Source organism: Telopea speciosissima, chromosome 11 (assembly GCF_018873765.1).
Source record: "Telopea speciosissima isolate NSW1024214 ecotype Mountain lineage chromosome 11, Tspe_v1, whole genome shotgun sequence".
Classification (NCBI taxonomy): domain Eukaryota; kingdom Viridiplantae; phylum Streptophyta; class Magnoliopsida; order Proteales; family Proteaceae; genus Telopea; species Telopea speciosissima.
The window spans coordinates 16767495-16911673 of record NC_057926.1 but is presented as its reverse complement, the minus strand read 5'-3'; the positions used below and the strand labels follow the sequence as shown (position 1 = coordinate 16911673).

Below are 144179 nucleotides of genomic sequence, written 5' to 3'. Positions count from 1 at the left end.
TAGGCTATCTAACTAATATGGGGGAACATGTACTAAGGTGACCGTTATCAAACACAATGAACAATACACAGAATATTTGTGAGTGGATTTTGGGTAACTTCTTGGGTTTGTTTATATTAAGCATATATCTATCATCCTAATTGCATCATTCTTGAGCATATTGCATACTTGCATTATATATCTTGATTGTTGAATTGATGTGAATGTGGTTGTGAATTGTGCTTCATCCTTGTATCAGATTACGGTGTCAAGAAGTACCGGCATTGGAACCCCAGGACTATGTGAACTTCTATTGCATGCCATGATGATCTGTATGTGTTGTGTTGTATTGGTACCCAGGTACTTGATGGAATGGGACGTTGATGCACCTAGAATACCTCTCGACACGATAGGGATCATGTAGTATAATTATGGATAGGTTTTGTTCCCTATGCTATGACCCTTAACAACAGGGGTTTAAGTGTTGGGTGATTCGGCCTCCCTGCTGCATGTGGAGTGTGAGAGAGGCCAGGTCATGGATGTCACTGGTCATTGGGGTCTACCTCTGGGTGGTCTTAGACTACGACAGGCATGGGCCCCATGGTGGCAATTGAGGTTTCACTGTGATGATAAGTTAAATGACTTAGTGTTTTCCCAAGTTGTCACAGTAGCATATACCCTTTAACTTAGAACTGTGTGCTAGGTGGAAAAATGTTAATAAATGCATGAACAATAGGCTATTTGTGAATTCTGTTTGTATGTGCATCCCCATCCCCTCATTGGCTCAGTGGATCTAAGCCCCTTTATGCACACTCTTTTAGATGTTGCTGTAGGTGATGGTTACTTTGTTGGTCTCGAGGTTCAATCCTCGGATTATGATGATATCGATGCTGAGGATCTGGAGGCTATGACTGAGGATCACGATGATGGATGTCCTTGCGATAATTGTGCCTACGGGGCATATTGATGTCTGGGACTTGTTCCCTTTTTTATTCTTTTGAGGCCTTATGCCCTTGTATAAACATTGTCTGTTATACTTTAAATTTTGGTGTAGTTATATCATGGTCAACTCAGGATGAACACTATGAACTATATGTATCATTTAGCAGGTTGAACATAAAGTAACTACTAATGTAAACGCTTCCGCTCATATTGTTTTATCATTGTAAAATGTAATATTTCCTTCTTCCGCACTCTGATATTATTGTGTTTTAATATTAGTTTATGGCTATGAATCGGGACACTGCATTTGTGATCCTGGTGGGTTATTAGGATGACATGTGTCATCCTAGTCATACCCTTTTATTATATTATATTCCTTATTGGGATAAGGGTGTGACATTCTAACATATGCAGGTAGATTGTCTACATCAGATGCAAAGGAAGTTGAGCTTTTTGTGATTGTTCCTTTATTTGATTTCTGGCGGTTTTCACATAGAGTAGGCACCTTCATTAGTGAGTTCTCATTAATGCCTTTTTTGGAAAATGATGCTATATGTGGCCTTAGAGGCGTCATTCTCGGAGGCCCTTAATGAGGAGTCATCATGCTTGGAACCGAGCAATTATTCCTTCTGTAGCTTTCTCAAGTGGGGGTCATGTTCTCCTATCTGGGCTGTCACATGTTCTTTTCATCCCCATTGTTATTTTCCCTTTATAAGGGTGGTCTCTTCATTGCCGGGCTTTATGTCCTCTTGTCTTCATGTTTTTGTAGGCACCATGGCTTCTATTGTCTCCTTTCTGGGCTGTGGTACCCATTATTCTTGCTTGGAGCTTCTTGTTTTGATGTGGCATCATCTGAGACATCAACTTGCTTGGGGCAAGATGTTGCATGACCAACATGTGCTTGTCTTCCCTTCTCTTTTTGAGGGCTATGCCTTTGTGGCTTTTCTTTCGGACATTATTTTTTGATGGTGTGGCAAATCCAGACTTTATCTTTCGATGGCGTCTCGAGTGGCGATGGTGTATACTAGCTGGATTTGTCCCCTCTCAAGCATCTCAAGGAGCCCCCTGTGGCTTGATTTCTGGGAGGGAGGAGAACTTGCGCCTTGGGAAAGGCTTCACTCTTCTCCAACTTCTTTATCTTCCAGGTGTGGTTCATGGGCACAAGATTGAGTCAGGGAATCGCTAGTCCTTCCATGGTTCCCTTGATCTCGACGGTCGACCGGGCCTTCTATTATCCTATTTAAAATTTCAATGGACGGCTCTTTGCCTTGTCAGGGATTGGACATCCCAAATGTTGGCCTTTTGTGAGAATCTTCCCAGTGCTAGAGAGTTGGAGGACCTTAATCTCTTTTCTTGTTTTTGAAGTTTTGGAGGCTCAAGAAGCTCTCACTTGTTGGAGATTTGGGATTTTTGGTAGCCTCGTCTGATGTTGGTGATTTCGAAGTTCCTTTAGGCGCTTGAAGAACTCTTCTATCCTCCGATCCTTTATACCATTGTATGACCTTGAGCCTCTTTGTAATTTTGTATGGCCTTAAGCCTCTTTGTAATTATCACTGCTGTTTGGCGAAATAAAATATGTTCTTTTCACCATATGGCTTCTTCCTTGTTGGTGATGCTTGTTTCGTTTTGTTGCCTTACTGCTTCCTACCCTCAGTTGGGACTAACTTTAGATTTCTTCTAGAGCTTCTTCTCCCCCTTTGGATTTTTTTTTCAATTTGATGGCTATAACTTGATAGCCATAATCTAACATTAATAACTATAGATGCCTGAGTATTTTGCTGGAGATGAGTCACTTTGCCTATTGTCTTTGGATTTATTGTTTTCTAAATATGATGTTGTGGCCTGTAAAGTGTCTAACTTTGTATCACACCTCTATCCCCCTATTCCCAAGCGAGGGTTTGAGGTTGTAGAAGTGGATTGCTGAAGTCTCAGTGTCTTTAGTTTCTTCCTTTAAAGTCTTATTCTGACGCTAGTTTGGGCGTTGGGTTTCTTCAAAATCCTACCCCTTCCACTCTTGGCCAAGAGGAAGGGATGCCTTGTGCTCTCAATGCTTGGCTGAGCGTTGGCTTCCTTCAAGACTCTACCCCCATCCACCTCGGCCTAATGGAAGGGATACCTTGTGCTCTCAACGCTTGGGCGAGCTTTGGCTTTCTTCAAAATCCTATCCCCTCCACTCTCCGTCAAGCGAAAGGGATTCCATGAGCTCCCAATGCTTGGCAGAGTGTTGGCTGTCTTCAAAATCCTATCCCCTCCACTCTCTGTCGAGGGAAAGGGATGCCTTGAGCTCCCAACGCTTGGTTGAGTGTTGGTTTTCTTCAAAATCCTACCTGGTCCACTTTTGGCTGAGCGAAAGAGATACCGTGTGCTCTCAACAATTGGTCGAGCATTGGCCAACTTCAAAATCTTACCCCCTCCACTCTCAGCCAAGTGGAAGGGATGTCTTGTGCTCCCAATGCTTGGCTGAGCATTGGCTTCCTTCAAAATCCTACCCACTACAAGACTACGAAAGAATGGATGCTGCTAATTTACAACCAGCCTTCGGTCTCTCCGCTTTCGATGGATGTAAAACTGAGTCTCATTGCCAAACCTTGCCAAGACGGCGAGGGGCATCAAGCTCTGAGCTCCCTGAAAATCCTTAGTCAGTTAGTCAGAGTCTAGTCCTATTGCCTAGCAGAAGCCTGTTGCGCATGATTCTTTCTTTCTCCGTTCGATCATTCTCCACACTTTTTCTAGGAAAAAAAAGAACCTCTTTGTGTCCGTCTCGTTGATGAGAGGATTTTCCCTGGCTGTCACCCATGGAGTTAGATCTCTAACCAGTGAAGAGTAGCATGGTAACAGGTCTCCTAAAGACTTCTCGTCGAGGGACCGATACCTCTTTTCTTTCGTATCACGAAAGAAAAGGGATGGAAGCATCATAGCACTACTTCTCAAAGATCGGATCATGTTCCAACAATGATATATCTATAGATGATTACATGATTGGTTAGTGTTCATTCAAAGGAAGTAGGGCACGGGAAGTCTCCCTCACTGTAGGGATACTCTAAGGTTCGAATTGCTATCTCTGCTAGTGATCATCTTCTTTGTCCCGGTAGAGAACTGATCATCAAGTGCTTTCTTTCTCCATTGAAGTTAACCCTCATCTTCCTTCCCCACCCATCGCTCCGGGTTAGAGTAGCAGTCCGACAAGTTGATACGAACTATGTGAAACCTATTTCAGTGAATTGGAGGTGGTGGAAGCAGTGTCCGCCCTTCGAGTTTGAGAATGCTCCTTGATCTCAACTTCCCCCCTGCCGCTGACCCTGCCCCAGAGCCTGCCCCCTCGTCGGACCCACGGGCCGTAGAAGATGAAAATCTTTGTCTGCGCCAGGAGAACGCCGAGCTCCAGAGAAGGCTAGGAGAGGAGAGAGAGCGGATTAAGGCAATGCTCGACGAAGCAGAGCGCCACATCCGGGAGGTCCAGGAAGAGGATCAAGCTCGACAGCAGGCATCCGTCGCATTTCAACAGGACCTTTATGACGACTATCTTCGGTTAGAAAATCTCAAAAGAGAGAATGCCCACCTCTTCCAAGCAGAAGGGATGCCTTAAGCTCCTAATGCCTGGCTGAGCATTGGTTTTCTTCAAAATCCTATCCCCTCCACTCTCGACTGAGTGGAAGGGGTGCCTTATGCTCTCAATGCTTGGCTGAGCGTTGGTTGTCTTCAAAATCCTACCCCCTCCATTCTCGGTCGAGTAAAAGATATGCCTTGTGCTCCCAATGCTTGGCCAAGCGTTGGCCTTCTTACTCCTTTCTATATAAGCTTCATCATTTCCTTATGCATAATGTGTTGGGTGTAGGGAGGGTGGGGTTTGTACCTGTCACTTCGTGTGTTTACGTAGCGCATCAACCTTTTTGCCCCACAAAATCAGGGTAGATCCGAAAGGAAGTTTACGTGTTTGCGCCTTTTGGTTTATTGTTGCGCTTTTTGGGGAGCATTAAATTCCCCTTGATGAGTGTGGTTTTGGATTACGCTGAAAAGCCCTTTTGCCTTCTGTCTTCGTGCCTCTAGGCTTCTTCCTGCCTTTTTAGTTTTTTGTAGTCTTTATTCTCTTTGATCAAGCGCTAATAGTCTGGTTTTTTCCACATGTCTTTCTTCTTCCTTTAAGTGCACTTCTACCAGTAAGGCTTTCCCCTTCTTTTGTTTTTTCTTCATCTGCATTTTCCCTTCCCCATCTTTCAGTATTGAGGTCTTATGGTAAGGGTAAATCCTCCCTTCAGGATAGGATCAAAACAGGGAATGCTTCCCCTATTTCATAGCAAGTACGTCCGTCAAGTGGGATTTCAATTACCGGTCCTTCCCTGGAGGGGTCTTCTTCTCGTCGTTTAGGAGAGGCTTCTACTTCTAGCACTGCCCATGCTGCTCCTGGAGGTGGCTCTCTTCACCCTATGGGGGTGCGCAAAATATCACCCATTTACCAAGATCTTGCTCAATCAGATGCAAGTCTATCCATTCCCTAGGGCGCTTGTGGTTACGATAGCTTGATTACTGAGGTTGATCTTGTCCGTTTTAGGGAGACGTATCAAGGTCTTGACTCTATAGCCATTAGGGTTCCTAGAAGAAGGGAGTTCACCTATGATCCTTCTGAGGGGGAGATTTACCTCATTAAGGATTACTTCATAGATGGGCTCTAGTTTCCTCCTCAGCCTTTCCTTGGTGAAATTTTAGAGTACTACCATCTTTCCCTTCCTCAATTTGTCCCTAACACCTCTAGGATCGTCCTGGCTTACATCGCCATAATGAATAGTCTTGGTTTGCCTCTATCTCTTAATCTTTTCTTGTACCTTTTTCACATCAACCCCCATTCTAGCCATCGGGGTTCTGGGGTGAAGTGTCTTACTAGTTTGCCCACTTCAAATAAGAGGTGGAAATGTCATTTCTTTTTTACTTTGGGGGTTGGAGGAGTACCAACCGACAACATTTGGTCCGAGCCCGACCTATGGGAATTGAATGTCAGGCCTCATCTAAGTTAGCCAAAGTTTTGTGTTTTTGAGAGGTTTGAGAAATTAGACCCTCCCTTTGATGCCTCTCCTTTGACTGAAGAGGGTTTTCTTGCCCAGCATGGTCTCACTTCTGGTGAGGCTCTTATTATCTTTTTTACATACCTTGTATGCTCGAATTGCACACTGGCCTTCTTTTTGCCATACAATGCCTATCAACAACCAATCGCTCAGGGATACTATCAAGCAGCTTGACTCTTATGTCCCCAAGAGAGCTTCGTAGGAAGCAAGGCTACGTCCTTCTAAGGACGGAGGGAAAAAATGTCAGAGGGTGGAAGTTTCCTCGAAGCGTGTTATGGTCCCTACCGCTGTCTTGTCGATTGTCGAGAGTTTCGGTACTCTCTTTCCCGATGCCTCTGCCAATCTTGATGTTGCCCTCGCCATTTCGGGAGTCGAGGTGGCAGGGCAATCCCCCAAGCCGATCCAGGGACGACCGACACTAGGGACTGGTTCTTCTTCTCCTCCAAGGATGTTGCTGGCAAATGAGTGGGAGAGCCAGGACAGGCAGGTTTCTTCGCGTCCGTCCCCTCTGCACCCTAATGTAGGCACTTCTGCTCCTTTTGTCCTTTCATGGCATCTCTGAATTACTTGCTCTGTCCTTGGCGACATAGCAGTGGGCACTTCTTAGGTCCAAGAGGGTAGGCTCCCTCAAGACCGTGACTTGGTGGGGAGACTCTCCACAGAGGATCTGGTTTTGAGGGGTGCAAGTACACTTACCCAAGTGGGTTCTTCTTACCTAGTACATAATTTTTCAGGTCTTTTGTACTTCTCTGTCTGACTCTTTTTTTCCCTCTAGAATGTTGCTTTTGCCGAGGGTGCCTATGACCACCTGATGTTCCTCCAAGAGGAGTTGAGGAGGAAAGACCAACAAATACTAGTCCTCCAGGAAGAGCTTTAGTTGCAGGTTATTAGCACGAAGAGCACTCAAGAGGCTGGGGAGCTCTAGAACAAGTAGCCCAAGGATCAAATAGTAATTGTCGTGGAAAGGCATCATAGACTGGAGAGATCCTGGGCCAATGAGAAGAAGGATTTGGAGGGTGACTTGCAGTGGACCCAGGGGCGTTTGGAGAGCTTGACAGAGACCAAACTTATTGCAGATACACGTGCCCAGGAGCTTGACTCAAAACTAAAGGAGGTTGAGGCTAAGTTGGCCGAGTTTTCCAAGCGGGAAAAGTTTGTTGCTTCCCAGGCTGTTACACCCGTGCCCAAAAAACCCAAGCTAATTCAATTTTTTGGATTGTAAGTCCGGAACTCAGGGTCATAGCTACAAGTACCATGTGGTGTATTGACCAGGCACTTGATCGAGAGGAAGGAACCCCAGTAATGAGATCTCACTTACCAATAAAAAGGACGGATACCTCCCCCATGCAACTGGAAAGTCCACCACCAAATGTACAGATCATGGTAAGTACCCCTAGTTGTCGAACCCTAATTGTAAACTATGACTAGGAATCATGTTTGGGAAGTTAGGGTGCGAAGACTTCAGTAACCAAGAGTGTATCCAACTGTGTTTTAGCAAGAAACACACTCTAGTGACTTCAGTAACCAAGAGTGTATCCAACTGTGTTTTAGCAAGAAACACACTCTAGTCGATGACTCTGGTCAACCACTCTAATCGACCAGAGCTATTGTACTGGTAATCTCTGTCCTGGGGGTACGGGGCCTGGTGTCACGAGTCGGGGATCTTGTCATCGTGTCCCAATTATCTAGTAGGAATGTTCCCCAACAATTGTTGGTATGCGAGACCCGTGTATGCGATTTTGGCTTAAAAATCAGATTTTAGGCAGACAACCCTTAGCCAAACAAGCCCTTAGGCCCATTTCCTGTATAAACCCAACTATTTTCTAAACCCATCACTGTTCAAAACGTTGGAGAAGAAAAGAGAAAGAAAAGGAGAAGAAGAGAGAAGAAAAGGAAGAAGAAGAAGGGAAGGAGGGTGAACTTGAGTAAAAAATTCTGGATTTAGGTTAGAAATTCTTCACTCCACTCTCCTTTCCATCCTAACTAATCTTCCTGTCAACCCTTTTTGAAATCAGTTTGTAAATTTCATTATCAAGCTTATATGTGGATGGATCAAGTGTGAAATCCATCTAGTTATCTTCAAGCAACAGCAATTAAGAAGGTAATATACCATTTACGTAGGTGTACCACCTATTTTGTGTTATGATGTTATGGTTAAGTATGTTACATCATTCTCTTTTATTCTTGTTATTAATATGGAACTTTGAATGGAAAATTGTCGAGATATTGCTTTATGTTGAAATGTATGCTCTTTATATTGTTAGATTAGATGCCATAGCCGGCTTGGAAATGAAGGGTATGGTGTGTCGTAGTATGGGATGCGGGAGCACTATACACTTCATACTACGCCATGTAGTATTGCATGTGGCTAAGGAATAATACAACCCGTACTATGAACCCTTGCCAACAGGGGTTAAGGTATTAGATGCCACAATTGTGTGAGGTCAATGTCCTAAAGGGGAATTGGTCGTTCAGTAGACTCATCGGGTCATTAGGACAAGTGAGGCCATTTGTTCCATCAGCCAATAGGGTTGGTGGTAGCATAGTGTTAACTTAGAGGGCTACTTGGGCTGACCTTGGGAAGGGATGCTGGAGCCGACTAGTCTTCTCCGGCAACTCAGTGGGTGTATCACGGGAAGGGGTTAGAAGCCTGCACCAGGGATACATGTATTGGGGATTGTAGTAGTACTTACTTACATAGTGACTTAGTTTTGTTGTTGGGTGGACTATAAATAAAATTGAATCTCCTGCATATAGGATCATTATGTGTTGCATCTGCATGCATAGCTTATTATCCATTCATTGGGCTCAGTAGAGCTCACCCCCGTGGAGTCCTTTTTTTTAGATGGTTTTGCAGATATTGATTTACCAATGGGTGATGAAGCTGTTGATGGAATTTTTTATCTTCTTTATTTGCTAGTTTGCAATGATCTAGTGGATATTTTTATTCCCCTTTCTTTTGGAAGTGTAACTATCAAGTTCTTTATACTTTTGGGCATAAAGGTATATATATATATATATATATATTATAACATAGGATTTGGGGAGTTTACTATAAATCATGTAATTTATCTTTAGGGTAATTCAAGTCTTCCACTGTACTCTGATATACATTTATTATCTTTCTACCCTCATTGCGTGGTTTGTGATGTGTAAGTACTGCTTCTGGATCCTGAAGGATTATGGCTATCGTAGGGTATCCAGATCACTAACTGGATCCTCCTAGGGGGTGGGTTTGGGGTGTGACACAGGCTATCGCTAAGTTCAAGGCCTCCAAAGAATATTATGATGCTTTGATTGAGGCGGATGTTGACTCCTTCATCCTTGGCACTTGGGAAATTCGAGACTTCATCCTGGGCTCCACTCTTGACTTTGACTTCTGTGCTTGTTCATTGCTGACGAAGAAGACTAACGAGGAACGTGCGGCAGAGCTAGCCAAGATGGGGGTAGGTGTTGCCGAGGAACAGGGGTTACCTAGGACCTTGATGTTGCCACGGAGATGGGTATCCCTGGATATGTTGTTGATCCCATAGCCCTTGCAAGTGATGGCTCTAATGTAGATCTTCTTCTTGAATGATATTTTATCTCATCTCTTTTTCTCTCCTTTTTTGTAATTTTTCCTTCGATGTACTTTGGACTTTGTTTTTAACTAGAATGTAACTTTCCGCTTTTCTCTCTTGTGTCTTCTTCTGACTTGGCTCACTTAATGTAGGCTCCTTCTGCAGTTTATATTACTACAGCGTCCGCTGCTGGGACGGGAGTTTTACCCTCAGCTCTAGTGACATCTTTGGAAACTCAACTTACGAAGTGTCGTGCTGAGCTTTGGGCTTTTGAGGAAGTTATTGCTGAGCTGAGGAAGAAGAGAAATCAGTATTGACCTTAAGCATTTCAGGTTGTCACAGAAGATAATCAGCTTGCCAATGAGTCTCTTGCGGAGGATCTGGATCAAGCCCTTGAAGATAATAGGTTATTCATTGCTTATATTGGGGGGTAAAGGAATATTGTGGCTGAAGCGGAGCATGCCCAAAGGTGGTATGTAGCTGCCTTGAATGATGTCGATCATCAATTGTGGGAGCTTTCTTCCCAATTAAATTTGGCTCAGGAGTGTAGAGAGGCAATTCTTTAGATTTTTTAGTGGGTTGTCGAGCAGTTTAAATTCTTCTAAGTATAAGATGTATGACAACTCTCGGTATCTTGCTAGTGTTAAGTTTGTACGTGAGGCTATGATCGCCCGGGCTCCTGATTTTGACTGGAGTGGTATTACCGTGACTTTCCAACGGTGAATAGTCTTGGCATGTACACTTCACCTTAGTATTTTTTCTTTGTGAGGAGCTTTTCTTCCTCATGTAGAGGCCTTTCGTGCCTCACGTATAGGGTTTTTCTACCTCACGTAGAGGGCTTTCTTCCTCATATAGAGGCCTCTCATGCCTTGTGTAGAGGACTTTTCTGCCTCACTTAGAGGGCTTTCTTCTTCATAGAGAGGCCTTTTGTGCCTCATGTAAAGGGCCTTTCTTCTTCATATAGAGGCCTGTCATGCCTCATATAGAGGGCTTTTCTTCCTCATATAAAGGCCTTTCGTACCTCACGTAGAGGGCTTTTCTGCCTCACGTAGAGGACTTTTTTGCCTTATGTAGAGGGCTTTCTTCTTCATATAAAGGCCTTTCGTGCCTCACGTAGAGGGCTTTCTTCCTTATATAGAGGCCTTTCGTACCTCATGTAGAGGACTTTCTTCCTCATATAGAGGCTTTTCGTGCCTCACATAGAGGGTTTTTCTTCCTCATATAGAGGCCTTTCGTGCCTCACTTAGAGGATTTTTCTTCCTCATATAAAGGCCTTTTGTGCCTCACGTAAAGGGCTTTTCTACCTCAAATAGAGGACTTTTCTGCCTCACGTAGAGGGCTTTCTTCCTCATATAGAGGCCTTTCATACCTCACATAAAGGGCTTTCTTCCTCATATAGAGGCCATTCGTGCCTCACGTAGAGGGCTTTTTTGCCTCACGTAGAGGACTTTTTTGCCTCATGTAGAGGGGTTTCTTCCTCATATAGCCTCATGTAGAGGGCTTTTCTTCTTGGAGACTCATCTTTCATAACTTCAACTTAATTTTCTATGAAAAAGTGAAATACAAACAACACATTATAGAGAAAAGGATATGAAAATGAAATTCTTACACATTTTTTTGTTGGACGAGCGGGATGCGACTGTTCACTGATAGAATAATTTGAGATTCTCCGAATTCCAGGGTCATGGTACCTTGTTGTCCCCCAAAGTTTTCAAGCGATACGTGACTGGGCGAATTTGCTTGGGAACTATGTAGGGACCTTCCCAATTTGAAGAGAACTTTATGGCTTGTCGTGGCTGTGAGGCACTAGTTTTTTGCAGAACTAGATCTCCTGGCTGAAATAGTAATTCCTTTACCTTTTGATTGCAGTACCGGGTGGTCCATTACTTGTATATGGAGTTCCTTGTTGATGCATTCTCTCGAATTTTTGCCAGGAAATCCTTGTTTGTACAGAGCCCTTTTTCATTTTCCTCCTCGTTGAAAACTATCACTCGGTGGGAGGATGCCAACATTTCTATTAGTGTCAGTGCTTCGGTGTCGTAGGTGAGGCAAAATGGAGTTTCTCCCATTGGCATACACACTGTCATGCGGTATGACCACAAGACACTCGACAGTTCTTCTAGCCACCTCCCCTTAGCATCAGACAACTGCTTCTTGATCCCGCTCAATAGTGTTCGGTTGGTGACTTCAACTTTCCAATTTGCTTGCGGGTATGCCACTAATATGGCTCTCAATTCAATCAAGAAACTTGAGCCGCAATCTTCAAAGGCTAGGCAGTTGAATTGCTTTTCGTTGTTTGCAACAACGATTCGAGGAGGTTCAAACCTGTAGATAATCTTGCCTCTGAAGAATTTTTCCATTTGCTTCTCTATGATTGTCACCAGGGGCTATACTTCCACCCATTTGGTGAAGTAGTCGATGGCCACCACTACAAACCTTTTGTTCCCTACCGCTGGTATGAAGTCTCCAAGGATGTCCATTCCCTACATGGCAATGGGTATGGGGGAGAGCATAGGTGTCAGCTGTGTGGAAGACTGGTGTGGCACAGGGGTGAACATCTGGCATTGTTCACATTTTTTGACATATTAGATGGCTTCTTCTTACATTCTAGGCCAATAGAAACCTTGGCGTAGCACCTTGTAGACCAAGGTTCTTCCTTCCATGTGGCCCCCACAGATTCCTTTATGGACCTCTGATAAGACATATTGAGCTCCCATGGGGCTAAGGGAACGTAGTAGGGGAGCGAATACCCTCCTTTTATAAAGCACGCCATCTAGCCATGTGTATTATACCACTCGACACTTGGCTATCCTTGCCTCAGTCCGCTCGTCTGGGAGTTTTCCATCATTTTTCCTATTTCTCCATCTCTACCATCTTTCCTCTCAGTAGGGGAGGGGATGGTACAACCTAAGCCAGTGCTCTGGCATTCATTTTGTTACTGGGTTCGATAGTTCAATCAAGCTATAGAAGAACCGTTTCTTTTTTGCCTCCGAATTGGAGGGTCTTCCGCTCGGGAATGTCTGACATGAGCCCGTGAACAAAGTGGTGCATGTCAGGATTCCACTCAGTGATGAGGACCTTGTCAACCTTCGTATGATGAAGGAAGCACCTCTGTTTGACGTCATCGAGTTGACGAATGAGGGGTTTTTATACTGACACAGGCTAAACCCTAGTGAGCCCTTTTTGCTCTTTTTGTTGTTATCTTGAGTCTTTGATCTTTCTGACCAAACTTTCTTTCGTCCTTATAGTACAATTCGATGACATTAATATTTAAGCTGCCCTGAATATGCACCAGGCCCATCACGCTCCTCAGACTGTGTCTATTATTGGGGCCAACCCGGATCAAGGCCCCTCAAAGTAAAGGAAGAATCGCGGGCTCTAAGGGGGTGTCAGCTCTTCTACCATGGGGGTACCAACTCCTCCCCCAGCGCGGATCAGGATGCTCCTTCCTCTGGGGAGGTTATGGATCTACCAGTTGAGGACATGACGAATGCCCAACAGGAGGAAGAAGCGGTGGAGGTGGATTCCCTGTTGAATGATCAGAGTGGCAGCTGAGCCGGTCCACCATTGGACGCAGTAGACTGGTTTACCGCTAGTCTCACTATTATTCTCTCTCTGTCTACCACTGAGAGTGGCATGACCAACCCACCTCCTCCAAAAAGGGGAGTGGCATCTTCCTGCCTACCTCTGTCGTTTCCGACTAGGGGCTTACCATAGATGATAGCATTTTCGATCATAAAGAGGAGGCTGAGAATTGGACGAAGGGCTACCTTACCCCGATCGATCAGGACTCCATGAAGAACAATCCTCCCATAGCGATTTCCAGTCGAGGAAGGGTTTATACCGCTCGGGTTAGTTTTTTTTGTTTTTTTTTTATGGTTTTCTGACTCTTCTTTAGTTGTAGCTTGTTTCCTATGCCTCTTAGGCTTTCAACCTGATCGATGAGTTTGACGCAACCAATGCCACATTACTGCAAGAGGCGCAGGATCTGCAAGGTTCACTCACCAAAGCCTAGGATGAGAGGGACACTGCGTGCTCTGAGTTCAATGCTTACAACACTAGGAGGAAGAGTATTGCACTCAACCTCACCTCCCAGAATCTCAACATCAGCCGATTGGAGGATCAAGTCATGGTAGTTTTTGGGCAGCTTGAATCAAGGGAGTCTTGAATCAAGGAGTTGAAGTCTAACTTGGGCAACCAGAAATCCAAGTTGGAAGAGGCTGCAGCCACACTAGAGAAAGAGAGCATGACAAGGGAGGACGCTCAGAGTCGTGCGACACAGCTTGAGGACTCATTGAAAGCGGTGGAGGAGGCAAAGTCTATCATAGTGTAGACACTGAATTTTGCCACCCCCCCTAGCGCTGACGACAATTGGATGGGAAAGACTGGCAATGCCCTTTAAATACTCCTTTCCTTCGGGGTAACTCGGACACCCCCTGTTCCATTGTGTCTCCACTCATAGATCCCCTACATTACTGGAATGACCCCCCCCCCACGACGCACTCGCCTAAGGCCCTGCATCGTACATGGCCACAGCACTACGCAGTAGCATCACACGCAGCCGTAACACTGCTTGGCAGTGCCGCGCTCGGCCATGGCACCGCCCAACAACGCTCAATTTTTTCCTTTTTTTCCTAGTTTTGGGGCCCTGTCACTGTCTGATTTTGAGCCTTCGAGCCTAGTCCCTCTGTCTAGAGTCCGGGTCCTCCGGACCCAACCTTTCCTAACCCGGTTCTATCCGAAAACCAGAAGCCTCCCATGGCCTAGTCCCCTTGCCCGATGTTCTAATCCCCAATTTCTGAAGCACTTTTCGACACAGTTATTCTGTCCAAGGTCCTAGTATCCGACGCCCGGGTGTCGTTACTCTACCCGATATTTGAAGAAGCTTGGCTTCCAAAGCTCTCCAACGTCGTCATTCTATCTGAGGTCTCAGCACCCGACACTCATACGCCATTACGCTGCCCGACATCTGGGTAAGTACTCCCCAAATATTTTTTCGATGCCATTATTCTGCCTGATATCCAGGTAATTGCTTTCCGACGTCGTTACTTTGTCCGACAAAGGACAAAGCCAGTCTTTTGCCTCCACCTGAGCTGGGGGACGTGATTCGTCCCATATAACTGCATTAGTGTGGGCACATACAGGTATTTAACTTTTTCATCACATTTTAATTCTGCAACAATGTAGACTTTTAAATTATAACTGTGTAGTGTACAGTAATTAGTTTAATTAAGCAGTTTGCGCATCATTTTAGCTGAACATGTGAAAATAGGACATTATGAAGGAAAAATATTCAAAAACCATCATCTAGTAGAAAGATCGGTTTACCCGGGCGAGGTGGGCACCTAACACCTTCCCACTCTCGTAACCTGACCACTTACCCTAAATCTCTGACCAGACCAAATGAAGTCCCGTAGCCCTTCACAAGGCTACACCAATGGGTCCTAGGTGGCAACTCCATTTCATTTAATTGCATGACCCCCATCCCCCAATGATTCACAACCATTTAAGAAGACGCATTCCTTCTCTCTCTCTAACCAAGGAGCATAACCCCAAACCCTATTCAAGCCAAGTGCATGCGGGGAATGCATCCAACAACCCCAGGTCCAGTGGTTCCAGGAACGGATCCTCACAGTGGCGACTCCGCTGGAGATTCATGGTCAAGCTTTCAATACTAGATGCTACCATTGAACGTAAGAATAGTCTTCCTTCTGCATTATTGTTTGATAACATGTTTGGCTAACCCCTTTGTGTACTAACTACATCATGCGTGTTTGAAGTGAAGTCAAATGATGAGGGTACTCTATGTTATGCCTCTACCCCCAAGGAGGTGGGGCACATCTTACTAAGTACTCAGAGATTGGATGATACCCGCTTGCGCCACCACTATCATGCACATACAACACTACATAGAAACACATAGCCCCGTGGTCAGTCGTTGGACCCCATATGTAGATATGGGTAATTCACGATGAAGTGCCCTTCATATTTATTGTACGAGGTTAGAAAGTCACCGACGAGGGTATTCACTAGTGTGCTGTGGGATATGCCGCTACTCAAAAAGGGCATTAGTTTGATTACTCTGAGATCGTGTGACCTCACTGACGAGGGTATTCACTAGTGTGTCATGGAGTACTTCGCTACCCAAAAGGGCACTAGTTTGAATACTCTGAGATCGTGTGACCTACTCTCTAGGTATTTTAAAAGCACCATGTACTGACGATTCGCGACCATAAGTGATAGGTATATAGGTGTTGTCAATGGTGACCTTTTTCTATCCTATCATCCTACCCATTGCATGCATCATGTAGAGAAAGTTAGACCGTATATGATTAGGATACGCCACAAACTAACATAGCTACCCTTCGGGGCCAAAAATGAGGTTCCTGGTAGTATATCCTCCTTAATATAGTTTACCTGTCATGGGGAAGGGCTCCATTGTACCTCGATAGTCGCTCGACAAAAGCAACACAATCGTCCGGGATGGTGTATCAAAAAAAAATGTAGCCTCAATAGTCCCTCAAAAAATGGTACACCGCCCAGGACAATATGTCAGTGATGGAGCTCTGGTTGTCCCAAAACGAAAGGCACTCTACATTAACTGAGGATAGACCATCAAGAGATCTTCGGAAAAGCCCCCTTCGTGACAATCCTAATATGATCTTTGGGAGCCATCGAACAAGAGAGGATTTATGGCCAAAAGTGGAGCGAAGAGGTCAGGAATGGATCGTCACGCCACCCAACCACTGTTTGTATATATATGTTTGTATATTTGTTGTGTAAACTAGAACCTAGATATGTATATATATGTATATAAAGAAAAAAATTGAGAAAAAAAATAAAAAAACAAAAATAATAATTTGTTTATCACTCAAAATCTTGAAACAATCTTTCACCCTTGCAAGGTATAATTCCTCGACGAAAGAACCCCTTGTTGCCCTCTTGGAACCGTCAGGCTAGCCGATTAACTCGGGCCCACCTCCACCAGTCTCCATCCCCTTCATCCAATAGAAATCACAGTCCATCTTCTAGTCCCGTGAGACAGAGTCCAGTAGGGTCACCTCCTCTTACGAGTAACATGGATCCACCAGAGGCTAGTTCTTCAAGAGAAGTTTTGAGTCAAGAAATGGTCAGTATGCGAAGAGAGATGACTGAGATGAGGCAACTAGTCACACAGATGGTTTAGGAGATGCAGAGTCAGTCTCGAGGAGACAATGCATAAATCCCAGGAGAACCTAGGGTGATGCCAATACCCAAGGTGGTGATAGAGGAAGAAGAAGTTGTGGTCCTCAACACCCCCACAGAATTCCCCTGAGACTGAAAGAGAGAAAAGATGAGGGAGAAAGTTGAAAAACTGGAGATTGCTCTGCAAGGGAAAGCAATAGTAAAACCAGAAGATGATTTGGTCTTCTTCACGACGGGGAGGATTCCTAAAGACTTCAAAAGCCCACCTGAAAATCTTCATTACTGTGGCCAATTCATGGGATCTTACTGAGAATCAAATGGGCGAAGCCTTCCTTTACTCGTTGGCCGAATCAGCTCTGAGGTGGCTCACCCAATTAGACCAGACTCAAACTCAAAGCTGGTCACCAGTGGTGAAGGAGTTTACCAAGCAGTATTCTTACAACACTGAGGTAGATATTACTCGGCGTGAGTTGGAGACCTTGAGGCAAGGAACCAACAAAGTATTTTCCAATTTCATCATGAGGTTCTGCGAGAAGGCATCTAGGATGTTGAAACATCCAAATGAAGCAGAGCAAGTGGAAATGATTCTAGAGAACTTGCATGGGGAGTACCATGACCGCCTTTACTATCAGCAAATCAAAACTTTTGAAGCACTCATATCTACTGGAAAACAAATTGAAGACAAGCTCTTCAAGGGAAAGCAAGCACATGCTTCGACTAAGGAGGCCTATGGGTCTTACCTCAATAAGAACAGCAAAGTAGGAAGAGGGAAGGGCCCTGAAGTGAATGCAGTTACTACTACCCAGTATACTAAGAAGAAGATTCTACCGATAGCCACTGTGCCATTGGTTATCCAGGCAGAACAGTCAGTCCTCCTAGACAATTCACTTTTGGCAATGTGAGTCCTGCTTGCCTCTTCTTCAAGCTCAAGAGGGAAGGGATGTTGGATGTCGTACCACTGAGGCACATAGATTTGGCCAATCCGCCTCCAGGATACAAGCCAGAATTTCACTGCTACTATCATAATCAGAAAGGTCACCTGACTGACAGATTCATACACCTCAAGCATGCCATACAAGACCTGATCGACGCAAGGAAGATAGCATTGAGAACGGAACAACAGCTCAATGTAACCACTAACCCTTTGCCAAACCATGGGGTGAACATGTTGTAAGAGGATGTTCCTTGTGAAGACCCAACATTCATGATCCAACCTACAAGACAAGGGAGGAAGTTGATGGATTCTTGAATTTACAGGGCTATCCTAACAGCCCAAACCAAGGAAAATGAGAAGAAAATAAAGGAGTTGGAAGCTCTAAGGCAAAGACCGAGTGAAGGATTGTCCGACTTCGTTAGAAGATTCTAAGAAGAAGCAGATCAAATGCAACCTCACCTAACAGAGGAAGAGCAAGTAGGAATAATCCTGGAAAACCTGCATGGAGTATATCATGAGCATCTCTACCCCCAGAGGCGTGAGATATTGGAAGCATTCGCCACCCTAAAGGGGTCGCTTGATGAAAATGAATTTGACTCCCCAAGATCAACTGTGGAATCTGTAAATGCCTTGGAAGAAGGGACACCGGGTTTAGACCCAACCACTCTGATTTGGTCTATAGGGGATCCCTTGAAAGAATTAAGAAGAGTTTGGAGGGATAAGGTGCATCTCATGTGGCAGATGGACCTCCCAGCAGAAGCTAGAACCAACATCAACAATTTCTTAAGGGACATATACAGGAGAGAAATTATTGAAGCTCAACCAACACCTTTTTGCAGCCAAAGCCAATATGCTTGGAAGAGGAGAGGAAAAAAGATGATGGTATACATTTATTGTGCAAGAACCAACTGCAATGGCAAATTCAGAGAAGGTGGATAGCGGTGTGACCGAGGGAAGGGAATAGCCTCTGACCATCGCACGATGAAGCTGGAATACTTGGAGAATGGGTTAGACAGCCTTGAGCCTCATGTGCAATTGAGAAAGTTCGGGTTCACCGACTACGAGATCAGCCACATTGCATATGTGAAAAACTCAGAAGATGAAGTAGAATGCGCTAACCCCATGTCCACATTCAACCCATTGGGGGGAACGCCACCTGAAGATAATACAAAAATCATTAGAGAGGTCACCCCAAGCTTGATCCAAGCCATATATGCACTAGTCATCGGCGAGACTCTCTCTGGAGACACTTTTCTTATCCAGATGGGAAGAAGTACCGATGACAGTAAAGAAGAAGACTTTGAGTCACATTTTGAAGATGAGTTCTCCATTGAAATTGCAATAAGCAATATTGGAGTAGGCAATGATGGAAGGGACCCAATTAATCTCATAACCCATACCTCCCGAAAATGAGGAAAGTAGTAGCAACGAGGGAGAAAGGTCCCCCAAATATCCAAGAAGAGCATAGTTCATCAAAGAAGAAGACTTCGATAGATGGGGCATGAGCGTCTTCCATCAAGTGCAAGACATCCTTGAGCTAATACCCACGGCCCACGACATCATGTATCAAGCAACTTCCAACTTCCTGAATATGATGTGTGGCCATTTGGCGGAACAAGTTGAAAAGATAGAATTACCTACAGAAGAAGATGCGCTTCAGAGAATGCTGCATGAGCTGAGGAACATGGCCTGGCTGAACCTGGCATTGATCAAGGATTTCTTGGGGAATCCACCTCAAGATCCTATGTTATACTCAGATGAGTTCCCCTATGCCGGTCCACCAAGAATAATGGAAGAATGGGAAAATTGGGTCGATAACATTGACATCGGTGACCCATACTTTGATCCAACAAAAGGAATTCACCCTATTGATAGCAATGAGGAAGAAGAAGTGGAACAAGCAGAATTGAAAGTTGTTGAAGAAGATCTGAGCATCAGAGAATTGTTTGAGATAACCATGATTTCTGCAGGGGACGAAGAAGGGCTAAAACCTCAACTTTTGATTCACCCTCTCCAAGAACCCATTGTAAACTGGATCAGTGTTTCTGATAGGTTTCAGGAAATAGAGTCTCAAGGAGTGGTTAGCTCCGAACTAGTCTCATCTGCTGGTAAGTCTCTTGTAATCAAGGAAGGTAGTACCTTCCAGTCTGTTGAGTCTTCTTATACTCCTCTTTCCATCATGAATGAAGTCAACCATTCTAAGTACGTCTCTTCTTCTTCTTCCGATTCATCTTCTGATGATGAAGATATATCCTTGAACACCATCACTTAATAAAACAACTAAAGCAAAGAAAAACCCAACCTATCCGAGAAGACACATGTCTCATAAATCTGGGAACAGAATAGTGTCCCCGAATAGTTAAAATCGGCTCCTCACTCGATAAGGAGGAAGTTGGTCAGATGACAGCCCTATTGAAGGAATTCCAAGAGGTATTCGCATAGTCCTATGAAGATATGGCAGGCATCAATCCAAGGATAGTATAGCATCAACTGCCCACTTATGCAGATGCTCGGGCTGTCAAGCAGAGGCCAAGAAGAATGTGGCCTGAATGGAGTAAAAAGATTAGGGAGGAAGTCATCAAGCAGTGGAATGCAGGATTTCTCCAAGTGGCACAGTACCCTCAATGGTTGTCCAATATTGTCCTGGTTCCCAAGAAAGACAGGAAAGTATGGATATGCATGGATTTCTGAGATCCCAACAAAGTCAACCCCAAGGATGACTTCCCATTGCCACACATTGACTTGCTGATAGATAACACAACAAAGCATGCCCTATTATCATTTATGGATGGATTTTTTGGGTATAATCAAATCAGCATGCGTCCAAAAGACAGGGAGGAGATAGTGTTTACCACCCCATGGGGAACCTATTGCTACAAGGTAATGCCCTTTGGTCTATAGAACGCACGAGCAACGTATCAAAGAGTAGCTACGGTCATCCTACATGACATGATGCATAAAGAAGTAGAGGTATATGTGGATGACATGATCGTCAAATCAGTCACTCGGTAAGGGCATTTCCTGGCACTGAGAAAGCTCCTTGAGCGGATAAAAGAATACAAGCTTAGAATGAACCCTCAAAAATGTGTATTCGGAGCAACAACATGGAAGCTTCTGGGATTTCTCGTCAGTGAAAGAGGAATAGAAGTGGATCCCGATAAAATAAAGGCTCTAACAGAAATGTTGTCACCAAAAACAGAAAAAGAGATCTGAGGTTTCTTGGGTCGCATCCAATATATAAACCGGTTCATAGCATGCCTAACTGTGACATGTGAACCCATTTTCAAGCTTCTAAGAAAAGAAGAGCCAAAAGAATGGAACGATAAGTGTCAAAAGGCATTCAAAAAAATAAAGGAGTATTTGACTCATATGCCAGTGCTTGTCCCGCCGATGTTGGGGAACTGCTGTTGTTATACTTATTCGTTGAAATGGCAATGGGATCAATGGTAGCACAGCTTGATGAGAAGAATGGGGAAGAGCACGCACTCTACTACTTGAGCAAGAAACTGCTAGAGTATGAAACTCGCTATACCCCTTTAAAGAAGACATGTACCGCCCTGGTGTGGGTGACTAAAAGATTGAGGCATTACATGCTTTCACATCCAATCCGACTCATCTCAAGGATGGATCCAATAAAGAACTTGTTTGAAAAGCCTGCGCTGATTGGGAGGATGGCCAAATGGCTGCTTTTATTATAAGAATTTGACATAACATATGTCAACCAAAAGTTTGTGAAGGGGCGAGTAGTCTCAGATCATCTAGCTGCGCATCCGGCGGAGTCGGATTCGTGACTAATGGAAGATATTTTCCCGGATGAGGACTTAGCATGCATGGAAGAAGAAGAGTGCAAAGACTGGTGGCAGTTGTACTTTGATGACGCAACCAATCAAAGGGGATATGGGGCCGGGATATTGCTAATAGACCCAGAAGATCTTTATCTCCCTTCTGCTTTCCAATTAGAGTTCCCATGTACCAACAATATTGCAGAATACGAAGCATGTGCGATTGGCCTTGAGGTTGCCATGGCATTGGGAATCAAGAAGTTGAAAGTTTATGGGGATTCGTCAATTGTAATCTGCCAAACTCAAGGAAGATGGAAAGCGAAAGATGAAAAGTTGAAACCCTATTAGGAACACTTGGAAGGGATGATCAGGAACTTCGAAGCAATCACATTCAAGTATTTGCCAAGAGTCAACAATAGATTTGCAGACGCTTTGGCCACTCTCGCCTCAATGGTTGAATGTAGCTCAGATACCCAGATCCGACCATTTCTGGTGGACAAGAGATGTGAGCTGGCATATGAAGTATCAATGAATGCCTTGACAGTTGATGGGGAAGTATGGTTCACACCCATCGTTGACTTCATCAAAGAAAGGAGGTATTTTGAACATTTCACTGTGGGTGAAAACAAGAGGTTACGAAAGTATGCCACGTAATTCATGCTCCAAGGAGACTTGTTGTACAAGAGATCTTACGATGGCATACAACTGCTCTGTGTAGATGAGGAATAAGCTCAAACAATCATGAAGGAAATCCATCAGGAAATCTGTGGACCGCATATGAATGCCAGAATGCTCACCAAGAAGATCCTATGACTGGGGTATTATTGGGCAACCATGGAAGAAGATTATGCCACGTTTATGAAAAGATGTCACAAGTGCCAGATATTTGCCAACATTATCCACATTCCTCCCACGGAGCTTCATTCATTGAATGCTCCCTGGCCATTCTCCACATGGGGCATCGATATCATAGGGAAGGTGACACCGAAAGCGTCCAACGGACAAGAATTCATCCTCGTCGCCATAGATTATTTCACCAAATGGGTGGAAGCACAGTATTACGCCATCTTGACGGCCACGAAAGTAGCAATATTCATCAAGGTAAATATCATATGCAGATACGGAGTGCCACACACCTTTATATCTGATCAGGGAGCACATTTCTTGGGAAAAATGGATAAGTTTTGTGCCAAGTTTGGTATCAAGAGGCACCGATCGACGGCTTACAGACCACAGACTAACGAACCAGTGGAAGCAGCCAACAAAAATGTCAAAGTCATATTGCAAACAATGGTTGATACTCACAGAGATTGGGTAGACAAGCTTCCATATGCGTTATGGGCTTATCGGATGTCCATTCGAACTTCTACTAGGGCAACTCCTTTTTCATTAGTCTATGGAATGAAGGCAGTATTACCTGTGAAAATCCAAGTATCATCGCTCAGAATATTGATGGACTGCAAATTATCCAAAGGAGAATGGATGCAGGAAAAGCATGATGAGCTCAACTTGCTAGATGACAAAAGGATGAAAGTCATGGATCACCTTAAAAAGTATCAACTCAGAATGGCAAGAGCCTTCAACAAGGGAGTTCACCCGGGGAACATCGAAAAAGGAGATTTAGTTCTTTGTGAGCAAAGGGCTCCTGTCCACGACCCAAATGCCAAGTTCAGGCCGAATAGGAGCGGACCTTATCTAGTATAGGAAATCCTAACCGAGCAAGTTGTTCAACTCGTGAATCTTGATGGAGAAGACGTCAAGGGCCTTGTCAACAAGGACCAACTCAAAAAATATTTCGTGTAGCCGTCAGGTCTACATGAACTACGTTTGACCTGATTCCTTTTCAAAGGATACATAGGCACCTTGGCCTGCTCAAGTGCGGTCACATCAACCCTTCATCAGGGGCATATTCCTAAATCCGCCACCCGACAATTTCCATCACTTATCAAAAGAAAAATCCCGCCATCCCACAAAAATTTGCCATCCGGCATCTCCTCGTTTGTTACTAATAGAAGCTGACTATTCCTTGAGTCCAAAAAAAAAAAAGAGAGATCTTTTCCAATTTACTAAAGAGTTCTTTGGTTGGGTACAGGCAATATGCATCCCCCAAAGAAGGCGACTCTCGATGAAACTTTACGTAAGTGGACCGTAAACATGAGCTCAGACGATCCAACCGCTTTGGAAGATGTACATCTACCGATCCTTTGAGGGATTATGTATGTGGACATCCATCATGACATGCTACGGCAAGTATACCAATGTTGGGATCTAGAACTGCACGTTTTCAGATTTAGAGATGTGAAGATAACCCCCACAGTTGAAGAGTTTCGTGCTTACATGCTTTCACCGTCATTAGGAAGACTTTTTCGTCCCCCTCTACGCAATAGCTATGAAGAACCGCTGCAAGATTTCTTCGGATGGCCCAAGAGGGAAGTCAAGAATGTCATGGAATATGGCAGAGTTGACAACATGAAAATAGTAGGGATCTTTTCTAAACAAGAAAGTGTCGGGAAGACTCGGCAAGAGAATAGGAGGAAAGCATATTTGTGTTTCATGATCGAGAGATACTTGTTGCGCACCCTAAGAAAAGGTGTTCTCCCTATAATGGCCGACGTTGTTCAGCAGCTCCTAGAAGGATGTGATATCACCCCTACAGTGCTAGCTGAGACTTTCAAAGGTTTGGATGACATGAGTGCTTCCCAAAATTAAAGCACAGACTATTATGCAGGATCCCCTATAATCTTGCAAATGTGGCTGCTGGAAAGGCTATAATTGGTCCAACCAATACCAGACGCCATAATGTATCTGAAGCATTTCCAAATCTGAAGAGAAACGATAGAGTTTCATGTGATCAAGGATTGGAAGAAATACTTAGAAGAAAGAATGGATGAGAAGATTCAGTAGAACTGCCATTGGTGGAATACAGAAGCCCCAGTCTTCAAAATTCAGGATTATGATTATATGTGGTTGATGGGACTGACTCATACCACCTTCTACCTGCCTCATCTCGTATCCATGCGATGTCATTTGGCCCCGAAAGAAGCAATAGCGAAAGTTTGACTACCAGAAGAGTTGACGCCGAAGATCGTGAATCTACTGGATGAATTATGGATGAAACATGTAATTACGGGGTGACCTTATTGGACTATGTTTCGTTTCCATCACTCTCTTTTCCATTACCATACCATTCCATGTGTGTAACCTTTAACCATCAGGGGTTAAATGAAAGACATTTGGGATTGTGCCTTCCAAAGAAAAAGTAATTGTTTCAAGATAATTAACCTACCCTGTACATAACATAAAAAAAATAAGAAATATACAGTGTACAACATCAAATATCCATACAACATCTGGAAAAAAAAATCCCAACAACACTCTAAGAATCCACACAAAAAAGACAGTATGTTCAATAACTGGGGGGGAGAAGACTAATTGTCGCCAAAGGATCCGGCTTCACTATCGGCCTCCAGGATGTGCTCATTGCCACCATCGTCGTCATCATCATCAGCATCACCCTGCACCGGGGATGGGAATCAAAAGAGTCATACATGTGCAAGCTCCCTCCGAAAGCGCCTGTTCTCCTCAACATACCGTCGCTTCACCTCAGAACTCCGCTGGTAACGATGCTCGAAGTGGTCCCGAGACTCCCTTATCTCATGGAGTTGATCGCTCTGAAAGAGAAAAGGATTGAGATTACTTCAAGAAAAGGGAAGAGATTCCAAAAGAAGGGAAAGCATCAAAAGATACAAAAGAGGAATTACTCACCAACCGCTGGATATCACGAATCCTCTCCTGGACATCCGGCGCATGTCAGCATATATCTCGGCACTGATCTGTTATGATGACACCGAGCAAAAGTCAGTCAAGATCAAGGAATTAATCATAAAGTGAAAAAGGAAAATGAGAAACAGTGTACCCCGGTAAAGAGAATCGGGAGCCCCAAGGCATAATCAGGAACCCGACAGGCAGGGAGAACGGCTGGAAGACTGATGTCAAACTTGGAAGGGATGGTCCACCCCTTATACCCTGGAATGGCATTGCCCACCTGCCCAACAGGCAAGTCAGTACAGCATGGGAAGGGCGAGAGCTCACACTGTAGCTGCATGAGGGAGGTAATTCGTACTCCCCAAGAATTAGGCGGTGACCTGGATACTACAAAAAGGAAGAAAGAAAAGAAGAGACAACATTGTCAGTTTCCAAAAAAAAAATAAAAAAAAAAGAGGGACAGAAAATGTCACAAAGGGAGATAAGATTCAAGGGAATACCATGGGACCCTCTCGCATCAAGTGAACATAGACGGTCTCCCGATGAAGGTAGTCCTGATAATCCTGGTTCGTAACAATTAGCTCTGTAGCATCAATCCCAGCCCTCAAGGCCTCAATATCAGGAGATAAGAGAGGAGCACGCATATGAGCAAGGGGAGGCTGGGGTACTTCCTGAGTAGAATGCCATGGGCGGGTAACCCTCTCCCTAAGATACAACTCCACCCCAAAGGGCCCTCAAAGACTATCCGCTTTCGGAAAAGCCGACAAGCAAACCGATACTCCTCCAACTTGTCAGGATACACGATCTCCTCCTCAACATAGGGCTACCAACGGATCTGCCAACGGAATCATTTCAGTTAAACTAGCAAAGAGGAATCGGTTCAGGAAGAACAAGAAGACTCAGAGAAGTTTCTTTGATCATTACCCAGGTAGCTGCCAACTCATTGAATTGGAGATGTACTTGAAGCTCATTAGTAAGAGAACACCTAGCTTTCCCCCAACGAGTCACTAGGGGGATGTAAGGAGGCGACTCGTCAGGGAGGCCAAGGACATGGATCCCAAGAACCTCGTAACACCAGACCTGTCAAGGAAATAAGAGAGCAATATCAAAAACCAAGCAAAGTTTGAAGACTGGAAGAAAAAAAGAAAAGATGAATCAGGGGAGCAAAGCATACCCAAAGAACGTAGGCGTAGCCGGTTAACCCAGGAGCGCCGAAGGCAAAATGATCCAACATCCACTGAAAGTGAGCATAGGCAGACCCGCCCCAGTCAAGGGACACTGTCTCATAGAAATCCTTAAAGAAACAAGCAAGAATGGTGTCTGTGCGGCCCCGCCCGTCACAGAAAAGAACATTGGAGACAAGATAAAGGAGAAAACTCCTAGCATCCTGGTCCAATAACTCCTTGGGGGAGTTGTCATCAATGACACGCTCATCCCACTCCTTCTTCAAGGAAGACAAGAGAATGCTGTGGGAGGTCACTGTAAAACCCAGGAGTTTCCCAATATCCTCGAGGGACCTCGTCTCGAGGGAGGGAGTCACAGAAATAGGTTTCCGGGTGAAGGGAATCCTGGTGATCAAGAAGAAGTCAAGAGGAGTGATGGTTACCTCCCAAGCAGGCAGGTGTAATGTATGGGTCGATGGCCACCAACGGTCCACCAAACCATGAACTATGGGAGTGTCTAGCTTGGGTGCAACTACCTGAGCAGTACGCCCCAAGCCAGTAAAGTCTACCCTCTCCCTCACAGTAGGATGAAGGCGCGAGTACCATGACAAGACGTCGTTGGTATAATAGTACTTCTTATAAATAGGGGAGTAAAGTTCCTACAATATATTGAGTGGAAATCAAATACTGAACAAGAACATGCGTTGCATAGGAAGGGCAGAAAGGGTGAGCACCACTTACTTTCTTGAGAGCCTGACCCCAGATGGTGCAGCATTTGTGGAGCGCAGTGTCCACTAAAATACTGCTCGTATACCACCTCCGCCTTCAGATCACCAGACATCTTGGAGGTAGAAGATGATGGCCTGCCTCGTTTGGATGAAGACATGGCGAATGGCTCACAAGAGCGATAGAAAAGCAAAGAAGAAAGAGAAAAATGAGAGAAAGCAAGGAAGAGAGAGGGGAGAGCCTAAAGAGGGAAAGACCTAGCCAAAGGAGAGGGGGTGAGAAATGAAGTCCACCCCCCCCCCTTTATAGAAATGGCATTTTGGCAGTCCCGTGGGCTGTAGGCGGGTGCCTGGCAGCACCACGGCCTAGCCTGCTGCCCCGCGTGGCGGCGTCGCATAGAACCGACAGCGTCGCGCCCAAAAAAAATTCTTTTTGGGTTGCAAGCTCACCTCACCATGTAAAACCCAGCCGCAAGGCCATCGCATCAAATATTTTTCCCCAGTGGTCGCAATGCCATCTCATCGTATGTTTTCCAAAAATAGGTCGCGATGCCATCTTATCGTATGTTTTCAAAAAATTGGTCGCGATGCCATCTCATCGTATGCTTTCTAAAAATCGGTCATAATGCCATCTCATCGTATTTCTTCCCCAATCAGTCGCAATGCTATCTCATCGTTACACATTTCAAAATCCAGTCACAATGTTGTCTCATCGTTTCACATTTCAAAATTCAGTCGCGATGCCATCTCATCTTTTGGTCACGATGCCAGCTCCTCATTTGGTTGTGATGCCATCCCATCATTTGGTCGCGATGTCATCTCATCGTACACTTCCAAGAGAAAATTCGATCACTATGTCTTTCTAATCGAGCGTTGCTCAAAACACAAAGTTCTTGCTGAGCATTGCTCAAAGATTAGAATCCATTGGAGTGTTGCTCAAAACCCATTACCATTTGATCTATTGATCACCATTGTTATCCCAATCCTCGGATCGCCCGTTGCCATTTGATCTATCGATCACCATTGTCATCCGATCCTCGGATCACCCATTGCCATTTGATCTATCAATCACCGTTGTCATCCGATCCTTGGATTGCCCGTTGCCATTGGATCTATCGATCACCGTTATCATCCGATCCTCGGATCGCCTATTGCCATTTGATCTATCAATCACCGTTGTCATCCGATCCTCAGATTGCCCATTGCCATTTAATCTATCGATCACCGTTGTCATCCGATCCTTGGATCGCCCGTTGCCATTTGAACTTTTGATCACCATTGTCATTCGATTCTTGGATCGCCCATTGCCATTTGATCTATTGATCACCGTTGTCATCCGATCCTCATATCGCCCATTGCCATTTGGTCTATTAATCACCGTTGTCATCCGATCCTCGGATTGCCCGTTGCCATTTGATCTTTTGATCACCGTTGTCATCCGATCCTCAGATCGCCCGTTGCCATTTGATCTATTAATCATTGTTGTCATCTGATCCTTGGATCGCTCATTGCCATTTGATCTATCAATCACCATTATCATCCGATCCTTGGATCACCCGTTGCCATTTGATCTATTGATCACCATTGTCATCCGATCCTCGGATCATCCGTTGCCATTTGATCTATTGATCACTGTTGTCATCCAATCCTCGGATCGCCCATTGCCATTTGATCTATCGATCACCGTTGTCATCCGATCCTCAGATTGCCCATTGCCATTTGATCTTTGATCTCCCATTGACACCCGATCCTCTAGATTTATTAATTGAGCACCAGTTGCTACCGAATGGTTTATCAAGATAGGTTTTATCATTCAAAGCAAAAGATTTCATCGAATGATTGACCGAGATAGGTTTTATCATTCAAAACAAGAGTTTTCATCGGATGGTTTGTCAAGAGAAGTTTTGCCATTCAAAGCAAAAGATTTCATTGGACGCTTTGCCAAAATAGGTTTTATCATTCACCAACCGATTTGCCGAGTTAGGTTTTATTGTTCAAAACTTCGTCACCTATGAGTAAAGTGGCGATAATAGTTGCTTAACCCAAGGAAGTTCACCGAAAGGTTTACTAAGGGATCTCTGTTACCTATAAGCAAAGTGACAGTAGTAGTGGCTCAAGAGATTTGTCGAATGGTTTACTGAGGTGCAGTTTTATCATTCAACTTCGCCACCTATGAGCAAAGTGGCGGTGATGCATGCTCCTAGTGATAAAATCAAGTGGTCTTTTGTCTTTGCCCTTTGACTGTTGGCACAGATCTCAGCCAAAGAGGGGAAAACTGTAGACGCTGAATTTTGCCACCCCCCAGCAATGATGACAATTGGATGCAAAAGACTGGCATTCTTGGAATGACCCCCATGATGCCCTCGCTTAAGGCCCTGACCCAACGGCATCGCGCTTGACCACAGCACTGTGCGGTAGCGTCACACGCGGCCGCTGTCATGCCCCCATCCCTATGAAAGATATTTTACAACAATAAGGGGGTGACTAAGACAACAAGTGTCATCCCAATATCTACCAGGATCACAGATACAGTGTCCCGAGCCACAGTCCATCTGGTTATCAAGTCATGATAACATCAGGGAACGTATCCAATGGAATACATCATTCAAAATACAGAGTTAGCGGAAGAAAAATTCATTCAAATTGTGTAAATATAGAGCATTGGTTCTCTAATAATTACACATAGTACAATTACAATATTCATAACCATTCATTTCTCTCATTTATAATTAAACATAAAGTTTATACATGAATGAAGATGAATACAGAAATAAATAAACAATCATGCTACTAGGGCACCATCCTTTGGTGTACATCGACATCCAAGTCACAGCCATCGGCGCATCAAGAGATTACCTGCATTTCAACTAAAAAGGGGTTGCGCAACGGGGTTAGCTCCACAAGCTAGTGAGAGAGTAAAGGGGATGTACATACATACACACAAATAATTTCAAACACTTCATGATGCATGCTAATGTTAGATTCCTTCTCCACCTAGCACACAAATTCTAAGTCAAGTTTATGCTACTGTGATAACTCGGGAGCCACTAAGGGTCACTTAACTTATCCATTCCTACATCCATTCGAATTCTGAGACATACTCGAGAGCGAGCGGAACCATGGATGAAAGCGCCTTCTGAATCCTCCCCTAAATCCGTTCGATCCCTAAGACATTCTCGAGAGCGAGCGGATCCGCAGACGGAGGCAACAAGGTCATTCCGTTCCTTCATCCATTTGGATCCAGTCACTGGGATTACACTGGACGGACTAATGGACGGAACCACGATAGTGACTCCGCTCGTGCATCCATCGGAGTTCTTTTTTGGGATTTTTTAGGGTTTTCCCTCCAGCTTGGAACCTGGAGTTCACATGGTACTCAGGGTCATGGAGGGGTGTCCAAGGTCTCCATAGGGTCACTAGAACCTAGGCTTACCTCATGGATCCAAGATCACATAAGGGTTTAGCTCCATTGGGTCCAAGGGTAGGGTTTGGTGGTTTAAAACCAAGGAATTAGCAGCAATGGCTACAAGGCAGCTAATAGAAGCCTCAACTAGAGTTTGGTCATCACCATTAGAGCCCCAACTAAGGGCTGAGCTTCACCTTGAGTCCCAAATGGAACCCTAGGTTATCTTAAGCTCAAGGAACTACTTTAATCAAGAATGGGAATGGAAAAGAGGGATGTACCAAGAGTTAGAGCTTACCTTGGTGAGTGGAGCTCCAATCCCAGCCCTAGCCAGCCTTGAAGATCTACTTCCTCCTTCCTCCTTCTTCCCTTTTTCTTCTTTTCTTCAAGCCTTGATCAAGCAACAGGGAGAGGAGAGGTAGGGCAGCCAATCCTCTTTGGCATGCCTTCCATCTTCTTCCCTTTCCCTCTCATTCCTCTTCCTACTTCTTCTTCTTCTTCTTCCTTGTTTCTTCTCCCCCACGGTTTGGCTTGGAGGGGCAGAGATAAGGGAATATGAGATTATTTCTTATCTTTTAATGACAAAAGAGGCCTTAGGGCCTATTTTCCTAAGTGTCGTTAAGACATAAAATGGTCTTCTAGGTTTAAATGGGCCTTAGGGCCTATTTGGCCAAGGTTACCACCTAATTAATCTATTTGGTTAGGACATGTTTGGGTCTGCCCTAAGTCCTACAAAGGCATATAGTCTTTAAGGTTTGTTTGGTTCAAGCCAAAATAAAAGAACTCATTAATTATTCAAGTTAAGTCTTGTGGGCCCACTTTCATTGCCCAACTAACTATAAGAAGGTAAGGGTGAGGGTTCATCTTGTCCGAAGGTCTAGTTATGGTGTCCGGGATATGGGGACATGGGTCCCACACGAAAAATAAATCAAAAGGGCAAGTAACAGCATGGGCGGATCCATGAGTAGAACCAGTCGAGTGAGTCTGTTTGTGACTCTGTTGTTGCTATCAGGGCCCAAACCTCAAGGAAAGTTGTGGGGCTTTGACCCGTACTTTAAGGGCTTTGAGGGGACACTTATAATAAAATTTTAAGTTCAAGGTCACATGTGTTGACCATTGCCATCGTGGCATTACCCATTGGTAAAAGTCTAATTTGATCTAGGGCATTAGGATATATTTCGAGTGGGGGTGTAACAGCCATGGTGCTTCCCGATAATGCCACGCTCGGCTGCGGTGCTGCTCGACAATGTCACGCCCGGCCTCGGCGCCTCTGGGCAACGTCGCGGCTAGGGAATATTCCCCAGCCACGATGCCGCTAGGGTACCTAGAACGAAATATTTTTGTCTGGTGGCGCCGCTAAATCCCTCGCGGCGTCGCCAGATGAACTTTTGCCTATAAATAGCCCCCCACCCCTCATTTCAACAAGTTCTCAAGTGGAGGAGAGGGGGGACCCCAGAGCTCTACTTTTTAAGTTTTTTCCTTTTTTCCTAGTGGGGCCCTGTCCCTATCCGATTTCCAGCCTTCGAGCCTAGTCCCTCTGTCTGGAGTCTTGGTCCTCCGGACCCGCCTTTCCTTACCCGATTCTGTCTGAAAACCCGAAGCCTCCCATGGCCTAGTCCCCTTGCCCGATGTCCTAATCCCCAGCATCCGAAGCATTTTTCAACATTATTATTTAGTCCAAGGTCCTAGTATCCAAGGCCCAAGCGTCGTTACTCTGCCTGATATTTGAAGAAGCTTGGCTTCTGAAGCACTCCGACGCTGTCATTCTGTTCGAGGTCTCAGTACCCGACACTCGTACGCCATTACGCTGCCCGACATCTGGGTAAGTACTCCCCAAATATTTTTCTGGCATCATTATTCTACCTGATATCTAGGTAACTGCTTCCTGACGCGGTTACTCTGTCCGACGAAGGATAAAGCCAGTCTTTTGCCTCCACCTGAGCTGGGAGAGGCGATTCATCCCATATAACTGCATTGGTTTGAATGCATATAGGCATTTAACTTTTTCATCGCATTTTAATTCTGTAACAATGTAACTTTTAAATTATAATTGTGTAGTGTACAGTAGTTAGTTTAATTAAGCAGTTTGCGTATCATTTTAGCTGAACATGTGGAAATAGATATTTATGAAGGAAGAATATTCGAAAACCAGCTTCTAGTAGAAAGAGTGGTTTACCTAGGCGAGCTGGGTGCCTAACACCTTCCACTCTCATAACCTGACCACTTACCCCAAATCTATGACTAGACCAAATGAAGTCCCGTAGCCCTTCACAGGGCTACACCAATGGGTCTTAGGCCCTAATCCTAGGTGGCGACTCCATTTCTTGCATGACCCCCATCCCCCGATGAATCACAACCATTTGAGAAGACGCATTCCTTCCCTCTCTCCAATCGAGGAGCATAACCCCAAACCCCCATTCAAGCAAAGTGTGCACGGGGAACGCATCCAACAACCCCATGTCCTGCGATTTTGGGAACGGAACCTCACATATAGCTGCCCAGGTTGTGGAGGAATACAAGAATTCTAAAGCCTTCAAGACAGATTTAGCGAACTCTGGTGTAGCACTCTACATCAAGGGCAGTCAGGAGGCACGGGCATATATCTTAGAGCGGATCCTTGACTTCAATATTTTTTGCTGTAGAGTTTTTTATGTCGATCTTGACCCAGTGCCCCCACCGATCGTCGATGAGGTGTCGGCCACTGTCAGAGAGGTGGTTGACGAGGATGAGGAGGGAAGTGGTGGCGAGGATGGCGACAAGGGTGGTGGTTAGGACAAAAAGGTCACCGAGCAAAATAACTTATAGTTTTTCTTGTAAATTTTTTATCGGCACTTCTTGGTGACTTTTGTAAAACACACTTTTAATGATACGCATTTAGCATTTTTGTTGTTATTGGTGAGTTTCATTGGTGCCTGCTTAAACTTTTGGCATAATTGGCTCAGGATCCTTCCGTGCTCCCTATTCAACAACTAAATGCCAACAAGGTCCTTATCGATTCTGCCGCACGGGTAGTGGAGTTGGAGGCACAAATGGATGATTGTTGGATGCGCTTTTATCCATTAATGGCTTATGTAAAATCTTTGGAATAAAATGGAGCAAGAACTCGCAGATAGTGAGACTTATTTATATGATTCGAATCAGTGCGTGGAGGATCTCATCGAACAGCTAGAATTTGTTTAGGGGGTCAATGGAACCGTATGTGATTGGGTTGAGACCAAGAAAAGGGTTGTCGTTGAGCACGCCATACAATAATTTTAGAGTTCTTCGCCTTGACAACGGTTTGCCTATGAAAATTATGATGTTGGCGCTCAGTTACCCAACTTCAACTGGGTCGGCATTCCCCTTCCCATGCCTTAGCTTTCCAACCTTTTATACTAGGCTATTATACTTAATGGACATATTTTTCTTGTTTCAATCTTCATAGTCAATTTAGTTGTCGCTCGGAATTAACTTGATTAGGTGCCTCATTGAAAAGGTCTTCTTTTTTTTTTTTTTTGCCTCACGGATGAGGTCTTTCATTGCCTCATGGGTGAGGGTTTTATTTGTTGGTCGAGGCGGTCTTTTTTGCCTCATAGATGAGTTTTTCACTGCCTCATGGATGAAGGTTTTATCTCCAGTTCTGGCCATCGGATAAGTATCGACTTGTGGCACTGGAGATGGGATGATCCCGCTCAGCTTTCAGCTCTCTCTTCTTCGGGTATAGATGGTGGTGGTATCACTCGTAAGTTATGATCCACCACTAACTCCGATTGCAGCTGCACAGGTACTCCCTAACGGTTCAGAATGGTGATCGGTTGTTGTTGCTATGGGAGCGCAGCTGCTGCCATCTATTGTCTGATGAATCCCTTGACCAGTTTCTTGCTCTGCAACATTTGGATCTGCAAATCCCTTATTTAAGCATTAGTGGTTGGTGCATTAGGGTCAAGAGACTGTGCGAGAGGTGGTGGAGATGGTAGCTGCTCCGTGGGGAGCTCTTCTTCAAACCTGTGGGTTGGGAATCCCTACTGCTGGTGGGATGGCCTCCGGTAGTTGCTGGTGACGAGGATGTCTGCAAGTGGGTCTACCTTCACAGCAAGATGGTTGATCTTACCCTACACCAGCACGATCCTCACCTTTGCGAGAGGTTTCAGGCAGGGAGAGTTTCTTTGAACATTGTTGGTGTGGTTTGATCCCACCATTGGTAGAGAATTCGAGTGGGTTTAGATATCAGATGATCATTCCCACAAACGGTGCCAAACTATTGCGTTAAGAAATCACCACAAGTTATCTCCTAGCATCGTGGCCTGCACAAAAGAACAGAATGAGCACAAGAGAGCCGGTTTGCTCCGGCAGGGGACCCTCTAATGCTTAAGTCAGATCTCTCTTAGAAATAGTTAATAATAGTGAAGATGATTCTGTAAGGGGCTATACCTGAGTATATATAGTGTTCATGGCAAGTAGAGGCGGTGGAGGAGAGTCCCAATCTATCGATCTTCTATTCATGGTAGGAGAATCAGCGGTAGATTCCTTTTAGGAGAGTGATCCCAAATTGATAGGAATCGTGGCGCTACTCTTGTAGTTTCCTTAGAGAAGTGAATTAGTGCAAGGATGAAGTGACTCATTCTTACGTGGCATGTTCTATCATTCTTATGAATGGGCTCCTCATTGGAGTGGGTATGGGCGTGATCCGTTGGACGTTCGATCATTAATAAATTGTAATGATCCAATAACGTGGCATGACATTATTGGGTGGTTATATTTGGGTATATCAGGTTTGATGGACAAATGCACATTGTATGTCATAAAATCCAACACCTGGTTTTAGTGGGATCACAGTAATCCAGTTTTTAACTTAGGACAACCACTTATAACCTAATCCTCCCTCCGACCTGGGGAATTACCTGGTTTTTTGCTAGGCCAAGCTAGTTCCAAGGAGTCTAGGTCAAGGCTAGCCTTTCCAGGGGATCTTAGAGGGCTCTAAGGCTCTAATTTTTTGCTTCAGTAAGGGTTTGAGCAATCGATGGATGGATTCGAGCAGTGTACAGTTGCTACATCTATAGATATATCGACTCTACGTCTTGGAGGATGCTAATCATCGTCACGGGAAGCCTCCAGGGGGAAGCACAAAATGAGGTGTGTACATTAGCCCAACTAAAAATATCGTCATACCAGCAAAGAACTGCTCGGTACGATAATTCAAAAGTAAACGCAAGAACATTCCAGCTAGGGGAATTGGTTCTAAAAAAGGCAAATGTGTTGCAACCAAGGGGTAGAAAAAACTCTCCCCTAATTAGGAAGGGCCTTATAGAGTCTCTAAAGTGCTCAAGTCTGGCGTGTACCACTTAGAAACTCTAGGGGGCATAAGGGTACCACGGTCATAGAACTCAAAAAACCTTAGAAGATATTATCAATTAATCAAAGACTTGCCACCCAATTGAAAAAATATCTATGTAAATTGTGGCAACAACTCGTGGGTGCCTGACCTCGATGGCTTTGCAGCCTAGTCAATCTGAGACATCTAAGTTCTTGACAATGATGGCTCTCTAACCTAGTCAGCTAAAGATCCAAAGTGCTTGAATATAATGGCATCTCAAACTAGTAAGTTCAGGATCTAGTGCCCTCGACCATAGTCTGTAATGTATGGACTAAACTAAGCTATGATTTACCAAAGATCAACATGTACAGGTTCAAGTGAAGAATGAAGAATTGTGTTTAAGCATGAAGTAAAATTACAAAAAAGTTATAAAATGTTATATGACCATTTACAAAAGGATGTTTACAAAATGTAGAGGATGGGAAGTCAGAAAACATCTGGCTAAAGGAAGCAGAAAGCTCTCCGTCTTTAGACAATATAGAAGGATCAATTGCGATGTAAGAGTCCTTTACTCCTCCATTGTCCTCGACTTGTAGCTCAAGATCCTTCATCACCTCAGCCATAGCCAAAGCGCTCAGGAACCCTAGAGGAAGCTCGACAACACCATTTTTGCCTTGTGTTTTGAGAGAAAGAACGAACACCACGTCCAGACCAAATAAATTGAAGTTAGACATAACACTTAAGACATATTCAAAGACCTTGAACTTGCGCTCCTTATAGGAGTATAGCCCAACATCCACCAGCTCGGCCTTATATTCTTGGGACAGCTTGAATTCTACCAAGGCTCGTGTGCCAGCCTCAACAATAGCTTTGGCCATTTCTTCCTCCTTTACCTTAAGGTGTCCTCGGCCGAGCATCGTGCACCCTCAACCGCCTTGACCTCTTCCACTGCAGCCCATGCCCTATAATTCATGACATTCTCCCTCTCCTTCACAACCTTCAAACTCTTATACAACGCATACAAGCTCACCTTAGCCGCCAAAGCCCTTACCTCGGCCTCTGCCCCGCAGTCGGATGCATTCATTAGCTTCTTCCTAGGCTCTCTCGGACATTGCTTGGAAGTCGATCTCACCTTGGAGCTCCTCGACTTTCTTCTCAACCTTCTCCAATCTCTCCTTCGTGAGGGCCTCCTCAGATGTGCTTCAAGCCACGATTTTGGACAAGGTCATATTAGAATGCATCACCTCCACCAACTTCTTCTCTGCATCCTTCGAATTCTTGAGGGTCTTCTTAAAGCGTGTGGCCAGCGCCCAAAGTCAGGTGGCCTACAAACAAGAATACACAATCAAAAAATGATAGAATAAAAGACAAAAACAAGAATAGATCATCTTAGGAAACCTACATCAACCACATGCATATACGCCTTAGCAATGAGTCTTGGGTTACTAATCATGGAATAGGCCTCCCTATCCAATGGCAATTGCGACTACTCAACCAACTCCTTGCTAGTTAGTGAGCTCGCTAACGCAATATCAGTGTTCTTTATCCTAAGGGAAACAAGCAGCAGCCTCGGTACCTTTATCCCACTTAGAACCGCCCGAGATGCTTGCTGTAGCAAAAGGGTCAGGAACTGGTTCCTTCTCCAGTGACACCCTGGTTCCCACCAAAGGGAAGCGTTTGACAACTTGGTTATGGGGGTTAGATGGGTCATCCTTGGCGTGAAAAGCTCCACCAACTGGCCAGGACTCCCTAGTCCAGATAGTCTCAGTCGGCTTCTTGACCTCTAACCCCTTCTTGGTGAAGACCTTGAAAGTACCCTTCAACTTCTTCGAAGGCTCAGCATCATCAAGGGCTGGGGGCATCTCTTTCCTCTTAGTGACCTAAGGGGCGAGAGGCCCTATTGCCAGTGCCTTCTTGGAAGTTGCCTCTTTTTTGGCCTTCTTAGCAGCTGCCTCTTCCTGGGCCTTCCTGGCAGTTGCCTCTTCTTTGGTAACCCCCACATTTGTAGCTACACCCTTCTTATAGCAGCCACAGCTGCCTCCCAAACAACAACCCTTTGTAACTCCTCCTGAGTGATTTTCACTACAAAATGAAGATAGATGTTAGCACACAAAATACAAAAGAAACAAGAAAGATAAACCACCCCTACAGATATAGAACTCTTAAAACTCACCGGGGTCGGAGCTACCTGTGGGATAACCTAGAGGGGGGTGAATAGGTTACCACTAGTGAAATGTTGTCCTTTTAAAATTTTCTTTGTATTAAAACAAGATAAAGAGAGAAATTGTGCAAATAGAGGACACACAAGATTTATAGTGGTTCGGCTAAACTTAGCCTACGTCCACTCTTCTCAACCTTGAGAGAATTCACTAGTAACTTCCTTTCAGTACAGTAGGTGGGAAGAACACATTTACAATCTTTTTCTACGGGATAAGAAGATCCCAATCTTTGAAGGATAAGAGGATCCTTGCACAACCTAAGTACAGTCTAGGCTAATACAAACAATGCTTTATGAACTCAAAAGCATAAACTAATTACAAAAGAGAATAAAGGTAGAGTTACCTAGGCAAGGAGTGTGATGTGTACTCGTTGCAAGTGCCAAATGATGTAAATGAAATGCTAGCACAATGTAGACCTTCCTTAATACTTGTTGCTTAGAGGAAGTAGAAGTGAAGGTTTTTTTAAGCTTTGGAGTCAATATTGATTGATGTAGATGTAGACAAGTAAACTCCAATGATCAGAGCAATTAATCACTTTTCACCTTTCTCAAAAATTGTATTTTGGACTGTAGTTGATAGGTGAAAAGGACTGACATGTTCTCTATTTATAGGTCATTAATGGCCTTTAGAACATGTGCAAAATGTGCTCTAACGGATCTATTTTTCACCAATCCGGTCGACCTGAAGATTGATCCGGTCGATCGGATCCTAGCTGTTGGAAAAACTAGCCATTTGAAGGTTACAGGGGCATCCGGTCGATGTCCGATCGACCGGATCATCGTCCCACTTAATCTGGTTGACCGGATCACTTATGGGAACGTACCCGTGAAGCTGTTGTGAAGTCCGATCGATGCACACCCTGAGATCCGATCTATCGGATGCTCAGACCGGATCACAGTCAAGTCATGACTTACACAGTTTGACTGCGGGGATTGGTCCGGGACTTTCTTCAATCAATTTTAACTTATTCTAAGGTCATAGGTGGTTCATTTATAACCTCCTAAGGTCTCTAAATGATGCAAATGATCTTTCAATTAATTTATACAAATGCAATACAAGCATGCAGTGAGTGTTCTAAGAGTACACACGAGCATCTTTGTCTTTCTTGCTTCAAGTGTCATTCTTCAACCTTCAAATGTTCTTTATTTGACAAGCTTTCAAATCTTCAAAGTCTTGAACTTCAATGGTGAGTTCTTGAACTTATTTTTACTTTGTGTCTTCTAGTTCCACAACTTATTGTCCTGTTGACATAAAGACACACACACAAGACCTTGTCTACATGTTTGTTATTATCAAAACCTTTATGGAGGTGGGGTTAGGATACCCCAACACTACCAAACAGGGTAGACTTTTTGATGAGATGACCCTCCTTGTTGATTGTATCAAGGTTAACCACTAACTCCTTGTCAAGGAGAGGCATGATGTTGACCCTTCTGTAATCCTCCCTTGACATTGACATCTGTGTGATGTAGAATTGGATACGTCCTAGATTGGGCGGTCGACAAAAGAGGCAGGTCCTTCACCAGCTCATGCATCACCCCATGGTGATGACTAAAGTAGTACTAGATGCTCTGTGTTGTAAGAGAGTGGTAGTATGCGAAAATATTGGCAGAGGCCTAGATCTTCAAAGCCTCACAAACAACTATAAAGTCGAGAAGAAGACTCCAGGAGTTGGGGACCAATTGGGCAGGGGATAGACCAAACCAATCCAAACTTTCAGAGATAAAACTATGTACGAGGATATGGAACCCCACCTGGAAAGCAGCCTCATAAAGGTAAATCTCCCTTAAAGGTCTAGAACACACACTTTCATCACGGGAGGGCAGTCTAAGCTGTACAGTTTCAGGGATATGAAACTTAGACCTAAGGTCTTCTAGCTCGTCAGTGGTCATGGTGCTGATCACATCTTCTACTTTTGTCATAGGGGTGAGTGGTTTGCTCTTCAACTTCCCCTCGCCCTTATCAGAAGGAGAATTAGGGGCACCAGAGCGTCCCATATTGACTACAGAGGGCGCAAAAGAACAAGGACTTACAATTTGGGAAAAGTTTGAAGAAGAAAGAAGCAGACGGAGGAAGGAAGACTCTACTAGGAGAAAAAGAACAACAAAAATGAAGACAATACTAATGCTCTTCAATTTGCGAGGCTAGAAAGAGCAGAGGAAGGGGTGAAGCCACCCTTTTATAGATAAACTAACGATCCTGATTAGCCAGGATAGATATCCGAGGGAGTCGATTCAAGAGGGTCCCTCATCCCCAAGTAGCAGCTGGCCAAGTGGCAGGCCCTGGTTTATTTGGAAATGTAACCGCCGTCGGGCCTGACGAGACATTTGGAAGCGTAAAAGGGGCCTTAAGAATACACACTGAAATAACTCTAGGATATGAAGTGATTGACATAACAACTCAGTCGTTTGAAGTGCAGAGCCTCGGGTTACTTCGACGCTCCAATTCCAAGCTACTCGAAAAAGGAAACACCCGATTGAAGTTTCCCAATCAACCACTGGATCCTGACCAGCTCATCAGCTCAGTGTTCAACAAGCACCGACCCCTCATGCTCAACAACCATGGTCCGGATTCTTGATCTTGTAAATCCGCACCACCCCTCGGTCAGCATTGATAAGATTCAGAAAGCCTCAGATTCAGATGATCGGTTAAAGATCATTTAAGAGATGTGGTCGGTCTGGGCACGCCATTTGCTGAACCTCCTTGACCTGACTAGATCCCAAATCAACCACTTCAGGTCTACTTCCTCAAGCCTTCACATGCTTATGCGAGCAGAGGGCATATGATATACCACGAATAATTTAGTCTATGGATGGCGGACATGTGGCAAAGTCCAAAGCAAATCACGGCTGTTGCAGCCCGCATGCTGTAAGCTAGCACCTGTCGTAAATGTTAGGATGGAATAGGGCTAGAATATTTATTGTTGAGGGCTTGGGGACGGGCTCGTCCCTTTCATGTCCCAGGTACGTCCCATCTCCGATACCAAGATGTGATACGTTACAATGACATTTAATGCAGTTGACTCCATTGTCGGGTCTAGCCAGGCATTTAATGCTGATGCGACTGAGCAACCCTATCCACGCTGAAACACTCGAGTACTCCACCACCATGCCAAATCAAACCGATTCATTGATCTTTCTATAAATAAGAAGCAAGGATCTAGGTAAAAGGATTTGACCCGTTTCAGTCTTTCACCTTCTTACTCTCTCTCACTCTGCATCCTTCACCTTTGACTGGTTGCTCTGAGAACTGACTTAGGCATCGGAGGATCTCCCGGAGTCATGTCTGCCCCCTCTTGTGCTCCTCTCTTTTGTTGCAGGTCCATACATTTGGCGACTAGCATCCTCCCACAGTTTTCACCACATCAATATACGTACACTATGTGTAATTACATTTAAGGAGAAGGTTCCCTACACTGCATGAGTACAGTTTTGGGTGAATAAAAAACCCTCTTTGGAATCTGACAAAAAGGCTAGGGGTTTTTATGACATATCACCCCCTCACATGAATATTGATTTGTGAGGGGGTGTGCAATTTAATTTTTTGAGCTGACGTTGAATAAAATCTTTTCCCCTTGCAGTTATGTCCTGAAATCAATATTTCTAGTGATACACCGATCCTATCCCTAAAGGAGAATGGATCTTTGTACCCTCCAGTTCCCTACTCGGCCCAGTTCCTCCAATGCCTGTAATAAGGGGGGCGCAATGACTACCCTACCCCTGCCCAGGTGGGGTCCACCCCCTTATTACAGGCATTGGGGGGACTGGGCTAGTCAGGGAATTGGAGGAGATAATTTTCCAAAGGAGAACTGTTTTAATTTTCCAAATTAGAACTATTTTAATTTTCCAAATAGTCCGGAACCTCGGCTTCATTGCATCACATTGAAGTTTATGAAGCTAAAAATGATGAAGATAAGTAAGTTAAGAAATTAAAATCTCAAGACTGCGCAAGTCCATAGAAGTATACAATGGCTTGTCGAAGGGTAAGTCTGCTGGTTCTACTAGCTGAGAACGTCTACTGGTTCTCCTATTCCTTGCACAAACTAGAGAGAAGGATGATGAATAGGGTTGAGAACGATGTAAGACACAGTGTTGGGAACGATGAAGATGGTGAATAGGATTGGCAATGATGAACCCTAAATCAACTCTTCTCTTCTTCGATTTCGTGCTTTGGAGAAGACGAAGAACCTTAGGTTAGCATATTCTCTTCTTCGATTTCACAACTTCTCTCAAATGGTGTTTTGGGGAAGAAAATGCTCTATTGGGTAATGGGTTAAGTTTGAAAGGGTAAAATAGACATTTCATCTTCACTCTGAATGCCACATCATCAGTTAACATTGGATTGCTAACGATCAGTTAGTTTAATAGGGTTTTGAAACTACAAGGGTGCACGCGTTCACTTTTTGAAACCTTGGGTTGATTTGTATTTAACGCATAATACAGGGGGGTATACCCATAATTTTCCCAATAATCTATTTATCAACCAACATAATGGAGATGGAATCGGGCAGCCTCAGTGACGCGAATGGAGATGCAAAGCTGGGCATATGAAAGTCGTTCTCTGTTATCCGTTTTGTCCTCAGTAAGTATTGGTGTTCCAAGAACTGAAGCAATCCTCCCGTGAGTGTCATCTCCCCATGGGTGAAGATTAAGATCAAGGAGCCTTACCCAAAGCGGTGGCTCGCCGACTAAATGACGAACCAAAGAGCATTCAGGTGTCCAGGGGCGGAGAATCAGGGGGCAATTGTCGAAGGTCTATAGACCTTCCTCAAGAACTTGTTGCTGGTACTCGACGCCCTGGAAGTCGAATATGAAAACACCGTTGTCCAAACCAAAGGCTTATAAAGCGCCCTGTTGCATGTGAAAACCTCCGATGCTCGGTTTGCCCACGAATGGACCTGCAAAAACCAAGCGATGAGCATAAGAGAACCGATGTGGCTCCGGCCTAAGACTCTCTGATGCTCAAGTTAGGTCTCCAATGCAACAGCGTAACTGCGTAGTAAAAAGCCAGATGATCGATGGTGTTCCATACCTGGGTATTTATAGAGTGAGGAGGAGATGAGGCGATTGGGAGAGTCCTAGTATGGTAGGAGTCCTTCTTTCGGAAGGTTCTCCCGCGTATAGCGGAGTGGAGAGCTATTTTCGGGGTCGGACTCTTATTAAGGTAAGAGTCCATGTAGAGTGCGATTCCGTGTTGTGCTGGGATCGTGGCTCGATCCCTATCCCGTGATTCTCGGGATGTGCTGACGTGGCCCGGAGGTCCCCGGTGGAGTGCTATGGCAGCTTCAGTGGAGGAGGGCTTCATCCTTGGAGGTCGGCCCTGGGGGTCGGCAGAGGAGGTCGGCAAAGGAGGTCGGTAAGGGAGGTCGGCCCGAGAGGTTGGTCTCTGCCACAAGCTCGACCAGGAGTCTATGGCTGACCTGTATGAGCTCGGCCTCAGCCATCGGCTGGCTTGCTCGAGTCTGGCTCTGCCAGGTGACTTATCGGAGATGGGGTCGGTCTGGTCTCCTGCTCGGCCCAACTAGGTTCTCGGACTGAGGTCGGGTCGGCCATGTGGCAGCCTCTGATAGGAGGGGTGTTTTATGCCTCATTACAGGCCCCCCCACTCATCAGGAGTCGGCTCGGCACTGATGAGTGAAATTTCCTGGTCTGCTTGTCTGGAAAATTTTTGTGGTCGAGCCGAGCTTATTTTTTTGCCGTGGATTTGACGTTACACGTTCCGACGGTTGGGTGTCAGTGCCACGTCAGCAGAGTCATTATGGCAGGCTCGGGAATTCGAAACGTCCTTTGATCTGGGCCGTTGAACCATGCTGAGCTCTGATCAGCCGTTGGATCATTAAAACCTAAGGATTATAAATAGGCAGCTCCTAACTATTCATTCCTCACTGCTCTAAGTTATTGACTTCTCGGCAAGCTTGGATTTTTCAGCTCGGTAGCGCTCGGTGTTTACTTGTTCATGATCAGCTCGGCCTTTGCTTTGTTCGCGCTCAGCTCATCCTTAGCTCATCTTCAACCAGTAACTCTTCTCCGCCCCGTATGTCAGTTGATAGTAGTCCTATGGGCGAGCTATTCGTCGGGGCCGCAGAGGGCGCGAGTCCGAGCCGAGAGCTCCCCGCTCGCTCTCCCACCATAGACCTGTTGGGCTCGACCTCGGATGAGCCTGATATAATGGAGCTTCGTCAGGCCGAGGTGGCCGAGCCTCCGTTACTCTTGGAGTTTGACCACGTGGCTCACCCAATTGCCACAGATCGAGCCGAGAACCCTGGGTCGGGTCCTCATCCGATGAGGAATCAAGTGAGGGAGATTCGTCCGAGGTGGGGGTTGGCTCGGTCAGCTCGTCCGTTGATGCCCCTGAGCCCGAGGAAGGTAGTGTCGGCACCGTTCCGAGCACGATCACGGAGGCCGACCTCGACTATCTGAGGATGACCTATGCCATCCCCGAGGACATTCAGCTCCGAGTTCCCAACCCCGGGGAGATGGCCTGCTTCATCAGGCCCAGCGAGGTGGCTTTGTACGAGACACCCTTCAAGTATGCGTTCAGGCTCTCCATTCTCGGCCTGGTGGACCAGATCTTGGACCACTTCCACCTGTCTCCTGGTCAGCTGGTGCCGAACTCTTGGCTGGCCGTCTATGGCTTCTACGCCTTATTCTACGAGATGGGCCAAGGTGCGAGCGTGGCACTTTTCTCTCGGCTCTTCTTCTTGAAGAAGTCTCCCGAGAAGGGTTGGTACTATTTTTGCCGCCGATCGGGGAAGAGTGCGGCTCTGGGCGGCCACAAATTTTTGGTCGGCACGCCGACCTTTAATAAGTATTGGAAGCCTCATTTTTTTTTCGCTTCCATTCCCAACAGCCCTCTCCAAACCGAGTGGAAGGAGATGAACCTAAATTACGTCAATAGGGTAATACCCTTGACCAAGAACGAGATGACCTCGCTTAACCTGATCCTCCAGCATCCGCCCTTCGATGTCCTCCAGCTTCAGGATGAGGGGTTTCTTCAAAGGTGGCATATGACCCCTGGTAGGAGCCCGACCCGAGCCCGTTTCTGTGGTCCAAGCTGACCCCTTGACTTAGTCTTCTTTTCTGTTTCTACTTATTTTTTATGTTCTCGATTTCTCTTGCAGTGGTTGGCCACATTCCCCCTATGGATACAGCTCGGCTAAGGGCTGAGACCCTGGCAGATCGAAGGAAGAAGAATATTGAGAAGAAGTCCCGGGGCGAGTCTTCTAAGGCCCCCAAGGGCAAGGCCGTGATGCTGGGGTCGTCGAACGCTGTGGTCGGCCTTGAGGCCGAGAAGAATACGGGCCCAGCGGGGTCCCCGAGGAAGGGGAAACGCCGAAAAGGCGAGAGGAGCCCGCCGAGAGACATCAAGGGTCAAAAGCTCTCGGTCAATCTGACGACTGGTGGTCTTCCGTCCGTGGCTTCGCCCACCAACATCTCCCGATATGTCTTGGGGAGGGCCTCGGCCAGCAACGTTCCTGTGAGGCCGACCTGGCGCCTCTTTCCAGGGGACTTGGCGTTGACATTGGCCGCACACACCAAAGAATGGCTGGATGCAGGTCGGCTTCCAACCGACAAGGAGAAGCTCAAGGCTCTGTCTAACCCCAAGCTCCTCTCCACTCTGTTCCAAGATTTTAACATGGTAAGTTTCCTGGTCGGCTCTTGCGATTAGATATGATCTATGTAGCCTATCTTGATTTTTGTTCTCATGCTTTTTTGTAGGGCTTCGCCAAGGCGGTGGAGACCATGCTTCGCTTTGAGCGGCTCCTGACCGAGAACCATTCCTTGGGCGTCCAATGCAAGAAGACCTATCAGGATGCCCAGGATGCCGTTCAGAGGCGTCGAGAGACCCAAGAGAAGTTCACTGCTGCTGAGGCCGAAGTGGAGAGTTCTAAGGCCGAGGTGGTCAGGCAGAGAGAGAAGGTCCGAGCTCTGCAGGCTCAGCTTGCCGAGGTTAGAGAGAAGACCAAGGAAGATCTGGCCACGGCTCAGGTCAAGGCGGTCAGTGACTATCTACAATCAGAGGAGTATGCTGACGTGTGCCATAAGATCAGGAAGCCTCCCTACGCCGAAGGATTCGAGGCAGGCCGAGCTGAGCTTTTGGCCGAGACCAAGGCGACGTACCCTGATCTCAATCTCTCCCGGTTTGATGATGATGCGACTACCTTCGTCGGGGAGTTGGGAGATGAGGAGGGAGCCGAGGTCACCCAGGCTCTGCCCTTTGAGGAGCCTATTCAGGCCAACATCTTCCCTCTGGATGCTGGATCAAAAGACCCTCCTGCCGAGCCTACTGCCGTGGACACCGCCGAGATCGATTGAGATGTAAAATTTATTTTTTTTTTTTTGGGCCGGACTGCCCATCTTGTAACCATGCCGATCAGTTGACTTACAATGAATGAAAAAATTTATTTTTGCCAGAATTTGTCTAAGTGTTTTAGCTCGGCACTCTTAACCTTCTTTTCCTTGTGTACTTTATTCTATTTGTGGCCAAATTGCCGAGTTATTTTGCTAGCCAAGCTTAGGAACTTGTCTCTTTTTTGCCCATGCGTCACGTAGTCGGCGGCTCGGCCATGCCATGCCCGAGGTCAATGTGATCCTCGCCTTAGTTGGTTAATTCGTCGTTCCCTTTGGTCCGATTGGACAGGCTATCATACAAACGAATGCGTGACCGGGCATCCTTCCTGGCCGAGCTTTATGCCTTAGCTTAGTTTTGCACTTTGTTAGGCTCGGCCAAAAAGGGGGATGTTTACTCTTGAGAGGTCGGCCGGGTCTATGAGGGCCGGTCTTACGACTTGGCTGCCGACCTATGAGGGTCGGTCTTTGAGGTCGGCCAGGTTTATGAGAACCGGTCTTACGACTTGGCTGCCGACCTAGGAGGGTCGGTCTTTGAGGTCGGCCAGGTTTATGAGAACCGGTCTTACGACTTGGCTGCCGACCTAGGAGGGTCGGTCTTTGAGGTCGGCCAGGTTTATGAGAACCGGTCTTACGACTTGGCTGCCGACCTAAGAGGGTCGGTCTTTGAGGTCGGCCAGGTTTATGAGAACCGGTCTTACGACTTTGATTTAGGAGCTTGCAAGTACGTTAAGTGGTGGAGAAAGACTTTATTGAATCAAATGTCGAAGTTGAAGCCGAATCTAAGCATTATCGCTTATTGGAAAACTTCTTCAAATTTTTCGAGTTCCAGGTCTTTGACCTTCTTGCCCCGGTCTACAAGCGATACGGTGCTTACGACTTTGCTTTAGGAGACTATTACGGGCGTTAAGTTGGTGCTAACTTTCCTTGAATCAAATGTCGAGTTGAAGCTAATACAAGCTTATGTATTGGAAAAGGTCCCTTGGGAAGTGCCGCTCTTTTACTCTTGAGTCATAGTACCTTCTTGCCCTCTGTTGGTATGTCGCGTTCGGAGTAGGGCGTTTTGCTTTCGAGGAAGTCAAGGTTGGCCTCCATCTTTAGGTGCTTCTCATCCTTTGAGCCTCGGTGCGATGAGGCCATAATTTCAACTAGGCTTTCACATAAGCGAGCAAAAGGACTCTCCCGGTTGGAGTTCTTCTGCGCTCTTATGCCCATAGGACACTTGGGAGTTCTTCCACCAATCTCCCTTTGGCCTCCCTAACCTTCTCTGTTGGTATGTCGCGTTCCGGAGTAGGGCGTTTTCTCGAACTTCATCGAGGAAGTCAAGGTTGGCTCTCAGTCCATCTTCATAGGTCTTCTCATCGAAGTTGAGCACTCGGTACGATGAGGCCATAATTTCAACCGGGGCGAGGGCTTCGGTCCCATAAGCGAGGCAAAAAGGACTCTCCCCGGTTGGAGTTCTTACTGTCGTCCGATATGCCCATAGGACACTTGGGAGTTCTTCCACCAATCTCCCTTTGGCCTCATCTAACCTTCTCTTAATGCCGGCGAGTAATGTTCGATTGGACACTTCTACTTGTCCATTTGCTTGCGGATGAGCTACTGAGACGGGTCGGAAGTCAATGTAGAAGTGTTCGCAGAACTCTCGAAAGGCCGGGTTGTTGAATTGGGTGCCATTATCAGTGATGAGCACTTTCGGTAGTCCGAACCGATAGATGACCTTGTCCCGGAAGAATTTCTCCATGTTCTTCTCGGTGATGGTGGCGAGGGGCTCAGCCTCGACCCACTTGGTGAAGTAATCGATCGCCACTACCACATACTTTCTGTTCCCCAATGTCGGGGTGAAATCTTTGAGAATGTCCATTCCCCACATAGCGAATGGGATTGGGCTCAGCATTGAAGTCAACTTTGTTGCTGGTCGGCTTGAGATTGGTCCGAACAGTTGACACTTCTCGCACGTCTTCACATACCTCATGGCCTCTTCTTACATTCTTGGCCAATAGAATCCCTGCCGAAGTATCTTGTATGCAAGAGCTCGGCCACCCAATTGACTCCTGCATATTCCCTCATGCACCTCGGCCAATGCGTACTCGGCCCCCTTTGGTCCAAGGCATCGAAGAAGAGGGGCCGAGATTGCTCTTTTGTAGAGCACTCCGTCGATCATGGCGTACTTGGCAGCTCGGATCTTGACCTTTCTTGCTTCGTCTCGATTTTTCGGGAGCAGGTTATTCTCCAAGTAGTTGACAATGGGGTCCAACCAGGTCGGCCCGTCTTCTTCAATGTGCTTTACGCTTTCTTCTTGGAAGGAGGGCTTCTCCAAGATTTCTATGTATACTAACCGGCTCAGATATTGGAGGTCAGCCTCGGCCAACCTGGATAGGGAGTCGGCCGCGGCATTTTCTTTTCTCAGTACTCGAGTCATCTCAAAGTGCTTGAGTTCAGAAATCAGATCTCGGGCTCGGCTCAGGTAAGCTATCATCCTTTCGTCTTTCGCTTCATAGTCTCCGTTGACCTGGTTGACCACGAGTTGGGAGTCTCCTCGCACCTTCAACCGCTTTATGCCCATTGCTTTGCTGACTCGAAGTCCAGCTAGAAGGGCTTCATACTCAGCCTCGTTGTTCGAGGCGGGAAACTTGAACCTCAAGGCATATTGGATCAGAAACCCTTCGGGGCTTACTAGTATCAGGCCGGCCCCGCTTCCTTCGGAGTTGCTTGAGCCGTCGACATTCATGATCCAAGTCGGGTCGGCCGTAGCCCCAACCTCTTCTACTGTCTTTTCCTCCCCGACCTCAATGTCGGGCCCTGTGTATTCGGCGATGAAGTCGGCAAGGGCTTGTCCTTTTATCACCGTCCTCGGACGATAGCTTATATCGTATTCACTTAGCTCGACCGCCCAGGTAATCAGCAGTCCCAAAACGTCTGGTTTGTGCAATACCTTCTTAAGTGGCTGGTCGGTCAGTACCGTGATCGGATGAGCTTGGAAGTATGGCCTTAGTTTCCTTGCGGCCGTAACAAGAGCAAACGTTACTTTCTCGAACCTGGAGTACCTTGTCTCGGCATCGACAAGAACGTGGCTGATGTAGTATATGGGTCTTTGAGTTCGACTCTCTTCCCTAATCAACACCGCGCTGACCGCTACAGGGGTAGCGGCTAAGTAGACTTGGAGCTCCTCTTTTGGTTCGGGTCGGCTGAGAAGAGGCGGGTTCTCCAAATATTCCTTCAGCTCTTCAAAAGCTTTCTGGCATTCGTCTGACCAAATGAAGTCCTTTGGGTTCCGGATATTCTTAAGGGCCTTGAAGAACCGTAGGCATTTGTCTCCCGATCTCGACATGAATCGTGCCAACGCCGCCACTCGTCCATTTAGCCTCTGTACTTCTCGGATCGTCCTTGGCGGGCTCATCTCTTGGATGGCCTTGATTTTTGTTGGATTGGCTTCGATGCCTCTGACGGAGACCATGAAGCCGAGAAACTTTCCCGAAGTCACGCCAAATGCACATTTGGCGGGGTTCAGCTTCATTTAGTTCTTCCTCAATACGCCAAAGGCTTCTTCCAAGTCAGCCAAGTGGTGTTCGGCCTTCAAACTTTTCACCAACATGTCATCCACGTAGACTTCCATGTTCCTTCCGATTTGCCCACAGAATATATAGTTCACGAGGCGCTGGTATGTCGCTCCGACGTTCTTCAATCCGAACAGCATGACCTTGTAGCAGAAATTTTCTTGGTCAGTTCGGAATGCCGTGTATGACTCGTCCTCCTCATGCATCATGATTTGGTTGTAGCCGGAGTACGCGTCCATGAAACTTAGCATCTCGTGACCTGTCGTGGCGTCGATCAAGAGGTCAATCCGAGGTAGTGGGTACTCATCTTTTGGACAAGCCTTGTTGAGATCGGTGTAGTCGACACACATTCTCTACTTTCCCTCATAGGTCGGGAATTTTTCTTCTCGGATGAACCCTGATCGGCAAAGCTTCTCCACCCCTTCTTTGATCACGATTTGTCGATCAAGTGCGTAGTTCCTTCTCTTCTGCCGGATTGGTTTTCGACCCGGATCTACGTGGAGTCGGTGCTCAGCTATATGTCTGGGTATGCCCGTCATGTTGGCAGTCGACCAGGCAAAGACATCGGTGTTCGCCTTCAAGAAAACTCCAAGCTGATTCCTTTGATTTTCATTTAGTAAAGATCCGAGCTGGACCACCTTTGCCGGGTCATCTTCGCTGAGATGAAATGGGGTCAGGTCTTCCACAGGTCGTCCTCTCCTCTCGACAAGCTCATCCCGCTGATCCTCGGGGAGATGCTCGACGTACATTGCCATTCCTCGGACATTACCCTTGTTTTGCTTGACGAAAGTAGCATAGCACTCCCGGGCCTTCTTCTGGTTGCCTCGGACCTCGCCGACACCGTTCTCGGTGGGGAACTTCATCTTCAAGTGTGTCGGGGAGATGATGGCTTGGAGAGTGGTCAATGACGGACGGCCGAGTATGGCGTTGAAAGCCACTACCGACCGTACCACCATGAATTTGACTTGAATCGTCGTCTGGTATGGAGCTTGCCCCATCGTGACCAGCAGGTCGATTGAGCCTTTGATGGTTGCGGCAGCTCCTGAGAACCCATGAAGTGAGGTGCCTTCTGGTTTGAGAGCTTCGTCGCCGAAGCCAAATTTTCGGTATGCTTCTAATGACATAAGGTCCACGGATGCGCTGGTATCAACCAATACACGGTGGACGGGTCTGTTCGCAATCTCTACCTGCACCACTAAAGCATCATCATGAGGTAAACTTATACCTTCGAGGTCGGCTTCGGTGAAGGAGATCGTCGCCGCTGATTTGAGTCTCTTGGTGGGCATCTCGGCCACTCCGATGAACCGCGCGTTTGCCTTAGCCTTTTGAGTAGTCTCTTGCCCGGGCCCCCCGAGGATAGTGTATATGGGAGCCCCCTTGTCACTCCTCTGCACGGATCTGTCCTCTTTCTTCTCGGCTCGAACTTTATCATCATCATCTCGTTCGACTCGCCTGTTTTTAGCCCTAGGCTTGGCTCTTCTTTGATCTCGTTCTTCAGGCCGTCGACCTCCACGCTTTTCTCGGCCTCCTTTGACATATCGCTTCAAATGGCCCGCTTTTATCAGCTCTTTGATTTCTCTTTTCAGCTAATAACAATCCTCGGTGTCGTGACCGGTGTCCTTGTGGAACTAACAATATTTGTTGGGATTCCGAGATGACCCCACTTGCATCGGTCGGGGTCGGCGGATGTACCCCTCGTCCTGTATTTGCATCAAGATCTCCTTGCGCGAGGTGTTCAGTGGGGTGTAGTCGGGGCTCCGAGCTCGATCCGACCTGTCAGCTCAGCGATCCGTCCTGGGCCGTTTGTCCTCCCTACGATCTTCTGTTGTCGGCCTTTTCTTGTCGGGCCGGCCTTCGTTTCCCTTCCGGGCCTGGAGGACCTCGGCCATATTTGCAAATTCATTGCATCTTTCTAAGAGCTCGGCCAGGTTTCTAGTCGGCTTCCGGGCCAAGTCCTTGATGAGGCCCATGTCGGCCAATCCATTGCTCATAGCCGTATGGGCCGTGGCCTCATCCAAATCCTTGATATCTAAGGATTCCTTGTTGAAGCGGGAGACAAATGCTCGGATCGATTCGTCGGGCCTTTGCTTCACGCTGAGGAGGTTGACCGTGGTCTTCTTGTGTTTTATACTACTCTGGAAGCACGTGACGAATGCTCGACAGAGTTGAGCGAAGCTTTTTATTGAGTTCGGAGGCAACCAGGAGAACCATGAGGTCGCCGCACCCTTGAGGGATGCGGAGAAGGCCCGATAAGAAAAGATCTCGGTTCCCCCGTACATGGTCATCATCGCATTAAAGTAGTTGATGTGATCGGTCGGGTCGGTCGTCCCGTCATATCGGTCGAACGGGGGAGGTTTGAAACCGTTTGGTAGCGGCACGGTCATGATCTCGGAAGGATATGGGTGTCGCCCGACCAATGAATAGGCGTCCGGGGTCGCTTGTTTCTTCAACCCCTCCACTTGCTCCTCCAAGTCTTGTAGCCGCCTCTCCAGCTCGGTTTCAGGTGCTCGGCCAACTGACTCCTCGGCCCGTGGTCGGTAGGGTCGGCCGTCCCGTTGTGGTCGACCATTCTGGTCAGCTTGGTCCTCGCCATCCTTTCTTGTTCTTCTTTCCTCCTGGAAGTTGGACCCACGGGGGCTCCCCAGCTGTTCTTCTCGGGCAGGCGAGCCTTGACGCCGGGGGTTATGACGAGATCCTTCTCCTTGTCTCGCAGCTCGTCGTTAATGCGGTTCTTTCCCTTGTTCTCAGACTCTTCTCGATTGTTCGTCCTCTCCGAGCCGCCCAGAAAATACCGACCTCCTTGCTACCGAGCCGGCTGGTTTGATTTCCTGCCCTGTTCGCAGGCTTTGGCGATGCTCTTGCTCATCCCGCCGAGCACCTCTACTAGGGCATGGAGGTGGAGTCTTCTGACGAGACGGGTGTGAGGACGCGGCTCGGCTAGGCTCGGCCCTACGTCGGCCTCCATTTTGCTGCAAGTTCCTCTCTGCGCGGACTGGAGCTTGAGGGGGCGCGGCCAGCGGTTGGCCCATCAGCCCACCTCGGGCCATCTGGTTCATGAAGGTGCGCAGCATCTCGTTGGTGTGGAGCATCTGCAACTACAAGTCCATAACCTGTCGATTATTTGCCGGGGCTTCGGGGTCCAAACTCTCCGGCAAGGGTGGCGGCGCTGGTAGGCCCATCCCGTCCAAGCTTGGCTCGGCCTGTATCCGGCCAGCCGCGGCCGTGGTTAACACCGCTCCCCCATTCCCGCCATCCGGTGGGGGAATGGTGCCCGTGATGGGCTGCGCACCCCCTGCCCGAGGGGGTCTTCTGTTTATCCCCTGTCGAGAGGCTTCGGGGGGCGGGGATCGCCTTGTCTGCCCAACGAGTTGCGGCTCGTCCGTCCGGGAAGTCGAGCCATGCTGCCCTGACCTCGTGTGCACCATTATTATTGCTCTTGGAATTGGTAGAAACGACGACGCTTGCCGATGTCGTTCCCACAGACGGCGCCAAATCTGTTGCGTGTGAAAACCTCCGATGCTCGGTTCGCCCACGGATGGACCTGCAAAAACCAAGCGATGAGCACAAGAGAACCGGTGTGGCTCTGGCCTAAGACTCTCCGATGCTCAAGTTAGGTCTCCAATGCAACAGCGTAACTGCGTAGTAAAAAGCCAGATGATCGATGGTGTTCCATACCTGGGTATTTATAGAGTGAGGAGGAGATGAGGCGATTGGGAGAGTCCTAGTATGGTAGGAGTCCTTCTTTCGGAAGGTTCTCCCGCGTATAGTGGAGTGGAGAGCTATTTTCGGGGTCGGACTCTTATTAAGGTAAGAGTCCATGTAGAGTGCAATTCCGTGTTGTGCTGGGATCGTGGCTCAATCCTTATCCCGTGATTCTCGGGATGTGCTGACGTGGCCCGGAGGTCCCCGGTGGGGTGCTATGGCAGCTTCAGTGGAGGAGGGCTTCATCCTCGGAGGTCGGCCCTGGGGGTCGGCAGAGGAGGTCAGCCCGAGAGGTTGGTCTCGGCCGCAAGCTCGGCCAGGAGTCTATGGCTAACCTGTATGAGCTCGGCCTCAGCCACCGGCTGGCTCGCTCGAGTCTGGCTCTGTCAGGTGACTTATCGGAGATGGGGTCGGCCATGTGGCAGCCTCTGATAGGAGGGGTGTTTTATGCCTCATCACGCCCAAATGACACCAGAGAGCAGAGATTGCGCACAAAACGGACCATGGTGGAAGAGACTTATCTGGGTCCATGAACGTAACCAACAATGGCAGATTCCCATCGATCTTTCTCAGCTTCTACTTCTTCGGTAACGTGTTGTTTTTCTGTCCGTCTATTTGGTCCGGTGTAAAAAATTGTAGCTTTGTCCCTTTGCCTCGAGAGTTATTATCGCTGAAAAGAGAGGACTGGGGGCAGGGCCGCCGCCGTTAGAGGCAGGCTGGGAGGCCACCGGCAGATGAGAGCTGCCAGCGGCCATCATGGCCGAAAACCTCGCGATCAAGACGAAGATGGGGTTTTGCACTTGCAGAGCTCCCAACGGGCAAAGTGGTTTTTTTTGATAACTTCCCCTTCCCTACCGGATTGATTAGTCAATTTAGATAATTTATCTCCCGCCAAAAGCGTAACGAATTAAAAAATTACGAAAAAGGAAAAAAAAAAAGATAAAGAATATAATTTTTTTTTGTTTCTTTTAATTCGAGTATATAAACCGTCGTTTTCTCAGCTTCGTAGCCGAGATCTAACAGAGAAATGATAAACCCTTGTTCGATATCATCCATGCTAGGGTTTTAAGATTTCTTGATTGGGGGGTCTTGATTTCGACAATGGCGGAATAGAAGAGCTTAAGGAGATCCCCCAAGAATCATGAAATCCTATAAAAGAACGCCTCATTTGGTTCAGAATGGTAATAGCAGACATCGAACTCAGGGAAATATCAAAGCTTCAGAAATGCCGGACGAGGGACTCATGGGACGGTCTTCGAGGATAACCTCTTGTTCTTGGTTCAATGCGTATGGATTCAAAGATAGTAGATTTAACAATGTCGGACGAAAGATGCATGAGACAATCCATTAGGAGATGCTCGGCTCTGAGTTGGCTGTTCGGCTGAGAAACGGGTCTTGCAAACGCAGAATTCGACAATGTCAGAGGAAAGATGCTTGAGACGGTCTCCAAGATTATCGTCTTCAAGTGCATGTGAGGTTAATTTAATGCAGTCAGAGAAACGGCCTTCAAAGAAGCTAAAAACTTCGGTTACGATTGTTGATTCGGAATTGTTGGACGAAAGATGCGTGAGACGGTCTCCGAGGATTAACTCTGCTCTGGAAGGGACTGGGAGTAGTGCTCGTAAGGTTCATGCAATGAAATTGGCTGGTTCGGATGAGAAACAGCCTCCAAAGAAGCCGGAAACCTCAGTTTTGACGATATTGGAGGATAGATGGCTGAGATGGTCCCCAAGGCTATATTCAGGTCTGTTGGGGACTGTGTACAGTGACTGTGAGGATGATTCAATGAAATTGTCTGCTTCAGCAACAAAACAGCTGGTGAAGAAGCGGAATACCTCAGTCTTAATTATTGATTTGAAAACCATGGAGGGACATTTCCTGAGACGGACTCCGAGGATACCCTCAGTTCCTGTGGGGACTGGGAAAAGTGGAAATAAGGTTAACTCATTACAATTGGATGCTTTGGCTGAGAAACAGTATTCAAGGAAGCATAAAGCCTCAGTTTCAAGTATTGGTTTGGCAGTGTTGGAGGAAGGATGCTGGAGACGCAATCCGAAGACATCCTCAACTCCTGCAGGGACTGAGAACAGGGGCCATAAGGCTAATTCGGCAAAGTTGGTTGTTCCAGCTGAGAAATGGCCCTCAAAAAAGCAGGAGACCTCAGTTTCAAGTATTGGTTCGGCAATGTTGGTGGAAGGAGGCCGGAGATGTTCTCCGAGGACATCCTCAGTGCCGGCACGTACAGGGAACAGTGCTCGTAAGGCTAATTCAGTGAAGTTGTCTGGTCCAGCTGAGAAATGGCATTCAAAGAAACTGAAATGCTCTGTATCGGAAAAGATCAAAGGGAATGTCTGTTTCTTTATTGGAGAACCAATCCCTTTTGAGGAAGCTTGCGAAAGATGGCCTTGGCGCTATGAAGGAAAGGTCTGGTTCGTTTTGATGTTCTTGAATGGATATGTGTTGCATATATGTGACCGTCATTATGCAACCACTATCGCAGTTGCTATTGTTTGATCCCTTTTCAGTATTGGGTGTTATTTGTGGAAGCTGTTAATTTTATCTTTTGTAGCTATTGGACTGGTAATGGCATGGATAAATTCTGCCTTACTTGTCCATTTCTTACCAAGTGATTTACTTAATAGATATCTGCATGGGATACAAATTTTAATTATTATGCTTTACTTTTCTAGTACTAAATTGAAACCAACTTGAGAAAAAAATATAATGTTATATTGTGGGATGGGAACCAGGTCACCAGACACCCCTAATTTACCACAAAGATTTTAGATATCATAGATGTCTTTATTTTCTTCACTATTATTATTGCACATACTATGGGCCACCTACTCATGTGGTGAGTTTCAGCCTGAAATCATTTTGTCATATGTCAGAATAAAAGTCAATCTGTAGAAATGGTCATATGATGATTTAACTATTGAAATTCTGAGTATGGGTTTTTTTTTTGGATTTTCCAGGGTAAAGGGAGTAAGGGTCAAAAAGCATCTGAGTGAGTGATAGTCCACTACGTCTCTTTTGTGGTGTTTATAATCCCTTGGATATATATGCCCTTAATCTTTCTTAGGTTGCTCAAATTTTTTCTTTGGTTGCAGCGGTGATGAAGATGAAATGATTTTAAATGTGAAATGTCATTATGCACAAGCTGAAATTCTGAAATGTGTTTTCGAAATTGGAGATTGTGCATATGTGAAGGTAATTTTTCTTTATTTCTGTCTTTCTCAAGTATCTACTTGTAAAGTTATATTTTATTAGATGCGATGCATGTATATTAAAACTTTTATATTTAGTCGAGTTCACTTTTGGTTTTGATGATATGGATCAAAATCTCTATAATTTCATAAGAACTTAGTTGATTTGCACTAGAAACATAAAAAATATAAGCTTACTTTAAGAAAGGCATTTATAATAAAGAATTTAGAATTTTCATGTCCATGTGGGATGTTAGGAGTTTGTCCGTCTCATGATTGAGGTAACATTTCTTATTGGTCTTGCAATTTCTGCATCTTTAAAATGATTTATTAACACTGAACTATCTTCCAGGGAAAAGAAGGGGGACCGAATTACGTGGGAAAGATCTTAGAGTTTTTTAAGACAGTGGATGGAGAAGATTACTTTAGGGTACAATGGTTCTTTCGAGCTGAGGATACGGTGAGAATGTTTATGAGTTGAATTTCATTAAATCATTTGGTCTACATGATTTTGTTTAATGTAGTTTTTATGCTTACTATTCCCTTTTCTTTCTTTTTGACTTTCCTCAGGTTTTGAAAGACCAAGCTGAATTCCACGACAAGAAACGTCTATTTTTCTCTGATCTAAGGAACGATAACATATTAGATTGCATTGTTTCAAAAGTCAAGATCATACAAGTAGCTCCTAGTGTATGCTTCAATTTTGAACTTTGGGCTTATAAGTCTAATAATTTTATGGGGGAGTGTGGCCCCTGCGTGTGTGTGGGGGCCAATGAGAGCGCACACGGAAGCATCATGGGGGGTGGATTTTTTCCTTTAATAGGGTGCGAGGCAGTCATTTCATCCTCCATTGTGTCTGGGCATGGGCGGTACACTCCCCCACAGAACTTTTCTCCTAATTTTATTTTGCAGTTTTCTTTTGGGGTGAATGATTATGTTGCAATGCATTTTCTTGAAGTTTTTAAATTTCGGTTTTCTTCTTTTGTTGAATTTCTTAATAATTCAGTTATTTTTTGCAGGTAGACTTGAAATCAAAATATATTCCACCATGTGACTTTTACTATGACATGAAATACTGTGTGGAGTATTCAACATTTTGTACCATTATGGATGGTAAGTCTATGATAATGTTTATGGTTAGTTACAACATTAAGACTTAACAAATGGTGCTTACTCATGATATTAAAGTATTTATTGTTTCCTCATGTATTCATTAATATGGAAAACATCTTGCAAGAGAAATCTGTTACAAGTTGATAATTTTTGTGTTTAGAGTTTAAAAAAGCGATTGAGCAATAGTTATTTGGGTATTGTTGGTGACAAGTACTGGATCAGTACCATGTTTAGTAGAATTGTACTGAATCATAGTGGTGTGATGTACTGTATCAGTGCTCTATTAAGTAAGAGTATTGTTAAATGCATGAGGAGTTCCCCCCTTTCCTTGTTATATCGTTGCTAGTTTTGTTAGCTAGTAGTTTTTGGCATAGTACTAAAACTCGCGAAATTTCGGTCGAGATACTCAAGTCCGAAATGAAAAAATGCAATATTTCGAATATTTCGGAAATTTGGATGAAATTTCGATGAAATTTCGGAAATTTCGGTCATCTCGTTTCGGAAATCTTGGAAATCTCGGTAATTTCGGTCATCTCGTTTCGAAAATTTCGGAAATCTCGGACATTTTTGGCATTTTACACCCATAGAAAAATACCATATTTCGACCGAGATTTCGACGAAATTTCGGTATCTCGGAAATTTCGGTCAGACCGAAACACCGAAACGAAACGAGATTTAGTACCATGGTTTTTGGTTAGAGTTGGTCTAGTAGAGTCTTGTTAGTTGTACCGAGTCATAGTGGTGTGATATACTGTATCAGTGCTCTATTAAGTAAGGGTATTGTTAAGTGTATAGCGTGAGGGAGAGTTCCCCCTTTTCCTTGTTATATCGTTACTAGTCTTGTTAGCTAGTAGCGTTTGGTTAGAGTTGGTAGTTGCACGGAATCATAGTGGTGTGATGTACTGTATCAGTCATAGTTGTCATGGCGTCGCCATGGCGTCCTGGCGCTGGAGAGGGTTGCATGGCGACCTACGCCATGGCGACCCTCTTTGATTTCTTCTTCCTGTCTCTCTTTCCCTCGTCGATTTCTTCTTCCTGTCTTCGATTTCTTCTTTCCCTCTTCGATTTCTTCTTCCTGTCTTCTTTCCCTCTTCGATTTCTTTCGATTTCTTCTTTCTCTCTTCGATTTCTTCTTCGATTTCTGAATTTTCTTCTTAAAACTTGAGAAACAATAGAGAAAAAATAAAACATGGCTTGAGGATACATCTATTAACACATTAAAAATAGAGAAAATAAAAAATAAAACATGGTCGACATGCTCGCCATGGCGGGCGACATGTCGATTTATCGACATGACACCCCTCCACCGACTTGGATCGCTGTGACGCCGTGACAACTATGGTATCAGTGCTCTATTAGGTAAGGGTATTGTTAAGTGTATAGCGTGAGGGGGAGTTCCTCCCTTTCCTTGTTATATCATTTCTAGTCTTGTTAGCTAGTAGTGTTTGGTTAGAGTTGGTCTAGTAGAGTGATGTTAGTGTTATGTCTGTTTTTGTCTTTGGGTCTTTATGTAATTAACTCCTTATTAGACTCTACCTTTAATCATGATATGAATCTTTAGCCTAGGCCATGATAGGACTCATTTTGAATCCTACCGTAGCACTAGGGGTTCTCTTCTCTCCATCGATATTGTCCTCTCTTTCTCTCATTTCTTCTTTTTCATAGATTCTGGTTTATTTGATTTTGCTACATGGTATCAGACTATCAGAGCCATGAAGAAGAAGAAGAAGAAGAACAACAACAACAACAACTCTAGTTGTTGAATCATGAAAACTGAAGAATTTGAAACCCTAGTTGTTGAATCATGAAAACTAGGGTTTGTTGTGCATGAGGATGGTATCTATCTATCTCTCTCTCTCTCTCTTGCTCTCTCTCTCTCTCTCTCTATATATATATATATATATATATATATATATATATATAGAGAGAGAGAGAGAGAGAGAGAGAGAGAGAGAGAGAGAGAGAGAGAGAGAGAGAACCGAACAGGACCGAACCGATCTTCAACACTTCAACACTTCTCAAGTTGGTGCATAGATATCACGGATGCCCAACTGGGAAACGATATGATGGATGGTTTTAACTGTTAAACCTTTAGTGACCACATCGGCCAGTTGGTGCTCAGTAGTAACTGATGTAGTACAAATCAGAGCATCTTCAATCTTCTCCGTGATGAAGTGACGGTCAATTTCAACATGTTTTGTTCTATCATGCTGAATAGGGTTATGAGCTATATTGAAGCCTTGTTGTCACAGTAGAGTCTCATAGGCCCTTCCGGAGCTATTTTTAAATATTGGAGGAGTTTCTTTAACCACATGAGTTTACAAACCCCTTGTGCCATCACCCTATATTTGCCAACTGCAGATTGTATCTTGCTTCTCCATGTTACCAAATTGCCTCCAGGGAAGGTACAATAACCTGAAGTAGATCGTCGGTCATCAATAGAGCCAGCCCAGTCAGCATTAATAAAGGAATCCAACTTTAGACTTCCATTGTTTGAGAACAAGATTCCTTTCCCTGGGGCTGACTTTAAGTACCGAAGAATCTTATATACTGCTTCAAGGTGAGTGGTCTTCGGAACATGAAGAAATTTGCTAACAACCCCCATAGCATAGGCAATGTCTGATCTGGTGTGGGAGAGATAGATAAGTCTTCCAACAAGGCGTTGGTACCTCACTTTGTCGACAGAGTCACAACCTGGGATGCCCAATTGGTGATTGACTTCACTGGGAGAGTTAATAGGTTTACACCCAAGCATCCCTGTTTCTTCAAGAAGGTTTAAGACATATTTTTGTTGGGATATGAAGATCCCTTTGCTGGATCGGGCTACTTAAATTCTTAAGAAGTACTTTAGATGTCCGAGATCCATAGTGTCAAATTCACCTGCCAACTAAGTTTCAAAGATGTAATTTCTGCTTCTTCATCTCCGGTAATTACTATGTAATCCACCTATACAATCAGGGCAATGACTTTCCTGTCCTTGTGTTTGACAAATAAGGTATGATCAGCATTACTCTACTTGTAGCCAAACTTGATCATTGCGATGTAGATTTATCACCAATCGGGCTTCTTTTATTAGGAATAAATCTAGGGTTGGGTTATATACATGTTGGGCCTTTGATCCCATGGGTTTTCAATATAATAGGTCACTTTTATGGACCTAAAGTAGGAGTACATAGGTTGCATACGGGATTAGCTCTATACTTAGTTTATTTTCATGTTTTTTTTTTTTTTAAAATTTTTATTTTAAATTGAACTGGTTGAACCATTGGTCCAATTTAAGTGATTTTAGTAGTTTTGTCTTAAGTGTTTAGTGGGGCTGGATTAAGACTGTTTTGTGTCTATTTCAGTTTCCCAGTCAGTTTAAGTTACCTAATAGGTTAAGGATTGGGTTAGGCCTTTCTTTTTTAGTGGAGGAATTTATTTTTGAGTCTTTTATATAAGGTTGTAAGGGAGGCAAACATTGGACACGAATTTTTATATTATTGAAAAGCTTCTGCTGCTCTTCTTCTCCATTGAAGTTTTTTGTCTTGTGTTTGATCAAGGTTGGTGGGATCGGTGTTTGATCCGATTGACACCTTGCGGTGGGAAGCCAGGGTGGTTCGTTGGTGGGATTGGTGTTTGATCCAATCGACACGTTGCGGTGGGAAGCCCGGGTGGTTCGTTGGTGGGATTGGTGTTTGATCCAATCGACACGTTGCGGTGTGAAGCCCGGGTGGTTTTTTTGAAGCTCTCCTTCAAGTTCTTTGAAGATCTCCTTTAAGTTCAAGATCAAGATTCAAGATTTATTCAAGATCCTCTAACCAACTAAGCTGCCCTTGCAATGGCAGTAAGTTTGATCCATTCCATCAATACCCATTCTTCTCCTAATCCTCCAAACCACCCCAGAACCCTAGTTTTCCCACCCATCTCCCAAAATTTTGAGGCTGCGTTTGGTAACGGTCTGAATAAGAACACCTGTTCTTTACCAGAAATGCTCTTTGGCATTTCTGGTTTGGAACGACATTCTGTTTCTGAAAATGACCGTTTGGTAACGGTCTCAAGAACATTTTCTTACAAATTTGATATTAATTACAATAATGCCATTAACATATATATTAAAACCAAAAAATACATGTCAATGTTTTTTCTCTCTTATCAACCAAGAATAAATTAAAATATCGCATAAATTACCAACCTTAACATAAATTAAAGTATCTCATAAATTACCAACCTTACATAAATTAAAGAGCAAATTACTCAGACCTCCCCTGACCTTTCTGACAATTCAAGGAACCTCCCCTACCCTTCTGACAACTACGCAGACCTCCCCTACTTTTCAAATTGGGCTTCACTTAGCCCCAGTCAGTTAGTGTTTTAACACTAGGTAATGGATAAATTTGAAAAACCTAAAAAAAACTGCCAATTTTAACTTTTTTACCTATAGGAAGTTGCCATATTGCCCTTACATCCTTTCCCTTTCCTTTTTTTTTTCTTCTTCCTCCTGCTACAAACCCACCTGCTCCCACCCCTCTGCAACCCCATCCACGTAGGCCGCAACCCCACTCTCCTCCACCTGAGAAACATATTAAATCTCTCTCTCTCTCTCTTATTACAATCTTACTCCGCTTCTGAAATTTCCAACGGTTGCAGAATGGGATGTTCTTGATCGGGTAGGTGCCAGGATTGTTAGTAACTGTCCCAGATGAAGAGCCATATGTATCTGGTTTCTGGAGTTCATTCTTACTCTTCATTATCCTTTGAGAAAGAGAGCTTCTGAAACCTCTAGGGTTTTAAATAATAGAGATAAGATGAGAATTTGAAGAGGTGATTGATTCTCTGTTCTATGCCCAAAATTTTCCAAATACAGAGCACTGATAAGCTTATTCTGAGTAGTCTCTTAAAGAGGGTAAGATATGGAAAATCATTTCTTGCTTCATGTAAGTCCTTTCTCAGTTGCAGTTTCAGAGGTGTTCAACCAAAGTCCAGAGACGACCCCAAGCAAGTTGCAAAACCTCAGTGAGTTATAATTTTAAGGGTCAAATTGAATCCTTGATTGTGAAATTTCTTTCACATAGCTTCTTTCCTTTTCAGTGGATTTGGTGATGTGGAGAGATGTATCAAAAGCAGCTTTTGAATTTGGAGTTGGAACATTCTTCCTGCTCTCTTCCTCTTTCACCACAGACCTCAATTTTAGGTAGAAATAAGCCATAGAAATAGTAATTCTCATTTAATCCCCTGTTTCAAACAATGCCCATTACTTATTTCTGTTGATTCTTTCTTTGTCCAGCCTGATTTCTGCAATTTCCTACGTGGGTCTTGTGTATCTTGCTGCAATCTTTTTCTATAAATCAATTCGTTGCAGGTAAACCTCCCAAACTGATAAATTTTCTGATAAAAGCAAGTTTTACCAATTTTAAGTCTTTTTGATTCTCTTCTTTTCCCTTGGAATCTCACCTGGATGAACATCTGGATTGACTCATAAAGAAACGAAATCGCCTACTCCGTCGACGGCGCAGCCAAGGAAGTCGAAGCCCGGGCCGAGGTTAGCGATCGTTGCAGGTGCGAAGGTTTTGCCAGCTGTGAGGACTGGTTCTGATTCGGCATCTAGGGTTTTGGAGAGAAGAGTGCTGTTGCATATCTGCAGCTGTGAAAGCGAAACGAGAAAGATGGGGAGGTGGGTTTTGGAGAGAAGAATGCTGTTGTATCTCATCTGGGTTCAAGGTTTGCAGGAGGAAGAAGAAGAAGAGGAGGAAGAAGAAGAAAGAAAGGGAAAGGGTGCGTTGATGTTGTCCTTTATAAGTAAGGGCATTTTGGTCACAACAGGTTAGTTACTAACACCGTTAATGGACTTGGGTTAAGTGAAACCAAGTTTGAAAAGTAGGGGAGGTATGTGTAGTTGTCAAAAGGGCAGGGGAGGTTCCTTGAATTGTCAGAAAGGCCAGGGGAGGTCTAAGTAATTTGCTCTAAATTAAAATATCTCATAAATCACCAACCTTAACATAAATTAAAATACCTCAAATTATAGTTAATTAAAACGGAAATTACAACTTTGACAACCTAAAACTTGTTTTATATCTTCATCTTTCTTCAAGTCTAACTCGGTAAGACCTTCAAGGATGTCTTTGAACATCTTGGCTTGATTCTTTGAGAATGTGATTAAACTAGATGAATCATTACTCAACTGGTGTATTGTTGCCATGACTGCTATGTATCCACAACAATACATAAAGTTTAGATATAATCCAAATTAAATCATCAACACAATTAATTATCACAAACATAGATATAGAAAGCCCTAAACATCAAACAATTACATTAACCATCTAGTAATAGGACTACTGTCAAACACCCAAATAAATTGTTCAACATCATGTAATAAAGGCAACAAATTGTTCCAAATAACCAAACCGAATCAAACAAAATAAAAGTTGTAGTATTATACCACCCAAATTAAACATAACATAACCAAATCCAAGTTTAAATAAGAACATCACACTATTCTAACTCCTCCAACAACCACATCCTCCTGTAAGGCTTACAACCAATGAATGTCTCCCTTCACGCAGCCGAGTCCCTAATTTGTTTTATGGCCTTTAGGTACATGTCCTTAGGTATATCATCTATTTCGTCAAGGACACGTGTACATGCCAAAACACTATTGTCGATAGAAGATGTGGGAGTCATTGATGTGCCAAACTGGTAAGTTGCAGATGTAGCCTCATTACTTCTAGTTGCCTTCTCTATCTTTAGCCGACATAACCTCCCAATAGAACCTAACACATTAGAGACATTAGTGGACATACTCCGCTTCCTTTTAGCTGTTGTAGTTCTATTTTGATTATGGTTTGCAGTCTGTCTCTCTTCCTTAACCTCATTATCTAGACTGGTCTGAGTGGGGTTGGTTGGTGTAGCTACTTCCTCATCAACCTCTAGATCTTCAATCCCAGGGTTCACCCATTCTGTGTCGGGAACTAGTCCACAATCTCCACGGGCATAAGTATCTCCAAATATAATTTGGAGTTCAGGCCAATGTGACAAGCTCTGAGTCTTAAACTTTTTCCATCCTGTATTTGCCTATATTCAATATAAGATATGTATATTAGACATGTACTACACAATTACCAAAATAAGACAGAAAATAATTGTTTAAATCAAAATAAGAAAGGTAATAGTATAGTATTTACCGCTATAGCTCTTTCCCAAACATTGTCATCGTCAACAGTAATTGTGTTGGTGATTGAGTTCCATCCAAACCCCGTAGTTTGAACTTTGAAGCAATGATTTGAAACTACCATATTCTATCCTCATCTTGTTGAACTTGTTCCTTATCTGTTCCCTATCGAACTCCCTACCAAGCATGGCTTCTAACCGGGTATGAATGTCATCCCACCCATTTTTGCTGAAAGTTGCCCCAGCCTTGTTACCAGACCTCATATTGTCCACAAATAACCTAACTGGTGGACCAATTGGCAGGCCCAACTTTTGATTTTCCTTTTGATTTTAATGAACTAGCCATAATATCTGAATAATACATGTAGTATGTTTGGCAATCAGTTTACATTGGAGTATAGGACACTATGAAATACAAATGCAATTAAGGTGGTAAGACTAGACAAAATGACTCACATAAACACAAAAACCAACAAAAATCAAATAAACATGAATACAGAATATACGTCTCTCTGTAAAGGCAAGTTTCTAGTTTTCATGAGTTGTTGAAAACTGGGTTAAAACAGGGATGCCTACAGTGGTTAAATCTGAGACTATGGATGTTTGAAATATCAGGAATGGATTACCAATAGTAGTACTTGCACGTTTGCTTTAAAAACTTTATTAAAAAAAAAAAGGATGAGAGAGTAGAAATGGGGCTGTTGCTGGGATTTGCACATCTGCTGAAAAGGAGTCAAACAGGGTATGCACCAGGCCAAACTGAGATGGGGCTTGCTGGGATTTGGTTCTCAGCAAGAACAGTATGTAATCAGCAATAATAAAGGATGAGAGAGTAGAAATAGATGCAATAACAGTATGTAATCTACCCAAAACTGTGATCAAACATGTAACAGCAAGCTTGAGTAGAAATAGATGCAACAACACTTACTTGCAGAAGGGAAAACAGAGTATAGAGAGAGGATAAAGTAACCAATGGCTCCCCACCAATAACCTGGACCAGAATCTCACTGTTCCCAAGGGTTTCCACCCTTCACTGAATCTCACAGCAGCTCCATTGAAGAAGACAGAGAATTCTCTATTGATGAAATTGTGGGAGGTGGTTCTTGAAAGGGTTATCTTTGATTGATTTAATGAACACTCTAAATTGGGGACAATTGATCAGAAATTAAAAGGGTTACCTTTGATCCTAAAGACATTGAAAGAGTCAGGGACTCTCTCTCTCTCATGGACTCATGGTCATGGTAAATTAGAGATCTACACAATCTTTTGGCTAAGCCATCCTTCATACTCATCTTCAAGTGCCTAAAGGACATCATAATGGAATAGTGTAACATATGGTTGAATTCCTATTCCATAAAGGAAATAGGAGAAAAATAAGCTATTTGCAAGTAAATAGAGTCAAATCTGAGCATAATATATTTCATCTCCATCTTCTGTTTCATTCATCTTTTATTTTATTTTTCTTTATATTTCTCTACAAAGAAAACCCATCTTTTGAAACATTCCGATTTAGAGCCCCCCATCTGCAAGCAAATTCACTATCAAAGATGCAGTCTTTATCAGGTAAGAAACCTCTCTGAGACATAAAATTCAGAAGCTCAAATGCCTTAATGCACTGTTTCTTTGGAAGATATCATTGAACCAATATATTTTATAAGAAGCTCATATGCCTCTTTGCACAGTCCCTTTATTATCACATTCACAGGAGAATCCACCGACACCGCACTAAAGGGTAAACGATAAGAGCATAGACACATTCAAACAAGAATCAAGGCACTATCACATGACTATCACATTCAAACAAGAATCAAGGCACTATGAATGAAATCAGAAAAAAGAAAGAGTTTCGGATTACCTGTTGGAGAGAGAGAGAGAGAGGGCAATATATGATACTGATCAAACTCCTAATTCCCAGTTGTGTATTTGTTGAAGATGAAGTTATCTATTTCAAAAGCCCTATCAAATTTCATCAAGAACCCACTCAAATCCGTATAACCACAAAAGCCCTAAATTGGTCAAGAACTCTACAAATAATTACCTTTGCATAATTTTTCTTTGACCTAACACCAGACACTCTTCTTGCAGGGTGATTATGATCCGGGTTCTGAGACAAAATGGGAGAGGGAATAATCGAGTTCAGATCCAAACTTCCCACAATCGAATGTAGTCTATCGCTAGCAACAGAGAGCGAGAGAGAGAGAGAGAGAGAGAGAGAGAGAGAGAGAGAGAGAGAGAGAGAGAGATTTGAGGAGGGATCGAACTCACCAGAGGCTCGTGAGCTTCATCGAGGTTCAGTCTTCTCCTCTTCCCACGATAGAGAAGCTTCAGCTCAACTGGTTCTTGCAAGGCTGATATCGGGATTTTTCGAGTGCGTTAGTTCTTTCGCGAGTTTTAATTTGGTCTTAAGAACGTCAAACCGTCTCAGACATGGTCTGTAAAGAACGTTCTTTTGACCTAGATTCCATCCGGTTCGTTCTTAAAGATAAAAAAAAGGAACCGAAATGCCAAACATGAATTTGCATTTTTTTGTTCTCAAAGAACGAAAAAACGCCAAAGAACATTCTTCGGACCGTTACCAAACGCACTCTTAACAAACCATTCAGCTAACAACACCTTCACATAATTGGATTGAGTATTCTCTTGCCCAATTGGAGTACTCGAACCAAGCTGTTTTCCCATTACCCCTTTCAAACCACAACATCGCACCTATTTCTAGAGATCATCCCATTACCCAAATTCTTCACAAACCATTCCAACCATAAAAAACACACCATCCTTGAATCGAATGTCATTCCCTACAGTAGGAATAATTGATCCAAACGCTTACCCTAAATTCCCATTCTAAACCCTAGATCCCCCTCTTTTCCTCTTTTCCAAAATCCGAAACCCTAAACCTAAGTTGCTGCCCATTTAAATTTACGCACTTCCATCCATCAAAACATCTCAGGACCTTCACTGATGGACTCCCCTACTTCAATTTGACATAACCCTAACATCAAACCCTAACCCTAATTTCACCAAGAACCCTATTTTGACCTAGCCGATTCACCTATTCATAACAGATCCTGGTTTATTGGCTCCTAGTTGGTCTTCTACCAATCTAGGACTGCATCTGAAATCTCCCAAACCATGCACGAGGAGATTTCTTCAGCCCATAATGTGATTTTTTGAGTTGACATACTTTGCCAGCTATAGTAGGTGAGTTAAAACCATGAGGGATATCCATGTAGACCTCCTCCTCAAGATTGCTATTCAAGAAGGCATTCTTTACATCCAGCAACTGGAGCGAAGGTCTCCTGGTAATCAATGCCATAGGTTTGTGTGAATCCCTTGGCAATTAATTTTTTTTGGAATTGGGAGCTTTTTTATATATATTTTACTTTTAGAGGAGGGGGGGGGGAATTAGGCCCCAAGGAGAGTTGATCTTATGACCTCTTACTTTTAAGGTGTTGGTCTTTGCCAACTGAGCAACCCCCTTGGGGTAATCCTTTGGCAATTAATCTGGCCTTATAATGAACAATGGTCCCATCTGCATTTTGTTTTATTGTAAATGCCCATTCGCATCCAATTGGTTTTTTCCCATCAGGAGAAGGTACAAAAGCTCCCAAGTATCATCATTATTCCTCAAGGCCTGCATTTCTTCTACCATAACATTCTTCCATTTTGGGTCAGCAATAGCCTCCTTGTAACCTTATGGAATAGACACAGAAGACAACGAAGGCACGGTAGGAGGGAGATAAAGATTCATAGGAGACAGTTAGAAATAGGGTGTTTGGTACAAGTTCTGACTCTTTTCCTTAGGATAGTATGACGATCATCGGAGGAAGAAGATGTATTACTTAGTGCTTGAGTTGGTGGGACCGGCTCAGGGAGCGTAGGTGGACATGGTATATTAGGGATAGTCTTTTCCTTTCTGTAATAGGTGATAAGATCCTTGTGTTTGGTGGCAGCATCGATCTCATTAGTTTGCTCACCCTGAACAGTATCTTTTTGCTCCCCTGAAATCGAACAGTGTCTATGATGAACGGAGATGAAAGATTCTCTTCTTCTAGGGTCTCCCCCCCTGAAGAGAAGACTGCTAATAAGGTTCATCCTTGTGGAAAGTGATGTCCATAGTAATAAAAAGCTTGCGAGAGGGAGGATGATAACACTTATAAGTTACAACCCTTTTGAGAAGTAGAATACTTATGGAAGATGCATTTGAAGGCCCGGAGGTCAAGCTTTGACCAGGAGGGGGTTGAGTTTGAGCAAAGCTAATGCATCCAAACACACGAGGAGGAAAGTGAGAGGCAATAGTGGGATCAGGAAGCTGACTCAAGGGAGTCTAAAAGTTGAGAATACTGGAAGGAACCCGATTTATAAGAAAGACAACAGTGAGAACTGGTACAAAAAAACAACAACAACAACAACAACTCAACGTTATCCCAACTAAATGGGTCGACTACACGAATCCTTTCAAAAAAAAAAAAAAAAAAAAAAAAAGAGAAAGTAAAAGGAAAGAAGATAGCCCAGGAAATCAGGAAGATCTCAGTTACATGGTGTCGATAACGTGGATCCTCGCTCTCCAATAGGCTTTATCTAAGGTCGTACTTGGCACAAGACTCAGACTAAGCATGTCATTCTTCACTACCTCACCTATGGTCATTGTAGGCCTGCACCTAGCTCTTTTAGCTCCTTCAATCGGCATGAAATCACTCCTTATTGGGGCATCCCCAGGCATCCTTTGCACATGGTCAAACCACCTCAGATGACATTCTCAAAGCTTGTTGCTAATCAGGGCAACTCCCACATCAGCTCTAATACGCTCGTTCCTCACTTTATCCTTCCTAGTTTTGCCACACATCCATCTTCACATCCTCATCTTTGCAACACATAGCTTCGCTATATGGCACTTCTTAACTACCCAACATTCCGTCCTATACATCATAGCAGGTTGAACAACAGTCCTAATAACTTTCCTTTAAGCTTTAAGGAATGTGTCGGTCACATAGTACTTCGGTTGCACCTCTCCACTTCATCCATCCCACTTTAGTTCTTTGTGAAACATCATCATCTATGTCACCATCTTTGTGTATAATGTACCCTAGATATCTGAAATATTCACTTGGTGGTATCTCTCTATCCTCAATTTTCACCATGTCATCATCCATCATAGTGTGACTGAAGTTACACCTCATATACTCCGTCTTTGATCTACTAATCTTAAAGCCTCTTGTTTCCAAGGTCGATCTCCACATCTATAACTTAGCGGTAATCCCAGTTTTTGTCTCATCCACCAAAACAATATCATCAGTGAGAATAGTGTCACCCCAATAATATTTTGGGACATGCATGGTAAACATTGGAGAGCACGTGACCTCCAGGAGATGGTAGTTCTTGTGTTCTGGAATACCATTATGTTTTGGTGTGCAAACACAAGAGGTCTGAGAGGATGCCATGGGTATCAAGGTACTGGAGGAAAGGGCCATAAAGGTACTCCGTCCCATCGTCGCTTCGGAGAACCTTAACCTGTGCATTGAACTGTGTCTGGATCATTTTATGGAAAGACTGGAAGCAAGCAAAAGCCTTAGACTTGGTGCGAAGAAGGTAGACCTAGGCTAGTCAAGTACAATTATCAATAAAAGTAATAAACCATTTATACCCACCTTGATCAATTGTCCGAGAAAGTCCCATAGGTCAAAGTGAATAATAGAAAATGGAATGAAACTTTTATTATCACTTGGAAAATAGGAAGAGCATGTGTGCTTGGAAAGTTCACAAACATCACAATTAAAATGATCCAAGTTACATTGTTTAACCAAAGAAGGAAACAAACAATGCAAAATATAAAAAGAGGGATGACCAAGACTGCGGTGTTCATGATGCAACTATCGGAAAGCACTAGCTTCTCGAGTAATATGGGTTGAAATTGGTGAGGGAGCTGTAGTGAGACCAGGATCCAAATAGTAAAGACCATCCCGTACTCTACCATATCCAATCATTTCCCCTGTTGCTAAGTTCTGAAAAACACAATGGGTAGAAAAAAAGTGAATAGAACAATTAAGATGAGTGGTAAGATGATGGATAGAAAGTAAGTTGGCACAAAGATTAGGTATATGCAAAATGGAGGATAGGAAAATGGTTGAGGTGCAAGAAATAGAGCTTTTACCAGAAATAACTGAGAGAGAACCATCAGCTACTCGGACCTTGTCCTTACCCGAACAAGGGAGATAAGAAGAAAACAAGTCCGAGGAGCCGATCATATGGTCAGAGGCTCTAGAATCAAGAAGCCATGAAGAGCTATATTGGGAGGAGGGAAAAATATACCTGATTGGGCAAGATGGGAGCTAGGTGAAGTGGAAGGTGCCATACTAGAAGCTGTAGTACCCATTTGAGACATCATACGTTGGAGCTGAGTCATAAGTTGTTCTGCAAACATAGATGAAGTACCAGTAACCTTTGGAGTTTCAGTCAAGTTAGCCTGAGCCTGAGGACAAGCAAAACCAGCCCTCCCTCCCGTTTCGCCTCCTTGGTGCGACCATGTAATTTCCAGCAAGTCTCCCTAGTATGACAAGGGCGGCCACAATTCACATTGTATTGGAGGACGAGTAGAACTAGTTTTACTGACTGAACCAGCATTGCCCACAGGTAAAGAAGTCTGGGGTGTAGTAACAAGAGCAGACTGAGGAGGTGCAGTAGGAGGCATCATGACAAAATGGTGGTGATCCTATGCTGAATCATATTATAGGCTTCAAGTAAAGTAAGAAAGGTACTCCTTGTTGAGAACTTGGATGCATGTCTGATCATACTCTGGATTAAGGCCAGTGAGGAAAGCATAAACTCGTTCCATTTCGCGTTCCTTTGGAAATGTAGCAGCATCGATTGGGCTAGTCATAGTGACAGGATGGTAGAAGCCCAATTGCTGCCATAATGTCGTCAGGGCAGAATAATAGGCAGACACAGAAAGATCCTTCTGTTTAGTTTCCTAAACTTGACCACGAATTTCATATATTTGGGCATAGTTGCTGGCTTGACCATAAGTGTGCTTCGCAGCATCCCATAACTCCTTGGCTGAATTAAGGAGGACAAAACTGGAACTAATGGAAGGCTCCATGGAGTTCAACGAGAACAACATGATTAGGGCATCATTAGCTAACCAGTTATCCATAGCTTGAGTTTCAGTGGGCATAGGTGTGTCACCAATATTATATCCCAGAAAATTATTGCCATGAATGGTAAGGAGGCAGGCACGAGGCCATGCAAAGTAATTTGATCCATTCAATTTAGTGGGTCCGGGTTGGAGAGAGTGATGATGGTTAGAAGCAATAGGGTGACTTAGATCACTGCTCCCAGTACCACCAGATGTACTAGATCCCTCCATGAAAAACCCAACAAATGCACTAGAAGTTGGAAAGAAGGTGCTATTCACAAGATAGGGAGAGGTAGAAAACCATAAAGAGGGCAGAAACACCTCAAAGATGCATCAAAGAGAAGCCACAACAGTTGTAGAGCCAAAAGTAAGGCTGGAAAAGGCACCGGCAGGGGCTGTGAGGCCCAGGAAGACGTGGCAGCAAACAGGCAGGGCCTTAAAAGGCCATAGAAACTATCGGCGGTGGCAGATGGCTAGAGGGGCTGGCGGTGGCCTAAGAAGGGCCAGCAGGCGGTAGCAGTGGGAGACCGATGTGATTGGCACAAAAAAGGATGCCCTAAAGGAGGGGAAAAAGGGCCACGGTGGTGGCGATGACGGTACACGTAGGGCGGCAGCGGTAGGTAGCATGGTGGTGGTTAGTGGTCAGCAATAGTTAGCATGTTGCGACATGCATCAATACATGTTCAGTCAACCATGCAGAACCAAGAGGCCAAAGCCTCGACGGTAGTGGCAGCGGACTCTAAAAAAAATTCATATCGGATTGCGCTTTGATACCAAGTTGAGAGAAAGAGAGAAAAGAGAGAATGATTTGGCTTGTCAATGAGACAGAGGCCACCACTTTATTTATAATCTTCAGAATATTACAAATATGGTATGATTGCACAATCACACAATTAACACAGTAACCATGTGCATAATGAATCTAGACACTCCAATGTACCTAGTTACATTACGTACTTTACCAAGAGAACCAAACCAGAAGAGAACCGAACCGAAACAATATTGAATCTAGACACTCTTGCGTACGTATCTGCATTACACACTTCAACAAGGGAACTAAAGAGAACCGAACTGAACCGAGTCAATCCCAAATCCTTCAACAAAGATTGATGCTGCTAAACATATGAACTGCTGGTTGCGCATGAATGATTGTACGTGAAGTATTCTTGCTGGATTTTATATCTCATCTCTCTCCACAAGAAGGTCTCTGCTAATCTGAATATTTCTGTTAATATGGAGTTTCCTGCGCATGGTTCTCCTCTACTGCCTATGCTGATCGTGCTGTTGATCTGATGTACATCCTGGCCTGGTGCTTGTCTGCTGATCACCTGTTTACATAACTAGTGATTAGCAGATTTGTTATACTGCTCCTTCATACCCTGCAAATGCCTATGTGGTTGGGTTTCTTGCTTTCAGCAAGATTTCATCTAACTTGTAATCCTACCCTTGGATGAGAGTAAATCTTTGACAGTTTTTTCTTTCCATATACATGTACATTAGATCCAAATTTTGAGCCTAATCAGACAGGCTGATTGTGAGATAGCTGAGTTCCCTTTTTTTGTTTTTATTAGGATCTTGGTTTCTATTTTAGAACAAGATTCATTACTCATCATCCAACCATCTGATTTTCAGTTCATAGTTTGAATAGGACTTTATTTTGAGCTCTATATAAACAATGTAAGGCTCAGGCCATGATACAATTTTGATAATTGAAGTTTTCAGTTGCCATTGGCCTTAAGGATCTGTGAGAGACAGAGTAGGAGAGATTTCCTGGTTCTGAGATAGGTTTCTTCTTCTTCTTTCTCTGTTCTACTGCCAACTGTTGCTTGTGTTTGATTTTTGATCATCAATTGCTGCTCCCGGTGGGGATTGATCTCTGATTTCAGCAAGGTTAAGAGATCTTTCTTCAAACATAATATTCTCATTATCAAGTAAGTTCTATTCAGTGTTTAATTTCAGATTTAGCATACCTGTGCATACCCTGTTTTTTTCTCTATTTTCGCATATAGTTTTCTTTCGAATAAAACTAAACCCCTAATCTGATTCTACCGAAACTTTGGGGAATCAAAGCCCCTCCCTAGACCTACACTTGACCTGAGTTTGGGGGCTGTTGGACGTGTTATTTGCATGCCACTTAATTATCACCTTCAACCTGCAAATTGTGATTCCAGAAATTTTGTTCCTTCAATTAATTCTAATCTAGCCATTAGATTAGGATCATTCTTTGGGGTTTGGTGAGTCCATCAAAGGGAAGAACTCGGCTGGAGTTTTGGGAGAATCTAATGGTCTACAACAACAACAGCAACTACAAAATAACCTTATCCCAACTAAATGGGGCTGGCTACATGGATCCTTGCTCTCCAATCGGCTCTATTCAAAGTCATAAAGGTTACAAGACCTAACCTATGCATGTCTTTTGCTCCCCACTTCAGTTAAAGTCAATTTAGGCCTGCCCCTGGCTCTTTTAGTTCCTTTGATCTGAATCAAATTACTCCTCCGAATTGGAGCATTCCAAGGCCTCCGTTGAACATGGCCATGCCATCGCAATTCTCAAGTGACTCTCGTAGCTTATCATGTATCAGATAAGCTAGGTCCTGAAAAATACAATGGGACGACAGATCCATCTCAACATCCTCATCTCTACTACACTTAGTTTATCTTTATGACGCTTCGTAACCGGATAACTGCCCAACATTCCGCCCCAACCTAAGCTATTGGTTTGATTTGGTTTAATTACAGTTTGGTCAAAATCTGAAACTTCTCCTTCAAATCTGAATTCCTCTAATTACTATCAAAATACCCAACCAATCTCTCTCATATTTTGAAGGGTGTTAATATTCATTGTGGGGGGGGGGGGGGATTGAATCCTAGAGTTCGACCTTTATCTGAGAATGTTGACTTTGAGGAATTTGACTGTTTTCTTGAGGTCCTCCTGTGAGATTAGGTCTGACATGCTACTACAAGTCTAGTCTTGCAATAGTCTATTACTGAATGCTGCACCTTTGTGGGTGGTAACCTAGTCACATGGAGGAGTAAAAAACAGAGTACTAATGCAAGATCTAGTGTTGAAGCTGAGTACCATGCTACGTCTCACACCTCGGATGAGTTGATATGTTTGAAAACTCTCGTGGGATAACTTGGTTTTCCAGTCACTGAACCCATGGGTCTAATCTGTGTTAATGAAGCTCCTGTCTATATTGATAGAAATTTTGTTTTTCATGAGTGAACCAAAAACATATTATAGTAGATTGTCATTTTGTGCGGGATGCAGCTATGAAGAAAGTTATCCCTATTCTTTGTATTCGTTCTCTAGACCACTAATGCTGTCAGTTATGGTCCATGCTTAATCATATATTCCAAGTTGGGCATGGTAAATATTTATGCTCCAGCTTGAGGGTGACTCTTGGTGAACACTGGATCAGTACCCTGTTTAGTAGAGTTGTACTGATTCCTAGTGGAGTGATGTACTGGATCAGTACTCTATTAAGGGTATTATTGTCATAACTGAACATACACTAATATATGTATTAGATCATAGGGAGGGTTTTCTCTCTGATCGATCACTTTTCTTCTCACTTCTTTCTTTATCTTTTTTTTTTTACTCCTTTTTCTTTTTCTCTGTTCTGCCCTATTCTGTAACATGTATAAAACATAAATGTTATTTAAAGCCTGTTAAGTTAGATATGCTTACTGAGTGATGGGATAGCAAGACCCAGTAGCTTTGCGGGCAGACCTCAGAGCAATGGTAAGGGTGCTCCATTGCGACCTAGTGGTCACGGGTTCGAGTTGGGAAATAGCCTCTCTGTGAAGTGGGGGTAAGGCTGCGTACATATGACCCTCCCCAGACCCCGCAGTGGCGGGAGCCTCGTCAACTGGGTACGCCCTTTCTGGACTATACTAAAACCTCAAAGGGGATGGCTTCGTTGTTTGAGTTTTTAATTTTTTCAAAGTTGTAAATTTTTTGTAGTTTATTTAATTATTGTCTGCTTCTGTATCTAATTTAATTCCCTCGGTTGCTTCAGACAATCCAAAAGAGAACAGCAGCCTATCCTCATCCAGTTCTGCTGATGCAGTCCACATGGACAGTAGTGGGCCCTGTTTGGAGGAAAGACCTACCCATGGATATAAAAAGTCAGAGCTAACACTATTAGGTCTTTATTCTGGTTGTGGGGGAATGTCAACTGGCTTGTGCCTTGGTGCCAAACTTTCTGCTGTAAATCTTGTTACGGTAAATCTTCAAACCCTTGCATCTTACCATTTTTCCCAAATTCTGATATTTGCTTCAAAGTTCTAACCAGACCACTTTGTGGAATATTTATTTTCTTCCCTTGCTATCGTAGAAATGGGCTGTTGATTTTAATGAATCTGCTTGCGAAAGCTTGCGCCTAAATCATCCTAATTCACTGGTAAGTATGCCTTAACATTCTCATGGATTAAGTTGGGGGTATGCACAAATCATTGGAATTAATATTTATTGTTTCATGTTTTTTTTTACAGATTAGGAATGAATCTGCAGAGGATTTTCTTGACCTATTGAAGGAATGGGAAAAACTTTGCAAACGGTATGTAGTGGATTTAAGAAAAATGCACAAAGTTCCAAACACAGATGAGGGAAACGTAAATCCAGCGTACAAGATTCCAACCGGTGAATATGAAGTTTTGAAGTTAGTAGATATTTGCTACGGTGATCCCAGTGAAACAGGGAAACGTGGGTTGAAATTTAAGGTATACCAACAAATCAAACATTTCTAGGAGTCTACGCATGGTTGCTTAAAACCAAATCTGAAGCCTCCTGTTTTAATCTTTTGATGTTGGCCATTTTCCTAATAAATTTTTCTTATTTTGTTATTTTCCTTCATAATCTGCACATAATATGATCCCACATTTCTAATGTGATTGTTCCATTACTTTCCCTGTACACACTATTTTGATTCAAAAACTTATATATCTTTCTGATGGTAACTGTAAATTTTGCTTTTTGTTTAGAAAGGCATAGAGATCCTCTATAATGTTATGCATCATTTTATCCTTACCTTTCCAAGGAACTAAAACTCGGAACTCTACCAGGTTTCGACCTTGGGAAAAACCGAGTTGACTCGAGATATCTCGAGATCTCGGTTGAGTTGGTGCATTTTTTTTTTCAACTCGAAACTTGGTTTCGGTGGGTTTTAGACCTAGTTTGGGTCTGAAACTTGGTACTCATCCTATTTTAGGTCATTTAAACACAATGACAGTATCAGATTTTGCAAAAACAAAATCCAAATAGGAGTTTCACTTGGTGGGGAAACAGGACAGACACTTATGCTAGAAACCAAGACAGACATAGGTCAAACATTTATTTATGCATAATACAGACTCTTATTTATGAATCAATAAGCAAATACCCCTATTTGAATCCAACAAAAATAGTTAAAAAATAAAAATCCAAAAGGAAAAAAAGTCAACCCCCAGTTCAAGAACAAAAATTGGATTTTCGGCGGTAGATGCAATTTTCAACTTTCTGATGCTGGGGTTTTTCTCAAATCTAAAAATTCCATAAATCTTAATATGGTAAAATATTGCTAAAGACCAAAAGTACGGTAAAATATTCATTTGTTTTGATGTCCGAAAAAATATTTTCATTCAGAGCGATTTTGACAGCATTCGTGCACACCAAATTAAGGTTGACTGGTACATTAGCCCTTCAATATAAATCAGATTTAAGCAATCTTGGACTTGTTGGAAAGCTTTTGAAAGCTTTCCAAGGTTTGCATAGATAAGTGTTTGTATACCAAGATTCCCATTGAGATCTCGAGATCTGGCACTCATATGAAGGAGTTTGGGTCGAGATCTCACGAGAACTTGACGAGATATTGCACTTTCTTGTTTCGTATGCCATCTTGTCTCGACCTTGGGAAAAACCAAGATCTCGCTCGAGATCTCACGAGTTTTAGTTCCTTGTACCTTTCCATAAGGACAAAAAATCATGGCAAGCTCACACCAAGAAAATTTGTTATTCTCTGTTGTAGAGTTGTGACATTTCCCATGGTCCTTGCACATAGAGCTCACATGGCATTTCCTTCGCGTGGTACTGAGGGAGAAGAAATGTCAGGAAGAAATGTCGGGAAAACTCTTCCGACGCACTTCCCATTAGTCTCCCTGAAGTAGGACAAAACATGAAGAAAAAGAGTCCAAAACACTATTCACATGAACAGTGTCACGGAACCTATATTGCCTTGGTGTGAAATGTGAATGCTACTAGAAGATCCTGTGGGAACCAAGACCAGATCGTGTGAAGACTTTTTTTAGAAGGGTCAATTTTGTCTATGCGTGGGGATTTAGGAGTTGGTTTAGTTTCTATTTTTATAGTTATTTTGTTTCTATCTTCTGTTTTAGTAACTTAGTCAAGTAGGCTTTCTATTTCAGTTAGTTTCTAATTCAGTTTAATACTTGTAAAGCAAGTCTCAGCCATATAAGAGACTGCTATTTTATTTCCTTTTATTTTTTACTCATCCCCTTGAGTCTATTTATACGTAACTGCCCATAGAGGCTCCCCACGATTTAGTGAATGATTGAGTATTGCTTTGAGCAAGTTTATTAGCCCATTTTGAGCATAAACAAAACACATCACAATCAAGGTTTAAAATCTCGTTTCGTTTCGGTGTTTCGGTCTGATCGAAATATCCGAAATATCCGCAATTTCGGATATTTCGACCGAATTGTATTTTTCCTACAAGATTTTGGTAGCTTATTTAAGTGGGTTTTAGGCCAAGTTAAGGCCTGAAATTTGATGAAAACCCTATTTTAGGCTATATAAACACATGTAAATGTTCAAATTGCAAAAATAGTCACCCAAAGTGGTGTTTTGGATTTGCACCATTAATTGGCAATATACGGTCGAATCCTATTGTATAACTTAGTTTATTACACATACACATTGTTTAAGACTTTAGTACTAGAGGACATAATAATTAATAAGCAATTTAAACAAGTAAATTCACTTGGAAACATAAAATCAATGACTTATAAGTCATATATTAAATACAATAAGTCAATAACAGAATGACATCAATATCCCAAATTCCCAATACAAGTCAAGTAGCCATCAAGTGACTCAAATGTCTAATAATAATTACTCCGCAGTTGTGGATCGACCCCACTCATAATCTGATGGAGCCGATGTGCATTGTTCTCCGATTGTAGGACATATGAGTTCCATGTTATAGTCTGGGAGAAGAAACGAGAGTAGTCATCCACAGTTGCCATGTAAATTGCATCATCAACATGCTGATAGTAACCTATCCTAGGATATGGGTCACCAAAGTGTGAAGAACCACGACTACCCACTGATCCACTGTGATATGATGGCTTTGGGAGCATGTACGGGTACGGCTGGTGGCTTGGGTAGGAGAAGATGTCTGACATATAATAATTCCATCACAAACAAACATGTATTGATCATGTTTTTTTTTTTCAAAAAAACATTTTTGGAGGAAATGGTTTTACCTGAAATAGTGGAAAGGCTTCACTGATGTGCTAAGAAGGTTCAATACTGTCTTCCCCAAGTGCTTCCGGCGTAGATTCGGTGAAGATTCGAAGAACAAAGCAAAAATCACCAAAAAAGAGGGAAAGATGAAGAAATGGGAGCAAAAAAACGAAAAATATAAGGCTTGTGAGCTCTTGGTCGAAATTTCGGCTGAGACTCATGAGAGTTGGAACTTTTTGTTGGAACCGCTTCCTCTAAAAGGCCGACCTTGTAGGAAAGGGAGGAAACAATATGTATATCATACAGGAGCTCTAACACAGCGGACTATCCAAAGGGGGACACGGGTGGATAAATAATTCAACACCTGCCCGCTCCCAGGGGGACTTGATACTGTGACCCCTGCCTACTCTGATACCATGTTGGAACCGCTTCCTCTAAAAGGCCGACCTTGTAGGAAAGGGAGGAAACAATATGTATATCATACAAGAGCTCTAACACGGCGGACTATCCAAAGGGGGACACGGGTGGATAAATAATTCAATACTTTTATAACCATGTTTTGTAACATCTTGCAAATTTTTGCGAGATGTTACAAAGTGTCAAAATTTCGTGAAATGACCGAAATTTTGGTCGAGTTTATGTATTTTTTCATTTGAAGGTGCATTTCGTTTCAATCAGAACGAGATATTCGAAATTCTCAAAAATACGACCAAGACGAAACGAGTTTTTGTTTGGTCACAATTAGGACAATGGTCTGGTAGGTTCTGAATGATATAGCAGAGTTCCTTGTGTACTCTAAGAACCGTATTCTAGGAGGTTTGGTATAAATTTCTTCAGGTATTGGTTCCCCTAATGAACCCATGGTCGAAATCTATCTGTGGAAACTGTGGAGAGGAAGATACTCCCAAGAACAAAGGACAAGTGATTGTCTTCCTCCTATAGAACCAAGTGTGCCATCTAAAACCCAGGAACAATAAAACATGAATATTGGATAGTAATCAAGCAATTCATTACTGATATGCATCGAATTAAAGGAAAATCCAAAAGGTGTCAGATTGTATTCTTGTACTTAACCCATAATAAGGAGAATTTCATTGGAACACGATCTAAACAACTATATGGTTTAATAAGGAAATACAGATTGATTGATGATTCTCAGTACCTTAATTTTCTCTGTATCGAATAACGTTATGGACAACTTCGAAGGTGAACGACCACACAGTCTTCATCAAAATTCGGACCTTGAATGTAAAATTATATATATCTGCAGACACAACCAATTGGCTCCATCAGCTATTCTGTCATCATTTCAGAGTTAGAGGAGGTGAATGCTACCAAGTCTTGGTGCTTTTACAGCCACTAACTAGCTTGGGCTAGTAAACACCTGTAAAAACTGGAGGAAAAAAAAAAGGAAACTTAACCCACATACACGATTTTCCCTTCATCGAACAGATAGCTGACTTAGCTGCAACTTTAACCCAAGTCTTGGTGCTTTGACGCCCTAAGATGCACACAACGCAGAGAATGATTTATGGACTAAAACCCACAAGAGCCACGGACTTATTCAAGAGATTCAGGAAATGTTATAAAAAGAAGAATGATTATTCATGAAAGTCCCGATATACAAAAATCCATTTGAGAAAAAACAACAATTTTCAAGCAGAAACGACAGTCATATATAATTTAGAGAAATCAATTTTGTGGTTATAACAAATTAATTAAATCAATTGCCCCTTTAAAGGGGTAATTGTTCCATATGTGCAGCTTTGGGATGATATCGAATGGCATTTCATCGGGTGAGGGTGAGGGGGTGCAGCGGCCGCCAACGGGGCACGGTGAGGAGAAGCATTCATGGAGAAAAAAAGAAGAATAAAAAGGTGGGTCCCACTTCTGTTAATAAAAAAGGAAATAAAGCAGTTTAGGAGTCAATAAAATAATTTTAAAAAAGAACCTACCGGTTAACATCAGAAAATGGGGGGTAGTTTAGGAATTTTAAAGTACCAGGGGAGAAGGAGAGCTAGAAGTTTAATTTTTTTGGGGAATCAGAAAAGGAAGTTCGAGTAGGGGAGTTTAAGTTAATATAGGGCAAGTATAGGGGTTTATTGAGAGAAAATTTCCCAAGTTTTATTCATAAAGACTATCCTTAACAACCAAGGAAATAACAATTATTTATTGAAAGAAAACGCTCAAACTAAACTAATAATGTAAATCCCGTATGCCTACCTTCTACCAAGGTTCTAAAACTCGGGTCTCGGTGGCATCTCGGCCCAGCCAGAAAACGAGATGAGTCGAGATCTCGCTGAGATCTCGGCGAGTTGCTGCATTTTTTTTTTTTTTTGACTCGGACCCCCAACTCGGTGGGTTTTACACATATTTTGGGTCTGAAACTTGGTATTTAGCCTATTTCAGGCCGTTTAAACACAATGGCATGCCCAGATTTCCCAAAAAACAAGTCCAAATATGAGTTTCACTTTGGACCATAGGTTGGTAGGCGACGAGTCGTACTAAAAGGATTACACAAATTTTTTGAAAAAAATAGATTTGGGGAAAACTAGAAAATACCTTTGAAATCCTTCAAATAGGTGATGATTCTTGGACTGTTGGAGTTGAATCTTCAATTTAGCACTTGAATCTGACTTGAAACATGCAATCCACCCAAGATTTGAAGGAAAGAGGAAGAAAATTGAGAGAGAGGGCTGTTTTCTCCTTTCTTTAGAGGCTAAGGACAGAACTTGGCGAGATTTTCGAGTTCTGTCCATAGCTTAGTTTGTAATGTTTTGGTTAGATGGGTCAAATGGGCACAAAAAAAGGGTCAAAACCCATATCCATACCCATACCGAGATCTCGGCGAGAAATTGCATTTTTATAACTAAAAAAATCAGGAAATTGGACTCATTTGGCTGGGCTGAGACGATACTGAGATCTCGCCGAGATCTTGCCGAGAAATTGCATTTTTATAATACATATGCCATCTCGACTTGAGATTTCAAAATACTGAGAAACTCGGCGAGATCTTGTGAGTTCTCGAACCATGCCTTCTACCCATATTTTGGGTCCATTAAAGTGGTAAAGAAAACCCATTGGACGAAAGGCCCAACACATATATAACCCAACCCAAGCCTTATTTCCACTAAAATGTTGAACTCACTGTCACTAAGAGGGGGTGAATCACTGATAAGGGGCTCACAAAACTTTGTCTCTCCGATTGGGGGATTCTCACACGTTGAGCTGGCGCACGTTCACATCCACACAACCATAAAACACAAAGAGCAAAGCACACACAAACACATCTACAACCCAAGACATATGTGGTTCGCCAATGTGGCTACGTCCACAGTGCAAATGACTCTTTGGGCTACAACCCAAATCTAACCTTAGTACAATGCACACCACCACAAGGAGCACCAATCCCCGGATTTATGTAGCACCCACTACAAAGGAGCACCTATCCCCAACTTTATGTTGCACCCACCATAAAGGAGCTACAATCCTACAACCCCTCTATCAAGCATCCACTTGATAGCTACTACAATAATGGGTCTACAATGGCATATGCAAATACTAATATAGGCCCAATGTACTGACTATGGCGTTTTTTCAAACACCTTGCGTACAGTCAAATACCCTTACAATAGAGAAAGCACAAATTGAACAGTTAGCTAAAATATGATGTTTTTCCTTGCTTGCTTCCACTCACATTCTTCACCTTAACACTTGAACTTCAATCAAGCTTCTTGAACAAGTTGAATCCTCCTCGTGTTGTTCCTCACAAAGCCTAGGTTTGTTGGGGAGCCCTTTTTCTCCTCAACACACAACCCTTGATGCACTCTGATGAGCTTGAAGAATCCTTCCCAAGTGGTGCAAGACCAATGAAGACTCGAAGGCAATCTTCTTGGGTTTTCTCTTGGAGGCTCTCTTCTCTCGAGTGGTGTTCTCTCTCTCTTTTTTTGTGTAGCCCAAAGGCCAACTTAAATAGTCAAGGATGACTTACACACTTTTGGTCACATGTAGCCTCGTTTGAGGCTCGATGTAACTTGCTTGACGTGGAATGTGCGTCAACTGACACAGCATCACTATCGATAATCCCCTATAAGTGTCGAACATAAACTATTGAGTGTCTAGTTTGCCAAACATGCATATTGACACAAAACATACCTAAGTCGACATCGAGAATGCGTCAAGCTCCATGTGATTGGTGTCAATGAGACATCATTCAATGTCAAACCGAGTGCATTCGATCTTGAATCTAAGCATGTTTCTGCACTTCTCTATTTTGCTGAAACTTCGACCCTTCTTCCCAACTGGCCATTCTTGCTCTTCCATATTAGCACTGCATTCCTTGATTCCTTCTGAAGTGAGTGTGTTGGTCCAACAACCCGTGTTGACAACAATGACAACATACATGATATATGTTCTCAACATAAAATAAGTCTAATTCTGTATTTTATCTGCAGCAGTCCATGTGAGGATCCCACACGGATCTCATTAGTCAAGTTTCAGTTCACAAATGAGGGACTGGACTACTGATTACCTTACATTGAAATGGCACTAATGTAATTTTGTGAAACTTTAAACTCATTTTAAACCACTTCCTATTCTCTATGATATGGACCCTCCTACACTCCAAGCCTACCATGTGGCAAAGGGCCTACCATTATTTTTACCCACTTCGTTGGAACTCATCTTGTCTGTATATATTGGATGTGGAAAAGCATATTAGCTGATTGGTTTCACTTGATGATTTTGGAGGGTACATTCCGAAGGCCTTGGCTTCACACACTATATCTGCGTTTTTATTGGATTTATTGTTGTTGGTTATGCTTTCCAGTTGAATCTCAGGTCATGTAACACATACCTCTGATCTGTTACTTCCATCTCCAAGTGATTTCTTACTGGCCAAGTAGGTGCACTGTTCAAGAAATAGTTTTATTTATTGAAAGCTACCCCTATGCCAGCTGGAGTAAATAGCTCTAGTAATTTGTTTCTGGTTCTTAGTCTGGGCGCATTCAGATCGGTCGAATTGGGTTGTGGAGAATGATCCAATTCTTCTGTTTGGATGACCTTTTAAGTCTGGAAACAGAACTGAAGCAATACCACTGGGACCGTTAGGGTGGGATTTAGTCTTGAAAATTGTCTTAAACCTTTGCCCAATGATAGGGAATTAAAAACTTAAAAACGATACAATTAGAGATTATAATACATCAAAGAGACTTGGGAAATGGAGTGATCTTAGAAGGTCTTTCTCTTTTCCGTCTCTCCTCTTATTGTTTGACATCCAATTCTAGCTTTTGTGAAGTGAAGTGAAGAGTAAAATTTAAAAGTAAAAGTATAAGTGAAGAGTAAAGATAAAAATAATATAAATAAAATCTAAAATATAAATATAAATGAAAAATAAAATAAAAATAGGAATAAGAACATAAAAATAACAATTAGAAATGACGAATTAAACATAAAAAATTAAACTAAAAAATTATAAGTTCAGAATAAACAATAGAATAAGTAAAGAAATGCTGACAACATACCCTAACTCTCTAATGACAAATAAGCATAAAAAATTAATTTATAAAAAATTATAAGTTACAGAATTAAACAATAGCATAAGTAAAGAAACACTGACAACAAACCCTAATTCGCTCTCTCTCTTTCTCTCTCCTTTTTGGTGTGTGTGTGTGTAATGGTTCCATGCTCGACTTGATTTTATATGAATGGTGTTATGTCTATGTTAAAGGTGACTTGATGGGACCCCCAAACGATTTAATGTTTCTTTTGTGAATGTTTATGTTGCCTTTTGGTTGGTTTTATGTTAACAGATATCCGCCCTTTTACCTTTCAAATCCATGGTTACAAATTTCATTGGTCTTTTGAGATCATTCGAACGGTGGAATGAATTGGCAGTTCAATTACATGGAAGAATTAGCAATTCCATTGATTTCAAAACTGTGGATTCTTAATGATAAATGTGGTGGAGAACGCAATGAGATATTGTGATTATGCATTCTAGCTTTTTCTTCTATAAGCAGTCAAGCAATTTAGATTTTCACTCATATGTTTTTCTGGTTCAGAATATAATTCCCATAGTGCACGTATCAGAAAAATAATACTTCTATGATGTAATTCTTATGAGTACTCATCATGTTTTGGGAAAATCATTTTCTGTTTTCAATTTTCACTGACAATGAGTAAACTAATTTTGTTATAGATAGAATAAGTACGAATTTGATAAAATTTTGTTCCAAGTGGCATTGTTTAGGTACGTTGGAAAGGTTATGGTCCAAGCAGTGATACATGGGAACCAATTGAAGAGCTGAGGTATGTCACTTTCTAGGTTGTGACATATTCTTCTTAATATGATTTATCGCTAATTAACAATATGTACGTTTCTCAGTAAATGCAAAGATGGAATAAGGGATTTTGTGAGAGAAGGATTTAAATTAAAAATATTGCCTCTTCCGGTAAGCCTTACTTGAGATGCTTAAATTGTCACTCCTTTAAAAAAAATACAATTTCTATCAAACTTCCATTTTCTTAGCAAATTGGTGAATTCCAGGGAGATGCTGATGTTGTTTGTGGAGGGCCTCCATGCCAAGGGATTAGTGGCTTTAACCGATTTAGAAATGTTGATGCCCCACTAGAAGATGAAAGAAATCGTCAAATAATATTTTTCATGGATATAGTGAAGTTCTTAAAGCCCAAGTTTGTTTTAATGGAGAACGTGGTTGACATTTTGAGGTTTGCTGATGGTTCTCTTGGAAGGTATGCTTTAAGTCGTTTGGTTCACTTGAAGTACCAAGCTAGGCTTGGAATCATGGCTGCCGGTTGTTATGGTCTTCCACAATTTCGATTGCGTGCTTTCTTGTGGGGTGCCCATCCCTGTGAGGCTAGTGCTCTCTCTCTCTCTCTGTGAGTGTGTATGTGTGCATGCATTTACGTGGCTGAGCACATGCATGTATACAAGTGTGTATCTGATATTTTTAGTAGGTATTAATTTGTCAATGGTTTTTCTTTTTCTTGCAGAAACTACCTCAGTATCCACATCCAACACACGATGTAATTTTTAAATATGGTGCTCCATGTGAATTTGAGGTACTAATTTCAATTTGATGTATTGACTGTTTAATTTCATCTCATCTCTCCTTTATTAATAATTAGTTTCTCACTTTATCTTAAATATTTCAGCGTAACACTGTTGCTTATGATGAAGGCCAGCCCCGCAAACTAGAAAGAGCACTTTGCCTTCATGATGCTATCTCTGATCTCCCAGCTGTATACTTATTATCCTTTTTTCAATTGATTTAATGCTCTTGCTTAATCAAGTAGTAGACTTACAATATTTAGTTCATAGGTGACAAATCATGAAACTCGTGAGGAGATGCCACACCAAATGCATCCAGAAACTGAGTTTCAAAAATTTATAAGATCAACTAAATATGGTAAATTCTTAATCTTAGCAAAATGTAGAACCGATTTTGAAGTTATTTTGCATTTTGCTGCTTAGCTCCCTAGTTCCTGAATCTGGAGAGAATTTAATTGATTAAGCTGTTCTATCTGGTTTTCTGTGTGATTTTGGTGCTTATATATGGACTTGATGCTGTATGAAGGGGCAGTTTGATCTTCCTAGACTCTTCGAAAGATTCCACTGAAATAATGTTGCTTAAGTTTGCAGAATTTCGAGATGGGCTCTTACCATCTTATTGCATCTCATCTCATGAATGGATCCAATAACGAGTTTTAGGGTGTAAAGACTGCTTTAGACATTTCCTCTCCTACCTTGTAATGTGTTTGTCTTGTATTGTTGTACATGTGCCTCCCTTGGATCCCAGAAGCTTTACCTAAAAGCCTTAAGTTTATCCTCTTTAGGTTACTATTTGAAACAAAAAGCAATCAATGTTACCATCATCGTACAATAGAGTGGTTTTGTCTAATGATATCTTACTTCGATAGTGATTTGAAACCTAAGAGCTGATATCTATTCATGCCAGTTCCCCATTCCTTGGTCTGAAAAATTTAAGTTTCATATTACTTCCACTCCCTCAGTCGTTCCCATCACCAGTAGGCTATCGAATTGCGGGCTGCACCAATATCCTAGCCAAAGGTACATAAGATATCTGTTTTTTTTTTTTTTATCATATCTTAAGTATGTTGGGCGTGCTTGATCTTCGTACCTCAGCTTGAAAGGTAGTGTTGAGTCTGTTGAGTGTTGTGGTACAAATGTAAAATAGGAGCATGCAGTAAAAGTGGAGGAAGCAGTTTGCTTCTTTCTTCTCTTGTATCCTTTTCCCCCTGTCTCCAACTTTAAATCATCTGAAATATCAATAGAACAATACAAGGCCCTTATGGGAGGTTAGCCATAAAAAAAGTTAAATACATATGATATGGTCTGAACGAGGTTTCTGGGTTTTTCAGAGTGTTATATTTGACTTTATATGACCTTGGTACTCAAGTTATGACTGGTAGAGGCAAAGTTTTGTTGAGATATTTTGTAGTGGAAGATTTCTGTTGAATCTGAAAAGTGCAAAACAAAGTCTTCAGTGGCAGCATTTGACCATTTGAAGTCATCCTTGAGTTAATTAAGATATGTTAGGTATCAGGAAACCCAAAGAGAAGTGGACATTTCAGGGTGCCTTTGTTGATTCTGTCCTGCTTGATTGGAATACATGCTTGAAGTATTTCCTGTCCGTGCCTATCATGGTTAGATGATCTTCAATCATCCAATTAACCATCTAATAATTTTTAACAGTTTGACATGGAAATTAATTTTGATACAATTGATTTACCTTGTCCAGTGTCCCAGTGATACGAGTGGTTGCATTCATCTGATAAAGTTTATCTTCAACAAATCACTCTCTTAGTTTGGCTTGTTCCATGGTGTCTTCTATACGCAACACAGGAGGTGAAAAGACGTGGCCATACCAACCCCAAGATAACCATTTTACGAGTATTTCTTATTTTATCTATATGCCTCTTAATGGCAAATCTGATCCTCAAGCTCTTGGAATAGAACTTACTGGACTGCTCTGCTAAATGGGTCTCCAAATAAACAGAGAATATTAGAGAACTAACAGAGCAGCGTATGGGAAATTGATGACAAATAGTAATGTTCAAAATTAATGAAGAAAAGGAGAACTTGAATGACTTGAAAGGGGTTGATCTGATCGACCCCAAAACCTGGTCAAGTGCCCCTTTAAGTGAGGGTTGTCTGCCAGTAAAAGATCAGAAATCTGAGATCAAATGCATGGTTGCAAGGGGAGAGGCCTAGCACTACTAGGATTTGTGACCCGCAAACTAGGAACTAGGATTTAGAAGGTCTTGCTTGGCGCGTTGGTCAAGTGCTCACTTGCTGAACGCTTGGTCATGGGTTCAAGTCCTGGAAACAGCCTCTCTGGAAACAGGGTTAAGGCTGCGTACATTTGACCCTCCCCAGACCCTGCTAAACGTGGGAGCCTTGTGCCCTGGGTACGGCCTTTTTTTAAACTAGGAACTAGGATTTCTGAACCAGGACTTGAATTCTTTCAGTAGAATCTCTAAGAACTCTTAGAATAAGCTTAGATATGGGATTTTAGACCGAACAGATCAATATATAGACAATTATGAGGACTATAAGATATCTGAAAGCATGGTTGAAAGAGGGGGTACTGCATGGTAAGAATAGATAGGAATCTGACATGTGATGGTGAAAAACTGAAACAGATAATAGGAATGATGAAAGAGGACATAGAAGCAGAAATCCACCTGTGGCAGGACCTTGGATTCCACCGAGTAACCTCTGAGAATCTTCTCAGCTTACCACTGAATCCATAGAGCACGCACTGTTGAAAACTGAAATTATATTGAACATAGTTGTCACCAAGGTTTAAAATTTCGCGATATATCGGTATCTCGGGCTTACCGAGATATCTGAAATATTCCAAAATTTTGCCGAAATATTGCATTTTTTCTGCAATATTTCGGCAGTCCATCTCGGTGGGTTTTTGGCCATATCTAGGCATGATAATTCATGGACACCGTTATTTAAGCTAAATAAACATATTTAAACCTTCATATTGCAAAAAAATGAACTCAAAGTGGTGTTTTGGGCTTGCACCCTTGATTGACAGTATACGGTCGCCGACCCTAATGTATAAATAGTTAAATACACATTAATTAGGTAGTCAAAGACAAAAGAAATTTAAACAAACTAATTAAAACTCATAAGACATAAAACATAAATCATATTCTCATAAACTCCATAATAGTCAATGACTCAATACTCAATAGCTCAATAGCTCAATAGTTTAATAGGCAATACACAAAGTCACAAGTTCACAAATCACAACTTACAACTTATAAGAGTGCAAGACTCACAAGAGTCACAAGTCACAAGTGCTAATAATAATTGCTGTGCCTTCTTGGATCAACCCCACTCATGCTCCGCTGGAGTCGACGTCCATTGCTCTCTGTTTGAAGGACATATGTGGACCATGGTATAGTTTCGGAGAAGAAACGAGTATAGTCATCCACAACTGTCATGTAAATGGAGTCATCAACATACTGTAGGTTACCTATCCTAGGATATGGGTTAGGGTTACCAATCGGTCCAGCCTGGGAAGAAGATGATCCAGTATGATATAATGTTGGCGGAAGTGGTGTTGGCACTAGCTGTATGTATGGCTGGTGAGGTCGGTAGCTAGGGTATGCAAAGATGTCATCCACAAAAGATGATCCAGTATGTCCCTGGGACTGGGACTGGGAGTTATAGTCCCTTACCCCACTAAACTGCCCATATCCATATCCATATCCATATCCATCGTGAGGTTGTGATGCACTATAATCCGATGACAATGGAGTGGTATGTGCGTCAAAAGATGGGGCACACCAATGCCCAGTCGATCCTCCCTCCCTATCACCCATACTCAAAATGCCAACAAAGCTAGATAAGTCATCAATGCCCATATAATCAGCTTGTAATTGTGTTTGTCAACCCCTACTGTCACACCCCGGCCCGGTTTATAAGGGCCAAGTGTAACTGGATGTCTCGAACATCCAACCAACCCACCAGGATCGCAAGTGCTGTACTCTATTCGCAATTTCATTCACAAATACAGAATTTAAATGCAGCGGAATCAATTAAATAAGGCAATAAGACAGTAATAAAGAAGAACTAGTGATAACAATTATATATATATATATATATGGACATTTAAGTACAACTGAGTTACATCGGTAGATCACAAAAGAAGTAACTCAAACCCAAAAGGACTATATACAATGTTCATTACAAAAGTGTTATAACAAAAAGGGGTAGAGATAGCCTGACCAATCAAAAAGATCAGGAGAAAGCGCAGTCGTCACATGAGCATGAAGGATCGTGCTCCACCAGAAGAGGAGTATCAACTCCAAGAGTTGTAGGAAGATCCTGAGCAGAAGGAGTCCCCATAGAAATACCAGCAACACCAAGAGTAGTCTCATCTGAAAAATATGAGGATCCATAGGGGTGAGCTCCACCGAGCGTAGTAAGGAAATGCATGTAAACATATCACAACAGTCATGATGAATGTCCTAAGTAAGCATGCTCCTAACATGGATTCTAAGTCGCATGAGGTATAAGTGCTACTGTAGCAGCATACTAGCCTCGGTTCCGGTATGAATCATCGGTCACCCGAGCGAAAGCATTCTACTACGGTGAAGACTCACCAGTTCTGGCATGAACCATCGGACCCTAGTAGACCCCCAAAGACTAACCCTACTGTTGATCCCACAGTGGAGCGGATCGCTAATATGGGGACAGTGAATGGCATCCCGGTATTACCCTTCGGACCTACCACGGGTTATCCAACACCTCAACCCCTATTGGTAAGGGTCGTAGCACTGGGTTATGAAGCACCCTAGCCCAATGCAGTCTAATCATGATGGCATATGTATGTACAGATCAATTTTTAGAGTAAGCCCTGCAACATTAACATCATTGTACAGTATCAAGTAATATCAATGCAATGCAGTATGCGATGCATCCTAATCACATGGAGTCTAATGCAAAAATTATAAGCTAATAAACTACGTGATCTGGACGATAATAGTGATGCATGACATGGCACACTGAACAAAGAGAAATTAAGAGATTAAACACGTTGAAATTAAATCATATTCCCTTATTTGATGTGTTTGGCTAGCCTAGGTAATAAGATTCCCGCAGACCAGACAAGAACAGTCAAGAACAAGCAAGGACAGTCCTAGAACAGTAGAAAAACAATAAGTATTAGGGTCTGAAATGGGTTCAGGTCAATACCCAATCATTGAGGGGCAATTTGCTCATAAAATGTTGAATCGGATTCAGGGCCAAGGTGAACCAGTCGACCAGTTCAAACCCTGGTTCTGCATCCGATTCAAATGGCAGATTCGGGGGTTTTGTTCTTAAGGCATGGATCTTCACATGCACAGGGTTAATTTCATGATTTCAACCTATTCTAAGGTGGGTCATGCGTAAGTAATAGTTCAATTTCAAAATTTAATATCAATTTGGGGGTTTGAACAATTAATCCTAAATTAACAATTTAGGGTTCTAAATTTGGACAATTCGGCTAGGGATTGGGGTCCCTATGGGGCTGCTTTCTTGTCACTGCCATATCTGAACTGAAATCTGGTTCAAATCAGTAATTAGTTGGGCATTAATTGATTAACTAAGCTTAGGGAACTAAGCTTAATGGCTGCCAAAGGCCTAGGCTGGAATTGGACAGATTTTAGAGAAGAGATTAGAGAGGAAAGAGGTGGGAGCAGCAAGGATTGGAGGCTTACCTATGAGCAGCAGTAGGGACAGGAGATGCTGCCCTGATCTTATGCTCCAAAGTCTCTAATGGAGGTTTCCAACCTTCCAAATCAATGCCAAGATCGAATTCTCAAGGTAAGTTCCTCTTCTCCCTTCTTCTTCTTCTCTTTTCTCTATTTTCTTCTCCAAGCTCAAGTCTGAATTCGTTTCTCTTAGGTTTAGTGTCACACCCCAGCCTGGTTGATAAGGGCCAAGTATGACTGGATGTGTCTCACATCCAACCAACCTACCAGGATCGCAAGTGCTGTAGTCTATTCGCAATCTCATTCACAATAATCAGAATTAAATGCAGCGGAAGCAATATAATAAGACATAAGACAGTATTTAAGGGAAAACTAGTAATAATAGTTTATATATTCATATATGAACATTCATGTACAGCAGGGTTACAATGCTGGTTCATAAAAGATGTAACACTAACTCAAAAAGATTATATACAATAGGTACTACAAAAGTGATATAACAAAAAGGGGAGAAGAAGCCTGATCAGTCTGGGAGATTAGGAGAATGAGCAATCATCACAAGAGCACGAAGCATCGTGCTCCACCAGAACAGTAGTGTCAACTCCACGGTCAACAGGAGAACCCTGAACAGAAGGAGTCCCCAAAGAAACACAAGCAGCAGTGACAATAGTCTCATCTGTAAAATAGAGTGATCACGAGGGGTGAGCTCTCAACTGAGCCCAATAAGGGAATGCATGCAAAACAAACACATTAAACATGATGCATGTTCTAGTCTAACATGCACCTATCATGGATACTAAGTCACATGAGGTTTAAGTACTACTGTGGTAGATGCTAACCTCGGTCCCGGAAACACATAACCAGACGTCAGTCACCTGAGCGAAACCATTCTACCACGGTGAGGACCCGCCAGGAAAGCATATCACCAGGCAGCTAATCCAATAGACCCCCAATGACCAACCCTACTGTTTGTTCCCACAGCGGAATACACACGCTAACATGGGACAGTAAATGGCACCCCGGCATACCCTTCGGCTGTACCACGGGTTGTCCAACACCTTACCCCCTGTTGGTAAGGGGCGTAGTACTGGGTTATGATATATCAGCCTAGCCCAGTGCAATCTATGCATGAAAAACATGTATGGATTGCTGAGTTGTAAGAATAAACACTACTTTCATCAATCGAATCGTAACAAAAAAATATCAATGCAAATGCAAATGCCAATGCAGCCTAGAATCATATGCATACTAATGCAAAGAAACAAACTAACAAACTACATGATCAAAGTGTTGTTTATGAAACATGATATGGCACACAGAATAAACAATAATTAAATAATAAACACTCATAAAATAAGTCAAAATTCCCTTACCTGTAGTGTTAGGCTAACCTAGGCAATAAGATCCTAGCAGACTAGACAACAATAGAAGAAAAACAGCAGAGATAGTCCTATAACAGAAGGAAAACAGCAAGCATTAGGGTCTGGTATAGGTCTAGGATAGTACCCTACCATTGGAGGGTAAAATGGGCATAAAAAAAATGAATCGGATTTAGGGGCAGAATTGGGGTTTTGGCCCAGGTGCTCTGATCTTCACATACAGGCCACCAATTTCATGTTTTAGACCCAATTCAAGGTGGGTCTGTCCTCTTGTTTGTTGAATTTCAAAATTACTTATTAAATTGAGGGTTTTGGTTATTTATTCCCAAATTAATGGGTAGGGTTCATTAATCTAGTCTCTAGAATCAGATTTAGATACAATTAAATGGGCTGCCATGAAATTCAGGTGTAATTGAGTAAAAATTGATCCAAATCAGTCCCTAGGATGCTCTAATTCTATTATCACAGCTTGGTGTTAAGGTTTTAATGGCAGCCATGGGGGTAGGGCTTGTTTAGGACTGAGAAATAGAGGAGAAATTACATTCCAACTTGGGGATTTTGGTTATTTAACCCAAATTGGAAAGTTAGGGTTCTATAATCTGGTTCATGGAACCAGATTTGGGGTCAATTTGGGAGTTTTGTCTAATTAACCCAAATTACCATCTTAAGGTTAATGAATTGTACAATTCAGCTGTGAATTGGAAGATAAAACAGAAGATCGCAGGTTATAGCAATACCTGAACCATAAATTGGTCCAAATCAGGGTTTAAACTTAGGGTTTGGGCAATTAAACCTATTAATTCTATGGTTTAATGGCTGGAATGAGTTTAGGAACTATTTAGAGATAAGAGGATTGAGAGGAAGAAGAAGAGAACAGCAGGATTCATGGCTTACCTATGTGTCCAGCAGTAAAGAAGGAAGATGCAGTCTTAAATTCCTGCTCCAAGGTCTCTAATGGAGATTCCCAAATCAGCAAAACCAGGTGGAGAAGTAAAGCCTTAAGGTACGGCTCCTTCCCTTCTTCTTCTCCTTCTCTTTTCTCCTTTCTTTTCTTCCTTCTATTTTTCTTCTCTAAGGCAGATTCGTTTCTCTTAGCTTAGGAATGAATGAATGGTAAAGATGGGCTGTATATATATAACTTAAGCACTAAGGGGCATTTTGGTCTTTTGGGCATAAATTAGATTTAAACTAATTTCTAAAACAGTTTATAACCTGAATTTTGTATTTATTGGTTTATTCTGACCATACAGTGATGCCGGGCGACATTTGACGTCATCCGAACACGGGTAATTATTGGGAATTGGATTCTCCTCTGGGGATGTGGGTCCCACAGGTGGAAATGACCATTTTGCCCCTATAAACTCTAATTGGTTGTACAATCGGCATATAAATACACATATAAATTCATACTTACAATGAGTTAGTTAAGGGAAAGGTTCTGCAAGCCCTCCAGGTAGCAGATCTGACACAGGTAGCTTAGATGCGAGACCCCGCTAGGGTCCTCTGACTCTAGAAGGGCTGGTTGAGAAGAAGACTCCCCGGAATCCTGTATAGGTGTGTCAGTGGTTTGATCTAATACCTCGACCGATGCAGCCCACAACATCGAAGCAAACATCGACACAGAACTGGAACCTGAAATCACACAAGTTCCAAAAATTTAAATTTATTGCGGATTTTACATTTAGATATGTGAATAGTGAAATGGTTTAATTATATATAGTTGTAATCACTAAGGTGTGTTTGGTTTTTTTTTTTTTGGGTAAATAAGGTGTGTTTGGTTTATTAGAACTAAAATCAGTTTTTTTAAAACTAATTCTTAAATCTAATTCTTACTAGAATTTTGTACCAATTAGTTAATTCTAATTGCATAGTGATGTCATATAACATCAGGGGTAATCCGGGTACGGGTAAATGTTGGAAATAGGATTCCCCACTGGGGATGTGGGTCCCACAGAGGTAAATTGACTAAAATACCCCTATAACTCTAATTGGTCGTACAATATACTATAAAATACAATTAAATCATACTTACAATGAGTTTAATTAATGGAAAGGTTCTGCATGCTATCCAGGCAGCAGATCAGGCACAGATAGCTCAGGTGCGGGATTCCATCGAGGTCCTCTGACTCGAGAAGGGCAAGTTGGGAAGAATCCCTGGAATCCTCCATAGGTGTGTCGAGAGATTCATTTGTATCCTCGACCGATGCAGCCCATAGCATCGAAGCCACCATAGACTCAGAACTGGAACCTGAAATCACACAAGTTCTAAAAATTTAAATTTGTTGCGGTTTTCACACTCCACCTTCCTTATTAGAATTTCGTCCTCGAAATTGACGTACTTGGGAGATCGAAGAGATAAGGATATCTCTCTTTCATCAAGTCTTCTCTTTCCCAAGATGCTTCAGCAGCAGAGTGGTTACTCCACCTGACTTTGACAAAAGAGATGGTTCGATTCCTCAGGTTATGCTCTTTCACATCAACAATCTCTTCTGGCACCTCTTCATAGGTCAGATTAGCAATAAGCTCAGCTGGTTGCTGAGGTAGGAGATGTAATGAGTCAGGGATGTATTGTCTCAACATAGAGACATGGAATACATCGTGTATACCGGCAAGTGATGGGGGCAGTGCAAGCTGATAGGCCACTGCACCAACTCTGGCTATAATCTCATACGGGCCAATGTATCGAGGACTCAACTTCCCTCTCTTCCCAAATTTGACAACACCTTTGATTGGGGAGACCTTCAAGAATGCCTTCTCACCAACTCTGAATTGAATGTACTGCCTTCTTCTATCTGCATTGTTCTTCTGTTTGGACTGTGCAGCCTTGATCTTCTCTCTTATCAAATCAACCTTCTCACAGGTCCTCTGGATCAATTCAGGGCCCAATATACGTCGCTCTCCAACTTCATCCCAGTACAGTGGAGTACGACATATCTTGCCATACAGGGCCTTGAATGGAGTCATATCAATAGATGCATGGTAGCTATTATTATAAGCAAACTCAATCAAGGATAAATGTTCATCCCGGCTGCCAGTCATCTCAAGCACACAAGCCCTGAGCATATCTTCTAAAGTCTGGATTGTCCTCTCTATCTGCCCATCCGTCTCAGGATGATGTGCTGTACTATGGTTCAACTTAGTACCCATAGCCCATTGTAGACTCTTCCAGAACCTAGAAGTAAATCTGGGATCTCTGTCAGACACAATGTTTACTGGTATCCCATGTAGCCTGATAACATTATCCACATAGAGTTTAGCCAATTGATCCATAGAATAAGTAATCTTCATAGGAATAAAATGGGCTGTTTTGGTCAATCTGTCTACAATTACCCAGATTGTATCCATTCCCTTCCTAGTGCGAGGAAGGCCAGTGACAAAGTCCATGTGATATTCTCCCATTTCCACTCTGGAATAGCTAAGGGTTGTAGAAGTCCCTGTGGTTGGTGTCTGACAGCCTTTACTTACTGACAAATAGAGCATTTAGAAACATAGGCTACCACATCATGCTTCATCCCATGCCACCACAAGTACTGTTTCAAATCTCGGTACATTTTTGTACCACCTGGATGTACAGAGTAAGGAGATTGGTGGGCTTCTTGCAAAACCAGATCTTTCAACTGACTATCAGTAGGTATACACAGTCTGTCTCTGAACATCAGAACTCCATCAGCTGTCACTGTGAAATCAGTATCTTTCTGTGTTCCAGCCCGAATACTACTTACAATGTGTTAGAACTCTTCATCAGAAGACTGGGCTGCAATGATCTGGGCCCAAAGTGATGGCTGTACCGTCAATACTGAAATTAACTCTTCAGTCTCTCCAAATATGATCTCCACATTTTCAATGCAAAGACAACTGCTGCTAGTTCCAGGTCATGTGTAGGGTAGTTCTTCTCATGGTCCTTTAGTTGTCTAGCACCATAGGCAATGACTTTCCCATTCTGCATCAACACATACCCTAGCCTTGTCTTGGAGGCATCAGTATACACAACCATTCCCTCAGTTCCTTCAGGAAGGACAAGAATTGGGGCTGTTACTAATCTCTTCTTCAACTCTTGAAAGCTATTTTCACATTCTTTATTCCATTCAAACTTAGCCCCCTTTTTAGTAAGCTGTGTCATGGGCATAGCTATCTTTGAAAAGTTCTCTATGAACCTCCTGTAATAACCAGCTAAACCCAGAAAACTTCTTATCTCTGTCACAGTCTTGGGACTTTCCCAATTCACTACAGCTTCAACTTTCCCAGGGTCTACTTCAATCCCTCTGGCTGAAATTACATGACCTAGGAAACCAACTTGAGGCAACCAAAATTCACACTTGCTGAATTTTGCATAAAGTTGCTTCTCTCTCAATCTTTGCAGAACAAACCTCAAGTGTTGAGCATGCTCTTCTTTGTTCTTGGAGTAAATCAAGATGTCATCAATAAAGACTATAACGAATTTGTCCAAGACATCATGAAAGACTCTGTTCATTAAGGCCATAAAAGCTACTGGGGCATTAGTAAGCCCAAAAGACATTACTAGGAACTCGTAGTGTCCATACTGAGTCCTGAGGGCCGTCGTACTAACATCGGCTTCCTTGATTCGAAGCTGATGGTACCCCGATTTGAGATCAATCTTCGAAAAGACTTGGGCACCCTGAAGCTGATCAAAGAGATCATCAATCCTTGGCAAGGGATATTTGTTCTTGATTGTCAGCTTATTCAGCTCTTTGTAATCAATGCACATCCGGATGGAGCCGTCTTTCTCCTTCACAAACAAGACCGGAGCGCCCCAAGGTGAGATGCTCGGTCTTATGAATCCTTTCTTCAACAAGTCTTGGAGCTGAGTCTACAATTTTTTCAATTCACTCGGCGCCATTCTGTAAGGTGCTTTAGATACCGGCGCCGCTCCAGGTATTAAGTCAATCACGAACTCATTCTCCCTAGATAGAGGCGGACTTGTCAAGTCATCAGGGAAAACATCAGGGAATTCCCCTACTACAGGGATCTTTGACATAGGCCTAACCTGTGTCCTAGTATCCATAACCGACACAAGGTATCCTTGGCATCCCTTGTCTAACAACTTCTTCATCTTTAAGGCTGAAATCACCATCTTTCTAGGTTTCTTCCTCTTATCACCCACAAAGATGAATCTCTTCTCACCTCTAGGCTGGAATACTATCTTTCTCTCTGCACATAGCACATTCGCCTTGTACGCTACTAACCAATCCATCCCCAATATGACATCAAAGTCAGTCATATCGAGTTGGATCAGATGGGCATTCATATCTCTGCCAGCTATTCTTACGGCACATGGCTCATACAACATGTTCAAGTCTATCCTTGACCCAGAGGGTGTGCTAACTGCTAGACCCTCTGCCAAACACTTCGGTGACACACCAGTTCTTGTAGCAAATGACGGAGACACAAAGGAGTGCGTCGCTCCAGTATCAAATAAGGTGTATGCAGGAGTAAAGCAGATGAGAATGGTACCTATATGTTATGAGTTGATGATTATGTATGCATGATATCATTTAATGAAAATACAATTAAGTATAAGTTAGAATGATACTAGTAACCACTGCTTGGTTAGCCTCAGCCTCACTTGCAGTTACAGAATACACTCGGCCCTGAGGCTTACTGGCTGGTTGCCGAGGGGGAAGAACAGGTTTCCTGTAGAAGCATGTCCTAGAGGTATGCCCCATTTGTCCACAGGTGTAGCACTTAAACTCTGCAGTACTTGCTGGAGCTACTGCATTTGTTGCCTTGGAGCTGGGATTAGCATATACAGATCCGGACACTGATGACTCCGACTAACTCCTCTGTGGTAAAGCTGGAGCTGCACTAGATCCAGAAGATTTGGTGAACTTGCTGAATCCTCTGTCGAAGAAGGGTGCTGCTCTCTTTCCGGATGACTGACTGACATGATAAGCATCCCTTTGCTTATCCTCTATCTTCTTAGCCATTTGCACTGTCTCAGAATACCCATGGTTCACTCTGGTGGACATAATAGAGGCAATCTGTGGTCTCAATCCATCCTCAAACTTTTGAGACTTTGCCTCATCATTGTTCAAATGTGGGGGAGCAAAGAAGAACAATTCTTCAAACTTTTGCTGATACTCTAACACAGATTTTGGTCCCTGTGTCAATTCACCCAACTCAATCTCCTTCTTCTTCCTTACACTGGTGGGAAAGTAATTTGCAAAGAAAACTTCTTTAAAAGTTTCCCAAGTTATGACTGGGTGGGCAGCCTCTAAGATAGGCCTTGTAGTGTCCCATCAAGCCTCTGCTTCATACTGGAGCTTATAACCAGCACATGTAAGCTTTTGCTCTTCGGTACAGCCTAGAAATTTAAAGGCTTTTTCCATTTCCTTTACCCATTTAACGGGTAGTAAAGTATCTCTACTAATTCTAGCAAAAGTGAGGGGCTGGATCTTAAGAAATCTCTCCATCATACGACCCTTAGTATCATTCTGCTGTTCAGGAGTGGGAGGGACAGCAGGGGCTGCCTAGGGAATCTGCAGATTCCTTATGACTACTTGATACTGTTCACCCATAGTGTTCATCATTTGTTGCTGTTGCCTTTCCATTATAGTATCCACAAGGCCAGCAACATCGCGTATGGGCATATTAGGAGGGTTTGCCTGTGCACCCTCAGCTGGAGGATTATTATGGGCAGGGTTAGAGGAAGAGGCTGCATTTGCACGTCCCTGTGCAGCATGCCTCCTATAAGTATTAGGATACTGTCCATCCATAATGATCAGCTGAGATAAGAAGGTAAACATCAAACTATCAGCACATGCATCAATTTGATATAATAGAGTGCACAGTAATGATAAAACAGTAAGAACAGTAAAGTATGATTCATTATACTTAACAGAATTCAAGGAAGGCCTTGAAGTTTATCCGCCCATTTGTGAAGGATGGATTCGATGCGAGTGGTATGGAACTGAAGGTATTCTACCCTTCGATCGATGATGTAGAAGTCCCTGGTCATCAAGGACTTGCCGTCATTCCAAAGAATCGACTGAAGGTACAAGCGATCATTGGTGAGTAGTTTGAGCACTCGATTCAACTCATCGATGTTCTCGGGATTGTAATTATACTCCTCAATTGGTCTCAACACAACTCCTTTTGAATGCGGTTATATGTTAAGCCAACATCTCGAATTCCTAAAAAGAAACTCGCACTTATATAACATAATATAGTATAACATAATAATACTAAGATATACGTGTATAGTATTACACAACATCTAATAATTTATGCCTACGTAACATTGAGCATAATTAAAAGTCAAAAACCAATGTAAAATGCAATATGTATTATTTATATACTATATATATATATACATACATGCATATACACATATAAACTATTCACATATGACATACCAATATTTTTACATTATTTTATTTAAAATTTTTTTTTGCATATTTATTTTTTTTTGCATATTTATTTTATTTTATATGTATTTATAAATAATATAATATTATTGTTATTTTTATTTATTTATATTTTATTTATTTATTTGTTATATTATTATAAATACTATTTTAGTTGATATATTATAGTGTATATAAGTTATATTTACTTAAGTATTTATTAAGTAATTTTTAAAATTATTTTTAAAGTTTAAAACTCAACCGGATTCACACATATAAGTGAATCGGATTCACTGCCGGGTCGAACCGGTCGACCGGTTCACTCGGCAGTGACTAAACTCTATTTAAAACATGAAATTCCTGAGATTTCCTGCTCCAAGTCTCATTCGGTCTTCTCCTTTCTCCTGTTTTTCTCTAAGTGTCAAGGCTCTAAAGGGACGGTTCTAAGGGACTTTTCAAGGCTAAGGAAGATTCTAACACAAGATCTATCACTCCTAACCTAATGTAAGCATTCTAATCCTATTTCTTCTCTTTCTTTTTGCTTGTTCTTTAGATTTTTGGCTATGTTTCTCTACACTTTTCCATGTTCTTGAATGAAATGAGTTCTTTTACTTTTTCCTTTGCATTTTTCTTCTCTTTTGCTCATGTTACCACAATGTATTCTTCCCTCACTTAGTCTCACCCTTTTTCTTCCATTTTCTACATGTTCTATATGCAAACATTCGCTGTGCACAAAACAGTGTCTGAGAAAATGCCCCAGTGGCCTTCTTGACTTATTTCTTGGTTCATTTTGTTGTTTTTAAGAACATTACTACATATACAACTATCCAAGGGTATTTTCCTCCTAAATGTCCTATTTTCCACTGGTATTTCATAACCATTGATTTTACCTATAAAGACTAAGTTTTTTTATAATTTTTTATATGCCTACAAGTGTTTGATTAAATGCTTGTATGAAATTTTTAGCCTAAAATTGCTTGTTTACTTAGTCTAATTTATTCCATTATATTTGCTTAGACTTATAATAGGTTTTTAGCATACAAACATGTATGCACATATACCATATATACATTTTTTTTTTTTATACTTGGTTTTACCACTCATTTTTTTATTCTAGGCTAAGTCTTTTGCTGTATTTTTACAAGAATGTTCACATATGGCTTGCTGTCCCATATATGAACATATATTGGCCTATTTTTTGTTACTTACCGTCTGCCAACATCTTGCTTGCAGCCTTTGGTCACCAATGGCAGCAGCTTGAGGGAGAGGTAGAGGTGGTAGAGGAAGAGGGAGAAGGGCAGTCAACTTAGATGAAGAATTTGAACCTCTATACTTCCGAAATGCCTAAGAAGAAATATGCTTTAGAGAGCACTTTATGGAGAGGAACATTGAGATAGAGCGAGGAGTGGTCCTCGATGATCTACGGGCCTTCAAGGTCTGAGAGAGGTTTGAGGCAATAGGGTGGCTGCCTATGATTCAGCCAGAGCGTTATTGCTACCCCAGGCTCATTCGGTTGTTCTACAACAACCTAGCTTACAGGCACGAGGGTAATGATTTCTACATCACTAGCTGCATGAAGGGGAGGGAGATCTCCTTCAATACAGGGCAGTTGGCCCAGATTCTAGGGATTTCTAACAGGGGAGAGTGGAGGTACTGTCCTCCTAGGACCGAGACTACAGAGTTCTTGGCGCGGACAGAGATTCGATGGTTATTCTCCGTGCTCATCAACGGAGTGTCTTATGATAGAGTGCTTTCAGAGTTGCGTTTCATTCCATCTGCACGTGTTCTGTCCAGGATCTGCGGCTACTGCTTAGCTCCTAAGTCAGGCTTCCGCACTGAGCTATCCTCGATGCAGATCATTACCACATACAGTCTCTATTGTGGATATGAGATTTACCTACCGTACTTGATCATGCGGACTATGGCATACCAGCATGACCACCCGAGGTCAGGGAACCTCCTATACAGTCGACTCCTCACCAGGGTATTCAAGAGCTTCTGTGTACCATTGCTAGATGAGGAGCATGCCATAAAGAAAATTTTGAATGTGAACCGGGTATCCTTGGTAAAGATGCGCATTCCTATACCAGTCTTCTCTCCAGAGCTGGGCCATCCAGATTGCACCGAGATGGGTCAAACAACCCATGTTTGAGAAGGACCTGGATGAGGGTGAGGTTCCAGCACACATGCCTGTTGATCATCCCACAGTGCCAAAGCCTACAGCACCATTTGGGCATCCGGGTACTTCTTCTTCTTCTGTTGCTCCAGAGTACACTGGTGATGACACTACCTGGGCACAGCTGTTTAGTAGGTTGGATAGCATGGAGAGAACAATGCACCAGAGCTTTTCCCAGTTGAGTGGGAGGATGAGCACCATGGAGACTCAGTTTGCAGAGTGGAGATCTCATTTCCACGGACAAGGTCCACCACCGCAGTGATCACTTGATGTTTCTAGTCCCTTTTTGTTAGTCTTTACCTTGTACTTTCTTTTCTTGTTTTCCTTGTAAGGACTATGACCCCAGCTTACAACTTGCTAACCTATGTAACCAAATCAGCCTAAGTGCTGAAGTTTTGTAAAGACTCGAATATATTTATAAATAGAAGTTCTTATCTTTACTTTGACAGTCTTCAATCAAGCTCTTTTTACTTAGAAGTCTTTTAATTAAAATTTTTAATTAACCCTAAACTGGACTCACCTTCAGATCAATGAGCCCAAAAGCTGCCGTATCATGAACTTGACTGCGAATAGAAATAGAGCATTAATGCTCTGATACCACTTAAATGTCACACTCCAGCCCGGTTTATAAGGGCCAAATGTGACTGGATGTCTCTGACATCCAACCAACCCACCAGGATCGCAAGTGCTGTACTCTATTCGCAATTTCATTCACAAATACAGAATTTAAATGCAGCGGAAGCAATTAAATAAGGCAATAAGACAGTCATAAAGAAGAACTAGTGATAACAGTTATATATATATATGGACATTTAAGTACAACTGAGTTACATCGGTAGATTATAAAAGAAGTAACTCAAACCCAAAAGGACTATATATAATGTTCATTACAAAAGTGTTATAACAAAAAGGGGTAGAGATAGCCTGACCAATCAGGAAGATCAGGAGAACGCGTAGTCGTCACATGAGCACGAAGGATCGTGCTCCACCAGAAGAGGAGTATCAACTCCAAGAGCTGTAGGAAGATCCTAAGCAGAAGGAGTCCCCATAGAAATACCAGCAACACCAAGAGTAGTCTCATCTGAAAAATATGAGGATCCACAGGGGTGAGCTCCACGGAGCGCAGTAAGGAAATGCATGCAAACATATCACAACAGTCATGATGAATGTCCTAAGTAAGCATGCTCCTAACATGGATTCTAAGTCGCATGAGGTATAAGTGCTACTGTAGCAGCATACTAGCCTCGGTCCCGGTATGAACCATCGGTCACCCGAGCGAAAGCATTCTACTACAATGAAGACCCACCAGTTCCGGTATGAACCATCAGACCCTAGTAGACCCCCAAAGACTAACCCTACTGTTAATCCCACAGCGGAGCGGCGCTAATATGGGGACAGTGAATGGCATCCCGGTATTACCCTTCGGACCTACCACTGGTTATCCAATACCTCAACCCCTGTTAGTAAGGGTCGTGGCACTGGGTTATGAAGCACCCTAACCCAATGCAGTCTAATCATGATGGCATATGTATGTATAGTTCAATTTTTAGAATAAGCAGTGCAACATTAACATCATTGTACAGTATCAAGTAATATCAATGCAATGCAGTATGTGATGCATCCTAATCATATGCGGTCTGATGCAGAAATTATAAGCTAATAAGCTACATGATCTGGACGATAATAGTGATGCATGATATGGCACACTGAACAAAGAGAAATTAAGAGGTTAAACACACTGAAATTAAATCATATTCCCTTACCTGATGTGCTTGGCTGGCCTAGGTAATAAGATTCCCGCAGACCAGACAAGAACAGTCAAGAACAAGTAAGGATAGTCCTAGAACAGTAGAAAAACAGCAAGTATTAGGATCTGGAATGGGTTCAGGTCAATACCCAATCATTGAGGGGCAATTTGGTCATAAAATGTTGAATTGGATTCAAGGCCAAGGTGAACTGGTCGACCGGTTCAAACCCTGGTTCTGTATTCGATTCAAATGGCAGATTTGGGGGTTTTGTTCTTAAGGCATGGATCTTCACATGGACAGGGTCAATTTCATGATTTCAACCTATTCTAAGGTGGGTCATGCCTAAGTAATAGTTTAATTTCAAAATTTAATATCAATTTGGGGGTTTGAACAATTAATCCTAAATTAACAATTTAGGGTTCTAAATTTGGACAATTCAGCTAGGGATTGGGGTCCCTATTGTTAGAGTTTATATGTTGTAAGGGTATTTTAGGGACTATTTAGTTTACTAGTTGCCTTATGTTGTAATTCTCTTTTTTCCCTTTTACCTTCCTAGGGAGGAGTATGTAATTTGTTCTATTCTCATTAGTGAAGTAATATAGGTATGTGAGAGACATTCTCTCTAACACAACTTTTCCACCGAATTCTCTTCCTCTCCATTTCTTCATCTTCTTCTTCTTCTATCTTCTTCTTTCTTACGTTACATCCATTACCTAAATCTCAACTTGGTATCAAAGCAACCTCCGTGTCTGGTTTGAGAGTCATCCTACAAGCTCTCTTCCTCCTTCTAAAGGGGTTCCAAGGAAGAGGCTGATATGTGAAAACTTTGAAGAAATCATGCCATATCTCTTGATGATGCCTATGGAAGCACTAAGATAGGTCTTCATGTGAAGACTTGGCTGTTTGAAGCCCAAATCAATGAAAGACAACCCAGAATACTGTTCTATGAATAGTAACCCGAGAAATTACTGTTCCTTTTTCTGAAACAGCCCTTGTTCTCCCTCATCTTGGCTTTCTTGAAGCTTGGACCTGGCCCATTGGAGTTTCCCTAGGGTCCCCTTTCAAGCCCCCAAAACATTGGTTGCAAAGGAGGAAAGCCCAAGATCTGCAACTCACTTTTTATGCTGCTGCTACAGTAACTCGCCTGTTCTGGGAAGTTTTTCTTGTTTCTCCTTCATCCAAGGTCAGTTGGAGATGAAATCAGGTCCTGTGGAGTCGCCTTGGAGTCTACTTTCAAGCCTATATAGGCTCAGCTGGTGATATCTAGCCCTCTTTTTCTGCTACTCCAAACTGTGATGCTCTATAATGCTGCCAGTTGTTGAAATAATGACTGTTTTGTGATATACTACTGTATTGAACCTATTTAATGGGTTTTATTTGCTGAGTTATATTGTTTCAAGATTATGGGTTGTTTTATAATGGATAGAAGGTGTTATTGGTGAAGAAGGGGGCTACCAACCTAGATGGTATGTGATACTTTCAGCTGCTTGGTGTTGGTGAGGTGTGTTGTTTGAGTCTCTCGTGTTGTTGTATGATGCCATTACACTTTGAAGCATATGGTGGAATTGGATATTGTTGAAGTATTAGCTTGGTTTGCTACCTGGACTACAATTACCAGTGTTTGAAATTTTTTTTTTGGGTTGAGAATATACTCCCCATTGGATTTGAGTATCATTTCCTTTTCTTTGTTCATTCCTACATTATGTCAGCTCTTGGTGGAAGAGGCCAGGGTCCAACCCAAGAAAATGACAGAGATAGGTTCCGTTGTGACCACTGTGGGAAGTTTGGACATACGCGAGAGAGATGTTGGACACTTCATGGTTATCTCCCTGGTATACCAAACAGCAGAAGAGGGGGAGCCAGAGCATGCACCTTGTTGACTGAGGATACACCTATGCGACCTCCATATGGACTACAGACAGACACTGGTGTACTGCCAACATCCACTTTACAGGCCTCTACATTTGGCTCTTCTACTACCTCTATGTGGGTCATTGATTCTGGAGCCAATGACCATATGACCGACATATCTCAGTGTTATGACTCTTACTCTACCTATTATGGTCAGGAAAAGGTTAGAGTTGTTGATGGTTCCTATTCTTCCATTTTTGGTAAAGGTAGTGTGCGTGTTACTTCATCTCTCTCTCTTGACTCTGTTCTACATGTTCCTCAGTTTCATACTAATCTCCTATCTGTGAGCCATCTAACCAAATCCTTGAATTGCTCATTACTTTCTTTCCATCTCATTGTGTTTTTCGAGATTTGGTGACAAAGAGGGTAATTGGCGGGCCGTGAGGAAAAGGGGCTCTACCTTCTTGATACAGTCCATCATCTCTTACGACTTGCTCGATCATATGTATGTGGGCGTAATGACAATAGTAATGTTGACTCTGTTATGTTGTGGCATCAGCGTTTGGGTCACCCTTCTTTTGGTATTATGAGGGCAAAATTACCCCACCTGTTTTCTTCCATTCCTTCTTCCCATGTGTTTAAGTGTGAACCCTATTTATTTGCCAAACATTGTCGTTCTCCTTATCGTTATCATGGTCATAGATCTGATGTTCCTTTCCATATTGTGTACTCTGATGTTTGGGGACCATCTCCCACTACTTCTCTGTCTGGCTATCATTATTTTGTTTCCTTTGTTGACGACTACTCCAGGTCCACTTGGACCTACTTGATGAAACAAAAAAGTGATGTTTATGATGCTTTTAAAAATTTTTATCAGCTCATTTGTACCCAGTTTCATACTAGCATTCAAATTGTTCGTTCTGATAAAGGGGGGGAGTATATGTATGGGGGGCTTCAACAGTTTTTTACTGATCATGGCATTATCCATCAAGTTGCTTGTATTGACATCCCTCAATAGAATGGGGTGGCAGAAAGGAAAAATCGCCATCTGTTGGAAATCACTAGGAGTCTCCTGTTTGGCATGCATGTTCCTAAGACTTTTTGGTCTGCAGCCCTTCTTACTGCTGCCTTTTTAATCAATCGCATGCCCTCTAAACTTCTTGGCTCCAAATCCCCTTTAGACTTGTTGTCTCCTCAGACTTTTGCTTTCTCTCTTCCTCCTAAGGTGTTTGGGTGTGTCTGCTATGTCCATGTCAATAAATGTGCTCGGACCAAGCTTGACCCCAAAGCACTCAAATGTATTTTTCTTGGATACTCCTCCTTTACCAAGGGGTATAAGTGCTACCATCCTTCTTCCAGAAGGACATTTCTATCCAAAGATGTTACCTTCTTTGAATCTATTCCTTTCTTTACTTCTTCTCATCATCCTCTTCAGGGGGAGAATAGTGAAAATGAAGAGGCTGCTTCTATCCCTTTCTATCCACCTTTGCCTACTTCTCCGTTTCTGTTTGATATTGGGAAACACAAAGAAGGGGTTGTTGTTGATATTGATACTCATTCAGGTAATGATGCTAGCAATGAAACAGAAGGGGCTGTTGTTGTTGAAAATGTACCTGATGCTAGCAATGAAACAGAAGGGGCTGTTGTTGAAAATGGTTTTGGTAATCAGAAATATTACCACATTACATACAAAAGAGGTGAAGGCTTGCATAATACAGGATAGAAGACCTGGCTTGCATAATACAGGACAGAAGACCTGCCAAGAGCCCTCTTTGGATCCTCATCCTGAACTCCACCGACCTCATTCAGGTGATATCCCTCCTCCTCCCTCTGATTTAGACCTTCCGATTGCTGTTAGAAAAGGAAAGAGAGCTTGTACTAACCCTATTTCCCAGTTTGTTTCCTATGACGCTCTCTCTCCCACAAGTCTTGCTTTCACTGTTGCTCTTTCTTCTGATTCCATTCCCAGGAATCTCACTGAAGCTATGTCTGACCCAAAGTGGAAGCAAGCCATGTCTGAGGAAATGATGGCTCTTGAGAAGAATGGTACTTGGAAATTAGTAGATCTTCCCAGGGGAAGAGTCCCAGTCAGATGCAGGTGGGTTTATACAATCAAGTATAGGTCTGATGGTGTAGTTGAGAGGTACAAAGCAAGATTGGTAACCAAAGGTTATAGTCAAGTGTATGGGATTGATTATCAGGAGACATTTGCTCCTGTAGCTAAACACAATTCTATTCGGGTTCTCTTATCATTGGCAGCCAATAGGGATTGGCCCCTATTCCAGTTGGATGTGAAGAATGCGTTCCTCCATGGTGACTTAGAGGAGGAAGTATACATGCAGCCTCCTCCTGGCTTCAAGTTCCCTTCAGCTGAAGGTAAGGTGTGTCTCCTCAAGAAGGCTTTATATGGTCTCAAACAATCTCCAAAAGCATGGTTTGAGAGGTTTAGGCAGGCTATTTTGAAGAATGGATACTCTCAAAGTCAAGCTGACCATACCTTATTTACTCGGCGTGGTAATGGTACCATTACAGCCCTTATAGTCTATGTTGATGACATTATTGTGACTGGTAATGACAGTGTTGAGTTAGCTAGACCGAATTCCTACTTGGCTCAACAGTTTGAGATTAAAGATTTGGGTCCCTTGAGGTATTTTTTGGGAATTGAAGTGTCACAGTCCAAGAAAGGCATCAACATATGTCAAAGGAAGTTTGTTCTTGACTTGTTAAAAGAGACAGAGATGTTGGGCTGTAAACTAGCGAGCTCTCCTATTAAGCAAAATCACAAACTAGGAGACGATTGTGGTCCCCCTCTTGTTGATGCAGGGAAGTACCAGAGATTAGTGGGGAAACTCATCTACCTATCTATGACTCGCCTAGATATTTCTTATGCAGTGGGAGTTGTGAGTCAGTTTATGCATGCCCCCAAGAGTGGGCTGTATACTGTATACTTAGATACTTGAAGTCCTCCCCAGGGAATGGACTATTGTATGCCAGGCATGATCACCTGAGGATAGAGGGCTTTACAGATGCTGATTGGGCTGGATCCATCTCAGACAGAAGATCTACTTCTGGTTATTGCACATTTGTTGGTGGTAATTTGGTTACATGGAGAAGCAAGAAACAACCTGTTGTAGCTAGATCCAGTGCAGAGGCAAAATTTAGGGCAATGGCACATGGAGTTTGTGAACTTATATGGCTGAAGCGATTAGTTCAAGAGTTAGGGTTTGCTGCAAATGATCCTATGAGGCTCTATTGTGACAACAAGGCAGCTATAAGCATTGCTCACAATCCGGTACAACACGATAGAACTAAGCACATCGAAGTGCACCGGCATTTCATCAAGGAGAAAATAGACTCCGTCTGTATTTGCACTCCTTTTGTGAAGACAGGTGATCAATTGGCGGACATCTTTACCAAAGGGTTTTCTTCTCTCTAATTTGGTACCCTATTATGCAAGCTGGGAATGCATGATATTTATTCTCCAGCTTGAGGGGGAGTGTTAGAGTTTATATGTTGTAAGGGTATTTTAGGGACTAGTTAGTTTACTAGTTGCCTTATGTTGTAATTCTCTTTTTTCCCTTTTACCTCCCTAGGGAGGAGTATGTAGTTTGTTCTATTCTCATTAGTGAAGTAATATAGGTGAGTGAGAGACATTCTCTCTAACACAACTTTTCCACCGAATTCTCTTCCTCTCCATTTCTTCATCATCTTCTTCTTCTATCTTCTTCTTCTTTCTTACCTTATAACCATTACCTAAATCTCAACTCCTATGGGGCTGCTTTATTGTCACAGCCATATCTGAACTGAAATCTGGTTCAAATCAGTACTTAGTTGGGCATTAATTGATTAACTAAGCTTAATGGCTGCCAAAGGCCTAGGCTGGAATTGGACAGATTTTAGAGAAGAGATTAGAGAGGAAAGAGGTGGGAGCAGCAAGGATTGGAGGCTTACCTATGAGCAGCAGTAGGGACAGGAGATGCAGCCTTGATCTTATGCTCCAAAGTCTCTAATGGAGGTTTCCAAGCTTCCAAATCAAAGCCAAGATCGAATTCTCAAGGTAGGTTCCTCTTCTCCCTTCTTCTTCTTCTCTTCTCTCTAAGCTCAAGTCTGAATTCGTTTCTCTTAGGTTTAGATATGTGAATAGTGAAATGGTTTAATTATATATAGTTGTAATGACTAAGGTGTGTTTGGTTTATTAGAACTAAAATCAGTTTTTTTAAAACTAATTCTTAAATCTAATTCTTACTAGAATTTTGTACCAATTAGTTAATTCTAATTGCATAGTGATGTCATATGACATCAGGGGTAATCCGGGTACGGGTAAATGTTGGAAATAGGATTCCCCACTAGGGATGTGGGTCCCACAGAGGTAAATTGACTAAAATATCCCTATAACTCTAATTGGTCGTACAATATACTGTAAAATACAATTAAATCATACTTACAATGAGTTTAATTAATGGAAAGGTTCTGCATGCTATCCAGGTAGCAGATCAGGCATAGGTAGCTCAGGTGCGGAGTTCCATCGGGGTCCTCTGACTCGAGAAGGGCAAGTTGGGAAGAATCCCTGGCATAGTTGTCACGGCGTCATGGCGATCCAAGTCGGTGGAGGGGTGTCACGTAGATATATCGACATGTCGCCCGCCATGGCGTTGCCATGGCGAGCATGTCGACCATGTTTTATTTTTTATTTTCTCTATTTTTAATGTGTTAATAGATGTATACTCAAGCCATGTTTTATTTTTTCTCTATTGTTTCTCAAGTTTTAAGAAGAAAATTCAGAAATCAAGAAGAAATCGAAGAGGGAAAGAAGAAATCGAAAGAAATCGAAGAGGGAAAGAAGACGGGAAGAAGAAATCAAGAGGGAAAGAAGACAGGAAGAAGAAATCAAGAAGAAATCGAAAGAAATTGAAGAGGGAAAGAAGAAATCGAAGAGGGAAGAAGAAATCGAAGACAGGAAGAAGAAATCGAAGAGGGAAAGAGAGTCGGGAAGAAGAAATCAAAGAGGGTCGCCGTGGCGTAGGTCGCCACGCAGCCCTCTCCAGCCCAGACGCCACGTGGCGTCGCCATGGTGACGCCATGACAACTATGATCCCCTGGAATCCTCTATAGGGTGTGTCGAGAGATTCATCTCGTATCTCGACCGATGCACTATAGCATCGAAGCCACCATTGACTTTCGGAATTTGAAATCACCAAGTTCCAAAAATTTAAATTTGTTGTGGTTTTCACACCTACGCTTCCTGTTGTATGGTTATATGGGGGCTTGTGAGGGTGCGGGTGCGGGGTCACGTGCACCGTGGTCCGTATCTTGTGTGGCATGATCAAATTATGTCTCCTGTGAATCAAACTGGCTCTACAGGCATCGTATCCTCGCCTACCACATAACGCTCTCGCATTCCAGCCAATGCTTCATCACCACCGCCACCACCACCACCACCATCACCACCATCATCATCACTTGAGGACCTTGACCAGTCATCATCATCAGCAACATTACCACCAGTGGGCTGGAATGGTATAGGTGATGCTTCCCGTGCATGTATCTCACCCTCGTCAGTCATATAATCATCCACATCAGCACCAATCTCGGAAGCTATCACAGGGTCTGGCCTACCTCCATCCTGATCTAACACCGGCTCACCTCTATCCCTCACCCAATCCACAATAGGGTCCTCATCGTCTGAGTCAACTTGAAAGATGTCGGCGATGTCAATAGTGCCCCTTTGTCCGTTATGTCCCATGCGTATGTGTTGCAGTATCAGCCTCAAGTTGTAGTGCACATACACCATGTCAAATAGACTTTCGGACCCCAATTTGTTGCGCCTCTTGGAGTGGATGAGCGCAAAAGTACTCTAGTTCCTCTCACAGCCAGATGCGGAACATGTTTGGGCAAGGACCTTGATTGCTATTCTCCTTAAATTCTCGTCGATTCCCCATACAACACCGACCATTCAGCTGCATTACAAGTTTACAACAAAAAAAGACGTGTCAAATGTTGTTTCCAGTTTCAAGTTTCAATACATATGTAATTTAAAAGAATTAGATATTGAGTTGAGTACCAGCATCACCGCGTACTTTGCCTTGTATTGCAGCATCGGTTCCAAAACTTCCTAATGCATCCCTAAACATCTTCATCTACACACATGTGGAAAATTAGTAATTACTTACTACTAATTAGTAATTCCTACTTACTAATTATATTCCAAATGAATTCTAAGACTCACATCATTGTTGCAAATAGTTTGTAGTTGACCATCAGGCTCCAACTTCTTCACTACTTGTTTCACAGCATCAATAAGTTGAGTTTCCAACCCAAGCTTATTATTATATTGATACTTGGGGTTCAAGTAGTATGCTAAAATTTGACATATATACATTGGGATTTTCTCTTATCCCCATCAATTGGAGTGCTATGTAACCATGCAATGTCACCCCTATGATGGCTAGCTGGCCTCTGTTCTCTCTGCTCCCTCTGTTGACTACTTTTCCCTACCTTTTGCTTGCCCTTCGTACGTTGTCTTTCACGATCCGCCATAATAATACTTGTTTACTGCAATGTAAGTAAAACAAATAATTAAAAACTTAATGTAGACGCACTTCAATTGAGACTTTTAGAATACTGAAACAATTGTATAGCTATTTAATATTTTTCCCCTAACCCTTATATTTTTCTCATAATTAAAAATAATTTTTTATATATAATTTTAATATAAGTATTGACCTAACACAACAAAACCCAAAATTATTAAACATAATATATATCTAATGCATTTCAAAACATGCAGAACTTACTTTCATATTTTATCATGATTTTTCAAACCTAAAATAGGTTAAGGACCAAGTCCTGAGATGCAGCTGCAATTTCATCAGGGATTTCGTAGTCCATGGGAAATTGGGTGACGAAAATACGTCTGCCGTCAGCTACAATATACCGAAAAGCAGGTAGACCATGCTGTGCAGTAAGAGTAAGGGCTTCTTTGTGTAGAGCCATGAGAGATTGCTTAAAGAGCTGGTTTGCATGGATGAAGTGATTGGCGATGGTAGCAGCTTCATCTTCATCAGTGATGACCGAAGGTTCCTGGAATGTGTAGCAGGAGGCCGGTCGGAGGTGCCAGATTTGGTACGGCTGGAAGAAGTGTTCTCTCTGTCGCCATCCCAACGTACTGGTAATGGTGAATTCGAGTCCACCGGAGAATCGCCAATTGGATGTGGTGTGAGCAACCATGGTGCGAATCATCATGGGTAATTGATCAAGGACCTGTGTACAGTCGCTTTGGAAAACTAACTGTCCGACGAGTCCCCATTCAACAGCAACAATACTCCAGGGTTCATGTCCGGGGTAGAAGATAAGTCGATGCTGTTGATGATGTGTACGAAATATGCTTTTAGGGAAATCAAGCATAAATTTTTTATAGAGAAAATACTGTTCTTCATCACATTGACGTTGTATCAATGGGAAGATCTCTCGGGGGAGGATATCTCGTGCTTTTTCATATAAACATATTTTCCTAATTTTATGAAAAAGGGGATCTTTTAGATTATTATCTACTCATATTTTTCCTTATTTATTTATTTTTTTTTTTTTTTTTTTTTGAAAATTAAAAAAAATTATTTATGGGCAGAAAAATAAGTTCGGTCGTTGGTGTCTAACATATATTTAACTGATCCCCATCTAAATTATATTTCCCCTAATTTTTTCCTATTTTAGTTGTAGGAAAATCAATTTTTAAAACCAGAAAAAAAAAAAAAAAAACATATGGAAAAAAAATTTCGACACCGTGAGATTGTAGATCGGCCTCCGGTGTTTAACATATATTAATATCATCACCATCCAACATGTATTGAATATACTATTGTCAAAAAAATTAGTTTTAGAGAAAAAAGAATTACCTTAAATAGTGAAAAATCCTTGGAGGATGATCTTGGATGAAGCTCCGATGTGTTTCTGGCGACAATCCGTCGAAAATGAAGAAGAACAATGCGTGGATCCAAGTTGGAAGAGTGGAAGAAAGCAAAAACTGCAGCAAAATAGAGGTCTCTGCAGGTCTCGGTCGAAATTTCGACCAAGACTTGCGAGATTTTGTATTTATAGCATGGGTCACTTAATTTCGACCGAGACTTGTGAGATTTTGTATTTATAGCATGGGTCACATGACCCTTTAAGTGGAATGTTACATATTTTGACGATATTTCGGTGACATACCAAAATGTCTCGAAATGTACCGAAATATCGTCGAAATATGTACTTTTTTCATTTCGTTTTCCCATTTCGTCTTGGTACTATCGAAATGTCCGAAATTCACCGATATATCGGCAAAATTTCGCGCCATGGTTGTCACGACGTCTAGGCAATCCTAGGCGTTGGAGGGGGCCTAGATGCAAGGTGACACCAATAAGGCGACCTAAGTGCCCAAGGCGTTGCCTTGACAACTACAATATTGAATAATAAAAACGTGGAGTAGGCTTGTAGCCTGTATGTCTGTTTATAGCCTTCATTTCAGGACACATTCCAATTCATATTCTTACTAGGAAATCCAAAACAACTCATAAAAACCACTAAAATAACCTGTTGCCAGCTATAGCGGCTATCCCATTCATACTAGGGCTCAAACACGACATGGAAGTCTATTCGAATTCCCAATCAAGTCCTTAATAATTCCATGACAATCAGAAAAATAAACAAAATGAACACCTGAACTAAAGCTCACAACTTGGCTGGAAAACTAACATCTAACTAGCCATGGAGCGTGGCACGTTACTGATGGGGGGGGGTTAGGTAGGAAGAACTCTAAACCGTCCCAGATAGGATCCCAAGTCAAAAACCCCACTCAAATAGAAACCTGAAAACTGACTGAGAACTCAAATCCTCAGAATAACACTAAATTCTAGGAAACAGTATTTAATAAGAAGGAATAGAATCACTCAAGAAGGGAATGATCCGATGAACCGTGTATGAGTAATTTGAAAAACATTGATCTCACGGGCAGAGATCCTTGAGATGGAAAAATTGAAAATAAATCCAATCCAACCAACCGACTGATCTGAAATTTGGATCAGAGCTCTATCTCAGTAGATCAAATCAAAGCCCTAAGGTTTCACGACGATCCAAAAGATAAATTAAAAGTAATTTTGAAAAATCCAATTCTGAAGTAGAGAAAACTGGGAAAAAAGAGAAACTTTGGTAACTCACAATCCAGCAGGCAGAAGGACCATGAACAGTGGTCGAGTACTGTTCAGGGGCAGTAATTTGACTTCCCAAAGTTTCAGGGATAGCAGATCTAGAGTTTGGATTTTATGGACCAAACAATATCTGCTGAAAACTAACAAAAAAAAGGGTATCTGCTGGTTGTTTAAATCAGTCAATAAAGAAGGAATTAATAGCAAGGATTGAAACCACTAGCAGAAGAAAGATCGCAGACTAATCCTCAACCAAGATCAGGCTTCAAATCAGATCAGAGAAACAACAATTGATTGATGGTAGTTGCTGTACTTGAGTATTGATGGAGAAGATGTGAGTCATGTGACTAAGCATCCGAACATAGCCTCGAATGGAATCCCACCAGCCGTTAATGGTATCCGATATCCCACCACATAGCACCGCATCTCACAACCATCTGAGTCTCACAGAATAAAAGAAAAGGCTCAAGCCAAAATCTCAATAATCAAATTCGTGTACAGGGTCTAGGCCTCTCTCCCCCCTTCCTCCTTTCCCCCATGTCTCACCCAGGTCTGGACCTCTGTCCCCCCTTCCTCCCCCCCTCTTCCTCCCACTGGGACAAGATCATTTGGACCCCCCAATGGCCTCTTTAGCTCTAGGTTCCCTTGGGACTTCGTTAGGACTCATGCCCCCACTGTCCCATGGCACAAATTTGTTTGGTTCAAAGGTTACATCCCCCACCACAGCTTCAGTGTTTGAAGATCCTTGAACAACTGCCTCCCCACTCAAGCCTTTCTCCTTCACTGACACATTCCTGTCTCCCCTTCCTGTATCCTTTGCTAGGACGGTTTTGAGGACGTCAACCACCTCTTTTTCTCTTGCCCATTCACCTCCATTATTTGGAAAAAGCTATGCATTTCATCTGGCCCCGCAGTAGGACACCTTTACCCTTCACCTGGGAGTGGCTTTGGTTGGATATGACTTTTTTCGGCAATTCTATTTGTGTAGTTAGATTTAGGTTAAGGAAGTAAGTAGAAGAGGAGAAGAAGTTAGAGGAAGAAGAGGAAGACAAGAGAAGAGGGAAGAGAAGAATAGAACAGGTTTTGGTTGTAATCGATTGTGATGGAGAGACTTCTCCATACACCCTATATTCATTCAATCATAACTAATAGAGAATTACATCCACCTCCCTAGGGAGGTAAAAGGGAAATAAAGAAGAAAAAACAGAATTACATAATAAGGCAACTAGTAATATAACTAGTTCCTAAACTACCCCTATTACATGACTTTTAACACTCCCCCTCAAGCTAGAGAATATATATCATGCATTCCCGACTTGCTTAGGAAAGAGCTAAATTGAGGAGAGCCAAGAGCTTTGGTGAAGATATCGCCAACCGATCACCGTCTTCACAAAAGGAGTACAAATACAGCCAGTCTATCTTCCCCTTGATGAAATGCCTATCAACCTCAATGTGCTTAGTCCGATCATGTTGCCTGGGTTGTGGGCAATGCGATGGCAGCCTGGTTGTCACGATGCGCTCTCATGGGTCCTTCGAGTGTCCAATCCCAGTTCTTGAATAAGTCTCTTCAGCCAGATGAACTCACACACTCCGTGTGCCATAGCTCTAAATTCTGCCTCGGCACTAGATCTGGCCACAACATGCTGTTTCTTTCTCCTCCATGTGACTAAGTTACCTCCCACAAAGGTACAATAGCCGGAGGTAGATCTCCTGTCTGTAATGGAACCAGCCCAATCGGCATCTGTGAAGCCTTCCACTCCCAAGTGGTTGTGCCTTGCATACAACAGTCCTTTCCCTGGAGAGGACTTCAAATACCTTAGAATGCGATACACAACATCCAAATGGCCACTCTTGGGAGCATGCATGAATTGGCTGACAACTCCCACTGCATAAGAGATATCTGGCCGAGTCATAGAGAGATAGATAAGCTTCCCCACTAGCCTTTGATACTTCCCCGCATCAACAAGAGAAGGACCACAATCCTCTCCTAGTTTGTGGTTCTGCTCAATAGGAGAGTTTGCTGGTTTACAGCCTAACATCCCTGTCTCTGTTAACAGGTCAAGAATAAACCTCCTCTGACATATGTTGATTCCTCTCTTGGTCCTTGATACTTCTATTCCTAAGAAGTACTTCAAGGGACACAGATCTTTGATCTCAAATTGTTGTGCCAAGTAGCTCTTCAATTTACCTATCTCAGCTGTATCATCTGCTGTGACCACAATATCATCAACATAGACAATGAGAGCTGTGATAGTACCATTACTCTGCTTGGTAAAGAGAGTATGATCAGCTTGGCTTTGGGAGTATCCATTCTTCAGAATAGCTTGTCGAAAGCGCTCAAGCCATGCCTTTGGTGACTGTTTGAGACCATATAGAGCCTTCTTAAGGAGGTACACTTTCCCTTCAGCTGAAGGCATCTTGAAGCCTGGTGGAGTTTGCATGTACACTTCCTCTTCCAAGTCACCATGAGGGAAGGCATTCTTCACATCCAGCTGATATAAAGGCCAATCTTTATTGGCAGCCAAAGATAAAAGAACTCTTATTGAGTTATGCTTGGCCACAGGGGCAAATGTCTCCTGGTAGTCAATTCCATAGACTTGACTGTACTCCTTGGCCACCAACCTTGCTTTGTATCTCTCAATACTGCCATCAGATTTATACTTGATTGTGTAGACCCATCTGCATCCAACTGGGACACGTCCCTTGGGAAGGTCAACAGGTTGCCAAGTACCATTCTTCTCAAGTGCCATCATCTCCTCAGACATGGCTTGTCTCTACTTTGGGTCAGACATAGCATCAATGACATTCTTGAGAATGGAGCAGTAGAGAGAGCAGTAATAAAGGTAAGGCCTGTAGGGGATCTAAGTTGGTCTTCTAAAAAGGTTGGAGATAGGAACTTGTCCCAAAAAAGTCCTGCTGCAGTTCTTGATCTTCAATAAGGGAGATTGGTTCCTTGTAGTTGAGATGGAATCAACCCAAAAAATTTGAAGCTTCAAATATCGCAGCAGGGTATTGGGTCCTATCGAGCAGAATTATTTAGCATTGAATGAGGTGATGAAGGGCAGCAGCTGGATCTATTGATCACCTCATCAGTTCTGCCCTATTGGAGAATAGAGAGCAAAAGAAGAAAAGAGAGAAGAGGAGAGGAGACCGAGAGAGAGAAGAGAAAGAAGAAGCCGAAAATAGAAGAGAGGGAAGACCCTAATTCGAAACCTGCTCTAATACCATGTTAACAGATTCAGAATTAGAGTAAGGCTTGGATAGTCTAAGGCAGACCCCAAGCAATGTATTTATAATAAAGAGTCAAAAGATAAAAGGACATAATTGCCCCTAACATAGCCAAGATGGCTGTACACATAATAGAAAGAGTAAAATGTCCAGAATACCCCCATGGTATTCTTGCCCATACAATCCAACAGATAAAAAATCCGACACCTACATAACCCAATCCAAAGTTTATTCTCAATAAAATAAGCCCTTTAGGTGACTTACCTGCATTAGTTACCCTCTTCTCCTCTTCTTGCTAGCAGTTGCATCACCTCTACTGCAGTAAATTTATACAAATATTTCACTCAAGTGTTTGATTAATATTTACAATATTAAAGATCAATATTCCATTGGCATGAAGTTAGAAATTGCATGTACACCTTGTGGATGTTATCTTGATATTAAATGGTGTTATCCCCCCTATTTCCTAGCTAGTGTCTCTGAATCTGCTTTTCTGTAGCACTCAAACTGTACTAAATTAGTAACTGCAGGAACTCAATGCTGGACTTTCACTGAGGCACTTTCAAATTTGACTCATACATTCATTTTCACTTCCATTTCAAGGTTTTTAAAGTGATGAATGTTGAATTATTGAATTATTTGCAGAGTGTCATACATGATGCACACCATGTAGTTGCTTAGTTTAGGTCATGTTAATCTATTTCAGCTTCAATTGGATTTCGATGGGTTAGGATTTTAGTTCCTTTTGCTTTCCACTCTTGTAACACTCTATATAAACCCCTTAATAGGGTTAACATTTTCATCACAAGTCTATTCAAGAGACATGAAAATAATAGCAAGAGGGCCAGTAGCTATCTATGCATATTAGTGAAGCGTTTTGTTGAATATGACTTAATATTAGCAACTTTGGACTTGGACATTTCCTAGTGACATGGCTTATCTTTTCACGGGGTTAGAACCCAATCTGTGGCCCCCATGTTGTAGTTGTCTTTCTTTTTTCAACTTTCCACCTGCATTTGGTGTTTGCATGATCCAACCTCCATAAGTGTAATAATTCAAATCATATGCATCATCTTTTATACTGGCATAATTGTGTACAGTGCAGACTACTAACTCTTGTACCTCCACATAGTTCTTCTCCCCCCACTCCCATTAAGAAGGTGGTTTTGACGAGCTATCTTTGCTTTAATGTCTAGAGATGATGGGTTCCATGTCGAATGGTGAAATAACTAAAAAATCTGTACTATATGATCATCGGCCTCTTCCATTAAATGAAGACAATTATTTGCGTGTCTGTCAAATCCCAAAGAGAAAGGTTGGTTAAGCAAAAGCATTCTATGTCAATATGTTTATCACTTAAATTTTTTTCTTCTAAATTTTTTCATTTTATAGGGAGCAAACTTTAGGGACCTCCCAGGTGTAATTGTTGGAGCTGACAATGTTGTTGGGTTGGATCCAAAAATGGAACGAGTGCTCCTGCCATCTGGAAAACCACTGGTAAGATTCCCCCATCCCATCTCCTCCCACCCCCACCAGCCCCAAGAAAAAAAAAAGCCCATTAAAATCTGGTTTAGATATTGTTGAGTTGTGTAACCCGATAAGGGTATTTTTGGTTTTTTCTCTTTGTTTATTCCCTGTAACTAGCATAATTGGCTGTATAGGGACATATCTGTAATTCTGCCCTATTATTGAAAGCTATGAATGAAAGGGGCTGAGTGAACAAGTTATTCGCTCAAGCCATTCTCCTATTTTCTGTTTTGCTAACATGGTGTCAGAGATAAACCCTAAAACCCTATTTTGATCTAAGTCTCAAAACCCCCTTCCTTCCTTCCATCGTTTTCTCTTCTCCCTCCTCCTTTTGATCTTTGTTTTCCTCTTCTTCTTGGTTCTTTCCCTTCATCTTAGGGCAGCACTAATGAGGTGATCTTATGAACTAATTGCGGCCCTTAAACCCACCTCATCTTCTCCATGACATAAACCGTATCACTGCCCAAAAGTTGCTGCCCTTCTTTTTGCGATATTGAAGCTTCCCAAGTTTGAAGATCAAGCCTCAATACCTTTTTGTAGGTTGATCTTCCCCTGATTGGGGCTTCCTCTGCAACCCTAACCAGCAACTATCGACCTTTCTTAAAACCTCAAAATCGATCCTGTTTTCCCATTCCTCCTTTGAAGGCCCTAACCTCAAATTGATCCTATTTTCAGGTTTTTTTAAAACCTTGACACCAATCGATTCTTTTTGGGTTAGGTCTGCTTGGCTGCTTCTTGTTGCTGCTTTCTTCGGAGGTGTTTACTGCCATCAAGAGGATCCCTTGACCTCAGTTTCAGCCACAGATTCTGCAACTTTTTGGAGATTCCAGTTTTTCTTTTCTTGATATCGATCTCAAGGTTGTTGGTTCTTCTTGGCTGACTGCATTGGGTCCTTTCTTGTTCCCTTCATTGTTTGGCTGCACCAATGACAGGTTCAGACGATTCTTATGCAACCTCTGGGATTGATGGATAGTCCCAGACATAATTTCTTTCCCTTGCTTCTCTTATCAAACTCAATGGCACAAATTACCTCAAGTGGTCTTAAACCACCTACTTGACATTGCTGGTCGTGGCCTTACTGGCCATATCCTTGGGACTTACCCCATGCCAGCTGAACCTGGTTCTCCACAAGAGAAGTGGATGTCTCATGATGCTATGGTGATGTCTTATTTGATCAACTCTATGCAATCAGATCTGTCCGACAATTTTTTACTTATGGAAACAGCCCATCAAATCTGGAGTGCTGCCAAAGAGACTACTTGTCGGGCTGCTATGTTGCATACTCCTACTATTGATCGATCTGCCCTACAGACTACTTCCAGCCCCACTTCTATTCCCATTACTGATGGTGGTATTGCTGCCTCCAAGGAGCCTGTCAAGTGTGGACATTGTAACAAACTTTATGACACCAAGGCTCAATGCTGGAAGTTACATGGGAAGCCTGCTGATTTTGAGGCCAAACGGGGCCGTGTGAAATCCATACCCAAGGCAAATCTTACGGAATCTTCTACTACTGCTGCTACTGCCCCCTCTACTAACATTGGGCTTACTCAGGATGAACTCCTAGCTTTTCGTCGCATGCTACAGGCTTCTTCCACTGCACCAACCATGGCATCTGCACCTGCTACCCCTTCTGGTTCTTACTTTGCCTCAGGTATTCCAGTTGGTAGTTGTAATTTGCAGAAAACCAAAGGATAAGAAGAAGAGAAGAAGAAGAGAGGGAGAGAAGAGTTGCAACCGTAATCAATTTTCTATTAACCACAAAGAGAAAAGAGACAAGACAATATAAGGACTAGGGTAAGGGAAAAGACTAAAAAAGGGCCTCACTTAATGCCCAGAATATGTCTCTGGATTAGCGTCAGGTGTTAATCCCGAGACCCTGTTTGGGCCCTCTATATGACTTCTAACACTCCCCCTCAAGCTGGAGCATATATATCAATCATGCCTAGCTTGTTACAAATATATTCTATCCTCCCATTACCCTAGGTGTCAAGGCGGCAAGGCGACCCAAGGTGGTGGAGAGGTACCTAAGTGCTTAGGCGACAAGGTGCTTGCCTAGGCAATCAAGGCATCCTCAAGTGTTATTTTTTATTTTCCCCCTTTTCTAAAATTATTTAGTGTGCTACAATATTTTAGTATGGTACAATATATACCTTATATCATCAAAAATCAACATTAAGCCTCCTCAAGTCATCAAAAATCAACATTAAGTCACCTTAAGTGATCAAAAATCAACATTTACATCAAGTCATAAAAAATAACATTAAGTCACATCAAGTCATAAAAAATCAATATTAAGCCACATCAAGTCATAAAAAATCAGCATAGAACTAGAAGACAGCAGAACTGAAGAAGCAAGCTATTGGAAGTTTAAAACTATCAAAACATACATTTGGTTTGTACTAGTCTCACTTTTTGTTTATACTGTTCTTAGAAAATATGAGCTTATCTATAAGTAATTAAATTGCTCTCGATTTGGAGAGATGTCCTTGTTTTCTAAGAAGTTTGACTAGTCAAATGATTTTAGTTTTACATGAGACTTTTTGTATTAGTTAGAGCACAAAGCCAGCTTTCCAACAAATCCAAAAGTGCTTAAATCTGATTTATTAGAAGAAGTTATGTTCCGGTCAAACCTTATTTGGTCTGTGCGAATGCTGTCAAAGTCGCTCTGAATAAAAATATTTTTTTAGATATCAAAACAAATGAAAACCGTACTCTTATTTTTTAGCAATGTTTTACCATATTAAGATTTATAGAATTTTTAGACTTGAGAAAAACCCTAGCATTTGAAAGTTGAAAATTTCACCTACTACCGAAAATCCAATTTTTTGTTCTTGAACTGGGGGATTGACCTTTTATCCTTTTGGAATTTTATTTTTTTTAACTATTTTTATTTGATTCAAATAGGGGGTATTTGCTTATTTATGAATAATATCTTAAGTAAATGAAACTACATTAATATCTTAAGTAAATGAAATTACAAATATAAAAACATTTACTTAAATAAGGGTCAATACCGGAACCTGGTACCAATAAAAACCAACCAGTGCAAGGTGCCCTACAATAAGGTGACTGTCGCCTAGGCCACAACCAAACCGCTTGGACGCCCTAGGCAGCGCCTAGGTGACGCCTTGACAACTATGCCCATTACCCAAAGGTTTAGTGAACACATCGGCAAGGCTCTACGGTTCGAACATGACTTGGAAGAATCAATCCACCTTGCATCTTTTCACGAACAAAATGGCAGTCAATTTCAATGTGTTTCATCCTCTCATGAAACATAGGATTAGAAGCAATATGAACCGCTGCCTGGTTACACACTATAGCCGCATAAGAATTGGAATCTTGAAGTCCAACTCAAACGGTAATTGTTGTATCCACATTAATTCACAAGTCAATTGTGCCATAGCTCGATAGTCTGACTTAGCACTAGATTGAACCACAACACTCTGTTCCTTGCTCTTCCATGAGACAAGATTCCCTCCAACAAAGGTACAATATCTAGTAGTCGACCTCCTGTCCTTGGAGATCTTGCCCAATCAGCATCTGAAAACCCTTTAACTCTACTATGCCCATGATTTTGGTACACCACTTCTCTACCTGGAACCTTTTTCAGATACCACAAAATGCGAATAACTGAATCCCAATGAGTAGTCCGCGGAGAGGAAAGGAATTGACTCACCACACTAACTGGAAAGGCAATGTCAGATTGGGTAACCTTAGATAGTTCAGCTTACCCACCAATCTTCTATATCTCTCAGGGTCACCAAGAACATCTCCTCCATCAGCAACAAGTTTCACACCCTGATCCATTAGCAAGTCAATAGGTTTAGACGCAAGCATACTTGTCTCAGTAAGCAAATCTAACACATACTTTCGTTGTAATAGAAAAACTCCCTTCTGGGACTGAACCACTTCAATCCCCAGAAAATATTTCAGTTTCCCCAAGTCTTTAGTCTGAAACTTCTGTTGAAGATATGACTTCAATTCAGCTATACCAACTGAATCATCACCAGTGATGATAATATCATCAACATACACAATCAGAAAAATCCTTCCTACACCTGACTGTTTATAAAAGAATGAGTGATCACTTCCACACCTGAAGAAGCCAAAAGAAAGAGCCACCTCCGTGAACTTGCCAAACCAAGCACGGGGCGACTATTTCAGACCCTATAAAGATTTTTTCAATCTACACCCCATTCCAGTCTCCCCTTGAGCAACAAACCTGGAGGTTGCTCCATATAGACCTCCTCCTGCAGAGTACCACGCGGGAACGCATTCTTGACATCAAGCTGAAACAAGGGCCATTGAGACGTGGCAACAAGAGAAATAAGGATACGAACAGAAGTAAGTTTGGCAACAGGCGAAAAGGTATCTACATAGTCCACACCATACACCTGTGCATAACCTTTTGCCACAAGTCTGGCCTTCAACCGAGCAAGAGAGCAATCAAGATTCACCTTTACTGCATACACCCATTGACAACCAATGGCAGATTTTCCTTGTGGCAGCGGTGCAAGATCTCAAGTATCATTCACCTTTAATGCCTTTAATTCTTCTTCCATAGCTGTCCTTCAGCCAATACTAAATAATGCCTCTGTCACAGACTTAGGAAGGGGATGGGCCTCAACTAAAGCTGAATAGGAAAAATTAGAAATAGAATGCTTAGTACAACTACGGATACCTTTTATTTTAGCAATTGGAATGTCAAGATCAGAAACAATAGGAGCAACTGAAATAATACCCGTAGGAGGATCTACATCAAAAGTAGGCGTGACAGGGTCGGCGAGGACAGGAGGGGCAGCAGCTACTTGTGGGCGTCTAACATAAAGATCAGGATTCAATCTGATTTGCATAATGGGCTGCTTGTGAAGAAGACAAGGCTGCCTCCTTAGAGCTCAGTACTCTCTTAGCTCAAGAGGAAAGCTTCCTAAGATAAAAGTCTAGAATTAAATGGTTGGAGCTAGGGGACTCAAATTCTGCCTACTTCCATCGATTTGTGAAAGCTAGAACAAATTGCAATTCTATTCTTCAGCCTGAGGCTCCTGATGGCATTGTTGTCCTCCAAGTAAAAGACATTAAAGACCTTGCAGTTAGCTACTTCAAGGACATTTTTAATAGCTCTAGTGCTGCCTCCTTGGATCAAATCCCGGATAATTTGCTCAACAAATTCATCCCCCCGAGTTCTTTAGTTCTCTTCAGGCCATTCCTTTGGAGGAGGAAATTGTGGCTGCCATAGATTCCCTCAAGGCTAACAAAGCCCTTGGTTCGGATGGCTTTAGCTTGGGATTCTTCACTGCTTCTTGGGATATTATCAAAGAGGATCTCATCAAAGCTATTAGGAGTTTCTTCTTTAATCCTGGTCAGATCAAGGGTGTTAACCATACTTTCCTTCGCCTCATTCCCAAAAAGGAGGGTGCCTCTTCTATGTCAGACTTCAGGCTGATCTCGCTATGTAATCTTTTATATAAATTCATTGCCAAAATCTTAGCAATTAGACTAAAAAAAGTGGTGGATTCGCTGGTTAATATTAATCAGTCGGATTTTATCCCTGGGAGGAGCATCTCAGACAATATTATTCTATGCAATGAAATCATCAGAGGTTTTGCATGAAAATCTCCCCTTCCTGTAGTTCTCATGAAAATTGATATTCACAAGGCTTTTGACTCCTTAAGGGGTGGGATTTCATTGTGAAGGTAATGAACAAGATGGGGTTCCCTGCTCCTTTCCATTGGATTTACCAATGTATTGCCACTCCTTGCTTCTCGGTTTAGGTTAATGGTAGTCTAGCTGGTTACTTCTCCTTCAAGACAGGTATTCGTCAAGGGTGCCCGCTCTCCCCCTACATCTTTACTTTGGCTCTTGAAGTTCTTTCCAGAAGTCTCCAATGTTGCACAAATCAGCAGCTCATCCAGCCCATTCCCAAATGTAAAGCAATCAAGCTCTCCCACTTGGCGTTTGCAAATGATCTCGTGGTTTTCTCCAAGGCCTCCTTGTCTTCTATCGAGACTTATGGGTTGCCTCCATTAGTTCGCTTCTCTTTCAGGTCTTCGCATCAACACTAGGAAAGCTCTTTTGTTCCTAGCCGGTATCTCTGAGACTGATAAATCTGCCCTGGAAGAGAAGACAGGATTCTCTATTGGTCATCTCCCAGTCAAATATTTGGGCTTTCCTGTAATTCCAGCTTGGCTCTCCGCTCATCATTGTTCCCCTATGCTTGATGCTATCTACAAGAGGCTTTAACTTTGGAAAGGCAAGCTCTTATCTTATGCGGGTCAGCTGGTTCTCATCAAGTCAGTCATGCAATCCTCCTACATTTATTGGTCTGGTATCTTTGGTCTTCCGCATGCAACCATCAAGTCTCTTGAAACCCTTATGGCTGCCTTCCTCTGGAAAGGAAAGGACTCCTCGAGATTCCTCTAACCCCCTCAAATGGGCTTCTGTATGCCTCCCTAAGGAGGAGGGAGGCCTTGGCATAAGAAGAATCAAAGATGTCAATTCAGCTGGGATCACCAAGCTGATTTGGAAGCTTGTTAATAAGGAAAATAGTATCTAGGTGGATTGAGTATATTCGAGGCTGCTTCGGTCAGACTCTATCTGGACGGCTTCTCTATCAGTTGATTCTTCTTGGGTTTGGCGCAAGATTCTGTCTCTTGGCCTCTCTGTCATTGGAGCCATTTAGACTCATATCGATGACAGGACCTCCACCAAGCTTTGGCTGGATCACTGGCATCCCATGGGAATTCTCCTCCATCTTGTTACCCCTAGAGCCATTTACAACTTGGGTCTTCCCAGGCATGCCTTGGTCATAGTTGTCATGGCGTCGCCATGGCGTCCTGGCGCTGGAGAAACATGAATGTCGACCTACGCCATGGCGTCCCTCTTCGATTTCTTCTTCCTATCTCTCTTTCCCTCTTCGATTTCTTCTTTATTTCTTCTTTCCCTCTTCGATTTCTTCTTCCTGTCTCTCTTTCCCTCTTCGATTTCTTCTTCCTGTCTCTCTGTCTCTGTTTTGCAACTAAGAAGTCGCCAGATCTGATTCCAGGAATTAAATACTCCTTGTTTTGTTGATTTCTGTGATGAGTTCTTGCTGGAATTGATAGAACATGATGTGGCGATGCTTCGCCTAAAGGTTTAGACTGCACCGAGAAGAGTTGAAGGAGTTATCTCCTTCGATCTTGTCTTTTTTCCATCCCGGGCTGAAGTCGTAAGGTTGAAGACAACCATAAATCCATAATCCGATCGTGGGTTATTACAAACCCTTATTTATGCCTTTTTCCTAAAGTACCCTTCTCTTCTTTTATTCCCCTTTGTCCATACTTTACACATCCCTCCAAGTTTACCCTTAGTCATTAAATCAAAACCCTTTTATGCCCTTTCTTAGATTCTGCTTAATTACAAGATTGCCATCCTTAAAACTTGAGAAACAATAGAGAAAAAATAAAACATGGCTTGAGTATACATCTATTAAAACATTAAAAATAGAGAAAATAAAAAATAAAACATGGTCGACATGATCGCCATGGCAATGCCATGGCGGGCGACATGTCGATGTATCGACGTGACACACCTCCACCGACTTGGATCGCCGTGACGCCCTGACAACTATGGCCTTGGTTGCTGCTATTATTCAATATGATGATTGGGCTCCCCCAAATTCAGACCTCCCGGCCGTAATTGATGTGTGAAATGCCTTTCCCTAAATTCATAGAGACCCCCTTAGGACACGTGATCGAGTAGTCTGATCCCCTTCCTCGTTTGGCTCCTTTAGTTCTAAGACAGCTTTGGATCTTCATCGCTCCAGATGCTCCTTAGCTCTATGGCGGAAGCTCCTATTGTTCAAGCATCACATCCCTAGGCACTGCTTCACGGCCTGGTGGGTCTTCACAAACTGCCTTCCAACGCAGTCCTTCTTGCTTTACCAGCATATGGCAGTTTCTTCCTTTTGCTGCCTTTGTTGGAACACAAATGAAGATGTTAATCATCTATTATTTGAGTGCGCTTCTCATCCTTTGTCTGGAAAGGAGTGCTTGCTAAATGCTGGCCCAGAAGCCGAAGAATTTTTCCTTGGCCTAGAGAATGGATTTGGGTGGACATTTCTTTTGTGGGTTCTTCTATTTGCGACTCCATGGGAAAATTAGCTTTTTATGCTGCCATCAACCAAATTTGGATGGAGAGAAACATCAGGAAATGGATCTCCAACTCCAGATCCTTTCGCCAGATTTGGGATTCCATTACCTTCGATATCAAAGCAAAGCTCTCTGCTGTTTCCAGTTATTGTATTGACTCCCCAAGGAACAGGCATATTGTTGTCTCCTGGGGTCTCCCCCTCTCCTCCCTCCAGGCTTCTTCTTGAAGCCTCTTGTGTATTTGTTTTTTCTTTCCTCCTTCTAGGGGCTTCTGTAGTCCATTTCTCTTTGGTAATGAAATTTGTATGCATCCAAAAAATATATATATAAAAACATTTACTTAGGTGACGCCTTGGCGATGCCTTTACAACTATGGCCCCAATTGCTTGGTAGCTTATGTTGATAAGGATTCTTTTATACCTTGTAGTCTAGAAGAGCATCTTAGTGTTGAAATAGTTGATTTACCGCCAGAGCTTGAACCAGGTGAAGTCAACGACAATGACAATGAGGAGGAGCGACATCCTTGTTATGTTCTTTGTCTTGTTTTGACCACTCACAAAGTCACTGAGGATGAAGATTGGTGCCGCAGCAGTATCTTTCAGGCCCATGTAAAGTGTAATGGCTAATTATGTAGTCTGGTGATTGATGGAGGTAGTTGCACTAATGTCGTCTCTAAAGACGCTGTTCGTAAACTGGGATTGCAAACAGAGCCACATCCAACTCCCTACAAAGTTGCATGGGTGAACAATACTAATCTCAAGGTTACAGATAAGTGTTTACTCATCTACTCTATTGGTCGATTCGTGGATACAATTCAGTGTGATGTCCTCCCCTTGAAGGTCTATCATATTCTTCTTGGTCGGCCATGGTTGTTTGATAAGAAGGCACAACATTGTGGGTATGCGAATACCTACTCCTTCAATCACGGCAACAAAACCATGAAGTTTCTCGCCATTGAGGATCTCCTCGACATTAAACTCAGGAAAGTAGCGAGATCATTCCTTCTCTAGCGTGTTGCCTTAGACGGTCTCCTTGGTCCTTTTCCAAACTTGACGGAGCAGTTCTTTTCGGAGGAGGAAAATTGATGCAATATCAATTGATTGGTTTGACCAACATGATAGGCTTAGGAAACCCAAACCAAGACAGAACCGTTCCAATGGTTTTTGGTCCAACTAAGGATGGAAGTAATTAGTTTATTTATTTTAAGGCTTTTATTTGTTTTAGCTTGAATACGTAGGAGTTAGAGTTTGAGTTACAAGTTGTTATTTTCAGTTTTAGAGTTAGAATAGGAGTCTAGTTTTTTCTCTCTTTAAATACTTGCATGTACACAACAATGGAGACAATGAACTGAATAGAAGTTTATTGGGTTTACTCTGTGAGAGTGTGCGATTGTGTGATCTCTTTCTCTTCCCCCTGCAACTCTGATATCCCCTTCTCAGATTTCTTCACATCCTCTGCCGGTCCTCCACCACAATATCTCAAGAAATAGTCAAACTACCCAGTCAACCCAAAGTCAAAGTCTACAGAAAAGTCAACCTTCTTAGATGAAAGTTAAACTCTAGATTTCATTCCCCCCACCCAATCTCAAATTTAATTAATCAAATTATTTCTGGGTCAGCAGCCTTACATTGTATATATAGAACAAAAATCCAAGTCATACTCAAACTATGAAACCGCAAATCAACTCCTATCTTAAGTAGGACTGTAGGAGTACTTACAATTTCACTGAAATTAAAAACAACCAATAAACAATATTCCTACTTGAATTAGGAAAGAAATAACAAAGGGCGTACCCAGTGCACAAGGCTCCTGCCACTGCAAGGTCTGGGGAGGGTTATAATGTATGCAGCCTTACCCCTGCTACGCCGAGAGGCTGTTTCCAGACTTGAATTTGTGACCACTTGGTAACAATGGAGCAACCTTACCGTTGCACCAAGGCCGGACCTCAATGGAGATTATATACTACGAAGAAAAAAAAACCAATTACATATGCTTCAAGAATTTCAATTAAAAATGATAACTATATCAAGAAAGAGACTATATTCCCAATAAAAGTTAAAATGCAATTCCAATGAGACAACATTTTAAAGTTTGCCCCGAAAAGGATCATAATCAATTACATAGGAAAGAAATAAGCTAGTTAAAATTTATGAAGCCCATAAGGTTGCTGCCTTCCTGCTGCCCTCCTTATTCCTGCGGCTGTAATGTAGCCCAGCATGCTTGTCTACATCAAGTCCTGGAAACAGCCTCTCTGGAAACAGGGGTAAGGATGCGTACATTTGACCCTCCCCAGACCCTGCTAAACGCGGGAGCCTTGTGCACTGGGTACGGCCTTTTATTCAGTCTTCATATTTAACTTATCCAGGCTTCTGTATATCTTTTGTTTTTGGTTATTGACAGGCTCCAGATTATGCTCTGAATTTACTCCAAGGAAAGTCTCTTAGGTGAGGATTATACACTTTAAGATTTATGCATATATTCCTTTTTCTGTTGTCTCTTCTGAATATTTTGTAATTTATGTAGACCTTTTGCACGACTATGGTGGGACGAGACAGTGCCAACTGTATTTACTACGCCAGAGCCTCGCAACAAGGTATCTTTACATTCTAGTTTTTTTTTTTTTTTCCCTTCAACATTGGTACATGAAATACATTGCTTTTCTTTAATGTATGCCCAACTGAGAGCTTTTCATTTCCCTCAGGTAACTTTGCATCCTGAGCAAGATCGAGTCCTCACTATTCGGGAATATGCAAGATTACAAGGGTTTCCCGATTATTACAGGTTTTGTGGGACACTAAAAGAGAGGTACCCTCCAAGCTTTCCAAGAATTCTTCTTTTTCCAACTTTGGCATGGAATCTGCCTACTTGATGTAACTTGCAATTTGCGAGTTTAGCTATATTATGGATATTCTTAGTTTTTATTTTAATTTTCCCCTCATCTTTCCAATAAGTGTTGATTTGAGTATGTACATGTTATTGTTGAGATACAGTGTGAGGTTCTTTTTATGTGATATGATCCATACGACAACGGTAATGTTGCTCCATTGTGACTAAGCGGTTACGGGTTTGAATCTGGGGGTTGACTTTTTTTCCTTTTGGAATTTGATTTTTTAACTATTTTTATTGGATTCAAATGGGGGGGGGTATTTGCTTATTTATGAATAATATCTTAAGTAAATGGAATACAAATACAAAAACATTAACTTATATGATATTAGGCATAAATAAGTGTCTGTCCTGGTTTCTGGTATAAGTAAGTGTCTATTCTGGTTTCCCATTAAGTGAAGCTTCTTTTTGGACTATGTTTTTGCAAAATCTGATACTGCCATTGTGTTTAAATGGCCTAAAATAGGATCATGCTAAGAATCGCTAGGATTTCCAGAAGAAGATGCCATTCATTTGATGAGAAATAAAAAGGAATATCGAAAATTCGAGTGGCTGAAGCTGAAGCAGCTACTTTCGAAGTAACAGAAAGAAAAGCAATGACTGGAGTAGGAGAGTCAGAGTCGAAAAGAGGACTCCTCACTTCTTTCTCTCATTCTAAACAGTGCATGAGACTTTCATCTCGCACGGCTCCTAAGTGATAAAAGAAAGAAGATGAGTTCTTTCTTTTTTGATTACCTTCCATGCGTATGTATAAGACCATGAGTACCAAGTTTCAACCCCAAAATAGGTCTAAAACCCATTGAAACCAGCCTTCGAGTTGAAAAAAAAAATTCCACCAACTCGACCAGCTCGGAAATTTGGCTGGTCGAAACCTAGTCAAAACCTGAGTTTTAGTTCTTTGCTCTTGACATCCCCCTTATTTTTGCAAACCGGAACTACAATGCTTCTCCTCCAATAATTTGACATTTTCCTTGTGATCATAACCTTGTTAAATAACTTGGTTAACCAATATACCCCACGAACTCCTAGTGCCTTCCACACCTCTATTGGGATCTCATCGGAGCCTGGTGTCTTACCAACTTTTATATTTCTTAAGGCTTCTTTAACTTCCATCGCACTAACGTTTCCTACATAACTTTGAAGTGTGGTGTCTTGACGAGTAATGTAAGTGACTGATTCAGTCATATTCGAGCTATCCCCATTTAGAAGCTCACAAATATACTCATCCCATCTCCTTACAATGTCCTCATTCCTTGCCAGCACTCTTCCATCCTCCCCTTTTATACATCTCACCTGGTCGAAATCTCTACTCTTCCTTTCTCTCATTTTAGCTATTTTCTATATAGTTTTTTCCTCTTCCTTTGTGTTTAGATTAATATAGTGCTCCTCGTAGTCCTCACCCTAGCCATCCCCACCATCTTCTTACCCTCGTTTCTGGCCTCATTATACCTTTTTTTTTATCTTTTGTATCTTTAGTCCGTTGCCATGTCTTAAACCTCTCTTTCTTGATCTTGATGGCTGCTTGGACCTCCTCATCCCACCACCAAGTCTCTCTAGGGGCCTGAGGCCTTACCCTTTGCTTCCCCTAGAACCTCTTTGGTAATCCTTTTAATACAAGTCATCATCTTGTTCCACATCACATTGGTCTCCTCAAAGTCCCACTTTCCTTGTTTGACCACATTTTCAATAAATGTGCCTAGGGGCTCCCCTTTTAGTCTCCACCATCTTATCTTAGGGTACATAGGTTCCCTCCTCTTACACTTTTGTGCACTGAGGCACATATCCAAGATTACCAGTCTATGTTGGTTGGTTAGACTCTCCCCAAGAATAACCTTACAAGCCTTACACAACATTCTGTTTGTGCTTTTAGTTAGGAAGAAATCTATTTGACTGGTATGAATCCCACTTCTGTAGGTAACTAAGCATTCCTCTCTTTTTTCAAAGAAAGTGTTCACAATGGATAGATCACAAGCTACCGCAAAGTCTAGGATTGAGGTCCCCTCCTCATTTCTCTCCCCAACTCTGAAGCCATCATGGAGACCTTCATAGCCTCTACAATCTCTCCCAACATGGCCGTTCAGATCACGTCCAATAATAATCTTTTCATCTTGGCCAAAACCCTGCACTAACTCATCCATGTGGTCCTAAAATTGGCATTTACAACTCTCATCCAAACCTATTTGGGGCACGTAAGCGCAAACAATATTGACAACCTCTTTCTCCAACACTAGTTTGATGGATATAATCCTATCACCCAATCTTTTGACCTCCACTACATCTGTCTTTAAATCTTTATCTATTATTATTCCCACTCCATTGCTATTACTTTGGTCTCACGAATACCAAAGTTTGAAATCGTCCAACACTTTAGCTTTGCTCCCTTTCCCTCTAGTCTCTTGGATACAAGCTATATTAATCCTTCGTCTCCTCATAACATTTATCAACTCCAAGCTCTTACCCGTTATGGATCCAATGTTCCATGAAGCTAATCTAAGCCTATGTTTCTGGGCTGGCATAATTTCTCTCACTTGCCCTTGCCTACTTATCACCGCATCCGGGCGTCGATGCGACGTGTCGCATACGGGGGATGCCCTAGCCTGGTAAGGACAAGAAGACATGATAACAAGAAAACGAACAAGAAATCAGAAAACAAGAGGATCCATGCAAAACGGTGATTGGCTGAATAAATAAAGTGCCGGCTGCTGACCTGACACGCCACTATAAGACAATAGATAAATGTTAGATAAGAATATACAAAAGGTACTTAATGCATTAAAAGACACACACACAACTGAAAAGGTGCATACTTAAACTAAGCAAGATATCAGGAGATTACCATAGTGCATAGAACTAAACACAGCAATGCTTAAAACTAAACAAAAGTGAAGGTGGTATTCTTTTATTGACGGTGATGTGGGTATTATGGAATACCTAAATTGATCTGATATTTCGCAACAGTTCTCTTTCTCCTTTCAACATTATGTTCAAGGCTCGTTTCTTTGCTACTAACTTCCTTAACATAGTCCGAAATCTCGCGAGATCTCGCCGGGAGATTCTCGGTTTTTTGTAATACCGAGTCGAGATGGCATCCGAAACTGAAAAGTGCAATATCTCGGCGAGATCTCGGATCTCGGTTGGATCTCGGTTTCGACCCATTATTTTAACCCACCTACCACTTAAATACCTTACCTAATTGGACAAAACTCGACATATCTCGGCGAGATCTCGGATCTTGGGTCCAGATCTCGGGTTGACCCAAAGTTCAGGCTTCGAGTTGGAAAAAAAAAAATGCACCAACTCGGCGAGATCTCGACTCGTCTCGGTTTTTCCAAGAGTCGAGTTGGTCCCGAGACCCGAGTTTTAGTACCTTGTTCCTTAATGCCTACACTCCACCCTCTAATCCAACAAATAATTACAATATTTCTTGGATCCAACCTACGATTGGAAGAGTTAAAATTAATGTGGATGGGGCAAGTACAGGCAATCCTGGTCCGGCAGGGATTGGGGGTGTTTGCCGAGACAATCAGGGCAATGTCTTGTTCTGTTTCATGGAAGGCTTGGGATCTACATCTGCTGCAGTTGCGGAGGCTATGGCTGTTTGAAAAGCTATGATGTTAGCGGTGCAACATAATTTAAGGAGAGTATATATTGAAAGTGACAATCTAATGATCGTGAACATCCATAATGGTAAAGCTCTTTCAATTCCCTGGAGAATTTCCTTGATTTTAAAGGATTGCGAGCTTCTTCTTTGGCATTTAGTATTCATTGCCTTTCAACATACCTACAGAGAAGGGAATTTTGTAGCGAACACCCTTGCTGATACGGGTGCTATCACACAACAGTCCTGGTTCAACTCTTCCCCTTCCTTTCTTTCTCCTTGGCTTTTGTATGATTCTCATTCTGTTTGTTACCCAAGGGGTTTTCAATAAAAGTTTTATTAACAAAAAAAAAAAGTACACAGGTATGTTCAGACTACTGTCAATAAGAGGAGCTAGTAGCACAACATGGTATATATAAAAAAAAAAGAAAACTATCTAGGCTACAACAGATCAGGCTAAATAAAATGAAACGTTCGGATTCAGTAGCAAAAAGATATCTAACAGGTTCTAGCACGTTAAACTAGAGCAAATCAGGTAACGACACAATAGGTAATGCAAATAGAGAGACAGAGGCCAAAGCTTAAAAGACAAACTATTAATTGTAAATCCCTAAATAAGTCAATAAATGAATATCTGTAAATTAAAGTGGGGGCAGTTAGGATGTCCCTTACTACACAGGCTTCAAACACAAACCAGTTTCAGCTCCAATGCCGCAGGTGTTTCAAATTAAAGAGGGGGTAGTGGGGAAGTCCCTTTGTACACAGGCTTCAAACACAAACCAGTTTCAGCACCGATACCACAGGTGTTTCAAAACCTTGCCCAGCAGAAAGGAGAAAATGCTGCTTGGACCGTTGCACACCACCTATTTTTTTTTTTAATCCTTCATTGACGGTGGATGGTAAGCGGAGATGGGTGTGTGTGTGAGAGAGAGAGAGATAGAGAGACTGGGCTGGGTTGGTTTGTGTACAGGAGCGTAGCAAGGGGTAGGAAAAGACTAAAATCGGAGATGGATGCAGGGGAGGGCGCTCTGAGAGAGAGAGAGAGATAGTGTTACATAAACATAATGGTACTTATTGTTCAGGCTTGGCAGTTGGCAGTCAAATGTCAAATAGATGCTTTGAAACAATATGGTTAAGTGGTTTAATGCTTAATTGTCATTGGTAACATATCAATGATTGTGTTTTTCAAACCTCCTTGGTTTTACAGTCCTTTAATTTTTTTAATGGGATAAAGAATGCTAACCGGTAGTGCGGTGCAGCGTGTACCTGCACCCAGACACAGCCGCACGCAAAATGACTGGCACACCCCTCTGGAAAGGAGGAAAGGACCAGGGTTGTGCCGGTCATTTTTCGCACGGCTGTGTCTGGGCGAAGGTACATGCCGCCCTGCCCGACCGGTTACCGTTCCTTTTCCCTTTTTTAATAAAACAAAGTAATGCATTGTACATATAGACTGGATTAAAGCTCTTATCGTTCAATCTGGACGGTCATAAAATGACTCTTTGAATTGGTCAATCTATCAACCATTCAACGGTTCCTGGGGATAGAGGGACTTGAGCCCTCAAAATTTATAGTCGGCAGATTTTCCTTTTAATATTTGTTTTTACAGTTTTTTTAGTATTGACATGAAAAGTGGGGCTCGTTATTTTTTTGTTTGATCAGTCTTTTCTTCAGAAAATTTATCAAAATTGTGTAGGGAATAATTTGGTCACTGAATATTTGATTGTTTGCAATCAGTTCCAAGTTATTTTTGCATTCTTCATGAACATTCATGGGAAATATTGTTTGGGCCTGGTGGTCAATGGTCTGACTGCTAACCCAGCAGCGCATAATATCATTGATAGGGGCAGGGATAGATGCCTCATTGTCAGCCATATACGATTTAGTGATATATTTTGTTTTGGGTGTGGTTCAAGGGCAATTTTGAGGGGCTTCTTTGAAGACTTCCTGAAGCATGAACCTGAAAGTTAACTTGAACAGAAATGTACCAGATTGAGGATTCTGAAAGTGATTTGAAGTCTACCCTTCAATCCTGATTTATCTGATTCACTAGATCTTATCCTCAATTAAGTTACCTTATATGGGTGATATATTGTAAAGCATGAGAGCCACATGTGGATAACACCCTCTAGGCCACATGCAAGAAATTTTGGAAAGAGAGTTGATAGTAAATGAGGAGACACATTACATAGACTTTAGAATCCTTGAGTGTCTTCTTTTACATTTAATGGGCAGAAATGGTAGAGGTCCCAACATTCAACTGCCCAATTTCTAGCATGCTTTTGAACTCTCAAAATTTATCTCTCAAAAAAAATTTGAGTATGATGGAGGTTGTCTGTTGCTTGAAAATAGCCATTACAACTTTATTATTTATTCGTTACCCACTCCTCTATTACTCAAGCTTCCAACTCTACACTCTTCCCTGTATTTATCTTTTTAAAATAGGGAAGACTAAGGCATAGTGTCAGGAAAGGATCTGACTCAAGGAGTTCTTAAGGGACGGTAAAATTATCTTTTGCTTGGTAAAAGAAATACAGTTGTATAATAGAAACTTGTTGATTCTCTGCCTGCAGCATGTACATGGAATGCTTCCAACAGGACTGATTATTGACTCATGAAACATTACTTAACTGGTCATTCATTTAGTCTCAAATTTCTGTCTTCCCAATTGAGTTTTCTTAGTGAATCACGTCAAACGTAGCTACTCACTTGGTTTTTTTCCCTCTCTGCAGATATTGTCAGATTGGTAATGCAGTGGCTGTTCCTGTAGGAAGAGCTCTTGGATATGCACTGGGGATGGCATCACTGAAGTTGATTGGGGAAGAACCACTCCTGACCCTCCCGCCCAAGTTTTCCCATTCTACTACCCTTCAATTGTTACCGTCCTCATCTCCCGAGGTAGAGGAATAGAATTCATTATCTCCCATTGGTCTTACTGTGTGCAGCATGAACATTTGCCTCTCTTTTGTTGATAGGTAACATTTGCCTCTTTAATTGAGTGGACAATGACTGATTCCAAATTGATAACATACCAGGCTGTCTTGGTCTCGTTTTTCTTTAGTTAACATATATTTTGCATGCTTTAGTTAGGAAACATGTCACACCCCGCTCCCTACACCTAGGGATATGTGACTGGAATACCCCCGGTATTCCACACTAACTCCTAAGATCTACACTTTGCAGTACCAAGATCACTGATGCCACAAAACAAATCTAATCAAAGTATGTGCAAAAACTACACAAGTGATATCATATAGTAAGTGACATTTTATTCCAACATTTCAAGGTTTGTAAACATTAACTAGCTTTGCATATAAACACAAGTAGATAAAATCCAAAAACTAAAATAGTATTTAATTACATTATTTCTCAATGATAGTCCAAAATCTAACTAGGTTTCAAACTTGCGCTAAGCCACACCACGAGCGCAGGGCTCACAGGCGCATTCTGGTCCATGCTCCTCCTCACCAGAAACATCCCAAGCGTCGTGGCCGTCAATGCACAAATACGCCACATCACCATCGTCCGGTCCCCTCATACCTGCAGTCATATCTAAAAAGAGAGGTCCCATGAGGGATGAGCTTCCAACTAAACCCAGAGAGCAAGTAGATCATATAACCATATGCAAACAATTATGAATGCACAATCCACCAGGATGAAACCCAAACCTGATAAATGAATCCCACAGTGTCCCATACCACCAAGACAATTCATACATCAGATTCAGTTTACAGTCATTCACATGAATGAATTCCAGTTTTAGTATGCATCCACTTAACGATCAAAATGCCTAAGTCCATGAGGTAAAGTGCTACTGTAACATCCCTTAGGTGGCATCCCTTGTCCCAGAGCTCACAGCTACTGTCTAGCGATGACACCCGAGTTGCGGTTGGAAACCTACGAGATCGGACTTCCTCACCGGGTTGTCTACAAGCACCTGATATAATCCTAGCTTTCACCCAAATAACAGTGGTTTGTTGAGAATGGTACCCCAGTCCATCGGAAGTCACCATCGGTTACCCAACATCTTTTTCCCTGTTGGTAAGGGGTGTAGCACAAGGGAATATGTAATCTTGACCATGCATCTAATGGAAGAGTGTATGCCCACGTATAAGCCAGAGGTCGAGTCCATAGTACCGAAATTACGGTCGGCCCCGCTATCCTCTCGCTCCCTCTGGTTTACACGTGCACATGAGAAAGTATAGCGGATGTGATACTGAATAATGGTTGCTTAGTCACATACCCGTACAACTCATCACATAAACATTGCATATCCAACACATAACCATTATTCACATCCACATCTCATCGCATAATCATCAAAAAATCATATCTCATATTCATCTCTCAACGCAAGTCCAATAACCACATTTATGATAACAGTTCAAGCATAATTGTAAATCTCTAAGTATCTATCATCCAACATGATAATCTTAAACCATTCTTACCATGATCCATCATTAATAACATGCATTGAAGTTGGCATTGAACATCATATCATTTATCACATACATGCATGAATGGCATTCAAAGCAGGTCATCACAAAAACATTCCATAAATTAAGTCCAAGTATCTAATCCACTCATAATCGTTGAAGCGTAGGTAATCTTAGCTTAGCTTTCGAGTAGTGTACGTCTTCTCGTACGCATACGCTAGCCTAGTATGTCACCAAACAGGTGTACAGTAGGTGAGAGAGTGTTAGTGTCCAAGGTCCAGAGTCAAAACCCTAAATCAGTTCAAGTCTGGCCCAGGAGGATGATGTACCTGGCGGATGATGTGATCGTCCACTAGTTTGGCAGACTGTGCAGGCAGCGGACTCAAAAGAAATAGGCGGATTGTGCTCTGTATCCTGGGTAGATGATACATCGTCCGCCCAGGCCAAAAATGCAGCAATTGGCTTGAGCTCGATCCCAATCTTTGGCCAATGGCCATGGGGCCAGCAGGGGTCTATGGGGGATTGATTGGAGAGTATTATTAGCCTCCTAATACGCTAATTAATGTATGGATTTAATCTAATGCGGTGTCATACAATGTATTGATTCAAACATCAAGGATTTTCCCCAAATTGAAGGTCCTTCAATGGGGTTTAATGGTGTTTGGGTCATGGAATTGAGAATTCATCCATTGGGGTCATTAATAGGTGTTATTAGCACTTAATTAAAGGTCTAATACAGTAGGGAAAGAAGCCCAATGATTTGGCTAAAGATTGGATAGGTTGCAACATCAAGAATCCTCAAATTGGAGGTTCTTCAAGAGGGTTTCATGGGAATTAAGTCATGGGGTTGTGGATGGGTGATTCTAGGTCAATAGTTGATGTCTTTAACATCAAGTAGAAGGTATAAAGCACTTAGAGCAAGAAGCCCCAAAGTTTGGGATGTAATTAAGCAATGCCCAAGAGAAATCTAGTAAGAATCACTGGAATCCAAGGGAGGAAGGGGCTGCTTACAATGGAGATCGATGGAAGTGGCTGAAGGCGATGGTCTTGATCTTGGAGTGGCTCAATCTTCTCCTCCACGAGCTCCTTGGCTGGGGGGAGCTCTTAAGGTGCTGGAATGAGAGTAGAGTTCAAGGTTGGCTTAGAAATGAAGTTGGGATAGCAATGGCGTCACTCCACCATCTTCTTCTTCCTCCTTCTTCCTTATATTTCAGTCTCCTACGTTTTCTCTCCTCTCTTAGGTGTTAGAATGAGAGAAATGAGAGGGAGGCTAGGGTTCTTACCTTGTTTAGCTAAGGATCTTAGGTATTGTTTGGTTGGAGGCTTGTTTAAGGTTCAAAATGGGTTTGGATCATATGAGAATCCAAATAGGTCTTAGGTCTATGGTCTTAGGGTTTAGTTAGACCACATGGGTCGCAAATGGCCTAAAATAACCAAGGGCTAAGCCCTGGGCTGAGGCAAGATAGAACCAAACTGAAATAACATCCTTTTTACACTGGGCGGATGATGTAGTGGCGGCTCATGCATCGTCCGCCCATTGTTTTTGCCATAACTCGGTTGATACATAACAAAACAACGCGATTCAAAATGTGTTGTAAACTAGAATTAAAGGGCTACATTTTTTCATGAAGAAATCTTTGACCAAATCGATGGGAAGGCCCTCAAAATTGGGTTAGAAGCTGGCTGTTATGCAATGATCGAAAACTAGAATCGAATTGACTCCGACGATCTCGCCTACTTCGAGGATGTTTAGGTACGGGTTGAGAGGGGTTCTAATTGGGGTTGTTTAACATGAAAGGAGGACATGAAAGAGTATCATTAATACACATAGAATCTAAGACAATGGTTAAGAACCAATCATGCAAGATGGGCAGTCAACAAGGTACAATAAGTCTAAAGCTTACCTAATTGAGGTCTTCCTCCGAAACTCCGAAGGGTTGCCCCTAGCTACACTGCAACATGCACACAAGTATCATAAGTATGAATTGGGTCACGGATATAACATTCCCCACTCCTTATAAGAATTTCGTCCTCAAAATTGACTTATCGGATGGGTTGAAGAATTGTGGGAACGTAGCCCGCAATTCGACCTCAAACTCCCGAGATGCTTCATTGTTGGAAAGACTATTCTAATGCATCTTTGCCTATGTAAGGGACGGTTGCGAAAGTGGACCTTCTTTTGGTTCATGGCCTTGGTTGGTTGCTTCACCTGAGTTAACTCGGCAGCAAGTTCGGACTGTTCCTGAGTTAAGACATGAGTCACACAACAGCGATACATGGAAGACATCGCAGACTCCAACTAATGATGGGATAGTGTCAAACTACATGCCCCCTATTCGCTACGCGCCAAAACCTCTCATGTCCCAAAAAGAATCTCGGGTTCAACTTTCCTTTCTCCCCACGCCTCAACACTCCTTCGGTGGGTAAAACTCGGAGAAAATACATGGTCTCCAACAACAAACTCTAGGTTCTTACAGCTAATATTGGCGTAGCTCTTTTGTCTCTATTAAGCCGTTAAAATACGATCCCTTATCAAATCTACATTCATCATAGGTAGCCTAGATCATCTCAAGTCCCAATAAACATCGCTGGCCGGTCTCATTCCAGTTTATTTCTCTAGGAGGTTGGGTGACTGGTTGACCCATCCTTGACACACCCGAGGAGGGTCCTCAAGTATCCAAGGTATGATAATCACGTACTCATTTCAACTCTAATTGACCCGGGATTTTCTCCAATACATTTTACTCGCATCTCAGGCGAAGTTACTTACCATCACTTACCCCAAAGGGGCTTCAGGTATTACCTACGGTCTTTTTCGCACCACGCCACGTACCTGAGGAGTTGTCATATTTCCAATCGACCTCTTGACTGTAACATCTCATGAATCACTGGTGTCAATAGTTACCTGGGCAACATCCACTATGAAAGTTCAAATTAGCCCCCAGATTTTGGGTTTGGATGTAACATTCCCCACACCTTATATGAAATTTTGCCCTCGAATTTTGGGGTTTGCAAAGCTTCGGATAGGTGAGGGACTCTTACACCAAAAATAGCTTGGCTACCTGGTTCGGGCTGGACAGCCTTGATCCCTTTATGGATGTGGCCCACAACAAAATTCCTTTTACATTTAGTCCAGGTGGCACTTCTATAATAACTTCCACATCCGGTTTTCCACTACTCGACTCAACTTTATAATGAATTGGAATATTGATGGAATCCCTATAGTTCACTCCCAAATATAGAGGGGATGTTTAGTGACCCATTACTCTATTCATACCTATTGTTGAGCAAAGTTTTGTCAAATCCTTCAGCTTAAGTTACCTCCTATTCCCAGCTAAACTTGGCCACAATAGCACCCGATAAACCTTTACTTAAATAAAATTTCAAATCTGTTGCTCATCTTCAACTATCCAGTGACAAGCGGTTACCTGGCCACACCATGATTCAATACAAGCCTAAAGTCTGTTTACTAACCCCCCACAAATTCAAGTACAAACTTGGGACTGCTTACAAGTTACAGTCCAAGGGCTGGCCCAAACCACAAATCAAACTTGGCCTTTCTGGAAGGGTTGCCAATAGGTTTCAAGATTAGCTATCCCGTGAGACGCGTGGGGCCGTAGGCTCACCTAAGGGTACACAAGGATACTCCTGAGAGGTATGAGGGGCCAGGGGCTTACCCAAGGATACTCGAGACCACTCCACAGAATCACCAGATGGCTCTCAAGGAAAACCCAAGACATCTACGGAGGTCGAACAATATAGGGAAAAATTCCCAAAACTACATGACAAGGTCTTCGAAGAGTCTCCCCTTCAACGATGAGATAACGCAGACAGATAAATCTTACTAACGACGGTAGGCAACTAAATGGTGTCCTAAACTTAGAACCGACAATGCATGCATAGGCGATGGTATATCCTCAAAGTAGTCAACACATATGGAAATCAATGGATGACATGCAAGGTACGAAGGAAAATAACACATGCACAAGCATTAGAAGTCTAGGTAAGGTACCTGCCACAATGCCCGAAGACAATCCTCCATTCTCAGTAGTCGTGGGGATTAAGCCCCTGAGTGGTCCACTACCCAGCTATGGCTGCATGGGAACGATGGTCTGAATATACGACACGTATCTGGGCCCACGCCTACGATAGGTGCAAAATCTCTGGATATATGCCCCCTATTATTGCAATTATAGCATCTGACTCCCCGGTTTGGGGTGTCGATCGCAGATGGTGC

The 144179-nt window shown here is 42.6% G+C and overlaps 1 protein-coding gene across 1 annotated transcript; it reads left to right on the top strand.

Moving 5' to 3' along the window:
• The first annotated feature begins 54632 nt into the window (after positions 1-54632).
• Positions 54633-138460, top strand: LOC122646680 (DNA (cytosine-5)-methyltransferase CMT2-like). The gene is made up of 22 exons (XM_043840272.1): positions 54633-55652; positions 55815-56038; positions 56590-56621; positions 56725-56824; positions 57173-57280; positions 57391-57510; positions 57840-57933; positions 76234-76439; positions 76552-76621; positions 76728-76936; positions 85927-85985; positions 86062-86128; positions 86224-86553; positions 86691-86759; positions 86853-86939; positions 87019-87106; positions 120560-120678; positions 120756-120860; positions 131423-131466; positions 131546-131615; positions 131724-131827; positions 138239-138460. Exons 1-22 carry the CDS (start codon positions 55031-55033, stop codon positions 138414-138416), a joined length of 3105 nt encoding a protein of 1034 aa, XP_043696207.1. The 5' UTR covers positions 54633-55030; the 3' UTR covers positions 138417-138460.
• The last annotated feature ends 5719 nt before the right edge of the window (positions 138461-144179 follow it).

Excerpts from the sequence above, each read along its gene's own strand:
- LOC122646680 (XM_043840272.1), top strand. The coding sequence starts at position 55,031 with ATGTCAGAGGAAAGATGCTTGAGACGGTCTCCAAGATTATCGTCTTCA. Across the intron at positions 131,467-131,545 it reads CTCCAAGGAAAGTCTCTTAG|ACCTTTTGCACGACTATGGT; the intron begins GTGAGGATTATA and ends TAATTTATGTAG. Across the intron at positions 131,828-138,238 it reads TGTGGGACACTAAAAGAGAG|ATATTGTCAGATTGGTAATG; the intron begins GTACCCTCCAAG and ends CCCTCTCTGCAG.